General features: G+C 33.2%; 7 protein-coding genes across 11 annotated transcripts; 4 read left to right on the top strand and 3 right to left on the bottom strand.

The window, feature by feature from the left end:
* Nucleotides 1–14,879: 14,879 nt before the first annotated feature.
* Nucleotides 14,880–17,995, top strand: LOC123919810 (L-ascorbate peroxidase, cytosolic). Its single transcript, XM_045971816.1, has 10 exons — nucleotides 14,880–15,165; nucleotides 15,349–15,478; nucleotides 15,876–16,050; nucleotides 16,159–16,224; nucleotides 16,654–16,702; nucleotides 16,790–16,875; nucleotides 17,172–17,251; nucleotides 17,341–17,443; nucleotides 17,552–17,610; nucleotides 17,747–17,995. The coding sequence occupies exons 2-10, from the start codon at nucleotides 15,360–15,362 to the stop codon at nucleotides 17,760–17,762; spliced, it is 753 nt and encodes a 250-aa protein (XP_045827772.1). The 5' UTR covers nucleotides 14,880–15,165; nucleotides 15,349–15,359; the 3' UTR covers nucleotides 17,763–17,995.
* A 21,109-nt stretch (nucleotides 17,996–39,104) lies between these two features.
* Nucleotides 39,105–42,893, top strand: LOC123921248 (mitogen-activated protein kinase 3). The gene is made up of 6 exons (XM_045973707.1): nucleotides 39,105–39,730; nucleotides 39,862–39,991; nucleotides 41,042–41,179; nucleotides 41,295–41,627; nucleotides 41,900–42,083; nucleotides 42,290–42,893. The coding sequence occupies exons 1-6, from the start codon at nucleotides 39,570–39,572 to the stop codon at nucleotides 42,457–42,459; spliced, it is 1,116 nt and encodes a 371-aa protein (XP_045829663.1). The 5' UTR covers nucleotides 39,105–39,569; the 3' UTR covers nucleotides 42,460–42,893.
* Nucleotides 42,894–43,545: 652 nt separating this feature from the next.
* Nucleotides 43,546–51,207, bottom strand: LOC123921246. 3 transcript variants are annotated; one of them, XM_045973704.1, is made up of 11 exons: nucleotides 50,919–51,207; nucleotides 50,616–50,822; nucleotides 50,256–50,503; nucleotides 50,068–50,150; nucleotides 49,513–49,667; nucleotides 48,893–49,029; nucleotides 48,515–48,766; nucleotides 45,337–48,410; nucleotides 45,106–45,220; nucleotides 44,688–44,768; nucleotides 43,546–44,009 (listed from the first exon to the last, which is right to left on the bottom strand). In XM_045973704.1, exons 1-11 carry the CDS (start codon nucleotides 51,067–51,069, stop codon nucleotides 43,929–43,931), a joined length of 4,584 nt encoding a protein of 1,527 aa, XP_045829660.1. In that variant the 5' UTR covers nucleotides 51,070–51,207; the 3' UTR covers nucleotides 43,546–43,928. The 3 variants fall into 3 exon arrangements, with proteins under 3 accessions (XP_045829660.1, XP_045829661.1, XP_045829662.1); XM_045973705.1 differs by having other exon boundaries at nucleotides 45,106–45,214; XM_045973706.1 differs by having other exon boundaries at nucleotides 50,616–50,810.
* Nucleotides 51,208–53,344: 2,137 nt separating this feature from the next.
* Nucleotides 53,345–63,885, bottom strand: LOC123924026 (V-type proton ATPase subunit a1-like). Of its 2 annotated transcripts, none has more exons than XM_045976791.1 (18): nucleotides 63,375–63,885; nucleotides 61,755–61,799; nucleotides 60,940–61,059; nucleotides 60,678–60,785; nucleotides 60,084–60,197; nucleotides 59,782–59,961; nucleotides 59,524–59,661; nucleotides 58,667–58,774; nucleotides 58,424–58,531; nucleotides 58,145–58,293; nucleotides 57,847–58,000; nucleotides 57,309–57,469; nucleotides 56,235–56,441; nucleotides 55,959–56,142; nucleotides 55,785–55,868; nucleotides 55,209–55,408; nucleotides 55,062–55,121; nucleotides 53,345–54,064 (listed from the first exon to the last, which is right to left on the bottom strand). In XM_045976791.1, the coding sequence occupies exons 1-18, from the start codon at nucleotides 63,516–63,518 to the stop codon at nucleotides 53,860–53,862; spliced, it is 2,469 nt and encodes an 822-aa protein (XP_045832747.1). In that variant the 5' UTR covers nucleotides 63,519–63,885; the 3' UTR covers nucleotides 53,345–53,859. The 2 variants fall into 2 exon arrangements, with proteins under 2 accessions (XP_045832747.1, XP_045832748.1); XM_045976792.1 differs by lacking the exon at nucleotides 63,375–63,885 and adding an exon at nucleotides 61,905–62,024.
* A 10,552-nt stretch (nucleotides 63,886–74,437) lies between these two features.
* On the top strand, nucleotides 74,438–76,323 carry LOC123921816 (NEDD8-specific protease 1). Its single transcript, XM_045974497.1, has 2 exons — nucleotides 74,438–74,587; nucleotides 75,305–76,323. Exon 2 carries the CDS (start codon nucleotides 75,325–75,327, stop codon nucleotides 76,030–76,032), a length of 708 nt encoding a protein of 235 aa, XP_045830453.1. The 5' UTR covers nucleotides 74,438–74,587; nucleotides 75,305–75,324; the 3' UTR covers nucleotides 76,033–76,323.
* Nucleotides 76,324–77,295: 972 nt separating this feature from the next.
* LOC123921657 (arogenate dehydratase/prephenate dehydratase 2, chloroplastic-like) lies at nucleotides 77,296–81,898 on the bottom strand. Of its 2 annotated transcripts, none has more exons than XM_045974293.1 (12): nucleotides 81,536–81,898; nucleotides 81,391–81,458; nucleotides 81,103–81,195; nucleotides 80,036–80,236; nucleotides 79,880–79,960; nucleotides 79,139–79,234; nucleotides 78,970–79,047; nucleotides 78,763–78,852; nucleotides 78,597–78,655; nucleotides 78,325–78,406; nucleotides 78,169–78,244; nucleotides 77,296–77,700 (listed from the first exon to the last, which is right to left on the bottom strand). In XM_045974293.1, the coding sequence occupies exons 1-11, from the start codon at nucleotides 81,792–81,794 to the stop codon at nucleotides 78,185–78,187; spliced, it is 1,167 nt and encodes a 388-aa protein (XP_045830249.1). In that variant the 5' UTR covers nucleotides 81,795–81,898; the 3' UTR covers nucleotides 77,296–77,700; nucleotides 78,169–78,184. The 2 variants fall into 2 exon arrangements, with proteins under 2 accessions (XP_045830249.1, XP_045830250.1); XM_045974294.1 differs by having other exon boundaries at nucleotides 77,296–77,691; nucleotides 81,536–81,894.
* Nucleotides 81,899–84,746: 2,848 nt separating this feature from the next.
* On the top strand, nucleotides 84,747–103,969 carry LOC123921968 (structural maintenance of chromosomes protein 6B-like). Its single transcript, XM_045974719.1, has 28 exons — nucleotides 84,747–85,147; nucleotides 86,415–86,520; nucleotides 86,939–87,072; nucleotides 87,242–87,297; nucleotides 87,634–87,720; nucleotides 87,802–88,122; nucleotides 89,057–89,170; nucleotides 89,606–89,740; nucleotides 90,621–90,697; nucleotides 90,812–90,887; nucleotides 91,454–91,528; nucleotides 91,657–91,761; nucleotides 92,293–92,462; nucleotides 92,577–92,679; nucleotides 93,767–93,879; nucleotides 96,483–96,687; nucleotides 97,176–97,307; nucleotides 97,997–98,111; nucleotides 98,216–98,301; nucleotides 98,379–98,474; nucleotides 100,712–100,848; nucleotides 100,964–101,066; nucleotides 101,591–101,670; nucleotides 101,769–101,847; nucleotides 101,941–101,998; nucleotides 102,776–102,873; nucleotides 103,041–103,135; nucleotides 103,694–103,969. The coding sequence occupies exons 1-28, from the start codon at nucleotides 84,985–84,987 to the stop codon at nucleotides 103,749–103,751; spliced, it is 3,177 nt and encodes a 1,058-aa protein (XP_045830675.1). The 5' UTR covers nucleotides 84,747–84,984; the 3' UTR covers nucleotides 103,752–103,969.
* Nucleotides 103,970–108,283: the final 4,314 nt, after the last annotated feature.

The raw sequence follows: 108,283 nt of genomic DNA, 5'->3' as shown, positions 1-108,283 counted from the left end.
TTGCATTAATAAATTGTTTCTTTCTCAGAGGTTTAATTAAATTACTACTTATTAGTTCAATTTAATTAATTTATTGTTACTTTTTCATACGTTTCAAATATAAACTATGATTGTCGTTCCTTAATAATAATATTTGTCATTAATCTCAATAATACCAGTTAGACTTGATGTTATATATTTTCAATTAGTTAAATCAATTTATTTTTGAAAGGTAATTAGTTAAATCTAGGCTTAACTACACATTTGATCCATTATGTTTATTTTAAGTTACAATTTGGTCTCTTTACATTTAAAACGTATAAAATTGGTTCTTACGTTTTTACCATTTGCATTAGTTAGTCATTTTCGTCAGTTTTGTCATATGTGGCAACCAGTTTGCATATGTGGACACACTGACACGTGTATAGTTCAAACGGTGTTAGTGACAAAATTAACGGAAATGACTCAATTGAAACCTAATGGAAACGTAAGAGACCAAATTGATATTTTTTAAACGTAAGAGACCAAATTAAAACCTAAAATTAACGTAAGGGACCGAATTGGTCCCTTTCCATTATGTTTATTTTAGGTTACAATTTGGTCTCTTTACATTTAAAACGTATCAAATTGATCCTTACGTTTTTACCATTTGCATTAGTTAGTCATTTTCGTCAGTTTTGTCATATGTGGCAACCAGTTTGCATATGTGGACACACTGACACGTGTATAGTTCAAACGGTGTTAGTGACAAAATTAACGGAAATGACTAAATTGAAACCTAATGGAAACGTAAGGGACCAAATTGATATTTTTTAAACGTAAGAGAACAAATTAAAACCTAAAATTAACGTAAGGGACCAAATGTGTAGTTAAGCCTCAATACTATTATTCTTTTTTCGGTCAATAATTCTATTATTCAATTTCATACTATATTTTGTTAACAATTAATATAACAAAAATTATTATAATAAATTAATCTATGTGAATGCACGAGTATTTAATTAGCTAGGTACGTTGAACCACAAATTAATATAATATAATTATTTATATAAAAATTGTTTTAAAATTATATATACATGAATGAATCTTAATAAATTAAGGCTAGTAGATGACATCTGACATTAAATAATAAATAAACAATAATGGGATGTATTTATCTATTTTTAGAACATATATAAATCATTTTCCTTACATGTAATGTATTAAATTAAAAATTATATTTTTGTCAAAATAAATTAAAAATAATTATTACTTTAACAAATTAATTTACTTAAAAATTATTTTTAACTTATAAAATTTTATATTTACCTTAGATAATATATTTTTAGGTGTTCATTTAAATTTATTGCATTGTAATAATAATATTTTTAAAAAGTGACAGCCATATAAATATATTTTTTAAAGAATTTAGGAAATGTTGTACCAAAAAAAAAAAAGAATTGAGGAAATGTGTGTGAATATTACTAGATTATTCTTTGTGTTAAATGTATGCAATATCGATTTTTCATATTTCAATGCAAGTTGGTGGTATTAATAAGGAATATATATTGATAAACGAATAATAAATGTATCTAAATTTTTCAGAGGTTCTTATATTTAAGAACAATTTTTTTTTTAAAAGGGTCTTATAATTCGAAATGGAGGAAGTATACAAATTGGAAAAAAGAGCAACCTTTTTTACATTGAATTATATACTATATAAACCATGAAAGATGAGATTTGGTGAAAATCACTCGATTTAGAAAATATTTAAATGTAGTATAAAGCAGCAACGTTTTAATAAAGATAAGGATGTGCGTGTTAAGCCACGTCCCAATATGAGTAAGATATACACAAAAAATTTGGCTATAAAATTACCCTTTTGCACCTCATTTCAATGTGTCATTTCTTTCTCTAGAGTCATAAACACATCCACCCTTTAGTTTCTCCTTCTCTCTTTTTGTGCTTCAGAGCGAAAGGAAAAGTCTAGGCCGCCAAAAGCTTGAGAAGAAAATAAAGAGCAGTGAGAGCAACCCGCTTTCTTAAACCGTCGTAGCAGTGTCTTTAAGAAAGCTAGTGACATTTTCACTCTATGCGGCACAAATGTTGCTTTTGTTGTATTTTCACTTAGAGAGAAAGTATTTCTCTTTGGTCACCCCAATGTCAATACGGTCATAGATCGTTATCTCTCGCGGGATCCACCTCAAAACAAAGGCATCATGCCATTCATTGAGGCTCAACGTAACACCATCATGCTTGAGCTCAATTCTCAAATGTCTCATATCAACAATGCGCTAGAAATCGAGAGGAGATGTGGTGATGAGTTGAGTTTCACGCTCAAGATGACTTAATCTTGACCGTGAAACTCAACTCATCACCACATCTCCTCTCGATTTCTAGCGCATTGTTGATCTCAGTCAGTTGAGAATTGAATTCAAGCAAGTTGGTGTTACGTTGAGCCGCAATGAATCGCATGATGCCATTGTTTTGAGGTGGGACCCACGAATCGATCCAAAAAACCGAAAACTGCATAAAATCGAATAAGTTAGGATGTGTTTGGATGTCTTTTTTGTAAAAACCGATCTGAACAAGTTTTAGATTGATTTTTCAAAATCGATCTAGAATAAACCAAACCAAATCTCGTACAAGTATTTTAGTACTTATTTATCATTTTATTAGTATGAGATATTGCATTAATAAATTGTTTCTTTCTCAGAGGTTTAATTAAATTACTACTTATTAGTTCAATTTAATTTATTTATTGATAATCTTTCATACGTTTCAAAAATAGACGATCATTGTCGTTCCTCAATAATAATTTTTAATATATTTTATTATTATTATTATATGTAATATTTTACATCAAACTTGTTAAGATACATTTTCTTTATAATATTAATATTTAATTAAAAATATATAATTTGTAATTTCGATATCTAAAAATTGATCCAAATTAAACCATGTTAAATTGGACCAGATCATATTATTTTAACTACTCATCCTATCAAAATTAAATTAAACTTAGCGTAAGAGTTGAAAATATCATGATTACTAATTAATATTCCTTCATATTACAATATTGAATGGTAGATAACTCCATATAATTTCATCTTATAGTTGAACAAAATAACAAAATCTTTTATATTATAAGCTTGTATACACAAGCAAACTCTAAACACTAGTGCAAGGCAATATTTCCAACCACTCTGGCAAGTATACCAATTGTGATTAAAATTATGTGCAATAATTGATAAGCACCATCAATTTTAAAAGTATATCATATCAAAATTATTGTTGACTATATTATTCATCACAAAATATTTTTATGTCTTTCCTGATCAATGATTTTTTTTCTACCGGATGATAAATTTAGAGAATAATTATCATGTGAGATTTGAAAAGTTATTATCACGTGTGATTTGGAAAGTTATTATCAAACTCAATCTGCTAAATCAATTTTTTTTGCAATACAACCAAACACAACCATAGTCATGTCACTAATCACATTCATTATTTTGATTTTAACATTGCAGATTTAATATTAACCGATAATCAATTAATACAATATGCACTAGCAGATATTGAGATGATGTTACGTAGTTGTAAGAAGAGTTTAAAAGATTATCCTCCAATGCCTAGAGCAGACACATTATTAGTTCCTGATATACAAAATAGTTTAATACACGACGAATTGAATTATAACAGACAATCATTAGCTGAGGAACATGTTAGATTGATGTCAACTATGACTTCAGAGCAACGTAAAGTATATGACACAATCATGACAAAAGTTAACGAAAACAAACCTGGTGTGTTTTTTCTTTATGGTTATGGCGGTACAGGGAGGACATTTATCTGGAGGGCCATGTCAGCCGCATTACGCTCAAAAGGTGAGATGGTTTTAACAGTTGCCTCAAGTGGGATCGCTGCATTGCTTATACCTGGCGGTAGAACAACACATTCAAGGTTTTGTATTCCTCTAAATGTTGACGAGTTTTCAACATGTACCATAGTTCCTAAAAACCCTTTGGCGTTATTAATACAAAAAGCAAAGCTATATGGGATGAAGCACCAATGATGCACAAACACTATTTCGAAGCTGTTGATCGAACTCTAAAATATATTCTCAAGTTTGTTGATGAAAAAAATAAACACATTCCCTTCGGTGGAAATGTTGTTGTTTTTGGCGGAGATTTTAGACAAATTCTACCAGTAATACCCAAAGATACAAGGCAAGAAGTTGTTCATGCTACTATTAATTCTTCAGTTCCTTGGAATTTTTGTGAAGTTTTAACATTGAGTAAAAACATGAGGATTCTCGGTGGTGCTTCGAGTGCAGACGTTGAACAAAGAATATTGTTTTCTGAATGGGTTTTGGGTGTTGGCGATGGAGAAATTGGAGATGACAACGACGATGATTTTTTTTTTTTGAAACAAATCAACATAACTTTTCTCATTAATCAACAAGGAATCAATACAAGAAGGACTCATATCCAATACATGGTGACTAGCCCAAGAAATGGCTGCCCTCACAAGTGAGTGAGCAACCATATTCGCTTGACAACAACGATGATTTAGAACTTGATATTCCATCATATTTATTGATTTCAAATTCAGGTGATCCTCTTGCTTCTATCGTTGAACACGGTTTCTACAACGGGACTTCCAAATCACAAGTTTAGACTTAAAGTTATACTTCCAGTTATACTATTAAGGAATTTGAATAAAAAATTAGGATTATGCAATGGAACAAGACTTATTATTATGAGATTGGGAAAACGTGCTCTTGAAGAAAAAATTATTTCAGGAAGTAATATTGGTGATCAGGTTTTCATACCTAGATTTTCTCCAACACCGTCTGACGAAAGAATTCCTTTTAAATTTCAACGGAGACAATTTTCTATAATGATTTCTTTTGCGATGACTATTAATAAGAGTCAGGGACAATCTTTAAAGCATATTGGGATATATCTTCCGTCGCCAATGTTTTCACATGGTCAGTTGTATGTTGCAATTTCAAGAGTTACTTCTAGAAAAGGATTAAAAATATTGATCATCAATGACGACGGTAAAGATACGACTAAGACTTCGAATGCGGTCTATAAGGAAGTCTTCCGTAATATAACATAATTTTCTTTGTATGAATATTTTTCCAAAATAATTGTTGAACTATCGTTTAATGTTACTCAACTTTTTTCATATATCTTACATTATTGGAATTATCATATCTTATTTAATCATTATATAACTTACAACTAATCAGACCCGTGCGGTGCACGGGTCGATGTTCTAGTATATGCAAATAACCAGGCGCGCCTTGGTGTAGTGGGGTGGGTTTTGGTTGAGCATGTAGAGCCCATAACATTTAGCGGTAAAACAAAATTAAAGGCAACTACCAACCACTAGACTAACATGCATCTTTATATAATCTAAGATCAAACAAGAATATGGGTGTTGTACCAATGTTTCTCACAATAATTTTTTTATAAAAAAAATTAGGGGCGAGCCGTGGCACTGCCCAATACAAGCCCAGCTTCGCCCCTGCTTTGCAACCTCATTCCTTTAGTACTTCTTGCTCTTAGTTTTCTATGTGTTAGGTGGCCTTGTCTTGTAATGGTTTGTTGATCTCTATGTATTATTTTTGTACTTGGTAGCCTTATTCCTCTAGTACTTCTTGTACTATGATGGATCTTAAATAATATTTGCCATTTCAAAAAATAATAATTAGGCGGAACGTGATAATCACAGCAAGTACCTAAGCAAAGAGTTATCAATGGATCTACAGGCGGTTCAACTTGGTCCAAAGTAGGTTGGGAGATTGAAACATGAGATGAAACACTAGTCTCTTCAATGACGATTTCCTCCACATGTGTAGGACACAGACGACATTGATAAGTAACTAAAGAAGGAGCTGAAGGGATGGAAGACTCTAAAGTTGGAGGGGTGAAAGAATCCGACGTTGGAGGGATGGAAGACTTTGAAGTATGTTAGGAACAAATGAAATAGGGGGAACAAGTAATACTTCGGAGATAGATTCTTGTGACATTTTTGAAGTGAAGAATGAAGTATCTTAAAAAAATGTGACATCTGCAAATATGTAGAAACAATGAGTTGAAGGAGAATAACATCGATATCATTTCTGTACTCGAGAATAACCAAAAAAGATACACTTAATTGCATGAGCCTTCAACTTTATATAAAGGTTCATCAGGAAATAAGAGAGACTGAGGTACTTTGTGTTGGAAAAATTGAACACAGAATTAATAAATCAAACTGCAATAATCAAGAAATATATTAGCAACAAAAAATATAATTATCAATTAATTAATAGAACAAGGAAACTTATCGAATTTGACTGAGGCGTGCAAAAGCACTGGGCTTAAGAGTATTTCGCCACCACAGGTCAGTTACCCGGTGCAGTTGGTCTCAAAGCTAATACCCTCCAGGATACAACAGTCACTTCTTGCTAGCACCGCACGTGAATTAGCAAGGACACATGAACTAACTTTTTGGATGCTCAAGAGACAAAAATAACTTGTATCGTATGCTAAACGTAAGAAAGGATATTACAGACTGTGAGTGAAGTGAAAACCTTGTTTTTGTATATCATTTTAGACTTCTCACACATCTATATATATCTCCCTTCATTAAGCATATGACCGTTGCAATTATCTTGCCAGCAAATTATAACCGTTCCAATAATTAAGCAATTATAACTGTTGCCAGCAAATTAATATTACTTTAAAATAAATTATTATTATAATGAAATATTATAACAATCCCCCACAATTTATTTTAAAGTTTTAGATTTTAAGTGTTCCCAAGAGCATGAGACATCAACGCGTAAGTACTAGTGTCTTTTGGACTATGAACTAGCACAAAGAGCAAATGAAATTTGAGCCACTAGAATGTTGGTGAGATTATAACCTCTATGAACCTCATTTCGTATGTGAATCAGTGATTTCATCACTCACATTGATCTCTCGTCCAAAGTTGTTCAACGCGGTGTGGTGCATTTTGGCCTTGCACCTATTCCTGGATTTCATGAGTGTCTCTAGAAAGTCTGCCCAAGCTTCCATGGAGGCGGCCTTACCTCAACACTCATATAGGTGAATCTATCAAGTGCACACCACAGTCAAGCACACCACTCATTTATGAGCTATAGATTCATTAAGCGAATAAACTCAACCTCCATCGCTGTAGTACACACTATCCTACACCATAGGGATGAACTCTCACGAAATAAATATGGATAGTGTCTCACCAAATTGACAAATGACTTGTTTTTACCCATATGAACACAGCCTTGCGAATTTTCACAATCTATGTTGGGTTACCATCACTCTCAATTTTTGTATTGGACATAAGTCTCATCCCCCTCGATGTATTTTCCACTATTTTTCTATTTAGCGGCTTTGTCAACGGATCCGCAAGATTTATTTCTGACCTCACGTACTGTAGGGATATAACCCCAGCACTTAGCAGCTGCTTCACATAATTATGACGTATACGTATATGTCTTCTTTTCCCATTATAAACATTGTTATTTGCTCTTGATATTGCCGCTTGACAATCACAATTTATACATATGGAAGACACTGGAGTCTTCCATAAAGGAATGTCTGCTAAGAGATTTCTTAGCCACTCAGCTTCAGATCCTGCCAAGTCTAGAGCAGTAAACTCGGCCTCCATAGTAGATCTGGCTATACAGGTCTGCTTGGAAGATTTCCAAGCGACAACAGCCCCACCAAGGGAAAAAAGAAATCCACTTGTGGATTTAGTCTCATCAGAATCTGATATCCAATTAGCATCTGAATACCCTTCAAGTACATTGGGGTATCCCTCATAACATAAACCATGATTCATGGTTCCTCGAAGATATTTCAAAACTCTACATAAAGCATTCCAATGATCCTTATTTGGATTATGAGTATATCTACTCAATCTATTTACGGCATATGCAATATCAGGCCTTGTACAATTCATTAGATACATAAGGCTACCAATAATTTGAGCATATTGATTCTGTGATACACTACTCCCATTATTCTTTTTCAAATGTAAACTACCATCATAAGGAGTATTCACCGGTTTAGAATCATAAAAGCCAAATTTTCTCAAAATTTTCTCAACAAAATGTTCTTGAGACATTCTGTATCCTTTCTTTAGTTTGGTTAACTTGATTCCCAAAATAAAACCATCCCACCTAAATCTTTCATATCAAATTTTGATGATAAAAAACGTTTAGTCTCATTAACTACATCAATGTTAGTTCCCAAAATAAGCATATCATCCACATATAAACAAACAATAACACCACATAAATTATCATCAAATTTAGTATATAAGCATTTATCTGAATCATTTACCTTGTAGCCATTCAACAACATAACTTTATCAAATTTCTCATGCCACTGCTTAGGTGCTTGCTTAAGACCATAAAGAGATTTAACTAATGTACAAACCTTATTTTCCTTACCAGGAACAACAAAACCTTCAGGCTGATCCATGTAAATTTCTTCCTCTAAGTCGCCGTTTAAGAAAGCAGTCTTGACATCCATTTGATGGATCACTAAATTATGAATTGATGCAAGAGCTATAGCTACTCTAATAGAAGTCATTCTAGCTAACGGTGAATATGTATCAAAATAATCAAAGCCTTTTTTCTGTGTGTACCCCTTAGCTACCAACCTAGCTTTATATTTTTCCACAGAACCATCTGGTTTTAATTTCTTTTTAAAGATCCACTTACAACCTATTGGTTTTGCTCCTTGAGGTAAGTCCACTATCTCCCATGTGTGATTACTCATAATTGAATGTATTTCATTATCAATAGCTTCTTTCCAAAAAGGACCATCAGGGGAAGAAATAGCTTCACTATATGTCAAGGGATCTCCATCTACTAAGAAAATGTAGAAATCATCTCCTAAGTTGGTTTCTTTTCTAACTCTTGTACTCCTTCTAGGTTCACGCTCAAAATCATTAGAACAAGAATTAGATTTACATTTTACATAAAGGCTCAACTATGGATTTTTCTATTTTTGATTTTAAGGGAAACACATTTTCAAAGAACTCGGCATTTTTAGATTCAATAATAGTATTCTTTTCTAACACATCACTTTTCAACACTAAAAACCTATAGGCTGCACTATTTCCAGCATAACCAATAAACATGCAATCACAAGTTTTAGAACCAATTTTCCTTTTCTTAGGTTCAGGTAATAAAACCTTAGCTAGACACCCCCACACTTTAAGGTATTTCAAATTTGGCAAACGTTTTTCCCAAAGCTCAAAAGGAGTTTTATCAGTTTTCTTAAATATAATCCTATTTTGAATATGACAAGCAGAAAGAATAGCTTCCCCCCACAAATTTGGAGGAGCACCAGAACTTAATAACATAGCATTCATCATTTCTTTCAATGTTCTATTTTTCCTTTCAGCTATACCATTAGATTCCGGCGAATAAGGAGGTGTCACTTCATGAACTATTCCATTTTGCTCACAAAAATCACTAAGAGAATTAGAATCATACTCTCCACCTCTATCCGTTCTAAGCCTTTTGATTTTAACATTTAACTTGTTCTCTACTTCGGCTTTATAAATCTTAAACTTATTTTCTGCTTCATCTTTAGATCTTAACAAATATACATATGAGAACCTCGAAAAATCATCTATAAAAGTTATATAAAATTTATTACCTCCCCTAGTCATGGTAGATTTCAAATCACCTAAATCAGAATGTATTAAGCCTAAAAGGCCAGTTTCCCGAAAGTCTATAGGTTTACATGGCTTCTACACATACATGACACTTATCATTATCACTAATTGATAAATTATGCAGAAAGCCTAACTCTTTCATTTTCTTAATGTAAGAAAAATTAACATGTCCTAATCTACCATGCCACAAATCAACAGAATCAACTAGATATCAACTACTTTGTTATCTAAAGAAGAAGAAGAAGGCATTCTATTAATCAAATAACCAGTCATAAGAATTGCATTGCCCAAAATTTTTAGAGGTGCATTGGAATGAATCAACAAGGTGCCCGCAGTTTCAATAATATGACGATGTTTTATTTATGTAATATCATTCTGTTGAGGGGTATGAGGACATGATGATTGATGAACCATACCATAAGATGTCATAAAATTATTGAGTGGAGAAGAATAATACTCTTTTACATTGTCACTGCGCAAGATGCGAATAGAAAACCCAAACTAAGTTTGGATTTCATTGCAAAAATTCTGAAATATGGTAAATAGCTTTGAACGTTCCTTCATCAAGAAAATCCACACACATCTTGAAAAATTTCAATGAAAGTAATAAAGTATCTAAACCCCGAAGTAGAACTGACACGACTTGGACCCCACACATTGGAAGCCCATCTTTTAGCAATTGGGATTTCATTTTATAGTCACCTTTATTTAATGGAGGGTTGTTATTGGAACATCACATTTTGTAGACAAAAATACGACATCGTATATCACCCACTCTATGCACGCACATTGAGAAGAGAATGAATTCTCTCAATTTTCATTTCCTCATGTTCCTCAATTTTTTCAATCCTCACCTTTTTCTTTTTTTCCTCTTTTCTCTCCACCTAAATCAATTGTTAAAAAAAAATAAAAAATTTACCTAAATTGAACATGAGAAAATCCTCTCTCATTGAGACATCTCAAGAAAATAATAAAATAGTCAAACAATGCATGTTGTTGTATTTTGTCTGATTCTTTATGTTCACATAACATTTTTCTACTTAATAAAGGAAGATTTACAGGATGCGACTTTACCCCTCTTTTGCACCAAAAAAAAAAGGAAGATCCACAGGAATACTTGAAGGTTTTGTTGCGAAAATTTTCACTAGCACACATATCCTCGTTTAAATGCGTATGTAGTATTAAAATTAAATCTAAATATCACTCTGCAGACAATGGCTGAGCAAAAGTAACAATCATGTTACGCATTTTCGTGAAAACACAAAATCCATAAAAAATTTATTCTTAGTGGCGAAATCTGTAGCAAAAGCCATAGAAATACTAGTCAATTATTTTCCGCAAAAAATCTGTGGGAAAATACCAAATTTTTAGTTGTGGAACTCGGCCCATTCAAAAAAATATTCTCTCTATCCCAAATTATAAGAAAAAAAAATTTAACAAATGAGAATAGGTAAAAAAAATAACAAATGAGAATAGGTAAATTAAATCAAGAAAATTATAAAAGCCGGTCTCTTTTTTTTTACTTAAAAATTGGTCTTTTTTATTTATAATTTGGTATGGAAAAATAATTTTTTTAATTATAGATTGGAACAGGAGGAGTAATATAAAAAAAATGAAGTATATTGTATTGATTTAAATTTATTTCTCCAAAAACAACAAAATACACCGATTTGTAGTACCCATCAGCATAAAAATGACGATTTCCACAATGTTTTTTTTCTTCAATCAAATGCTTTCAAATGGTGAGTTTTATTCTAATGGTGAGCAGTATATATTATCATAGAATCCTACTGTTGCAATCAAATGAGATTATGTTTAGTCAAAACATCGAATTATTTAATGATGAGCATGGGGTATAAAAAAAGGGCATGTCAATGGTGACATTAACATGACCCAGAACGGGATCTTCTGAAGAGGAACGCGTTCACACTCTAAAGTTGAAGTTTTCTTTTTTCGGGATATTTTATTTCTTTTGAATGTACTTTTTTCTTTTTGTTTTTTTTTGGATGTATATAGTGCTTTTGAATTAAAAATTAAAAAGTTTCATGTAATTTTTTTTTAAAAAAAATTAGTACCTTAAGCAAACAAATAAAATTTTATATTATACCCAATCCAAAAAAAAAAGTTATATTATACCCGTAATTATTTAGTGAGAATAGTTTTAGTTTGCTTGACTTAAAAAAAAAAAGAATAGTTTTAGTTTGCTTAAGGTAAAACAAAATTTATAAGACTTTTTAATGTCGGATGTAATAATAAATAGATTTTTTTTGGTGAATATAATAAATAGAATTTAATTAGAATACTTTGATAATCTAAAATTATTTTACATTATCAATTGAGTATAATTATTTTTAGACATATATAAAAAAATAAATCAAAACCTGTCTAATAACTGATATCCTTCTCTTAATTTTTGGGTACATCGGCATAGAGTAAAACCTATCAACAAAATTTGTCTATTTTAATTATTTTGTTTAATTTTTTAATTTTTAGTTATCAAAATTTTATCAAATTAAAATAACATGAGACTTACTTTTGTATACATTTGAAACATTACTATTTTTATTTTTATTTTTTGAAATGTTAAAACGATACTACTATATACATACACTCCTGCATTGTTGTTATGTGACAATCTCAATGCAGTTTCACTTGCTCATAGTCTCATTCTTCACTCCTGAATCACGCATATTAATCGGATTATACACTTTGTACGCGAGAAATCCTTTCTAAACACCTCAACATGCTTCATGTTAGCTGACTGATCATTTCACCAAACTGCTCTCTCGTTCCAACTATGCTACTATAAGAACGAAACTCAAGGTGGTTCCTTGTCATGAACCTCCTTGTGTTTGTAGGGGAGATATTCGAGGACAAGCAATTGTATCAACACTCGACTAGCAAGTAGAATAATTAGTTAGTAGTTAGTTACAACAAGTGCCGATGTGGTATTGAGTTTGTTTGGAAGTGTTTATGTGGTGCTGCCAGTTAGTTAGAAGGAGGAGTTTTATTTATAAAGCTAAAAAGTGATTTTTTTTTTTTCCTTATAAGAGTGATCGGAGAGAGTGTGTAATAATTTTAATTGGTTGATAGTGTCACTCTAAATGGTTTTTTTTCTTAGTGACAAGAGAGAGTATATAATAATTTTAATTGGTTGATAATGTCGCTCTAAGTATTCTAATAACATCTCTAGTGGTAGAATTTTAAAGTACACATTTTATGATTTTAAGTAGGTTCATGCGTACCAACTCAATTTTATAATACTTTTATATATTTTCCTCTAACGAGTAATTTCACTCCTAAATTATTTAACCAACCAATATAACCTTTCTCTCTCATTTTTACACTTTTAAATGCATAAAATTAATATTTGAATTATATAGAACTCACTTGTGTCAAAAAAAAAAAACTATTGAACTCTTTAATTAAACAATTTTAATTAAATCTATAGAACGCATAATTTTACATCGCATGTCAAGTCAATATTTTATTGTTAATGTTACACATAAACTTTTATAATACTCTATTAGAAATGTTCTGATTAGGTTCACGATATTAGTTTAGTTGACAGAGATATTGCAATATGTATGCAGGGGTCGGGATTCAAACTCCAATTATCCCACTTAACCACTTTAAAAGTGGAATTTCTAGTCACTAGACTATTTTTTTTTCCTTTTTCCGAAGAGCTAAATTAGCCGCTAAAATCTCCGATTAAACTCTTTTTACTAAGACCATTTACAATGGTTATATCATTCAACATCACCTTTTTCAACTTTCAACACTCCACATCATTTTCTTTTTCTTCCACTTACTCATTCAACATTCATTCAACTTTTACCCTCTCCAATAGTTTTTCACTCAACACTCTACCCCACTACTTTTTATTTCAAATTCTTATTTAAATTTATATTTTTGTTTTTATGGTTACATAAAATTACAATTATCGATTAAAATTAAATTAAAATAATAAACACTTAACATTTTTTTGTAATAAAAACAAAATTTATTTAAATAATTTATACGATACAAATCATCTTAACTTAATTTAAAATACAACACATAAGTAACTTAATTAGTACGAAACAATTAATTTAAAATGCAATGCAACACACAAGCAAGATAATTAGTACGATACAAATAACCCAAATGATTATTAGAATCCATTTTACTAAAAAAAAAAACTAAAACTTCAAAATAAACACTAATAGAAAGATAATAATAAGATTAAAATAGTGAAAAACTTGATTTTTTTTTGTGTCCAAATCAAATGAACCAAATCTCTATTTATAGACAAAAGAAAATCATGAATTTTGGTAAAAAAATAAAAAAATAATTTGCAATGAAATAATTGAGTTAAAAGATAAAATGTCATAAAAATCCAGACAGTCAATCACGGACTGCCAAGTGTCTCGTGGGGCCAGCATTCAACTATGTTGAGTTTGTTTAACACTTCCCTCCTCCACATCACTGAACACCCTTCTTCAACACACCCTTTCCAATAATTTTTAACACTCAACACCCTTCTTTCAACACCATTGCTAATGGTCTAAGGAATCAACACTATCTTTTTTCTAAAATAAGATATTCTTGGTTGACAACTGTATACCATAAATTTAGCTGATATTCTATTTTTTGATAGAGTAAATTTAGCTGATATTCATGTACCAAAAAAATAAAAAAGCTGATATTCATTTAACGAGTTAGATCTTCCATTAAATATCAAACCATAAAAATGGTTATTTATTTTTATTTAGGATAAAACATTTAAATATAGTAAAAATCTAAAATAATTTATTGTTTTGAGATCCAATTTTTAATGTGACATTTTCTTTTCGGGTTTATAGTCAACAATGTTGCTAATGTCATGACTCATCACGCAACGGAACCCGTTTTCACGCATCTCAAAACGCAATAACTTTTGTTTATTAAAAAATAATAAATAAAAAAAGGGTCATGCTAACTAGTGCCCCAGGGCACTAGTTAAGGAACTAAAAAGGGAAAGAAAAGAAAAAAATTGCATTGAAAAAACAAAAATTTAAACTTTTAAGATGTAGACTTCACAAGTTTCAAGATAATAATACTATCTTTAGTTACCTTAATCAGTGCCCAGGGGCACCGGTTAGCATTTTCCATAAAAAAAATCAATAAACCTTTCAAACATTTCTTAATTAATTCCATTTTTTCCATTTCTGCATTTTCATCTCACTTCTTTCACTCCATTCCAATCCAAAACCTACCTCACCTACCAATAAAGTCACACCGTACATTTACACGTCCAGGTTCATCCTAACCGTCAACTTTTCAAATCCATAACAACCACACGATCCCAATCCAATCCAACGCCTCACAATCACCTACTAGAACTTTCTTCCCTTTATATTTCGTGTTGTTCATTTCTCCAACACACGCTCTTCACTCTTTGGCTTGTGCTCTCCTCGTGTCATTCATCACTAGGGTTAAACTCAACCGTTTTTCTTCTCAGATTTCGAGGTTCGTTCAGTTTTTTCACTTCGATTCAGCTTAATTCAATACTCTAATAGTAGTTATCGCAGTTAATTGATAATCTATAACAATTTAGAATCAGTGTTTTTAGATCCATATTTTGATCTTGTTTTTGTTCGATTTGTGATGATCTGATTATGATTCTGTTATGTGATGTGATTTTTGTTGCAGAATCGTAAGCTATGGGAAAATCTTACCCAACCGTCAGTGCTGATTACCAAAAAGCTATTGAGAAGGCGAAAAGGAAGCTCAGAGGTTTCATCGCTGAGAAGAAATGCGCTCCTCTAATTCTCCGTTTGGCGTAAGTTTCATTTTCTGCTTATTTTTTTTATAGGATCGTTGTTTTTTATGGTTTTGACTTTGTAGATTGCTGTGCTTAATTTTTTCCGATGAATTTTTTGTAGTGATTTGACTGTGATTTTTTTTGTGATGATTTGAGTGTTTTTTGTTGGGTGATTTTTTTCTGATGATTTGAGTGTTTTTTGTTGGATGATTTTTTTCTGATGATTGAGTGTTTTTTGCTAGATGATTTTTTTGTGATGATTTTAGTGTGTTTTTTGTATAATTTTTTTTTTCTGATGATTTGTGTGTGATTGTGTGCGATGATTTTTTATGTGATTTTTTGTATGATTATTGGTGTGTGATTTTTTGTATGATTGTTTGTGTCTGATTTTTTGTTTGATGATTTGTGTGTGCAGATGGCACTCTGCTGGTACTTTTGATACAGCGACAAAGACTGGAGGTCCTTTCGGAACCATCAAGCACCAAGCTGAGCTTGCTCACGGTGCTAACGCCGGTCTCGATATTGCTGTTAGGCTATTGGAGCCTCTTAAGGAACAATTCCCTACTTTGAGTTACGCCGATTTCTATCAGGTAGGGATATGTTATTTGTTTTTGTATTGTTTTGTTGGTTGTTAGATCTGAAATCATTTGAGCATTTGAATTTTGTGGTTGATGGTTTTTATTTTTTTGGTGATGCAGTTGGGTGGAGTTGTTGCTGTTGAGATTACTGGTGGACCTGAAGTTCCTTTCCACCCCGGTAGGGAGGTATGTTGGACTGGACCATTACTTTTGTTTCTCTTTATTGATTTTAGATTAGATGATATTTTTGTTTAATTCAAATTATGATGGAACTTACACTTTTTGGTCTGCCAATCTTTTTTATATGATTTGCAAATCAATTATTGGTTATAACTTCCTGGATTATAATGATTGGAATTATATCTCTTGATAAGTACTACTTTTCATGTTAATCTTTATAACATGTTCTGAAATTATTGTAAGATTTTAAATTGGTAATTGAATTGTGGACATAATTACACAGCAATTAATCATGTGTGATATTTGGGATTGCTTTGTGTCTCCTTTGCATGTTTTGTAATTATGCACACACTGATTGGAGTATTTTTTCTTACGCTATTTTCAACAAAACAGTTGTTGATGCTAATAGTGACCGTTTTGTTTTGGAACTTACAGGACAAGCCTGAGCCACCACCAGAGGGTCGCTTGCCTGATGCAACAAAGGGTTAGTGTTCTGGATTTGTGATGTACTATTACTTCTTATGATTGATAGTTGTTGTTTGGCTCATGATTTTATTCTTAATATTTGCAGGTTCTGACCACTTGAGGGATGTGTTTGGTAAAGCTATGGGGCTTAGTGATCAGGACATTGTTGCTCTATCCGGTGGCCACACCATTGTATGTTAAAACTTGTCCCTTGTTTGAGTTTACTATTAGTTACGTTTGATATTGACACTTGCATAGTTATGGAAGTTTTAAACTGCTTTGGTATTGTTTTTGTACAATACATGATGTGGTAAAAAACTGTGGTTAATTACTAGTAATTGCTAATGTGCCTGCATGTCCAAAAACTTGACACTCCTGCCTTAAAAAAAAATCAGTAGACTGTATTGTAACTTCTGTAATTTATTATGTAAAATAATGTATTCTAAATTGAGGTTGTGACTGTTTCGATTGTGCTTGTATTTTGGTAGGGAGCCGCTCACAAGGAGCGTTCTGGATTTGAGGGACCCTGGACTTCTAATCCTCTCATCTTCGACAACTCATACTTCACGTAAGTCCATTTGACAACAATATTTTCATCCATGCCCCCTTTTTTACAGTTTTAAATTCTTATTATTGATGTTGTGTGTAAATTATTAGGGAGTTGTTGAGTGGTGAGAAGGAAGGCCTTCTTAAATTGCCAACTGACAATGCACTTCTGTCTGACCCAGTATTCCGCCCACTTGTTGAGAAATATGCTGCGGTATGTATATTACCATAATCTTTTCTACGAAATTATTGTCAGAATTATATTATTATTGTCTCATGATGACAAGTTAATTATATAATTTTCCTTTGCCAATGGTTGCAGGATGAAGATGCTTTCTTTGCTGATTATGCTGAGGCTCATCTTAAGCTCTCTGAGCTTGGGTAAGTTATAGTATCTCTTATTTGTTAATCTTCTAAGCTTATATTTATACTTCTGGTATACTTCTGGTACATCTTTGTTATGTTTTTGTATTGTCCATTTGGAGTTGATTCATTTTATGTGTTTTTACTCTTACAGGTTTGCAGATGCCTAAGCTAAGCGACACTTGTGCGTGCGGTGGTGGTAGAAAGATGGCAGTGCCCTAAATCTTGCATAAATTTCAGAGACATTACTCTTTATTTTCATGTGGGTTCATCGAAGTTGGGTAGTTTTTGGATGTATTTTGTCAGACATGATGAATGGGAAGTTTGATTGTTTTCTCTATTGTTGATCATCTGTTAAATAACATTGTTTAAGTGGTAATTCCCAGCTATTTCGGTTTTTTAACCTCCAATCTCACTATTACCGCATTTCCAAAGCTATTGTGTTTTCCTTATATTAATTGCTTTTGTTTAAGTTGCGTGTAATAAACTGTCTAGAATTGATTTTTGTGAAACCCCTTTGTAGGGTCAGTAAATTAACAATTTTATATTGGGTTGGATAAACAACTTAATTTTCAGTCTATAACAAAAGAAAATAAGATTGTTTTTGTATAAGCTCCTACAAACTATTTTGAAGAGCTCATGGATATCATCATGGAAATAGGATGAACGTGTTTTTTACAAGTTTTTTCAAATAATTGCTAGATTTTTCACAACTATTTATCTGGGTAGATATGTTTCAATAAATCAATCTAAAGTTAAGATTCTAAAAATACTGGTAATCGGCTATTTTCAATTTGCACTTTTTGCCCTTTAAACTTGATAACTTGTCAAAAGAAGTGTTTGCTTCAGAAAAATGAAATAGTTGGCATTGATTATTATTATGTTTGATAATTTTTTTGACTAGGTTTTGTAATCGGAAAAGATACATGAAAAGAGATTATTATAATCCAAAAAAACTTAGCCAAATGCGCATCCTAAATCTTGGTCAGAAAAATCTTTAATTTTAAGTCGCATAAAAGGTGATGACCTGTTCAGTTATCTTTGTTCAGATACTAGCTGTGAAGAAGTTAATGAATAGTTTAAGCTTTTGGTGCCTTCAAAGTACACCCAATACTAGTATTTGGCAATGCATCAGCATTCAATACACACAGTAAACATGTTCATTGTTCAATCATGTTCAATTATAACATCTCACTCCAACTCCATTAGCCGTCGAATGTTCTTCACCAAGGATCGTACCCGCCGGGCTATTCAAGCTACCTTTCTTAATCGCTTGAACTACTGCAACAAAATCAATGTTAAGTTCAACCGCCATAAAACTAATTGCCTTGTAAACGACAAGCCTTCAAACACACCCCACAACTCCGCCAGAAAAGCAATACAACTACCAACACCTTTTGCGATACCATCAAGCCACTCGCCTTGACGACCTCTAATAATACCACTGCATCCATGATAACAACCAGAATTATAGAGAAAAGGCTTTTGCAAGTAAACTTGCGATTTTCATCAATGTACAAAGGAAAATACAATCTGCAAATGTATCAGAGCAGTTTGCTCTCTCAGAAGATAACTTCTTCTGGCCAAATAACTTCCTAATAACTTCCAACATAAAATAAAAAATAACAAACATCAAACTTAAATACAATCCACAACCAATAACTAACTTTTTAAAATTCAAACTAACACACTAATATTATATTATTTATTTATTTATTTTAATTTTTTGTTTCTCCTTTGATAAACCCTCCAAATGACGGGTTTACCCTTCTCTTTAGTCTGTGCGCTATCATTGCCGCCGCCAAGAGAAACAGCCTTGTCCTCAAGGCTGAAGGAAGGAAATTGACCAATGTTGAAGTCTTTATCTTCCCAGGTAGCTTCCTCAATAGGCTTGTTCTTCCAATGGATAAGAACTTGAGAAATAGATATGCCATGTCGGATCACTGTCCGTTGTTCTAAAGCTGTCTCTGGTTCCCATATAGAATCTTCACTAGCCTCCAAACTAGCAGGAAGAGTTGAATGAACTACAGCATCACCAACAGTTTTCTTAAGCAAGGACACATGGAAAACAGGATGGATTCGAGATGTAGGAGGTAACTCCAACCTGTAAGCAACAGCCCCAACACGTTCAATCACCTTAAACGGACCAAAATACCTCGGAGACAGCTTGGGACAAATTCTAGCCGCAACAGATTGTTGTACATGAGGTCTCAACTTCAAGAAAACCAAATCACCCACTTCAAAAGAACGTTCTTTACGATGTCTATCTGCCTGTGTCTTCATTCGGTCACTAGCACGGGATAGATGATGCTTCAGTTGTCGCAAGCATTCATCACGATCAGCCAAGTCACGTTGAACAGCTTCCACTTTAACTTCGCCCGGTAAATAATTAGTGATAACCGGAGGGGAACGTGAAGGGATTTAAGAGGAGTTTTTCAAAAAATTTAATCTTCTTAGCGGAACAATCCCGATGAACGGATCTTGATTAAACCATTAATCACAAATCAAAGAACACAAAACCACAAGTTTATGTGTTTACCTCTTGAAGTGCAGAACCTTTGAAGTAGAAACTGTTTCTGATCACGAGCAAAGCAAAGTAGCGATGCATCTACTCAGTCCACACGAACAGAATTTCTCCGATGATCGGTGCTAGCCAATTCCACGAGAGAGTCAGAGAGAACAGGGTTTAGAGAGCGGCGGCTAGGTTTCACTTTGTGAATTAGGTTAAGCTTACAAAACTTCATCACAAGGGTTCTATTTATAGAACCACTTGTGTGGTCATCAAACCAAGCACTGCACCGTACCTTACGCTGGACCGTATTTCTCTATTTTCATAAATTAAATAATAAGTCATACTTAATTATTTAATTACTAATAAGTCCTACTTATTATTTTATAAATAAGTCTTACTTATTTATTTCTCTCATCTATCTGTTCTTTGTGTGTGACCCTATAGGTTCTCGTAACGTTGGCAATAATATTAAATCACATATTTAATATTATAAACAGTGAGCGGTATCTAGCAACACATCACTGCTACCCAAGTGACGAGAATGTCATGTGATCTGACGATACCTTTCTATGATAACGATCTTATGTATAATTACCCCTTTGCCCTTATATCTATATTGACCACAAGGCATAGATCGTGTCACCCTTGTATGGTTCAATATTTTATTTCTTGATCCCAGAATATACTAAACAACGAATAAGCTCAATATCTCATATTGACTTAGTTCGGCGTGGCCACGCATTTTATCAGTTATATTCCATCAAGAGGCCTACAGATATTGCTCCTGTTATGTAAGAGGGGCAAATTCCATCTAGGTCACTCATGTCCCTCAGCATGATTTGTAGAGTACCCATCAACCGACTTTATAGTCATCCTGTTACGGACAATGTTTGAACGGCAACTAAGTATTCTACTCCACATCTAGGGTCCATAGTGGTTTCAGGTCGAAGGGTGGTATACACCATTATCACTATGAGAATAACTTATGACACTTTTCATAACATACAATGTAGCATTCTCATGGCGGGTCAATCCAATATAAATATTACTCCTAATATTTATATCTATGTGAAGACTTGATATCTCATATCCATGACTCGTGAGATGAAGTCATCGGTCTACTCACATAATAGTCTCTATGTTTTACTGTTATCCCACATCACAGTAAAACTTGACTATGGATACTTTAAGAATAGTGTCATTATGTTTAATGGAGTCTCACTATTAAGTCACACTTAATGTTCCATTAATTAGACTAGCTATTCTAGGGACTTTATTAGTTTGAAACAAACATAATAAAGAAATGCCTTATTATATATATTAAATATATAAATCAAAGTCATCATACAAAAGACGATTCTATCAAAATAGATTGGCTTTTAGGGCTTACTCCAACAATCTCCCACTAGCACTAAAGCCAATCAGATATTAACTCAACATCTATTGGACTAGCGTCATCATCAAGCATCTTCTATGCAAGATTTTCTATTAGTGGATAAGAAACTCTTTCCTATGTTGGTACCCGATACATCTTCCAATTTACACTTTTGATCTTCTATAAAAAGAAATCAAGTGTCAAAACTTGTATTTGAATCGTTGGTGAGATCTGGTTTTCCGTTGCTTGCAAGATTAAACCATTACCATCTTTAATGAGGTCAAGGGAATCTGCAATATAAGGAAAACAATTTTCTGCCTCATCTTATGAGACAAACGATTCAAATCATATATTTGACCTTTGTAATAGATATATCAATCTTCTGAAGCTTGTAAGCTTACAGATTTGACATCCGAGCATAAAGTTTATTCCAGACTACAATCTGGGTATACTGTTCTTCGGTTTTGGACAATCAATATCATTGTAACTCATTTACAATGATCATTTCCAGATCCGATCAAGAAGTCATCCTTAGTGATTTTAAGATATCCATGGATATTCTTGATGGTGATCTAATGACAATCACTAGAAATAATTGGTACATATTGTTTATACTAATAGCATATAGTACATCTGGTCTAGTACATATCATGATATACATGATCAATCCAATTGCCAAAGCATTTGGATACTTCTCATGCATCCCTTTCTCATCCAATGAGGTTGGATATTGTCTTTGAGACAAAAATACATCATGTGATGTATGCAATAATTTCAATAAAATTAAGCACATGAGGTGTCTGTACACTTCATCAAATTTGTACATAGGCTAAGGTTGATATATATCAACAATCTATCTCTATAGATCTTGATTCCTAACTTTTAGGAAGTCTCACCTAAGTATTTCATCAAGAAACAATTACCTAATCATGTCTTACATGTGTAGTGTATGAAAATTGTCTTGATGATCAGTATGTCATCCACATACAATACCAGATTAATTTAAATACTCCCACTGACTTTCTTGTGTGCACAAGATTTCCTTTATTAATCTTTGTTTTCATAAAACTTGATCAATAAAATTGATAATTCAACTTTGAGAAATTTGAACAAATTCACAAATGAATTTTGTAATTTATATACTTTTCTAGCATCCTTTAGATTAACAAAACCCTATCCATATGTCAAATACATATGTAAGGTCATTCCAATTAAGAAATGTAACCTCGTTGTCCATCTGCCAGAACTCGTAGTAAAACATACAATAATTGCAAGTGGAATCAAATGAGTTTAAGCACTATGATTGAAATAAAGGTTTCATCATAATTGCATCATGATTTGTGTGAAACCTTTCACATCCAATCACACCATAAAGGTATTCACAATACCATCCATATGAGTCTTTATAACAAGACCCAATTTCATCATATGAGTCTTACCCATTTAGATGTCAAAACCAATATCAATATATGGTTTGTGCACATGAACTCTATTTAAGATTCCGCCACTTCTCAGAATATAGGTCACTCACGACCTCCTAATAAGTCACATTTTCATCTTCTATGAGCATCAGATCACCTTGTTGAGTCATGGTAAAACCATGTCTCTCAACCGTGTGATATGACATATCCGACTTATATAGGTCTTGTGCTACTCGAATTGGTGATCCAATAACAACCTTGTGGAATTGATTCGTGTTCCAATTTTGAAAGGACATGTGTTTTGTGTTACTTGAATTTACTCAAGTTTTACGTCACTCCCACTGTCTCTTTTAGAGACATATTTCTTCTAAAGAAATATTTCAGTTCATGTAATAAAACAACTTTTATCCTAGAGAGTGTCGTAAAATTAGTATCCCTTAGGTACTTCCACAAATACACATTCATTCAATTTGGGATTAAGTTTATCTAATAAACCTTACAATCTCAAACTATCATAAAGTCAAATAAGGTACTCTTACCTCCATATCGAATATGGTGTCTTTATGATTTGATTTATTGGAACTTGTTGTGGGTAAAGAATAACTGTAATTAAAATAATTTTTCAAAAAGAGTCGTAAGAGATATAAATGAACTATCTTATATGTAAACATGTCAAACATGATGTAATATAAATAGTTATTATTATACTTCTTATTTAAGCATTTACCATCACGACATGTTCGTATGGTCTAAATACTTTTCAAAATTTCCTTTACTTCATTCATTCATGAATTCTTTGAACAAATTCAAAGAATCATAGTTTGTGTCAAATACACATATTCACATCTATTAAACTTATTAGCAATGTAAATGAAGTAAGAGAAATGAAACAAGTAGTCCTTTTCTTGTCAATACAAGGTTTAGGCTCAATGCTTCTATTATTAAATGAAACTTAATAACAATTATTTGGTTCCATGTCAAACTCAACTTATACGATCAATGAAACTATTTCATTCTAAACGTAAGTTGACTTTATCTATAGTCAAATTTTTACTTCTTTAAAACAATTTCATATTTCAACAAATATGAAATTTGCATCTAGTATCATATACCTTAGATGTAAAAGTAAATAATTTAACTTTCTATAACAAGATGTATGAAGAAGTCTTACTTCTTTCTTCCATTTTGACTCTTTCAAAACTATTAGTAGTTTTTCTCGTATTTGAGAACAATTCTCAATATATGTACCAATTCAGAAACTCTTTTCCGAACCTTATGTCCTTCGTAAGGACCTTTAGTAAAATATAAACTATATGCCAAATATATCTAATTATGAAGATAAGAATATTTGTATCATGATTAAAACATATTTAACTAGGTCTTTAATTAAATATGCTCCCACTATTTTACTCAAAACAAATGACCCTCGACATTTGATTCGGAAAATCCCGTTGAAAATTTTCTAGTGGGAATGAGATCCATATTTCACTTTGTTTTAAGTCAGTGTTGGGCTGATTACACAAAACGTAGTTATTTAGGTAGGAAACTGTTTCCAATTGTATCTCATACAACTCTCATATCCTTTCCGTTGGGTGAATAACACTTATTTTAATCCATCATATGGAATAACCCAACATTTGCTTCTAAAGTCATATAATCATATTATATTTTTCTTTAGTTAAGTTAAACCCAATAAATAGCAATCGGATAAACTGGTTATCTCACCGCAACTTATCAATATTGACAATGCACTTTACGTTGGCAAAACCTACATTAATCGATATTGATCTTGAAGGGTGCTATTCTTTGGAAAGCATAAAACTTAATATAGACACATCTTACTAGTATAGAAAATGCACTTTGCGTTGGCAAAACCTACATCTTCAATATTAGTCTTTATGAGTACTTGAAGGATTTTTTAATTAAATTTGATCTCACCGACATGTGTATCTTATACACGCGTTTCACTTTACATGACATTCATGTAAATATGCGTTTAATAATTATATAAAACATACATGGCAAATATAATTAAAACATACATCTCATGCATCACATACATAAAATAAACATGGGTAGTATAGTTATGGCCTTCTAATAACGAAAGAATTAAATAAACTAATTTATTACAATTCTTTGACCCTCGAGCAGACTTCTCAAGTTACTCCGCCGGCGTCGTTGTTTGGTTTTGTCTCCGGTCATCTCATGAGCAATTTACAATTTACAAAATATTTAAATAAATAAAATAAATTGTTACGACACGCAGGCCGTATTTTTAAATAAACCACGACACACAGGTCGTATTTAAACCAAACAAAATAAAATCAAACAAACTATGGCCATAACTATACACCTCTAATTAAAATTATAGTTATCATTATAAATTAAATTAATATATGTAAATCGGATATTCACGTAATTAATTTCTACTTTAAAATGTTAATGACAATATCAATAATTTTAAAAGCATTGACTTTATACGTTTTGTTTTGGACATAAAGCATGCATATATACTTTATCAAATAAAAACAAACCAAATCAAATTTGAATATATGAAATGAATTTAAATAATTAATTTAAAATAGAATCAAACCTTTTGATTCACAATGGCTTTGAAAGTACCTTTGAAAGTACTGAATCAATTAAGTTTAATTCAAATCTTTTAATTCTAAATTAAATATTTGGAATTAAATCTTTGACAATTCTCCAATTATCAAATATGGTAATTTAATCAAAACTCTTTTGATTCATAATCAATTTTATAGTATTGAATCATATCATAATAATTATGAGCCAATCGCAACAAATTACGGGCAATTGATTCAAAGATCTCTTAACCATTAAGAAAAATCAAATCACAGTTTTATTTGTCTCACAAATATATTTATACCACATATAGCTACTGATTTGTTACAAACACTTATGGAAACGATTTCCAGAGAATATACATAACTAATTCATATCAGTCAAGTACTGAATGCGAAATTTTATAAAAAAAAAAGAAAAGAATTTTGCATCGGTACACGAATGAATTTAAAACTGTTCCATTATTTAAAATCACACATCCGTTATTATATCTCATATATGTATGGACAAGGTGATCAATTTTAAAATTATGAATCATATTCATGTAAGCATTCATTAGGTGATGAAGAAAGTAATGAATCATATTTTAAAATTGAATATCACATCACGTTTATCAAATTGTATATATCTCATATATCAAATTAGGTGATGAAGAAAGTAATGAATCATATTTAAAACTAGTGAAATAGTCACATGTTACCGTGCTATCATAAAATCATATGTTATTCAAGCACATAACGCAATCAGTCCTCTTTTAAATTCGACGATTAAAATTTAAAACTTCATCATACGATTAAACAAATCTAATCAAGCTGATGCACATATCCACGATCATATCATGTTATAAACATCACTATGCATCAAAGAGAGTTGAATTAATGATTTAATCAGAACCGAAGCTCTGATACCACTGAAGGGATTTAAGAGGAGTTTTTCAAAAAATTTAATCTTCTTAGCGGAACAATCCCGATGAACGGATCTTGATTAAACCATTAATCACAAATCAAAGAACACAAAACCACAAGTTTATGTGTTTACCTCTTGAAGTGCAGAACCTTTGAAGTAGAAACTGTTTCTGATCACGAGCAAAGCAAAGTAGCGATGCATCTACTCAGTCCACACGAACAGAATTTCTCCGATGATCGGTGCTAGCCAATTCCACGAGAGAGTCAGAGAGAACAGGGTTTAGAGAGCGGCGGCTAGGTTTCACTTTGTGAATTAGGTTAAGCTTACAAAACTTCATCACAAGGGTTCTATTTATAGAACCACTTGTGTGGTCATCAAACCAAGCACTGCACCGTACCTTACGCTGGACCGTATTTCTCTATTTTCATAAATTAAATAATAAGTCATACTTAATTATTTAATTACTAATAAGTCCTACTTATTATTTTATAAATAAGTCTTACTTATTTATTTCTCTCATCTATCTGTTCTTTGTGTGTGACCCTATAGGTTCTCGTAACGTTGGCAATAATATTAAATCACATATTTAATATTATAAACAGTGAGCGGTATCTAGCAACACATCACTGCTACCCAAGTGACGAGAATGTCATGTGATCTGACGATACCTTTCTATGATAACGATCTTATGTATAATTACCCCTTTGCCCTTATATCTATATTGACCACAAGGCATAGATCGTGTCACCCTTGTATGGTTCAATATTTTATTTCTTGATCCCAGAATATACTAAACAACGAATAAGCTCAATATCTCATATTGACTTAGTTCGGCGTGGCCACGCATTTTATCAGTTATATTCCATCAAGAGGCCTACAGATATTGCTCCTGTTATGTAAGAGGGGCAAATTCCATCTAGGTCACTCATGTCCCTCAGCATGATTTGTAGAGTACCCATCAACCGACTTTATAGTCATCCTGTTACGGACAATGTTTGAACGGCAACTAAGTATTCTACTCCACATCTAGGGTCCATAGTGGTTTCAGGTCGAAGGGTGGTATACACCATTATCACTATGAGAATAACTTATGACACTTTTCATAACATACAATGTAGCATTCTCATGGCGGGTCAATCCAATATAAATATTACTCCTAATATTTATATCTATGTGAAGACTTGATATCTCATATCCATGACTCGTGAGATGAAGTCATCGGTCTACTCACATAATAGTCTCTATGTTTTACTGTTATCCCACATCACAGTAAAACTTGACTATGGATACTTTAAGAATAGTGTCATTATGTTTAATGGAGTCTCACTATTAAGTCACACTTAATGTTCCATTAATTAGACTAGCTATTCTAGGGACTTTATTAGTTTGAAACAAACATAATAAAGAAATGCCTTATTATATATATTAAATATATAAATCAAAGTCATCATACAAAAGACGATTCTATCAAAATAGATTGGCTTTTAGGGCTTACTCCAACAGAACGACCATACACCACTTCAAACGGCGTTGTACCTGTAGAAGCATGAAAAGTAGTATTGTACCAATATTCCGCCCAAGGAAGCCACATGGCCCAAGTCTTAGGCTGATCAACAATAAAACAACGAAGAAAAGTCTCTAAGCAACGGTTAACTACTTCTGTCTGACCATCAGTCTGAGGATGGTATGCAGTGCTGAACTTCAAGAATGTACCTTGCTGTTTAAAGAGTTCCTGCCAGAAATTACTAACAAAGATGGGATCTCTGTCACTCACAATAGATTCCGGAATTCCATGAAGTCGAACAACTTCTTTGGTGAAAGTTTCAGCCAAAGATCTTGCAGAATAGGGACGCTTAAGAAGGATAAAATGGGCATATTTTGACAGTCTGTCTACCACTACGAAAATAGCTTCGAACCCTTTGGATTTTGGAAGGCCAGTAATGAAATCCATGGAAATATCTGCCCATACCTGATTTGGTATTGGAAGTGGCTGGAGCAGACCACCGGGTGTTGAAGTTGCATACTTGTTGCATTGACAGACAGTACAATTTTGCACAAAGGTTTGGATATCCTTTTTCATACCCTTCCAATACAAATTAGCAGCCAAACGACGATAAGTGCGATAAAACCCGGAATGCCCACCTTGAGGAGTACTGTGAAATTCCTTGAGAATGGTAGGAATGAAAATAGATGAAGCGGACATAACTAATCTGTCTTGATACAAAAGAACCTCATTTTGAAGAATAAACCCAGATTTTGTTATTTCCCCCTTTTTTAAGGCTGAAATGATTCCCTGTAATGTTGGATCCTGCTGCACTTCTGCATGTACAGTCTTAAAATCTAGCCATTCGGGGCGGAAAATCATAGAATTAAGTGCTAACTTGTCATCTGAATCCGTAAGGGCAACCATGGAATTGTTCGGGGAAACATCAAACTGACGCGACAATGCATCTGCACCCTTGTTCTCAAGACCAGGTTTATAGACTACATCAAATTGATATCCCAAAAGCTTAGCCACCCAATTTTGTTGATCCATTGTGGTTACACGTTGCTGCATTAATTGCTTCAAACTCTTTTGATCGGTGCACACCGTGAATTTGTTTCCTATTAGATATGGACGCCAATGTTGGATTGCAAGAACCACAGCCATCAATTCTTTTTCATATGCTGATTTGTTCAAATTACGATCACTGAGTCCCTTGCTGAAAAACGCAATAGGCTTCTTATCTTGTATTAAGATCGCACCCAGCCCATTACCAGATGCATCACTCTCAATGAAAAATTCTTTGGTGAAGTCAGGCAAAGCTAATACAGGGGCTGAAGTGACCTTGTGCTTAAGGTCCTCGAAAGCTGCTTGTTCCTTGACTCCCCACTTAAAACCTTCTTTCTTAGTCAAATCGGTCAACGGTCTTGCAATCTTACCATAGTCACGAATGAACTTTCTGTAATACCCAGTCAAACCCAAAAATCCGCGGACACCCTTGACATTCTTTGGCACAGGCCATTCTAACACACTGCTGATTTTAGATGGATCCATTGAGACCCCTTCATGAGAGATCACGTGACCCAAATACTCAACCGACAATTTGCCAAATGAACATTTCTTTTTATTAGCCACCAACTGTTGCTCAGCCAACACACTTAAAACTGAATTCAAATGTAGAATATGGTCTTGCCAAGTCATACTATACACCAAAATGTCGTCAAAAAATACTAAAACATACCTCCGCAACATTGGTTTGAAGACTTTATTCATTAATGCTTGAAAGGTGGATGGAGCATTCGTTAATCCAAAAGGCATCACCAAAAATTCATAATGTCCCTCGTGAGTACGAAAAGCTGTTTTATGAATATCTTCTTCTCGCATTCGTACTTGATGGTAACCAGACTTTAGATCAATTTTGGAAAAATATTGCGCACCATGTAACTCATCCAATAACTCATCAATGACTGGAATAGGGAATTTATCTGGAATAGTTACCTTATTCAAAGCACGGTAATCTACACACATCCGCCAAGAGTCATCCTTCTTCTTGACAAGAATAACCGGACTTGAAAACGCACTCTGGCTAGGTCTGATCACACCGGACAGCAACATTTCTTTCACTTGTTTTTCGATTTCTGTTTTGTGGTGATGAGGATAACGATATGGTCGAACATTAACTGGTCCCTGACCGTTCAGCAAGTGTATAGCATGCTCTTGCTGTCGACCAGGAGGCAATCCCTGTGGTTCTTTGAAAATAGTATCAAAATTGTCCAGTACTGACTTCATTTCAGACTGTTGATTTGGTGTCACCATACCCTGTTGAACATCACAATGCAACTGATCAAAGTGATTTTCATCAACATAGTTCTGTAATGGAGTGCACTCCCTAGTACGAATCCCTCTGATCTCAATCCATTCACCCTGGTAGTCGAAACGCATTTTTTTCTCGGTCCAATCGATGTACGTGCATCCAATTTGTGTCAGCCATGCCATCCCCAGTACTAGATCATAACCGCCCAAATCAAAAAGCACAACATCTATCTCCCACTTAACCCCTTGAACAAAAATAATAACACCGTGGCACTCTCCTAAAGTCGGAGCCACATGTCCGTCACCCAATCTGATATCCCTCGCAGGAGTTTCGGTAATTCGCAAACCCAAAGCCAAAGCTAGATGCCTTGACATGAAATTTTTGTTTGCTCCACTGTCAACCAACATCAGCACCGGTATTGTCCCCACTGTCCCTTGCAACCTGATGCACTGAAGCATATCTTGATAATATTCAGTTTGTTTATCAAAAGTCAACACATGTTCAAAAGTCAGCACATTCAATTGCAATTCTTCTGCCCCTGTTTCCACATCCTCATCATTCAACACTCTTACTTCATTTTCATCTTCGGAATCATTCTCAAGTACCATAACACGCAGATTTTTATCTGGACATTGATGGCGAGGATGATACGGACCTCCGCATTTGAAACAGAGTCCTTTTTGACGACGATCGGCAATTTCCTGTGAAGACATATTCCTCACATTTCTGTCACGCCAATTTCCAGTGTTGGTAGTGTGTGTTTTATTTTGTCCAACACTAAACATTCCACGCGGACCACCTATGGATTTTCCTCCAACGTTTCCTCCAGGAAGATCGCGATTATCTTTGTTATTACGAGCCATACCCCAATCACCATGTCTACCTTCATTCTGTGTGACAACCTTGTTACCAAAAACGTGTCTGGACAGTGAACCATGTGACCTTCGCGATGTCCAATCTCTTCGTCCCTCCTCCAATTCACGTTCTACTGCTCTTGCCACGTTCATTAACTTCGCTCTTGACATGGGCCCCATAGCGATCATGCTGCGAACCTTTCCTCGGATTTTGTCCTTCAAACCATGAACGAAATAACCCAAATATTGATCATTGGGTAGTTTGGGCAGTTGTGCTACTAACCTCTCAAAATCTTCAATGTATTCTTCGATCGTTCCTTCCTGTTGAAGCGCAGAAAGTTGTTCGAATACATTCCCATCACTAACACCACCATATCTTTCAAGAAGTGCATCTTTCAAATTTTCCCATGTCAATGTTTCATTCTCCTCCAACAGTCCTTTAAAAAAATGAATTGTAGGACCGTCCATACATAATTGTGCTAAATTCACTTTGATTTCTGGTCTAGTATTCTGCACATTGAAATAAACTTCCGCCCTTGCAATCCAACCAGCGGGATCATCACCATTAAACATCGGTAATTCAACCTTTTTAACAGATAGGCGAAATTCATCCCAGGCTTCATCGTGTAATTCAGGATTTTTCTTTTTGGTACCAACTGACTCATAATTGTGCGATGATTCTTCCCCATTCTTCTCCTTATTCGAATTCAATAAAGAGATGATCTTCTCCTGGTTCTCCTTATTTTGATTCTGCATTTCATGTAAAGAAACCTCCAAAGTAGTGATTTTCTCTTCAAGTGCAGCCACTTTGGCCTCCATCTTTTTCGATGGCATCCGGCAGGTCGGACCAAATTGATAACAACCAGAATTATAGAGAAAAGGCTTTTGCAAGTAAACTTGCGATTTTCATCAATGTACAAAGGAAAATACAATCTGCAAATGTATCAGAGCAGTTTGCTCTCTCAGAAGATAACTTCTTCTGGCCAAATAACTTCCTAATAACTTCCAACATAAAATAAAAAATAACAAACATCAAACTTAAATACAATCCACAACCAATAACTAACTTTTTAAAATTCAAACTAACACACTAATATTATATTATTTATTTATTTATTTTAATTTTTTGTTTCTCCTTTGATAAACCCTCCAAATGACGGGTTTACCCTTCTCTTTAGTCTGTGCGCTATCAATCCAGCTATATTAGTATCCTTTTGAGCCTCATCTGTGTTAAGCTTCACATAATTGCCACGGTGGTTGCCAACCAATATGGGCAAGCATACACTCCTTATTCCTTAAGCTTCATCAACTCGTTTGCGCTCCTTGCTTGATAATAATCCTCAACTCGTTCGTTCACATGCTGGACAATGCGAGTAAAGTCCTCATCATGTAATTCCTTATTCAGCCACATCCATAAACAATGACGAGCCGTCTCCCAAAAAACACACCAAGCAACACCATTTCGACTTCTCTCACCCTTTCTCAAATTCGATTGAATCCATTGGTGAATATCTTCCATAAAGAAAAGGTTTCTATCTTCCATTGGCTCTACATATGTAACCAAAAAGGAACAAACAACAATCTCGGAGTGCTAACTTGTTTCTTCTACGTCTCCACAATGGCTACACATTGCATGACCAAACCCCGTTTTACTTTTAAGATAAATTGTAAGGAAAAAATATATATAAGGGAGGACGACACCTTACCCCAAGATAAAAAAAAAAAGAAAAAAAAGAGAGCCAATCAAATCTATAGTAAGAGATGCCTAATTTGTCCCTTTGTCCCTCAAGAATACTATCCTAATAAAAGAGGGCAGGGAATTCTACCAAGTCAATGTATTTAGACTATAACTGTCTAGATACATCAATTTTACAATGAATTTAAAATGTAAACTTTTCTTATAAATAGGACCGGAGGGAGTACAAAATTAGTTAATGACACAACCCTTGGTAGTTTTATAAATTTATAAATATATATATATATATATATTGGTTTGCGCGTGAATTTAACAAATTGAAATAATAGTCCAGTTGGTGTAGTTACGCTCAAACATAGCTAAGGTCGTGAGTTTGATTCTCGCAGTACCTGCATTTTAGCATTTTGTTCTTTTTTGTTACAAAAAAATCATTTTTAATATGCATGGTTCGAATCCGGAAAACCAAAACATTGTTTCAAACTACTAAAACAAAAGTATATGTTTAGATTATATTGATAGGTATATATCAATACTAAAAAAGAACAATTTCTATTTTTTTTTTTCCAAAAATATATTATTTTAAGGTATACAATTTAAAAAAATTTATGATCAAATTTGTGCTTATTATGACTTAGTTTATTGTATGAAATGTAATTTTTATATTTAATAAACATTATAAATTTTTAGCGGTCCACCCATTTTTTTTGCAGTTCCGCCATTGCAAGTACATATGAAATAGGAGCCTCCTCCTCCAAGTACATATAAGTTTAAATAGGTGGAGCTTATAGCAAAAGAAATGGTCTTTCAGCTTGTGGAAGACGGCTTAGAAACTCACATGGTAATCATATCAAATATTTTTGCTATAAACTTGGCCGCAACAATTCTTTGTGTACTCAGATGCAAAATTTAGTTCATGTGTATCGCACACATTCGTCAACTTGATCGCGTTACATATGTGAGACAAATTCAACCCTAATTGCAAATGTTGTTCTCAATCGATTTGCCCTACACTTTAATGCCTAAACTCCTACACTTTAAATCGTCCAATGCCTAAACATCTAATAATGACCTAGATATCTCCATATGAGCTACAAATTGGATCCACTGCAATCATTAACCGCGCAATCAAGCTGCAATCAACAGTTAGTAGCTGTTTGATCAAAATTAGACTACATAAATTTTGATCCAGTGTTAATTCTTCAAAATATAAAATTTTTAACTTTAAAATTTAAAATCTCACTGACCGTGTAGATATTAGTTAGGCGACGCCGTGAAAAAAAGAATTGTTTGTTGTTTGATAGTGTTATTTTTCTGACTGGGCAAGCATTTTGCATGCTTTCACCATTTTCCAAGTTGACTTTGGCATTTTATCTTTTCAAATGCATTTGCTACTCACGTGCACATTATTAAAATAAGAAAACCACTATATTATGCAACTTGGCCAGCGATATGTTACTCGGTTATGTCTCAAATTCCAATTCTTACAGCTAACATTGACTCAAGAATCACATAATGTTCTAAAAATCCAACCAGAAAGAATTATTTAATTTGTTTTTTTAAGAAGTGAAAGAAATATATTAAAAATTAAGTATAAGGTGTACCTAAAGATAATAGTTTACGTAAAAAAAAATCAATAAAGTACATGATCATCATGTGTTGAGTCATATACAAACTTTTGGATTTAACATCTAATGATTTAAATCGTAACAAAACCCTTTTTTCCTCGCCTTAAACCACCACTAGACTTTAACTTTGGTGGTAAAGATAACTTGTCAATAGTAACTGTCTTTCCATCGAACACTCTATCATTTATAGCTTTCCAAATAGACAAGATTAAGACTAACCAAATTGCTTGTAAACATATACGCCACCACCACTCATTCCCTCCTAACTCCCACCCGAGCCTACACATATCTTCCACGGTCACCTCCTTATCTAAGCACAAATGAAACAATCTACCAAATTGAGATTTCAACGAAATCCCATAACCCAATTATCCTTCCAAAATAAAGTCTTCTCTCCATCCCCTAACCCCTTTACAACATTATCATCAAACCCCTAATTTATCTACGTCTTTATTGAATTAGATAAATTTTTATTTAGACAAAGTTAAGAAAATAAATATAGAAGGAACCACTTGTTATTAATGTATGATACTCAAAGTGGTATCACCATTGAAACAAAATATGTATGAGTTGCATAAGTATTACACGACATTGTAGGGACTACTTGTTAGTAATATATGATATCCAAAGAAGTATCATCATTAGAAATATTCTATGTAATACACATACTCCCTCCGTCCCAAATTATAAGAGGAAAAAAACTCACACTTATTAATAAAAAGTAAAATATGATAATTTGAAATATATTTTTGTGGATTTTTCTTGAAATAAGTTGCATAGGAAGATGTAAAAACTCACACTTATTAATAAAAAGTAAAATATGATAATTTGAAATATGTTTTTGTGGATTTTTCTTGAAATAAGTTGCATAGGAAGATGTAAAAATAATTTTTATTTGTTGTTTATTGAGAAAAGAGGAGAGAGAGAAAATTAAATGCAATTTACATTTAATTTTATGAAAACAAGGAAAAAAACATTATTGAAAATGAATTTTCCCCTTATAATTTGAAACAAAAAAAATGAGATTTTTTTCTTTATAATTTGGGATGAGTGGAGTATTTAGAATAATTAGTATCTGTAATTACACAACACAAAAACATTGCTTTATCATAATTTTAAAAAATTTCATCTCACTAGAAACTTTAATTCATTTAACTCTTGGCTCAAATTAATAGAGCTATCTACTCCACCCAAAAATATTGCTTTATCGTGATTTTTGGTTTGAAATTGTAAGAATAAGTGGATGCTTATTTAGTCTCTAGCTATATAAAATCCACCACCAAAAACAAATCTATCACCACAAAAAAAGTCTCTATAGAATCCAATGGTTATGGTTGTTGTGTTATGTAGTAAACTGACTTTTAAAGAACGGCAACAAGTCAAAATGAAAAACAAAAAATACTCGACCAAAAATTCAACATTTTTTTTTAACCAAAACTTCCACATAATTTAAAATAGTGAATATTGGGTTAAATTGATGTTACTACTCAATTCTTCTTTTTCAAGTCTCGAACCGAGTTCCTCTAAATTGAAGAATAAATCTTCAACCAAGTGATATTTCTATTCATTCTGAAAGAAGGTGGTTTGAAACAATTAATTTTAATTAAAAGATTTTGTTGTTTTTTATTTTAATTAAAAGATTCAGTTTTAATCAAAAAAAAAAAAACAGTTTTGTTTTTGTTTTATTTTTAATTTAAAAATTAAAAGGAAATGATGTGGCAAATGATATGCCAAAAAATCCACGTGTCAGTCCAAGTGCCATTACTGTTTGCCACGTGTCCACATCTAACGACGGGAGGGACTAACTTATTAAACGAAAGAAAAGATAAGGGACTAATTTGAAACGTTTAAAAATAAGGGACCAACTTAAAACCTAAAATAAAGATAAGGGATCAAATGTGCAATTAAGTCTTTATTCAAACACATTTAAGTTTAGGTTTAATCTGAACGAATCCATTCAAAATTTGAAGTAGTATTTGGTTTGAGTAATAGATTTATAATTTTAAACTTAAAAACAGGTGAAACCCAACTTGTTTAGAAAAATTGTTATATTGTTTATTTTGATAATATAGTTTAATATTTTTACGTGTTAAAAATTATTTTATTTTTTGTTTTCACCATCAATATCTGGTTTATTGGACGACTTAATCTGATTCGGGGACCAGTTCTAGCATCAAGTGGTTTCAGCCTCTCCTTGTCGTAGTTGAGGGAGATCGAACCGTGATCTTCCCTACCAAGTACTAAGTCCAATATCAATCACCACTGTATCAACTAACGATTGATTACATGTTAAAATCTAAAATTTTAATATGATACATAGAGTGTTCAGTGTTTCATGTAAATTTAGGTGTTTAAATTTTAAAGAATAAAATTTAGTCTAAATTTAAAAATAATTGTGAAATAAAATATCATTCCGCAATAGATGTTTTTGAGGAATTTTTTAAAAAGTTATATCTAATAATCCGTCAACCCATCAAACGAATCCATACAATACATACCACACTGAATTGGACTAATTCGAATTCGACATAAAAATATAAATTCACATACATCCCAAACTAATGAACTTTAATTTTATTTTTTATCAAAAAGAGAGTAGTATCAAAAAGAAAGTAGTAGCAAAATGTTACTCCTCCAAAACCATATGTATTGACTTAGCGAAAACCTCGCTAAACCATATACAAACTTAAAGAAGGATTTACCAAATTTATTTGCATCAAAGTTGTCCTTAATTACAAGAGGTAATTCATTCCAAAAAGTAAATCTATCTAATAAGAGACCTACGTTAGCTAAGTCATCAGCACAAAAATTTCATTCTCTAAAAATATGAGAGACAATGAAGTTTATGGACTGGGTGAGCGATAAGCAATTATGTCATCTGTTGCTTAAGGCTTAAGGAACCATCATAGAGGATTTGAAGGCCAAGACCACTAGGGTGGAATAAGTTTTCAGCTAAAGATTGTTCCAATTCTTAGAAGTTGCGATCTCTATGGTATTCATAGCACCACACAATTACACAACTCAGCTGCAAAGGCAGAAGCAATACTTGTGTTCTCAGCAAAACCATACAAGAAATCAGCATCAGAATTCCTAATTTTTTTTAAGAAGCTAAATTAACTCACCGAAATTGGCACCAGAGCAGAGATAATCGAACCTGAGACCTTAAGGAGGTCCCAAGCCAAATACCACCGGACCAACCCATAAGAATTCCTAATTGGATAAAGGTGGCTTCCAATTTGTTTTTTTGAAAACTTGGTATCCGACCTTAGGACCGACTAATTCAAGTGGAGCAATCCCACCGCCCACTTGCGGGGGCCCCATTTAAAGCCAGAGTGTTTTTTGCTCTGTATGGACTTAGCCCACCGAAATTAGCACCAGGAGGAGTCGAACCTGAGACCTTGAAAATATCATATTCCACGAACACAAACCAACACCACTAGACCAACCTCAGGTGGCTTCCAAATTAATTCTTTGGGAGTGGTAGGTTTAGGAGAGTTAACCATTACATTAAATATCTTCAGTGTTATAAAGTCCCTCAAGGCATAAGAGAATACCTTCCTAGTGAAATTACCGGCCAAAGTAATATTAACAGAAATCCAAGACATTGAACATCTCGAGCAAAACTTCTCATTCTTGAATTTAACATTATTTCTTGCAATCCAGATGACATACAAAATATGAATTAAGACAACATTAATCACTACATTGCATTGTGGTGACTTAATATTCGAATTAAATCGAATATTGACTTTTACTTAACCAGACCCATAAACACATGCCATGTTAGATGTGATTTGATCAGGGCCGGCCCTGTGGGTGTGCAAGGTGAGCCACCACGCAGGGCCTCAAACATTTAGGGGCCTCCGATCGTTTATATCGGTTTATTAAAAAATTTATATATGTAAAAAAAATTAATGACTTTGTTACTACAAAAAATATTTTATTAATCAAGAAAAAGAAAATTTAATAGACACACTCTTAATTTTATAAGTAACTTGCGGTTGATTGTAAAAAACGAAGCAACATTACAAAAAAGTTTTTTTTATGTAAAGTTGATAATGATAATAGATTGAAGACGTATTTTAATGTTATTGATTAAAATATGTCAGTTTTACATGTTATTTACTATGATGACTATTTTTTATATTATTTACAATTTAAATAGAGAATGACTTTTTTAAAAAAAAAATATATATTTTTATTAAAGATCCATTTTTAATTTTCAAACAGGGCCTCCAAATACTCGGGACCGGCCCTGGATTTGATTAAAAACATTCATAAATTTCAATTGAAACTCCATTTATATAGGAGTACATGTGTGTTTATTCCACATAAAAAACAACTCCTATATAACATACAAAAAACAGTCTGTCCTTTTAAAAATAAAATAAAATTGTCAGATACAAATTGCCTATATACGTGCCTGAAAACAGTTGATCAATTATTTGGGAATCTAATCATTCCTAACTAAAATAGTATTAGATGGTTCAAAAAAAAAAAAAACTAAAATAGTAGTATTAGTAGTGTTATATATTTGTGCATTATTTATTAGTCCAAAACAAAAGAATCCATTTTCATTTATGTTGATTGTTAACACGTAGGTATCAGTCAATTTAAATTTTTGTATATATATAAACTCTGACTTATTTATTGGTTAACCTCTAGTTAAACGATGATATTTTATTTATTATTTTTCATATTAAAAAATAAAATCATAGTTTATTCATTCATTATAGATATAGATATTTATATAAAACAATGATATATCATAATGTATTCATTAATTATAGATATGGTAGTTGAAATAATTGAACGAATGAACGAACTAAGACCGTAGATGAGAGGCGGCTACAATCACAACCGTCGAATTAAATTCAAACGCGTCGCGCGTGTACGCGTGGGTGACTTATTTCCTTCGCGCGTTTTCGCACCTTCTTCGCAGCATCTACTACGAAAGATACTTAACAAAATTCAACGTGCTTATTAACAAACCGAGTCAGTGGACTAAGTGAAACTCACTCACACAAACGTTGACTCAGTAAACTCGCTCGTTCCAAATTAAACATTATTTAAATTAAAATCACCGCCTTCTTCTTCGACACACCATCGCCTTGACGGTTTCTAGAGAGAGAGAAAAATTTCTTGAGAGAGAAAGTGCTGTTTGTTTGTTGCAGTTAAGCGAACTAGCGAGTGTGAAGAAAATCAATGGCCGGAGTTAATCAAAACGGCGTCGCTGAGTTTCCGGCGGTTCAGACTCATGGCGGTCAATTCGTTCAGTACAACGTGTTCGGTAATCTCTTTGAAGTTACTTCTAAGTATCGTCCTCCGATCATGCCTATTGGTCGTGGTGCTTACGGAATCGTTTGGTATTGCTTCGTATTCATCTTTCTTTTTTTTAATCGGTTTTGTTTATGATGAATTTGATTTTGATTAACTTTTAGGTTTTGAAAATTAAGAAATTAATCTGAATTTTGTTATGTTGATTTGATTTTTGAAGTTCGCTGTTGAATACGGAGACGAATGAGTTGGTTGCTGTGAAGAAAATTGCAAATGCTTTTGATAATCACATGGATGCGAAGCGTACGTTGCGTGAGATTAAGCTTCTTAGGCATTTAGATCATGAAAATGTGAGTTATCTTGATTATTAGTAAAGTTTATTTTTTTAATTAGATAATTAATTAATTATCATATTTTATTTTGGTTTATTTCGTATTTAGATTAGATGTTTTGTATGGTACAAATCTTCAACCGATAATATGTCAACTAACAACGTCAATATTGCTAGTTTGGATGCATTTATCCTGGTTTGAACTCGAGACTTCGTAGTGCATCTGAGTTTAGTGGTTTGTCTACCAACAAAACAAATCAACTCGAAAAATCTGAGTTCGATTTCTTGTCAGGATAATTTTTTAACCAGACTTTACTTACCAGAACTCTATTACCGGGCTCATTTTTTCCTAATTTAACGAACAACTTTTACCAATTTTTTTTCCTAATTTGTTTCAATTTAATGATGATGCGTACTTTAAAAAATGAGATATAATAATCAATGAAGGTAAAGTTATGTGAGATTTCGTTATGTGATATGACTCTCTTTTTAGCAATGCTACTTTCTGGGAAAATTTCCATAGAAAAATTATACGGAAGGTTCTTCATTACCTATCACTGTCAATATTGTTGATAAATGATAATAATTCATGTTTTGACTATTCAAGTCATACACGGAGGAATACAAGTATAGCACGTAATGATCATAGAAAAAGTTGGTCTCTTTTTTTGGTGTTGTACATAAAATGTAGACAAATATGTGTGGTGAGTAGTGACACGTTTTGTTGAGATTTAATGGAACCAAGCCATCTTTGTTCACAATGGTGGACCATCATAAAGAGTGACACCAATTATTTATGTAAAGATGAATTCGGTTCAATATAAAGTCCTAATAATAACTTCTTGATTTTGAAGAAAACATGATGACATGACACAAATTTAGTTATAATAATAACAATAACATTTTTACTTGGCCACAAATGAAATTTGATTCATGCCTAATTTAATCACTTTCGTACGGTTTAAAGTCTACACTGTAGTTTAAGCCTTAAGATATCAAATGTGAAAGTTCCAATTTGATACATGAAGATATATTTAGTAATGGTTAAAAATGTTTGTATTTAAAACAGGTAATTGGTTTAAGAGATGTTATCCCTCCACCCTTGCGTAGAGAGTTTAATGATGTCTACATAACTACTGAGCTCATGGATACTGATCTTCACCAAATCATTCGCTCCAATCAAAATCTGTCAGATGAACACTGTCAGGTTAGTGTTTTGGATTTGTTGTTTTTTAGTATCATAATCATCATCCCCTTAACATTTGTGCACTTGAATTAATTGAACTAATTGTTTTGCTGATTGGATTCTCTTGTACTTGCAGTACTTCTTGTATCAGATTCTTCGTGGGCTAAGGTATATACATTCTGCAAACATAATCCATAGAGATTTGAAACCAAGCAACCTGTTGTTGAATGCAAATTGCGACTTGAAGATTATTGATTTTGGTCTTGCACGGCCAACTATGGAAAGTGACTTCATGACAGAATATGTAGTCACAAGATGGTATAGGGCTCCTGAGTTGTTGTTGAACTCCTCAGATTACACCTCTGCTATAGATGTTTGGTCTGTTGGTTGCATTTTTATGGAGCTCATGAATAAAAAGCCTCTGTTTCCTGGCAAAGACCATGTGCATCAAATGCGCTTATTGACAGAGGTAAGACTATACAAATCAGCATAACTAACCATTTAAAAATTGTGCATTCTCTTAAAGAATGTTTTTAATGATTTGGATGGAATATTTCTCAACAAAATAAAAATGATTCGGATGGAGTAAAACATTACATTAAATGTTTTCCCTAGTTGACTCTAGCTCATAAGTTGATATTCATATAATTATTTGAAGTTATTTAATGTCATAAATACAATCAATAATTTAATCATAAGTAATTCTGGATGTATATGCTTACACTTGTTGTCTTTCAATAGCTTCTTGGCACTCCAACTGACGCTGACGTCGGGTTAGTGAAAAATGAAGATGCGAGAAGATACATCCGACAACTTCCTCAATATCCTCGCCAACCTTTAAATAGGGTTTTCCCACATGTTCATCCCTTGGCCATTGATCTCGTCGATAAAATGTTGACGATTGATCCTACCAGAAGAATTACAGGTAATTTTCTCATCCCTCGCATTCATTTAAGTCTCTATAGCTAGATAAAGCAACATGTAGGTTCATTTGAACATTCATGTTATCTGCATTAACAATTTAGCATCAAAAGAAAGTTGGAGTAGATTCAATGCGAGTAGCAACAGCTAAAGCTACATGTTGAATAATTTTTTTCAAATTTTCATATCTGTTTGTTTAAATATTGGCAGTTGAAGAAGCACTAGCCCATCCATATCTTGAAAAACTACATGATGTAGCTGATGAACCTATCTGCATGGAGCCATTCTCATTTGAGTTTGAGAGACAGCATTTGGATGAAGAACAAATAAAGGAGATGATCTACAGAGAGGCATTAGCACTCAATCCTGAGTATGCTTAAATCAGAAAGATAGAAGAAGGAATATTAAGTTAATAAGCAATTTTTTCATCAAATTTCCAGCAGTACAAAGGATTAAGTTGAATGAGAATTCAATCTGTTCCCAGCTCAACCCTAGGTAAGTTCAATCTGTGTGTTACTAGTTAGGCGCAATTATAGCTTAGGTACCAAGGAGTACCCTGCCTTCTGTTGTAAAGTGTAATGTAATGATATTAAATTAATTTTTTTTAACCCTGTTTTGTTGGGTTAGTTGTATTTTCTTTCTTTTTTTTACGTCCTGTTACTGTATTCTCGGTTGACTAAGGACTCAGCATGTAATTTTATTAAGTTATTTGAATTGTTATAACTTATTGCTACCATAATTTATGTTTTTTCCGCTATATTATCGGTATAGTGGATATGAATTCAGTGAATAAAAGAGATAAGCACTTCCTGTATGTTTCCAAAAACTTGATGCTTTCAGTTTTCTCTGACTTGTTGACTTTCAAGTTTAACAATGTCAATAATACTACTGGGCATAAATTACATATTCAAGAAAAATATCAGAATGAAAGAAACACAAATGTTTTTTTTTTTTTTTTTTATCATAATTTTCTTCCACCACCAAAGATAATCAACTCTATTCGAGGCACTACTGAACATTAAATGTGGACACCTCTAAATTAAAATTTGAAAAATGATTTGCCACATTGATAGACCCTCCCGCAAAACTAAACTCCCATTGATTCTTAAAAAAGTAGAAAATTACCTGAAATGGAATATAAAATGCTAGCTAGATATGATGCATTTCAAGATTTCAAGAAATAAAAAAAAAAAATAGTACTTTTGACATTTTCATTGTTTTCAAAAATAAAAAACAATTGTTTATTTCAAGAGTCATTTTTCTCCTTATTAACTTTGTCAACAACTAAAACTAGCAAAAAATTTCGAAAAATGAAAATAGAATTTATTTTCACAAAATAAAAATTCTAAAAGCATTTGACTTTATGTCCTTAAAATGTGATGAAAGAGCTAAATCAAGTTAATTTTTTTGTAACTATTATTGGTGTATTTAAATGGAGTCTCCCTTTCCAATCACATGTTTTCTAATTTAAAGACTCGAACCCCATACATTGCTTAAAGAATTTGAGTCTAATGGAACACCCATAATAGTGTACTCTGTTGGGGAACTAGGCGAAAAAATCATATAAAAGAGACAAAACCAAGTAGTATCATTTACAATTTGAGAACAATCAGTTTAATAATCATTGCAAGGCATAATTGTGGCAATTGGTTAATTCTATCCACATAGCACTTTGCTCAATAAAACGTGTTAAGTTGTTTAAGAACTGGTTCACGCAGCCTTGATTCCTGAGAGGTCACTTGGTTGTATGAATCTCTACAACTTCGTGGTATTCAGTTTGAGACTGGCACCCGACAAAGAACTGGTTCACGCAAAAAAAAGAAAATGTTAGTGATTAATGACAGATTTGTCATGATGGATCGGAATTCTGGATGTTATGTTTGGTAACTTTGGTACAATCAAATGGTCCGATCGCTTGATTTTTCTTCACCTGCAAACCAAAATTAAACAAAGAAATAAGCGATACTCACAATAATAGTTAATACATCATCGCCAAAATAAAAAGCATAGATAGAACCGAAACGAATTGGGAAAAAGTAGCATTAATTATATTCAACTTTCTGATTAAGATGTTCCACCTAGAAAAGATTTGTTTATTATGAACCTTTATTAACATGACATCAATGGTTTAGAATGGAGATTAGGGAGATTTGTTTATGAAACTTCATAAATGACAAATGTCGGTGTAGGGCTAATGAAAACGCATTTGTAAAGGATGTGAAATTCCACATGTTTTCTAGTTATCCTAATTCTAATGCATTGTCTAATCACAAAATTATATCAGATGCCTTATACGCAAACAAATGAAATTGCAAAGTTTTCCATTTTAATAGAGCAGTTTATGTCCCCTGTCCTATCCATTCTGGTTCAGGGAATATCAGCAAGAAACCAAGTTTGTCTTGTTTCTTGAAAGTGAGTTGTGTATTATGTTCTTTTTCTTTTTTAAGTTCCTTTTTCTTGTGTGTTGTTTGTATTATACGTTGGTATGGGACTATGAGGTAAATATAACCTACGATCCTATTTTGAAAAGGAGACAAAAAAAAATGTTCCCCCAACAACCTTATGCTTTGAATTTGAATCAAATCTAGATACTGAAGAATGGACCTACCGGTGACCAAGGGCTCGGTTCATGCTGGACTTTGTCAGGAGGAGAGTTTTGTACAGCACCGCTTTTCATCGTTAAAATCTCCTGCAGACACAAAGAATAAGATGAATCACACGTGGCAAAAATCACGGCAGTGCAAAGAACTAATGGTCTCTATATGTAAAGTCAGGAGCCTAAACCTAAAATAAAAGTTTGATTCCACTGCCATATGCAATTCAAACAATGCAAGTTAACATTCAAAACGAACATTCATAAACATGCATATTAAAAAACGATTGATGTTAAAGCCCAAAAAAAATGGTAATGTAAAAGACTTCAGAACAGAAAAACAAGAAAAGTGGTATGAAATACTGTGTCATGCAAAGAAACTTAGTAATCAGGCATTAAAAGTATGGATGTTCAGTTAAGAAATCCGAGTCACCTCTCCAGCGGCTTCTATTGCAGCTAACCATTCCTCAGTAAACGGAGCAACATTTGGCGGAGGCTTCACTATAGGAACTTCCTGCTTGCTTTTAGTTGCAGTCTTCTCGCTGCCACTCATAAAATTAACAATGATCACTCAATTTGTGTAGCTTCAAAACTGTCAGTTTTAAATGGAAAGGTTGCGAAAGCATAGATGAACAAAAGTTATATGACAAAATAAGATACTCACAGATGGATTATTTTGCTGTTGTCGTCCGGAAAGTCGATGTTGCCTTTTGCCTCACACAGCATGTCAGTACTCGGAAACTTATCATTCCCACAGATATTAGTTTCAGCTACATCTGATAAATTTTCACTGTTCACTGAATTAACTTCACTGCCTTGTGGGATTGTTGCATCGACAGTTGGATCATCTGAAGCTAGTAACTTCGATTCTTCCCTTAAACAACATTGCTCCTCAGATTTCCAAGTAACTACACTTGCCAAAGGGTCTTCACTCACTTCAGTAGAAGAATCAAATTCAGCAAAATTAACTTTCTCATTGAGTTTCACTAAATTAACTTCACTGCCTTGTGGAATTGTTGCATTGAAGGTTGGGTAATCTGAAGCTAGTAACTTCAATTTTTCACTTAAACAGCATTGCTCCTCAGATTTCCAAGCAGCACTCACTTCAGTAATTGAAAAATCAAAGTCAGCAGAAATAACATTCTCATTAAGTTGAACTTCAACTACAGGCAATATGTCTGATGAACCTTCTTCTGCACCATCAATTTGCAAAAACTCCACCTTTTCATCTATGTCATGATTAACATCTTTGTCTTCAGCCATATCCTGAATATGATGGTTTGAAGCATTTTGCTCATTACAATGGAACCTGCATCCATCAAATGCACCCTCAACTAAATTTTGTTCTTCGATTTCCACAGATGAAGCAATATCCATTGGTACACAGTCACTATCCAAGTGCAATATGTTATTAACATACTGGGAATCAAGAACAACAGCATCACTAGGCTTTTGCAACTCAGGAAGACGAGAATCTTCATTTATATTATTATCATCTGCCAATGAAAACTGGTCATTAATAACTTCAGGACAGTGTTTACTGCTGCGGTCATATGCCACAGGACTTTCATTAAAGGATTGCACTTCTTCATCTTCCACATGTGATTCCTCAATCTCTCTGTAAGTATGATGATTAGAAGCATCATGCTCATTTGTATGGAACCTGCATCCTACAAATGCACCCTCAACTAAATTTTGTTCATTGGTTTCTGCAGATGAAACAATAATTGTTGGCAGAAAGCCACTATCCAACTGCAGTATGTTATTAACACCCAGGGTATCTACGGTAACCACAGCACTAGGCTTTTGAAACTCAGGAAGATGGGAATCTTCATTTATATTATTATCATCTGCCAATGAAAACTTATCATTAGTAACTACAAGAGGGTGTTTGTTTCTACAGTTGTATGCCACAGGATTTTCACTAAAGGATTGCGCTTGTGCATCTTCCTCGTGTGATTCCTCAATCTCTCTGTAAGCATGATCAAATTCTTGGACTGACTGAGCCAGCAGAGTATGGTGTAAAAGTCCAGAGGAATTTTCAGCTCCACTGCCAATAGGATCTTTGATGCTTGAAACTGAATCAGCAGAAACTTCAGAAAACTCACTCTGCTGAAGATGGTGGCCATGATTTGGCACTAGACTCTCATCTTCGCAAGATATTTCATTAATTTCAGGAGATGTAAACATACTAGCTTGTTGCTCAATGTTTCCAGGGACATCGCACTGAACCTCACAGTGTATTGAGGTATCAGTAGAAAAATTATCATCTCTAATCTGTGATTCAGGAATGGTGCTGCTGTTATCAATTGGCATATCATTTACCCCAGAATCAGAACCAGTTTTTACTGTTGGACATAGTTGAGGTGTTAAGTGGAGATTTTTTACATTATTGTCAGGAAAATGTCTTCTTTCTGGAGAAACATTAGTTAAATTAGTGCAGCAAGCAGTTGCTGAAACAGTTATACAATCTTCAGTCAACCTATCCAATTCAAACTCCTGAACTTTATCGTGAATTGCTTTTGAGTCAATAACCTGTTCATATTCCTCCTCAATTGGGCTTCTCGGGATGAAACCTGATTGATCATCAACTGGAAGCTGACCGTTGTTGATTTCAGCTATTTTTGATTCATTCTCAGAGGCACCATTGATTTTTAGTATAAACTTTTCAGGAGACCCTTCGGAAAATAAGGTTGTCACATGAACCGGCTGAGAAGTACTCATATCAGATATATTTACTTTTTCCGATGCAATTTCTCCTACACTACTAGGATTTGGAATCTTGAGTTGTTCCCCCTGTAACTGCTGCTGACTAATTGCCTCTAAATTACTTTGGGTGGTCTCATTGCAATTGACTGAGAGACTCTCATTCGATAAATGAGCTTGTGCATCTCCTCCATATCTACCAAATTCACCAACACCACAATTTACCTGTTCAGTATTCTTACAAACGGTTCCTTGTATAGATCCTTCAGAAACAGTTTTGCTAAAATTATCAAGGCTAGAATTTAAAAGTGCAGTCTTGACACTATTATATTCCTTAAATTCTCCAGAATGTCTAGAATCCTTAAAGGATGTGTCATGCTCTGCCTGTAGTATCAAACTTTCCTTTAAAGCTGGAAAGTCACAGGTGGGACCTTTGATTTGGTCATCTTCATCTTGCCCTATGGCACTATGCACAGTACTTGAAACATTACCTGAAGTTCCCTGCATGATAGGACAGTGCGTAGACTCTGGTTCCTGATATAAAGACTGATCCCCATTTGACGAAATATCATATAATTTGTCATCCAGAGGGTGGTCAGCCTCTTTCTCCAACTGCTCGTGTGTGTGACTCTTTGTGAGAAATTCCTTTTCATGTGTAGGGAATACCACGTTCTCCATGCTAGCAACGTTATCACTTTCATGAAGTTCTCCTTGATCCTTAGATTTTAAGTTGACATGCTCAAGAACATTTTCAACCTCTGCTTGCTTGCTTACTTTTTCAAAACCCGAAGAATCACATTCCACTTCTCCACCATCCATCTTCTTATTGTCTATTTGCATGATTGGTTCTGACTTTACATCTGAAAGGCTTAATTCCTTAGTACAATTCTTTGATGCTCTTTTGACAATTTTGGACCTTGCCTCGTTAACAGAAATTGTTTCCGCCTTCCTTAGTTTAGGAATGTTACTCTCTGAAGATTTGCAAGGTATAGAGGTTTTCTGCAATTGGCTGTGTGAACTGGAAGCTTTGGCCTGCAAAGCAGTAATCGGCATGAACATGAGATCAATATATGAGTGTTATTTAATTGATGAATTCTCCTAAATATGAAATAAGGAACCAAACAGAGCAATCATACCTGAGAGAAGAATCCAATTGAGGGAGATGGCATCCTTAGGCCTGATGACTTTGTTGTTTGAAACAGTGTCTGTGGCTTTTTCTTATCAGTGTCAGAAACTCCTTGGGGGAAACAAGCTTCAGACACCTTATTAGCTCCATTTCCTGTTTGATGCATTCTAGATTGTGGAAAACAAGCATCAGACACCTTATTTGCTCCACTTCCTGTTTGTTGTATTTTGGATTGTGGACGTGTTTCTGAAACTGAGTTATCCTGTGCAGGTTAACAACATTTCAAGCAAACAATCATATACTTAGTAGTTACACAACATGAATTAAATTGATGAAGTAAATGACGAATATTTGAAAACTAAAGCCTCTAAGAGGATAAAGTACCCACCAAACGGTTTCCAGCCTGCTTGGTAAGAGTTCTACTAACAGAATATTTATCAGCCGGATCAACTTTTGGGATGCTTGGCACAGTTCTAGGATTTTTTGGCACGCCTTTTACTCCAGCATACTTCTGAACGTTAGTGACTGTAGAAGAAAAACAAAATGAGCAAAACAAGATCAATAAATTTGATGATTGGTAATTCTAGAAAACCTGTATCTGTGAAATTCATTGAGAGATTACAAAACTAAAATATAATAGACCAAAAATTTTAACTGATCCAGCTTCGCATTATATAATGAAAATAATAGTATTCGAATATTACAAGTTTCATAGTCAGGGTTGAAAAATTTCATGGATAGAAAAAAGAGGGATTTCACCCTTCTAAAAGCTCAGGGCTGAAGTGAGAGATTCATTTTAAATGGAAAAGTGAAAAGTTAACGATAGGTTAAAAGAGCCAATAGTTGAGATTATGATCATATATGCATGTATTTTGTCCAACTATAAAGTTGTTTAAATTTCATCATTGAATTCTGAATTGATGACTATAACTACTACTCACATATTCCTTGCTTTGCAAGAGTTAAAGGTAGAAGGAAAGAAAAAAAGGATAAAACTGCAGAACTTACCAGGAGGTGCAATCTGATTTCTCTTTGAGGTACCTGAGCTCGACATTCCACTCCTAGTGGTTGGTGCATTTGCAGAAACATTGGATTTTGGTCCTGGTATCCTAGTCATTTTTGACTCTTTACTCGGAGTTTTAACAGCATTGGTTCTTTTTAATTTTCAAAGGAGTTAAGGTAAACACTTGCATTATTCAACAGAAATGCAGACAACTCAATTCCATGATTCGATCAAACACGCTATAAGAGACTCCACTCCGGCACAGTTTGAATTAACTTTATAAGTTTACAGTGTATCCAAAAAAAAAAATTAAGTTTACAGTTTTTCGCTCATGAAAATATCTTTATAAGTTTATAAAAGGCTATTGAGAAATTAAATAAGAAAACTCCTAAAAAAAAGTAAAGATTCAGAAGTTAATTTCAACTTATTCAATATAACAAATTCTTTAAAAAACTCATAGTTACAGTAGGATTCTCTCAACATTATTTTTTCATAAGATTCTTCTATTGACAAAACTGAATATTAATAATATGTATCTAAACAAGCAATGGCAAGGATATGATGGTGAAGGTACTGGCCTCGGACAAGCACTGCGCTTATATCGATTTCCAACATTGTTGACAGCAAGTACATTTCTCTTTGCCTAACAAGCATATATGTACACACATGATAGAAATTAAGAAGAGTTTTAACTCTGGTACACCGTAACATATATATACCGCTAGTGCAAAGAGTATAATAGACTAACCGAGGAAGCAGCAGGTGGCGTTTGTTTAATCGATGCACCAGGCTTTGGAGATAAGCCAGAAACAGCACCAATCTTCCTATCTCTAATCGAAACACCTCCCGATGAATGCTTAAACAGATTTTCTTCAATTTCCTGCAATGCTAATGAAGTGGTAGCCGGTTCTTCTTCATCAATAACTTCCAAATTCGACTTTGAATTAGGAGTAGCCGTGCCACTGATCATCGAAAGCTCCATCGGATTCAAAACACCTAAATATTAAAGGTTTAAGCATTAACATTAACCGATTAGTAATTAGCAATTAACATTAATCTAATTTCAATTTTCACAATTCGTTGATGAAAAAACGGAACTAGAGAATACCTTGTTCGGTAAAGAAAGCTCGATCCCACGCCAAGCTCTTACGCAAGTTGAATCCACCTAATTTCTTTTTCCTTTTCTTCTGCTGAGAAGACCCCACGCTCGGCGTTTCCATTTTACTGCAATTCGTGTTCTCTTTGTTGGCACTGTCTTTCGGAGTCAACGAAATCAAATCTCCAGAATCAATTTCTCTTCCCTCTGCAATTCGTACTAATCAATCAATCAGATCGGTACGAAGAAATCAACCATTCGTAGAAATCATAAAAAATAAAATTGAACAAAAAATGAAAATGGAAAAACCCTAACTGATTTGACGAGGGCGAGATCTGAGAGAAATGAGAGGAGAGCATGAGAAAAGGTTGGCGGCAGTGGGAGTGGCGGAGAGAAGAGAATCGTCGGCGTCGCTGGAGATTTCTAAGAGAGAGAGATCGGAAATGGAATCCATGATCGATTTCATTGTAGTTTTCTTCTTCAATTCTCAGTTGTTAGTGTGAGTGTGAAGTGAATTCGATTTTGCATCGATTCTTTTTACTGTGTTTTTTTGGTTCTGCAAATCTTATCGCAATTTCAAACAAATAGCAAGCGGGAATCGTTGTTTGTGTACCGTAACGGATTTACGAAGAATCATCTAACGGTAGCGAAAGGACATAAATGTAATTCGCTGTTACATTTCTCTGAATGGGCCACGTCAGTTCTTTTAGGACTGATCTTTCCACCCGTTTTTTTCTTACACGTCCCTCCTCCCTCTCCTTAATTACAATAATTTTTCCTTCAAATTATCTCTTTCTGTAATATATTGAATTTTTTTTGGGGCTTTTATCCCTCTCTCATATAAAAAAAATATTGAATTTTTATATATTTCAGAAATGAGTGTTGTTTTTCTACCCTCATGTTTTGAGGGAAGGGGCCGGTAATCAGAAGGTAAATAAAATCTAATAAAAAATTGTTATTCTAAAAATAAATTGAACTCGAATTCTTTCAAATGATTCGTATTTACGAGGAGCTTGTTATCCACTTTAATCCGATCACTTGGTTTGGAAGTGAGATTTTGAAATGTAGGGTAAAATTTTGTGAATACTAAGTTTCACAAGGTAAAGTAATTTGTATACACCCTAACTTTTTTTCACTTTCCTTCCTCCACTTCTTCCCCCTTTGCATAGTTCTTAACTTTAAATTAATCTACAGTTCTCTTTGTTAGGTCGAACATCGTGGCCAGAATTCAAACTCCAACTTCTCCACTTGTGTTTATGAATTTTTAATTGCTATTGTCATTTCATCTATCTACCAAACGAAATAAGCTTGAAATTTTGGATGAAGGATAGAGTCATTGTGGTTGGACATGAAACCTGAAATATGTATCTAGATTTTAGTGATGCATTCACCCACTACTGTGGCCATTGAATGAATGGTAAATCATTGAATTTATGAACATGTGAACATTGTAACCATCTGGACTATTTATATGTTTTGCCTACCTGAAATAATCTTTTAAAGTGTACTAGAGTCATAAGGAGGAAATAATAGGTGTTATTTTCGTTGCAAGGTCAAACACAAGTTTTAAACAAAAACAGGTTATGTTGATCTTGAGTTGTGAAGGTATTGGAAGTAAAGACCATACTTTTTTTTTTTGAACTGCAAACAAATTTTATTAAGCACATACACAGTACAAGGAGTACCATGAGGCTAAAAGAGAAGGGTACAGCATACAAATGAACTTGTCAAGAAACAAGCAGATTACAACAGGCCAACTCCTAGGTACAAAAACAACCCAAAGCCAAACAGAAAAAGGAAAAACAGCAGGCTAAAAAACGCACAGGCAACACCTAAGAGAAAAGCAAAAACAGAAAAACTACAGGCCCCTGCCCCTCCGAACCAGACGCAGCAGCACACCAAACACAGTAGCAGGGAAGAAGAAAACAGCATCCTCACCTTATCATACAATCGGGTTCCATATCCATTCATACAACAAGCATGGTCCCTTGGCCATGTTATTAACAAACCATTGCCAAGATAATCTTTGGATCAACCCCACCGCATCTTCCACGACCCCTGCCACATTATTGAAAATCATATCATTTCGACTCCTCCAAATAACCCAAATAGCTGCCCGCCAGACAATAGAGAAGCCTTTTTTCACACACTTATTTCTCCCACACCCGACCAAAGTCCCGTACAAATTCATCACATCTGGCGGGAGAACCACACCTAGCCAGCGGCAGATTGCATACCAGATTTGAGCAGCAAAATCAGTGCATAAAAAGATTGCGAGAAGTTTCAGCCTCCACTTGACACAAAGCGCACGACATATTCTCACTAGGTAGAATTCTGCGGCGGCACAAATTGTCTTTGGTTGGAACTCGATCCAGAAATAATTGCCAAGCAAGCGCACTAACTTTCGAAGGGACCCCACATTTCCAAATAGTTCTAAACGAAAAGGCCTCAAAAGTGGTTATTAAAATTCTAGGCACAAGCGAGTGATCAAGCCATTCATAAGCCGACTTCACCGAAAAGCCATCATTTGCATTCGGATTCCAACACCACCTATCCACCTCTTCCGTAATAAAGATCATACCGTATGGCATACAAGCATGTGTTACTCACATTAATTTCCAAATTTATTTATTTTTACTTTTAATTCAATAAATAGATTGATAAAGTTCAATTTAATAACAAAAAACTATTGATAAAAGTTCAATATACACAAAAAATAATAGTAATTATTAAACAGTTAATTATGATAAGCCTTTCTAAGAGGGATGAACAAACTTCAGTATTTCATAATTATTAAACCTTATAAGGAAATAAAAGGATGGGATTATAACTTGTAAAAACTCATTACAATGAAATTTCAGAGTAAATATGCCTACCCTCCAGAAGTCCAAGCTACATCGTGTGTGTATGTAAACCGAAACAACAACAAAAACCAATAGCTACACTATGATGGACATCTCTTTACAGAAATTAGTCTAACAATTCTCTTCTCTAACTTTCCTACGCTAAGTGATAAAATGAAAAAAATGAAAATTCTATTACATGACATCAACCGACAGTTGGTCGAAATATGTCACACCAGCATAGCCATGAGAAAATGAGCCAGAATTCTGTTGCTTGGTCAAATATCAAGCAAACCCACCTCCATAGCCACCAAATTGGTTCCCAAAAAATTATCATTTTGTGTTCCATATATCTATGTATATATCATCATTTGCATATATTTTGTCAATAACCCAAGACAGACAAGAATTGATCAATTTTCATCATCTGCTAGGGTGGCGAAGGAAAAAGGTCTGAATTTGTAGCCATCACCATGGTAGAATTTATTTTGAAATTCAACCCAATGAAGTCGCAGGGCGTGAAGAAAAGCGCTCAGAGTCTCCATCATAAGTAGTATAAAAGCAGTTGCAAATGCAAAAACAACTAGCCCCACTAACCGAATGAGAAGATTGTCATACCTATTATAATTGCAATCAGCAATGACATCAATGATTAAAGATGAAAAAATGATATTAGAAAACATAAAAAATGCAAAGGAATGCAAACATGAATGGATAATTCTTGAGCATGAAATACCTCAACAAAAGAATGCAGACATGATAACGGGTTTTTTCATGCAGTTCTCATTGAATTTTTAACAAATATTTCTGCAACTTGACCCCATAGACAAACGAAATACTTCAATACATAATATGTGGAAATTGGAATTGGTTGCATAGTTGTATCTTCACAAGTAACAACTCTTAAACAGGGGCCCATCATAAGCTATACTAATCTAACGGAACAACAAGTGACTCGTACAAAATAAATTAACAGCTTCACCCAAATTGATTAAAGTAATTTTGTCAGGCAGAAGTCTAATGACAATTGCACCAAAAACACAATCAATAATATGCCTGTTCGGAAAGTGCTCTACATTATAATAATATCTTATCGACTTATCCCTATATAAAGAAACAGTTTCTAACTATCATCAGCAATGAACTAATGATACTCATTTCGTAATTCAATCTCAACAATCCTAATCTATAAAGCTTACTTTCACTGGTACATGAAAATACTTTGAATTTAAGGTATGTTGGCTATTGCCCTACAAAACCAACTACAAGAGTATAGTCAAATAACAAGTTAAGCAATTTGATGATTAAATTCATATTATGATATTATCTATTGCCATTACCCTTCCTCTTAAGTTCACATGATAAAAAACATCATTCCTCTGCCAAAAAATCAAGTGCACGACCCAGTGGACTCTAAAAGTCCATCCACTTAGCATTAATTGCAGGATAAACATTCAACCCAACTTCAGCTATAAATTATTGTAGTAGTTTACAATTTATATACTATGGGATGCATAATGAAGGGGGAAATTTCACAGAAGATAATGGAAACAGAAATAACTCCGAAGAGTTTGGAAAACATAGTACGACATGTCAAAGGTTATAAGTCACTCACCCCCATGCTAGTAGCAGGACTTTCTCATAAAAAACAGTTGAAAGCTCTGAGTGAGCCAAGCTGCAAAGTAGCCACAAAAGTCAATCAAATCAAGAGTTTATAAAATAGCAAGTTGTGGCAATTAGGGAAAATCACGGCTGATCAAACCTTAATGCCCAAAGTCGGAGATATGATGCCGTATTTGAAACAGAACCCAGAACAAACTCAATGGAGTGAATCATTTGGTGAACAAAGACCTCACTGAAATTAAAGTCATCATGATGTTGCATGGCCCTGGCAGAATCCGGTTCCACCTCAAGATCTATCTCAGAGGTATTAAGAACACCGTAATTGCGTCCTTCAAATCTCTATAATATCATCACGATAAATAAATAATAATCCTCATAAAGTATGTGGCATTGCTTTGTTAATAACTAGCAGTCAACAAAAACACATAACAAAGGCCAACTATCGCTAGAAACAAAAATAATCAGCTTAGCCAATTGAAGTTGTAAGTAATATAAAAATTGTTTATTTTAGTCCAACAAAAACTTATCTTAAAATGGATCTCAGGGAGATTTGTTGTTCGACAACCATACGCAGAAACAGTCTTAAGGGGGAAACGCAAACCGATAAGCATGTGTACATAATGTAGACATATTTACATGTAATTAAAAAGTTTGGGAAATAAAGTTATTAACTCTCAAGCAATAAAATCAAGCATAAGGGAGGAAAAAGTGGCACCTCATTATGAAGTTTCTTTAATATAAAAGGCTTTGGAAAGAGCATCCATGGAACTGCAATTAGAGCCAGAAGCAATAACAAAATCTGCATATCATGAACAGTAATTTCAAAAGATGAAAAACACTAAATATATCAACAAGAATTAACTAAAAATGAAAGGAACCAGGACCATACTTGAAGTGGCCTTTGGCCCCAGAACAACTCATTCTCACCAAGCATGTCAAAGGGGCTTAAAAACATGTAAATCATTATATGATAAAGGTCTGCCTGAGAGCCAGTACACCACTTGACAACAATGAGAAGGGAAAGATACCCAAATAGACTGTTAAGGAAAATCATCTGCGGCACAAACTGATACCTAAAGCAACATGCAGAGCAAGTTAAAACATTTTACTCAAAGGATAGCTAGCAGAGTAATAGGTACATTGGAAAGTTAGAAAAGTAAGACACCTTATATCCAGAGAACTGCCAAAGAAACGAGCATTGAAGTAACTTAACATAATTCCTAAGTTCATATGCACCACACCAAACAGAATGGACATCTTCATCTTGAGAGAATTCAGAAAGGGCAATTCTGAACGACTTCCACGCCAGCTGGGATCCACACCAAATGGGTATGGTTCTCTATATTTTACTAAGCCAGTAGTATGTGCATCCCTAATAAGAGGTGGAAAACGATGGAAAATTAAACAGCACCAAGTTAAAGCCTGGCTACAAAAAACATTTCATTTTATACATGCTCTGACAATATAAATACCCAAATTAGCACTATTTTGAAGTTTGAAAGGAACATAAAAAGAGCCAAACAGAAGACCAGAGAAGGCAAACAAACGGGTCCTATTTACGTAAATTTGAAGGTAATAATTTTAAGGGGATGTGAATCAAGCCCAAATAAACAGCACTTCAGTTTTTAAGAATAACAGCCATAGCATACAGGTGTTTCTCTCATAACTTAAACCAAATACATCTGATATTCTTCTCATTATGGTCCACAACTTCAGTTTTTCAGAATAACAGTCATAGCATACAGGTGATTTGAAATTAACATTCATATTTTATACATGACATGAATGGGTGAGTTTTATTTTTTGGATAGGCAAATGTTAGTAAATTAGTTGTTATGTTAATTTCCAGGGTTTGAACACTAGACCTCGTTCTTAAAACTCTTTCGGTAACCCTTAGCTCACCAACCGGGCTACGTATGTGGAACGAAAGGTCGAATCTTTGACCTTCGCCCAAAACCTACCCATCCCAACCACCTGAGTTAACTGCGCATATATATATATATATAGCTTGTAATGAAACAAATAGAAGACAGCTGAATGAACTATCTCGAAACATTTAAGCAGACACACTAACTATGTGAAAAGGAAAAGAGAAACAATCTCTGTAGATTAACTCAAAATAGAATTAAAGGAGTAATATTAAAATACCAACAAGTAATGCATTGTGAATCTAGGTACTGAAACAAAAAAAAACATCCAGCTGACACAAATTATAGGCTGAAAGAGACAAATAGAACACCTGCATGACATATCTCGGCATTTGTAAGCAGACGCACCAAATATGTGAAAAGGAACTGAGAAGAATTCATTGTAGATTAACCCACAATACATTGAAAATAGTGACATCAAAAGAATCACATAGCGCCCACCAAATAGCATCTCCATAAAGCTTCCCAGTCGCTGGCAATCAAATAGAATTTTTAGGTCCTTAATTTGCCAAGAGCCAAACATAGGTAAATGATATTTTGTGTATATATTTGCAATTTTATCCAAATATATTTCATTTTCAATATATTAAAGGGCAAAAACTTATTATAAATGGCTAAAAATTGCACCAAATTATTATGAAAATCTGGATGCTCAAACTTTAACATCATTAGCATGATCCTATTAAACACCAGATGGAAAAAGAAGCATGTTCCAATTTGATATATCTCAATTAAGCATTTTTTCAAAGAAGATCAATCATAATAGATGCCGCATGTGAGGCACATTATGATATTTTGGTAAAATCTTCCATTGCTACTTTATCTGTGACACACTTAGAATGACGATACCTGATTGCTGAGCTTTCTTTCATGTGCTATAAGAACCAATGCTCCAAGCAGCAGGCAAATTCCATGACCCCAGTCCCCAAACATCACCGCAAAAAGAAACGGGAATATAATAGTTGTGTAAACTGCTGGATTTGCTTCTTGATATCTTGCAACACTGCCGGATAAAATGGCTTGTTAGGAGTCTTTTCAATTTTTCACAGAACGTAGCCATCTACTTCTAACTTCTTGAAAGGTAACTTATTTCAACACATTAACTTATTCGTATCACTGCTAATAAACAAAGTAAATATTTGCTCACCCATATGCATCTACAATTTCTTGATATGGATTTGTGAAATTGTTGGTCCTAAAATATGTTGGTGGCGATTCCAGTGCATCCAATGAATGAAAGATTACCCCCACTTGAGAATTGCTGTCAAAAGTTGCACGTTGCAGTGCATCCTGAATCTGGAAAATCAGAAGATGCAAGCATTTTACTAGAAAATATAAAACAAAAAGATGAAAGGTGTTTGCAACTCTTCAAAATTTAAAAGGGCAAAACAATGACTGAGGATCCAATAAATTTGAGGGGGAAAACCTGTGTTGTTGCAAATATTGGACACCAACCCTCTGCAACAAGACATTTTTTGGTGACATCAAAATTTAACATGTTCAGCGTATCATATACAGCCTTCTCTCTTCTTACCTAGGACAAGATAACAAAGATGAGAGCTATTGGTTCATAAATCAAACAATGATAAAATATTAGGATTTCTTTTAAGCTACAACATAAGCAACATAAAACCCTTAGACAAGAAGTCATTCAGAAGCTAAGTCTTACCATGTCCATCCATTTTGCTAAATGACCTCCTACAGAAGATAGAGCCTTATTCCGATGCCTAATCCCAGCATCCAAAGTTGCCTCTAAGTCAGAAAGGCGTGATGAAACCTGTAATCATTTACTATATTTTTCAATTATAAATAAATCATATAGTTTCTGTTGGAATATTTTGAAAGTATCTCACAATATCACTATTCTATTTTTAACTTTTTAGAGTACCATTGATAATTCTTAATATTGGCTTTCATATTTGATTGCATTTCATGATTTGTTTCATTTTTTAATTAGGATTAAATAGGGTTAGATGCATTCATCATCTTTTGTATCACATCTAAACAATATCAATAATTATTTGTTCTATATTTTCTCTTTTCCTACTTCCTCAAAGAAAACCTTATAATTTCTACGGTTTCCAACTACCTGTTTTCATATTGAATTTACCAATGGTGACATGGAGTGATATAAAACAGCATCAAGAACCTAAAGGTCCACTCACTCTACTTTTTCTCCCTTCCCTATGAGTTTTTGTTGATACTACTGAATGATATTGCTGGAAAAGATCTCCAGAAAAAATCATATTGCAAACTGAAATCTTAAACATAAAAAGAAACCTTTTGGATTGCAAGACAAGTTCTCTGCATATTAATTTATGATAAAGGCCGAAGTTTAAGATGTTGAAGTCCCTAGTATGCAACTTAAAAAAAAAAATTATATTATCTTTTTAGCTTAAACTATAGACGCAAATAGCTGTGTATTATCTAGAGATTAGAGCATAATTGGCCTTGGCCTCTGTTACAAACTTACAATACAATTGAAGAGGAAAACAGATAACATGTTCTTAAGCTAAGCATTTTTACCTCCTGAGTTATTTGCGTTTGTTTACTTATATCTTCAGGAACAGGGTAACAATTTGCACCAAATGCTTCACAAATTTTCAGAATCTTTCTTCTTGCTTGCTCTCCAGAGAAAAACACAACAAACACAGTCTTCTCAACCTGAAAAGAAGTTCAAAACAAAGCATAAATTGGTGGGAAAATAAACCAAAACAAACTAAATATAGATTAAAACTAAAGCTAAATTATGCTTTTTTTAAATTGAGAAGAAGAAAAAAAAACCATCTCGGCTGAAATAGGATCCATAATTTGTTCATCAGTTGGTGCCTGATTGAAAAGCATATTGCCTCTTGTGGCACGAAACAACATCCTTTCAAACCTGAGAACTTTGGATTTACAAATTATCCCACTGATAAATCTTAAACCAGATTGGTTTGATTTTGATGGGCCAGGCACAATTTCCTATACAAAAAAAATTATTATAGTGAACTTACAGGATAATATAAAATTGAAAAACTAGTAACAGAATTTACACTTTTAACAGTAGAAAAATATCAGTGCCAATAAGGGATACCACAAGTAACCTGTTCAAACAAAAATGGTGTCTCAACAAAGTCTCCATTTGAGTAGGCATTCTCCTCCAGTTCTCTCTCCTCTGAAACGATCTGGCCATGACTTGAAACTAGAAAACCACATGCCTGAAATATGCCCATACAACTATATGTATATGAGAGAGAGAGAGAGAGAGAGTACAGGAGGTATATTAAATTAAAAGATCAGGATTGTATTAATTAATTAATTATCTATACAATAATATCATTTGATGGAGTAGATTAAAAACACAACTATGTAGAGCAACAACTGAACTGTAACACTCTAATACTCCCTCCGGTCTTAATTATAAGCAAATATTCTTTTTTCAGATTCATTGAATAACCGATGTATTTGGTCTATATTAAAGACCAGATATAGTATTCAATGAATCTGAAAAGGGAATATTTGCTTATAATTAAGGTCAAAGGGAGTAAGTAATAACTGATGCTAAGCTATGATAAGAAAGACAGTTGTTGCAAACTCTTTTCGAACAGGAAAAACCATTTGCAAAATAACAGAGCATGTGATTATCTCTTTGAAAGTAACAAGAGAATATGCTCAGCACAAATAGCCGTGGAAAATACCTTTTGCAGTACAATCTTGAACTCAAGGAGTTCGTTATATGATTGCTGAAGTTTCTCACTGTTAGAGTTCATTTCAATTATCTCGTGTTCATGCTCAGAAAGTTGTGTCTGGTTTAAGAGAGAAACCCACAGAAATTAAAATGTCAGATTCAAGACAAACAATCCCCACATAAACTAGTGAAACTGCAGATAACCAGTATATTGCAGGCTACAGGACAATGATCATGTTGATAAAGAAAAGAGAATTAAAATAGAGAAGGACCTCTATATCCTCCAAGTGTGTATCTGATTGCAAGACAGAAAGGGAAGACTTTATCCCAGCTTTATTGATCTGATCCATGAGGAACCGTAGCTTTCTTGACATTTCTGCACATCGCTTTACCTGTCAAAAAACAAAATGCAATTAATATGTGTTAATAGATCGATATAACTTTTGAAGATAGATATAAATATATCTAATCCAAAAAAACTAGTTACTATAGCTGATAGAATACATATAAAATATCTCATGATATCATCATTGTATCTTAGAACATTTTGGGTGATCTTGGATGCCAAACTTCACTATAGTCCATCATTTGTTTTCTTATCCAATTAAAATATTATGGATTGAGTATGTCTAAATAAGTTTCATGTTTCTTATGGGTTTTTAATTTGTTTTCCTGCCGCTTCAAGCATTCAATTGTTATTCTTGACGAACATCAATGAGAAGTTACATTTTTTGGCTTCTTGATATTAATAATTGCTTCTCCAAAAATTTGCACTGAAGATCGGTTTCAACAAATATGTCAATGTCAATATATTATACACCAAATTCAATTGGCAATAAATTCTAGAAAAGGATGGGAAAAATCTGTAGATTGGAAAACTCTAATCTGATTCACATGAAACAACCTACTTTATACAATTTCTTATTATCTTAAGAAATCGAGTAAGGTATTCAAAATCCCAAACACAAATAAAGTCTTAATCTTAACATAAACAGTATATTCATGTGTTAACATTCCAAAAGGTAAAAATAAAATAAAGAGGGCAATGAAAAAGAAACAGGAATTCTAATAGTGCAGTGTCGATTACCTGGTTAACAAATGTTCTCTGGAAGGGGCTTTTTTCAGAATTTAACTACAGATGAGAAAATACAGTCATAAGAAATGCAGTGATTAAAGATCATAGAAGAATTTTACATCTCAAACATCCAACAAACTAGAAATTTTACAACAACAAAACCTTTTCTAGCTGGGTCTAAACCAGAAACTTTGGGATATTAAAATTACTTTGAGAAGCCCACGTATGACGGTAAAGGAAAAAAAAAAGCTTTGAATATTTCCTAACTCACATGGTAGCTAGCATATTGCCAGCCAGAATATCATTACACGACACTGAACTGCATGTATAAGCTATTGCAAAACAGAATATCATCGATAATTAAAATAGAATCCCCACTTTTAGTCTCTACCAGTGAAATGTATGAGAGAATAGATCAAGAACAGAAAACATTGAAGTTATTGCATAGCAAGCATATCCTGAAATATTGAGATCCAACCAAGATTATAGTCTCAAATGAGCTACAAATCTCAAGATGTATATGTTATGTAGATGGTTCTCCAGCAATTTTTACTTATATGGCCACATAGAAGCCCTTAATTACCATTATCAGTAGTAGTAGTAGTAGTATACACATTGACACACAATCAGAATCAATCTAACTAGGATTGGAAATCCTAGTGACATGAGAAAATAATCTAAAATAACTCAGTGGGGTCAGTTTGGTTTGACAAAACATTTTGTATTTGTATTTCATGTTTTCGCTTTTTATTACAGAACTAACACTTTGTTTCCTATTTTCAAATACTTTTTTGACAAATATTTTAGGCGCGTTTCAATTTTTTTCAAATTTTTGTATGTGAAATAGCTATGTAGTACTTATAGAATATTGAAGGCGTGTTCAATCTCTGACAGAGTAACAGTGCCGATATCTGACACTGATACAACACTGGTATTCAATCACTTTCATTTTTTGAAATTATTATCAATGCCTCGTATCAATGTCATGTCCGATGTCCTCACGTCAGTGAAATAGTAAACATTTTTTCCAACGCGTATCTTTGAAAATAGGAAACAAGTGTGTTTATTAATTAAAAGCAAAACCAGAAAATCATTTTCTAAAACTAAACATTTAGCATGCAAAATTAAACTTAAGCAACTAATTAACGCAACCAAACTGTTCACTCATCAACAACTCTCAAACCATTATTCAGATTCAAATACCAAAAACAATTCGACAAAATGCTATGAAGCACACACACTCAGATTAGGCGTGTCCCGGTGTCGGACATGCGTCGGTATACTGACACCGACACCAACACGACACACTTATGATTACATTTAATTATGTCATTTTCTTAAATTATTATCGGTGTCCGTGTGCGGTGTCCGTGCTTAAATAATTATTTCAAGCACTTAACGTCAAAATCAATCGCACAAGAAAACAACCTCTATGAACAAATGGACGCACCTGCACCAAATTCCAAAATTCAACACACGAATTCAACAATGCAGCACTTCAATCATTTCACAACACACTTTTTCCGCATTCAAAATCAACAAATACCGAACCAAAAACAAAAACAAAAAGGCGCGAAAAACGAAATGCGGAATTGGAAACATGAAAATTGAGATCTGAGAGAGAGAAGTTACGTCGCGAAATTGAAGAAGACCGAGTTGGCCTAAATAGGTAATGCAACAGTGAGCGGACTCGGCGGGAATGATGAGTTGAACGAATGTCATCTTCTCGGAACGCATGAGATCCATTTGCGGTAATTTATCTGTGAAATGATCCATTTTCTTGGGAATGGAAAATTTGATATAGATCTGAAATCTGAGAAAATAATAACCGTTTTCTTGTGTTTCAAGGATTGGTTAGTTTCGGAGGCTTTCAACTTGAGCACTCCGCTTCAGTTTTCTCGTCGCAACTGTCGTCATTACAATGGAACTGGAAAAATAACTTTAATTAATGTTTCTTAATTAATAAAGCGATTTAAAGGATTTTTATTTTGACTGAAAAACACATCCATCCAATCAAAATAAAGTCAAAAATAATACTAGTTTATTAAATATACATTACAAAATCGAAATCACAAAGGCATTATAAATTCACATAGACAAGTTGGAGGAACCGGAGTTTAAACCAGATCATGATATTTATTCTACTTTTAACAATTTCGACATTTTCTTTTTAAAGACCAAACAAAAATATATTTGTCATTGATCAAACGATAAATCAAAAAATTTACAACGTCAATGTATTTTTTTGTTTTTCTTAGTGGTTAGACTTAGATTAACTCTTTTTCCTTTTTCTTTTTTAAGTCTAGAATAATAGTACTTTGTTTCACTTATTTGAATGTAGGTTTATTAGTTGTTCCATAAAAAAACTAATATTTATTCTATATAGAATTATTCTTATATTATATTTCTTGATCACATTCATAAAATTTAAATTTTTTATTTTATTATTTTAATTATTTTATAAATAATTAAAAATTATGTGAGTGTCACTATATGGTAAAGTGACCATTGAAGTCTTGCTCTTCTATATAAATATATTAATTTTATTATATATTACTATTTTTTGGCTCCGGTATAATATCGGCTTGAGGCAACAAAAGAGTCACTCATCGAACTTCTGTTAGCAAATGAGGTCATTATCTTTCACCACAAAATCGTTTTTGTTGACTTATTGGATCATAACTAGAACTTTCACCCATGCGGTGCATGGGTCTAATTAGGTGTAATATGTAACAATAAAAAATAAAATACAAAAATTCTAAGGGCATTTTCAATAAGAGTAGTATATGGAATTTCATAGACTAATTATTATATATTTGTTTATGTGCTTATTTTATATTTTATATATTTTTTAAATAATTTTTGAACCCCATCGTTTTGTTTACTTATTAAAAAAAATTGCTGATAACTAAAGGTTAAAAAATTGATGATAATTAAAGGTTAAAAAAAATAAATTAAAGACATAATCAAGAACATAAACTTAAGTAGACATCCATAAATAAATAAAAATTGTGATTAATTCCGCAGTTCAAATTTATTGAAAACAGGGTTAACATATTAGGATTCCTAAATTCTTTCATAATTGAAGCACATGTTTTAGCGGTTGAAAGATTTTATTGTAAGTAAGAGATGCAGGTTCGATGACAAATCTGTATATTTTTAATATAAAGCTGCAATAAAAAAAAATGAGGGGAAAAAAATTTTGGTTTAGGGTTAGCTTATGTTAGCAAGCTTATAATATAAGAGATTATCGGTTTTTAATTGTTTAAATTGTGCAATGAAAATTGATGGTGCTTAATTATCGTATGAAATCTTTCCTATGAAAGTTGATGGAGCTTAACACTTTGTGGACATAATTTAAATCACAATTGGTCTGCTAGTGCATATTATATCAATTGATCATCGGTTAATATTAAATCTGCAATATTAAAAACAAAATAATGAATGTGATTAGTGACATGACTATGGTTGTGTTTGGTTGTATTGCAAAAAAAATTGATTTAGTAGAATTGAGTTTGATAATAACTTTTCAAATTACACGTGATAATAACTTTCCAAATCTCACATGATAATTATTCTCTAAATTTATGATCCGGTAGAAAAAAAAATCATTGATCAGGAAAGACATAAAAATATTTCGTGATGAATAATATAGTCAACAATAATTTTGATATGATATACTTTTAAAATTGATGGTGCTTATCAATTATTGCACATAATTTTAATCACAATTGGTATACTTGCCATAATGGTTGGAAATATTGTCTTGCATTAAAGGGTTGCGGGTTTGAATCCTAGTCAAGACAAAATTGTATTATTTTTTAATAAAAATTGCAAGATAAAATGGATGGAAAACAGGAAAAACAAATTAGGGTTTAGAGTTTGCTTGTGTATACAAACTTAGGGTCCGTTTGGTAAAAATAAGCTATAAGCTAGCTGATAGCTGATAAGCTAGCTGATAGCTGAAAAGCTAGCTTATAGCTGATAGCTGAAAAGCTAGCTTATTGAAATTAAAGTGTTTGGTAAAATTAGCTTTTAAAGTGGTTATTAAATATAAAATTACATAATTGATAGTGGGTAGTTTATTTTTTAGAGTGGGTAGTTATTAAATTAAAGGGTAAAAATGGAATAAAGTGTAAAAAGCTATAAGCTATAAGCTCAAATGCTACTTGAAATAGCATCTGAAAAAAAGCTATAAGCTAGTACAAAAAGCTTGTTACCAAACACCTCTAATTTTTTGAAACAAGCTTATAAGCTCATATAATAAGCTATAAGCTAGCTTATTTATGTTACCAAACAGAGCCTTATAATATAAAAGATGCGGTCATTCTCATTCCAAAACGAAGTCGACGTAGGCAAGTACCAAAAGGTGAAATACAATTAAATGAAATTAATGTTGGGGGACTGAAAAATCAAATTGACACGCAAAATTCCCAAAACATCTTAAAAGCAGCAAGAACATGGAAGCAAAGATCATCTTAAACGTTTCTCACCTTCAAACCCGACCATTTCTTTCATCATTGGTATTCATACCATTCATCAAAACTTGGAAAACAACAAAAATCAACCCAACCAATCTCACCTTCAAATTTAAACGTGAAGTTTCTCTTCTCAAAACCCTCTAACCCAACCTTCAAATTATAAAACAAGAAACATATATACCAATGTCTTTGGCATCGCGTTGTTGTTGGATCCTCTTGTGAATGGTTATGGTTAATGTTTGTAAAGCTTTTGATTTAGTGGTGGAATATTTAGGCCCGTTTGAATTGACTTATTTTAAGCTTACGTGGGCTTATCTATTGGTATAAGTCGTTATATTAGTGTTTGGGTAAATTAACAAAATGTGTTTATTACAATTTCATAAGCTACTTATGTCATATTTTAACAAGCTCTCGCTTATAAAAAGGATTCTGCTTCGAATCTCACCTGCTCCATTTTACACAATACTAACATATTGTTTAGAATTTATTTTTTGAGTCGATCTTAAACTCATCTTGTTTTTTTAAAGTTATTTTTTTCTTCTTCACATTTATCTTTCTAAAGTATCCCACTTTTTTTTTTTAATTTATCTTTTCGAGTCAATATTAAATTTATTTATTTTTATGCAAAGTAAATCTTAAATTTATAATTATTTATGTGATGAGACATCCAAACACTTTAATTTATGTAAGTACTTTTTAATAATCCTATCCAGATGTAAATAGCTTATTAAGCATAAGAGCTTATGACATAAGCTCCCGTATTAAAAGCTCTAATACTATAAGCTATTTGTATAAGTTGTTTACCCAAACGGACCCTTATTTAATTTGTGATGGGTTATATTATATTGCTCCCGAAGGACCCATTCCATACATATCATCTTCAATCTTTGATGGAGGTTTCTGCAAGTGCACAGAATCGCTACCAAGTAATAAAGTGATAAGTTATCATCTCCACAAGGATTGTGCCAAAATTACTAGTTTTGCTTAGGAATTTAAAAAATAAAAGTGTTTTGCATTCGCTTTATTGGTTTTGAGAAAGTTTTAAAATTTAAAAGTAAAGAACAATAAAAAAAGACAATTAAAATAAAAGGTGGTGCGAGTAGACGCACGAGGTGGTTAAGTGTTTTGAATCCCTCCCTTAGTCCTGCTTGGTAACCGGCGTTATTTTTTTCTTCATTATTGGTTATAATCTACTGGATTAATTTATATTAAAATAAGTTTAGTTTTACTATTCTTTTTCTATTGCAATTTGTAATATGTTTAATCAATGGTTGATAGGATTCCCTTGGTTTTATAATATCCTCACCTTTAACGAGTTCATCATTTAAAAAGGCGTCATTACCTTTAGAAGTTCAACGTTTGACAAGATCTATCTACTTGATTGATTCACCTACACAATGCAGAATTTAACTAAGTGTAACTCTTAATCCTACCCCCTTCATCAGATACTGAATTTAATGGTCTCATGTTTGGTCGGTTGAATTGTCTTTAGTTTCGGGCCTATTAGTCTGTTGTCACGGGATCAGCTAATTCATATGGGTTCATTCTATAACATGATCAAGATTAAGAACCAAGAATTAAAGCAAGACAATTAGAGAAAAATAACTGAATAACAATCGAATATAAACTTTTTTGAACCAAAATTGCATGTCTCAAGCAGTCCTAAGGGAGTTATCTACTCGACCTAATCTAGGAAAATAAAATTACAAAGACAATAAAAAGAAAGGAACCTTATTGCCTCGGAGTTCCTTGGCCCTCCTTGCCTCCTCCTTAGAGTTCTCCTAACTCTACTAGAAAATTGGAATAACTTTCAATATTTCTGAATGAATAATTGTGAAGGAGGAGGTGTAACAACAGCCCAGGCCCCTTTTCTACGTATTTAGTAGGCAATCCCGGCTCTTACCTCGCGATCTTCTCCACCCCCCTCTCTAGTGGAGTTTTTGCCTTCTGTGGGAATCGAACCACGTACCCTAGGGTTCAAATACGTGTTCAATCCATTCTCACTACCAATTGAGGCCCAATTGGTAGTGGGAATGGATTGAACACATATTTGAACCCTAGGGTACGTGGTTCGATTCCCACGGAAGGCAAAAACTCTACTAGTGAGGGTGGTAGAGAAGATCGTGAGGTGGCAGTGCCGGGACCACCTAAGTTGGTGGGGCCACGGGCTGTTACAAAAAAAGGCGCCTTTTTTTGTAACAACTCGGGCCCCTTTTCTACCTATTTAGTAGGCAATCTCGGCTGTCACATCAAAATCTTCTCCACCCCCCTCTCTAGTGGAGTTTTTGCCTTCTGTGGGAATCGAACCACGTATCCTGGGGTTCAAATACGTGTTCAATCCATTCTCACTACCAATTGGGCTACGTAGCTCAATTGATAGTGGGAATGGATTGAACACGTATTTGAACCCCATGGTACATGGTTCGATTCCCACGAAAGGCAAAAACTCCACTAGAGAGGGGGGTGGAGAAGATCGTGAGGTGACAGCCGGGATTGCCTACTAAATACGTAGAAAAGGGGCCCGAGCTGTTACAGGATGGCTCTATTTATAGTTTTTCAGCTGGATTTGTGTTTTTTCTGCGCATCCATCGTGGCCACGATGGCGTTCAATTTCGCCTCATCGTGGCTACGATGGGTCATATCGTGGCACAATGAAAGATTTTCTCCAGATTTTCTGTTTTTATCAACCGCTTCCATCGTGCTACGATGGATCTCATCGTAGGTATGACGGTGCGCACATTTTCTTACATTTTTGCCCCTTTTTATGCTTTTTTCCACCTTTCTTGCTTCTTGTCCACGTAATTTCATTTCTCTAGGTATTTGCTTGCTTTTAGTCTTCAATTGCTACTAAAACTACCCTAAAATGATGCTAAAAATATCATATAATTGACTGTCATCAATCTTCAATAGTGTTTTTGAAAATGGTTATCAAGATCAAGTAATTAAAACTGGACCGACCGATTGAACCGGGAACCGGACCATGTCAGATCCGAGTTGACTTGTAAACCAGTAGGAGTATAGATTGGAGAATACAGTAGAAATGAAGCAGAAATGTATGAGAATGAGTAGTCGTAGATCTGAAAGGAGGGAGAGGGGGAGAGGGGGAGAGAGAGAGAGAGAGAGAGAGAGAGAGAGAGAGATAGAGAGAGAGAGAGAGAGAGAGATGAAGCTCTTGTTAGTGGTAGTAGTAATTAGGGGTGTCAAAAAAATTCATTTATCCATTATCCATATGATCCATTCACTAATGGATTCATCCAATCCGTCCATAAGTAAAAAAAATTAGTTAATAGATTGGATCAAATCCATCCATTTAGTTAATGGATTGGATTAGATCCATCCACCTTAATTTTAAAATCCAATGGATCATCGATAGTTATTAATTTTAAATCCAATGGATAGCCACTTTTAAAAAATAAAATAAAAGAACAAACAATTTCAAAATAAAAATAAAAAAATAAAAAAGTTAAAATTAATTCTTAGTAATTTTTAGGGATGGATCATTACCAATTTTTTAAACCAATTAATCATGATTTAGTGTTAATAATTGTTAATGATTTTGTGAATAAAACATAGATTTATTGTCAAAAAGTATAAAAAATTGGATGAATTTTGTAGAGTAAAAATTGATGTAAAAGTATACTGTACATTAAAAATTGAAAAGTATAAGTATAGTTGAAAATAGGTACTGTTGCTAATTTAAAGATTGTAGTATAGGTACATGCGTACAACTGCTAATTGGAAACGAAAAATTTTGGGCAATGTGTAGTTTTGTTGGATAAATTGTTAAGTGTTAACTATCTACATTAAAAATTGGAAAATGCTAAACAGTGCCCCCGGGGCACTAGTTAAGGATACAAATATAGAAGTTTTATCTCGTAAATTGTGCATTCAATATTTTAATGATGTGAAAAGTTATTCTCTGTCATCATTAACTTTATCATTTGTTTCCTTTTTTAGTATGTTTAACTAGTGCCCCAGGGGCACTGTTTAGCATGACCCTTAAAAATTCTTAGTACCAACAAACTAACTACTGTATTTGGATCTGTCAAAAAATATATTGATATTATTAATTTTTAATAGTCGTAATTTATTTTTGTTAAAAAAAAAAGTTGTATTTTTATAATATATTATGGTTTTTAATATTATTATTTTGACAAGTGAATTTTAATATTATAAAATTATATTAATAGCATAATATTATATTTTATTACTATAATTTATTGAAAACGGTCTGACCCGATTGAACACTAATCCGACCAATTGAACCTTGAACCGCTAAGCAAAGTTGTCAGAATCTAATTTTTACGTCAACTCATTTTGGCTAAATGAAATCAAAAAGTAGATTCAACTCGTAAACTCTACTACCTCATATTAAAATGAACATGTATAATATATATTTTCTTATTTAATTTTGAACGTAATATAAAATTAATAATTTTATTTTTAATTTAAAAATTTAAGTGTTATGAATATTAATTAAAGAAAATATGACAAAATAAATATATTATTAATTTTAAATAAAAAAAATTTAATATTGGATAATTCACACTTAATTATTTTCTCTCATTCTCATTAGTTAAATATGACTATATATAGTCATGCATTTCAATAACAAATAACACAACAACTATATTCCCGTCAATATATATACCTTGTAAAAAATCATATGTCTCTCGTTTTTTTACGTATCAAATATGGCTCTTTGAATCATACATTATATATCACGTGAGATTCAATATTATTTATGATTGAAATACAAAATAATTGTATATTTTAACCTGTATTGTTTTATTTGATTTCTACGAAATCCCTATTATACTGTGTATCTTTTTTATTTTATTTTTTTTGACAATATTTATGTATATATTATTTATCAAATAACTTATTAAATTTAAATGTTCATATTATTAACTCAACTGACGAAAATGTCAAAATTGTTAGGTCTGACATCATTTCGTCTATCTACTTAAAAAAACTTATTGTATTTAAATAATTACATAAATTTTTGCAATATTATATTATTTTATCAAATATAATAATTATTTGTCTAAGTCTCGGTGTGCTTCCTACGTTCCAAAATCACAAGTGTAAGTAATTGTTGCTCATATAATTACTAACATAAACTATTATAAAAAATTAACTGTCACTCTACATAAGATATTGTATTTACTAAAAAAAATTGACCTTTTGAATTTACTAAAAAAAATATAATTTCGAATCGTTATGCGAAAACATGCGAGTTTAAATGATTTTACTAATTTTATAGAGAGCTAAATCGTGTAAACTCGTTTTAACTTTCGATTTTACTAAAAATAATTTTAGCTAAAATGTAACACGAAAGTCACATCCCGTTTAAAAAAAAAACACGAAAGTCACATCTAAAAATATAGAATCCATAGACTTTCAATTTTTTTTTTGACGCATCAAAGCTAATTTATTTGAGATTGAAGGCACATAGCAATCAACGATGTTGATCGGCAATTTGAAGGTAGAAAAAGATTCTTTAAGAAGGTGCAATAAAACCTTACCCTAGACTAGGACCCAACAACAACAAAAAAAAAATACCTTAGTTTCAGCAACTAATCATAGCAATTCAGTGAAACAAAAATTAAAGGTTGAAATTTCAAATAACTCTTAAAGAGTTGTTCTTAGAGTCAATATATTCCTCCTCAATAAAAAAATAACAAAATAGAGAAGCATGATTGACATGATCAACATATAAAGAGAGACGCAGTAAAAAAAAATTAAACACAATCAAGACGACAGTGGATATAGCAAAAGCAAAATTAGACTTACGAAGTTTCGAAGAGCAAGCAAATGAAATATCAGTGACAATGAGGAGAAACTTCGACATCAAAAGTTTTCTCTCCAACTCTCCTTAATATGGGAAAGTAAAAAATAAGTTTAGAAGTAGAAAATAAATTTGGAACGGATTTTACTTCCCCCATTTATCTTTTTTATCCTCAAAAAGTAAAAATTATATCAAACATATATAATTAAAAATATTGTGGGATTTGAGGATAGTTTGTTGACTTGTATTCAAAGTTGAACTTTGAACCTATCACTTGTCATTTCAAACTTAAAAGTATAATAACAATCCTTTTTTTTCCCTAATCGGATCAAAATCAAATAATTAGATAGCTACCAAAAATATAGCGGACCGAGATTTTCTGTTGCAATTGCTACACGTAATAGCCAATCTCGACCATTAAAAAGTTATCAACCGACTATGATTTATTTAATACAATTTCACACAGTTTTAATTTTAACGGTTCGTTTATGATCAAACGATCTACAACAATTACTGTGAAACTTACATCACAATCAACCCCAACAATGCAGATATCAATGACCAACTTGGAATCACATTGCAATTCTGCGAGTCCCTCTGGAGAGAAATCTTCATCACTAGCAATCTAGCAGGCTGCACAAAGCTTTGTGGAGTTGTACTTGGTCCACACATCATTCTGGTTCCTTTTTCCAAACCACTAGCATTTGAGTGAATAATCCTATGACATTTAACAACAAAAATTAAGACGGCTTACAAGACTTGCACTTCCAACCACTATACCTATGCAGAATTTTTTTGAATGATGCATCATAATTTTAGCCTGATTCTCAAGGGATTGATTGATCATTCTGCTAAAGTCATTACTGTATGATCATTCTTTGGTCATAGAACTACATGTTATTTATTTTTTAGCCTGATTCTTATTACTTTTAGTTCATCGTCGATTGATCAATGAGAATATTCAAAACGGTGGAACACATATGTGTCTCAAGATAGTAGAAACAAAGTATCCTAAAATATAAGCAAAAATGAGTCAAAGAAACTTGATGTATTTGGTTAAAGATATGGACCAAATACATTCAATTTTATTGACTAACTTTTGCTTATATTTTGGGACGGAAAGAGTTTTTTTTTTGGGACACTTGTCTAACATGTTTGTATAAATGTCTTACAGGTATCGAACACCGATTTAATAGGTGTCGGAGTAAAAGAAAATTGATTTTCTTAGAGACCTACTTGAGTTGTGTAGGTACGAGTATAATACAAATGTGTGTTGAAAACAACCAATCATATCTGCCACTAAAAAAATCGGGGCTAAGATATTTCTCTGAGTAAACTGTCAAATACCCCCTGAAATTTTAAAATTCGTCAAATACCCTCTGAAATTTAGAAATAGCCAAATACCCCTGAAATTATAAAAAGTCAATCAAATTGCCCTTTTCACTCCACTATTTATCCTAAAATTAAATCAAATTGACTTTAACTGTGAATGAATATTACTCGCTCTAACCTTAATTATAAGTATAAGTGAATCATAAAAAACTACTCTTTCAAGTTATTAATATAAAATATGAGTATAATACATTGAAAATGGGCCAACCCGATTCAACACCAGTCCGACCAATTGAACCTTGAACCGCTAAGTACATTGATTCGATGACCGGTCTGGTTTTGATTAGCTTGATCAAGATGATGATTGATAATAGTTCAAAGAGAAGAGAAAGATTGATTTAGGGTTTTAATTTGGGGGTGATGTTGATGTTAATTTTCAATCTAATGGTCTATCTCGTCATTTTAGTCCCTTGAAATTACTCTTCAATTCATCACTTTCAGCTTGGTTCCTCAACGTTACTCTTCAATTATTGTGTTTCACTTTCATTTTGATCTCTGTCTATTTAGACTTGGTTTTTGAATGAGAATTGCCACATCATTGTCAAATTAGTCAACTAATGGTACATGTCATCAAGAACAAACGATTTTGTGATCAAAGATAACGTCAAATACCATTTTGACTAACGATAATAAAATTCAGAAACTTTAAAATATTTTTTGTATGACTCAGAGACTACTATAACAGTGAGTGATACTTTCAGAAAATAAGTTAGTTATTTACTCGGTAACAAAGCAATAATCTAAACTATATGAAGTTGAAGTACGACGTGCAAATAGGTGCAAGAGAAGGAAAAAAGTAAAACAAATCAACAAGAATAACTTTTAAATTTTAAATTAAAGTAAGTTGATGATAATTCTAAAAATGTAATAAAATTTTAAACGATATATTTCTAGTTCGCTTCCCTCATCTCTCTTCTTAAAAAGTAAACCAAAAAATAAAAATAAAAAATTTCTCACCTCACCTCACCTCCATCTACCCCAAACCAAACAAGAGATTTAGATATCAATTTCCCTCTTCTTCTTTTTTTTTGGTACATCAATTTCCCTCTTTAATCCCTTCTTTAGTATTTTTACTTTTTCCCCCTCTCATATAAACCCAAAATATCCAAACGCATCGCTGTTTGTCTTTTTCTTGCAAAAATATTGAATCCATAGCAATTTCTCGACTTCGCTCAATCTCTGTAAGTCACACTATAATCGATTCTTTCTTAATCTCTTTCTTGTTTTTATTTCCAATTCAATTCCATCATAACAATGCTCAATTAGGTTAAGTTTAAGGATAATTCAAGGTTAAGATAATTAGGAAACTCTGATTTGGATTCATGATTAGTTTCTTTAAAGTAATTGCTAAGAATGAGTGAAAGTTTTGAAGTTAGAGCACATTTTTCTGATGTGAAATCTTTCTTTTGCGTAATGTAGCAAGCACATTTTTTATTTTTATTATTTATTGTTTGCATTTATTCTTGGGGAAAAGAAAATTTCTGATAAATGTGTTTGATAAATGGAGTTTGTGTAAAGAACTAATTTAAACACTTCAGTGGTTAGTGCTTATCATATAAGAGCTTATGTATAAGTTGTTTCTATAATCGATGATTAAATGAGAATAAAGTCTACATTTAAGCTTGCTGCGAGAAATTTATGAAAATAAGTTGTTTTTATTAGTGTTTATCGTATAAGAGCTTATGTATAAGTTGTTTCTATAATCGATGATTAAATGAGAATAAAGTCTGCATTTAAGCTTGCTGCGAGAAATTTATGAAAATAAGCTTGTTTTTATTAGTGTTTATCGTATAAGTGCTTATGTACAAGTTGTTTCTATATCGATGCCTGTTTTTTTCCCCTAAAGTAGCGAGTTAAATCTAAGTCTAATAAGCTGTAACTAAATTTGGTTTCTTCAGGCTAGCCTCTTCTTCACAGGATGGGGAAATCAGAGGCAGATGAGAAGATTCTCAGTTACAATGATGTGGTGCTTAGACGATCTGATCTAGACATCCTCAGCGGTCCATATTTTTTGAACGATCGAATTATCGAGTTTTATCTCAGCTATCTTTCCTCAGGCCATCCTTCTCAGGATATCCTGCTGGTTCCACCATCTATCGCCTTTTGGATAATCCAATGTCCTGTTGCTGAGGCTATGAGAGATTTCTTAGATCCCCTTCATTTGTCTGATAAGGCACTAGTTTTATTTCCCATCAATGACAATGACAACGTTAGCATGGCTGAAGGTGGATCCCATTGGAGCTTACTTGCATACTACCGCAATGCGAATCTATTTGTTCACCATGATAGCTGCAGAAGCATGAACGCATCACCTGCGAAGAAACTCTACAAAGCTGTTGTTGGATACATGGGATTATCTGAATCGGGATCTAAGGCCCGCTATCTTGAATGCACTGATTCACCTAGGCAGAAGAATGGTTATGATTGTGGCTTATATGTCACAGCCATAGCAGGAGTGATATGCGACTGGCATGTAAATAGCAATAAAACTGATGCAAATGATCTGTGGTTCTCTGCTGTGAAGGAACAGGTTACTCCATCTGCTGTTTCCTGCATGCGAAGCGACATCCTGGCCTTGATCAGAGATCTAATGGCAAGGCATTCCGAACATGCGAAGTGTGAATAAAAACTGGTTTCCACTAATTCGATTTTTAAGTGTTTTTGAACCTTCATTTACCCAGTTGCTGCTTAAGCAAATTTTATCTTAGTATATTGTTGATTGTCAGGAAGTAAATACATAGGTCAAAATATATTTTGGGATTTTTTTGGAACTGTGTATGAAATTAGATTTTCATTACCCCCCTTGAACGTAGGGACAAGCTTTCTCTGCTACAATGTGATTGAAGGTTCTTTTCTCATGTGTGTTGATATGTTTTTTCAATCATAAAGTGAATAGTATGATTACATTTTTATCTGCTGCCTTTGTGAGCTAGTTTGCTTTTGGTGAGTTTTATTTAAGAAATTCCATTGTTAATTCTATAGACAGTGTGGGAGTTCAAAAATGTGTGCATCTTCTCCAATAGGGGTCTTAGATAATGTGTTGTTAGTGGATCACGTTAAGGAGTAGACTTGGAAATGGTTCTTGTTTCTATTGAAGTTATCAGTCTCTCCTTTATGAATGGAGGGTGGTCACGTATATTGTGTAATTTGTTTTGGTTTCCCCTCCCATTCTTTTTTCTTTTTGGTAGAATGGTTTCCCCTCCCATTCTATTGGCTTTGGATTGAAAAACCCCTTTTATTTCCTTATTAATTTAAATAATTTTTGCTTGTTAGAAAAATGTCAGATAACTCGATACCAAAAAAGGTGTTGGTGTACACTTATCTTTTAAAAGAACCAACATTAACCTGGCTAAGTGTTTCGAATCTACCATCGTCTTAAATAGTGACATTGCATGAGATGACCATGAACATTTCTATTTTCTTTTGATAAATTTAGACAACTTTTGCTCTATCACCATTGCTTTCGCTTTCAAGGCGAGATATAAATTTAGACAATTTCTGACTTTCTCCATTTGTCAAAAGATTTTGAGATATCCATTACTAAAGTTTTGAGATATAAACAAGAGGATTCGGCTGGATCGCTACTCAATTATCATGCATAGGACTTCACATCTCGATCACGCAAAACACAACATTGGTGATTTGTACGTGTGCAATCTGCAATGAGCTCTATTTAGATTGTTTCTGTGCTTGTCTTGTAATAATATGAGAGGATTTATTTCAATCAAAAAGGTTATTGTGATTTCACTTGTAGAGGATGGCTTTTAAAACATTATCTATTCACTTTAACAGCACAATTACAATAGCTAATACTAAATTACAATTGCTAATGTAATAAATAAAGGGTGTAAAGTGCAACTAGACGCATAAATTAAGGGTGCAAAGTACATTTGATCCTAAAATCATCAGGACCACTTGAGAAGTAGCATTGTAGCAAATGGTAGACGATGTGCAGACTCCTCTTGGGTACAAAAATGTGTTTCCATTGTTTTCAAAAAGACATAAATACACGAGTTCCTATAAAAGTATCATTTGCATTTAGCCATTGACATTTTAAAAATATCCAAGAGAATTGGCAGGGAGGACAACAAGGAGAAAAAGTTTGAACAAACTTGTGGATTCATAATGTTGAATACCACCACCCATCAAAATTTTAAGAACCTTGTACATCTGATACTGCTTTCTGTTTATCTGTATATTGAACCATTGTAAACTCTGTATTTCCATCAACATGATTCAACAGCTGGAAGAACTGTGCCGTATGAAACAGTAACTATATCTGCAACTGCAAGTCCTACACCATCAATAGTATACAGAAGAAACATCAGAATAATACAAGCTCCAAAATTTGAAAAGGCAGCAAGAGTAATACAACAGGCTTCACACAATTACATGAATAAGAAATGCTGTCACGTAGAATAATTTCGTAAACGGTTACCATGTAATATGGTTTTGGTAAGCTTAAACAACAAAACAATCCAGGAGAGTTGATAAAGCTCATGCATGATAATTTAAAGACAGCAAAGAATTAGACATTCCCATCAAATTTAAATAGTCGATGGTATTCAACACAGGCTAGGATCTGATTTATGCCAGTTATCACATATCAGCACATGCACAACAATAGATAAAGCTCGATGCAATTTATGATTTACTCTTAACAGTCAAGGTATAGTTACAAAGTTCTAAAATTGGAGGCCATTCACAATTAATAAACTTGATAAACTAAACTCCAATAAAAATATTTAGAAATGGCACTCACCACTTTTGGAGATTACTTATGTCATGCTAATGTCCATAGGATAACTCCCCAGCACTCGCAAGAATGTAGCAAACTCCTGCAAATTGCATTAGTTTTAGAGCACTTACTCACAGATAATCCTTTCAATATGTTTCATAAAATCAAATTAAGTCACACCTTTAGATGCCTTAAGGCATTTTGTGCATTCTGATCAGCCATTGATGCTTCAAAATCAACATAGAAAAGATAATCAAAGTACCTGTTTAAGATATGAACTGTGATCAGCACAGCAATTATTAACAAGCCAACATCTTTGTAAACACAATACTGATAATTTTTTTTTTGGAACACCAATACTGATAATGATTTAAACCAATTAAATGATGAATGAGTTAGAACTCAGAAAATGAACTATGGTTATGGCCTTCATAACGTATAACTTGGAATACCTATTGCTATTATCATCAGATGTTCTTAGAGGTTGCTTCCGCAAAGGACGACTTTCAATCTATAAGAAGAATTCATCAATTGTACAGTTAGAAATATATAAAAGCATACTCGCAAATGTTACTTCCATAAAAGATATTGTAGCTCACCCCCAAGACGACGACTAACCTTTGAAAGATTAATTTGACGCAGAGCAAAAACAGCAAGGGCCTTGAAAAGTATCCCAGGACCCTCTTCTAAAGAAAAAACTATGCTTGTCTAGAATCCAACAGCAACATTCAATATTGATGTCAGTAAGCATAAAACCAAACAAGAAGGGAGATGTATGATGTAATCAATCCAGTAATTTCAGCTATTTATGCTAGTTAAGCGCACCTTAAATGGCCTGTCTATGCCTGGAAGTATAGGTTCTCGTGCCAACACTAAAAACCGGGTGATATTATCACTATCATCCTGCCGATGCAAATCCATCAGTCATCAAATCTATGATAAACATAAATTGTCTGCCATGTAATCTAAAACAGAGTGACACATAGACCCAAACCTGAATGTCTTGAGCAAGTATATTTAAGCCGTAGATCTCTGCAGCAGCAGAGCTAGCAACAGCTCCTGCATCTTGTAGGTTATTGAGGGCAACATGCTATAATTTGTAACTATGTTAGGATAACTGATATTAATAAACAAGTCAACAGCAGCAGCAGCAGCAGCAGCAGAAAATGATAATCTATCCTTTAGCCCAAGGTGCAATATATGACCATGTCTTCAGGGGCTGATATGATTTTGCTAACTTTCCAGACAGATTGGGGTATGACCAGGCCAGTGATCTTTTACTTTATATAAACTAAATGCCAAAATGCTTTGAAATCTCAAAGAAGCGTATTTCTTGACAATAAAGGGTGGGTATCGTTCCAAAGATGCCATGATCATTGTACCACAAAAATTTAAGGTTGTGTTTGATTCATCCCAGGGGACGGTACACACAAAACAACAGTGGACAAAGTAACAAACAGTTAAGTCATAATACAATTCTTTGTTCTACACACTGGAAGTCCATGTGCAGCACAAACAATTGTGTTTGATATACTTGTTCTTGATATGCATTTGTGCTTAACCAGTGCCCTAAGTAAACTTACTAAACAGAACCTTTTAAAATCAAACACAAAGCAAAACAAATTGTGAGCTATCTTATGCTTTATTTTTAAGCAAGTAAAACGTATATAAATGTGACCAACATAAACACTTGAAATGATACAAGAAAACCAGCTTCCAACAAATTTACACTAACCTTTGCAGCACCGGCTGTATCATCAACTGCTTCTCTAACTAAGCCCCACCCAGTCAAGGTGTTCTCACATTGTGCAAGAGCCTAAAACATCACCATCTTGGGTGAGTTTATAGTCGGAAAAATATAAGATTAAGGTATAAAATATCAGAATCACACCTGAGGATGACTAAGAACACGCTTCAAATTCTCAAGTTTAACACCAGGGTTGGCCATCAAACAATGATGGACTGCATATTTTACTTCTCCTACTATATGTAGTCTGTGCCTGAGTAAAAGGTCATAATTTCTGTGGATGCTACCTCCCAAAGAATTCTCAATTGGCAAAACTGCTCTGTCCACAAGCCACCTTTCTACAGCCTAACATGGAAATCCGAGATCAAGAAAAATAAAGAGACTACTGAAAGTTAGAACAAGCCATCTTGACAATTAAAAGGCAACAATCATAACAATAATCAGAAACTAAGAACAAAGAACTGGAATATATGATTTTGAATTTTTAATTGGTTAGAGCTTGTAATGCAAAATTACCAAACTTATATTTGTCAACATATGAGCAAATAGCACAATATTGCATAACATAAATTATTCAATCAAGAGTTCCAGAGAGGCTGTGCTACCCAGGGTCTGTTTGATTTGCAAAAGGTAAGTACAGGACAAAACATGACAAACTTTTAAGTTATTGAACAGCTTGTTGTCTTGTACGATGTTTGGTGGACAAAATGTTATTTTGATATTTTAGACAACTTGTATTTGGGCCAATGAGTTGTCATGTGGTTTAGTGAGGGACAAGAATATCTGTTTTTATCCAGTCACTTGCCCTCCAAACAATTTTAAAATCAAACACGCTACAACTGAAGCTGTCCTGTCCAATCCCTTATTTTATTTTTTAGCACATCAAAAGCACCCTTATACTTACTAAACACTAAAACTGACATCAAAATAAAATGAAAATCCATAACGAAAACCAGTGCAGTGGAAAAAAGATCAATCACCCACTCAAGTACAATAACAAAGGAACTTGATAAAGCAGCTTAGAAACAAACATATTACTAGGACGAGTTTAATTTTGATACACACATGGAAAACAATTAACACCGTCAACAAATCACAATCAATCATATCTTTCAGAAGCAGTTATTATTAAAGTAAAACATTTCTAACAATCTAACAGTATAATTGATTGCCGGTATAAAAAAATCAGCTAAGGGTAACAGAATATTTACTTCAAAAGCAGTGTCAAATTGTTCACAAGGAACAGCTTCACAATTAGGGTAGGCCTTTTGTGCAGCAGATTCACTATAAGCACCACGAACTCCCTGAAAAAAAATGCAATAATATTCAACTATATCAAATCACAAACAATACACAAAAAATTCAATTTTCAAAATTAGCTTCTACAATGCTTCCACACAAAACAAAACAAAAAATCCTAAAAAAAAAAATGACGAAAAATAAACAAAATGTTAAAAACAGTTTGCATGCAGCAATGTAAGAAGCAAAATATCAAATACCTGATATGCAACACGAAGTCGTGAACCATCGGAAACAGCAGTAGATGATTGATTCGAAGACAAAGGACCTAAAAAGGATCGCAGAAAACCGTTAGAGAGAGAGAGAGAGGAAGAGAGGTGAGAGAGAGGGAAGAGTAATACGCACGAGGAAGAGAGATCGGATCTTTGGAAACGACGTCGTTTGAGACGGCGGAAACGGAGTTTGTTCGCAATTCGACGGTGTCGTTGAGGTCGTTATTACTGTGACTACTACTACTACGAAGGGAAGTGTGAATGCGGAGGTTACGGTGTCGTTTTGGGGGGAGATTGAGATTTTGAGGTGGAAGGGGTTTAACGGTGTCGAAAGGGGAACATTGACGGTGGAGATTTGGTGGTGAATGAGATATGATTCGTGATGATGCCATTAATGGCTTTTGAGGTTCGTCAGTGTTTGTTTTAAGTCACGATCGATCTCTATCTGTATGTGTAGCTTTGTGTAAGTCTTAAACCAATTCGTGGTTTTGCTTTTTGACTGTTTATTACTTTTAGCGGTTACGGGGATGAAATTGACCAGCGCTCTTTTTTCTACTGTTTTTAAATGACTTTTCATTCTCATTTGTTGTTATGAGAAGTTTTCTTTTACGATGACTTTTTTCGATCTAAACAATATAAATTTTTCATCTAATTGTAAATTTTGTAAAATTCGTATTCGTTATAAAAATATCGAAGACTTGTGCATCATACACCACTTAATCAAACGGTGCATGTTAGACAAAGCCCTCTTTGGATCTAATAGATTTTGCGGGAACCATCAACATTAAAAATATCAAATGTAATATTTTTTTAAAGGATTTCAATATTCTTGATGTAAATGAGAGATTAGTTTTGGACACACATTTGTTAGAGAGAGTTCTTCAAGCACCTATCTACATTGCGAAAAGTATATCTCATAGTTGTCGTTTTGCATTCTCTCAAGCATTGAAGGAAGCTCTTTATAAGGTGGTTGTTGAATCAGGTTGTATAGGCACTTGAGTTCAGTTGTTGCTTCTTCCTCGGTGCACATTATAGGTGGTCAAGGCTCGTAATAGGCGGGATCGCAAGTTTGGGAATCGAAAGTTCTTGCAATAATATCATATTTTAGAATGCTTAGCTACATGGCGAGAAACAGATGGTCTCGCCAAGCTAGTTAACCGTGTGTTAGACACTTACGAACATAAGGGTCGAGGTTATGGAAAAGATAATATTTAGGAGGAAAACCAAAAGATGGGTACTAACATTAAACAATGTCTTCGTAAGGTGGCAGATGGGCACTTCACAGCGGCTGTGAGGGTGTTAGGGTGTTAGGGATAAACATATGTACATGCCACCTCCCTCCGTGTAGACTACCTTATTTTCTGAAGCTCCCAATGTGGTTGATGTTGACACTGTTTTCAGGTGCATTAAATTGTTCCCTAAAGGAACATCGTGCGGTAGAGATGATTTGTAGGCCCAACACTTACTAAACGTATTGTGTGGTGAAAGTTCTACTGTGACAAGAGATATTTTAGATGTCATCACTACAGTGGTTAACTTATGGCTAGTATAAGATGTCCAAAGATTTTGTTAGAGTTTGTAGCTTTCGCACCTTTGATGCCTTTATTAAAGTCGGAAGGTGGGATACGCCCTATTGTTGTAGGCATTATTTGGAGGCGCCTAGTATCCAATGTTGCTATGAAAGGGGTCGGTAAAGATGTGGCTACATATCTCGATGACTTTCAGTTTGGGTCGGGATATCAGGTGGTGCAGATGCCATTTTGCACAGTGCCAATAGTGTGTTGAGTCAACGACATGGAGATGGTTCTTTGGCTATGCCCACATTAGATTTCTCAGATGCATTCAACACGGTAGACAGGTTGGCGCTACTACGCGAGGTAAGAGTGAGATGCCCATCTATTTCTTTGTGGGTCGAGTTTCTCTATGATCAAGCAGCGAGGTTATACCTCGGGGATGGACATATTATGTCAGCCATCGGGGTACAACAAGGTGACCCATTAGGGCCGCTCCTTTTTTGCTCTCGTGTGGGACTGTAGATGAGCTGAAGGCATAACTTTCCTTCACTTATTTGAGACTACACAAGAACGGATCATATTAACTTTCAAGCCATTATAAAGACTCGTATTAGCGGTAATGCAACTGAAAAAGTTATTAAGAAAATTGGTATGAATAATTGTGTTCGAGTGGATGTTGTTCAATTTTCTAGGGGAATGTGGTACCTTTGGAAATCAATTTGTCACTCCACCTTCATCGTGTTATTTTTGAAATAGATTCTATACTTGTTGCAATTGTTGTCCTTAATCGTTCTACCACCATCTTTTATATCAAACCTCTCTTATAAGAGGTTCTTAATTTATTACACCTTCATAATTGACCTGCCAATATTTAATATTGCTCTAGAGAGATCGACTCATGTACAAACTTATTAGCAAAAAAAGGATTCGATGCTCTTTTCTTCTCATTTTTTTCCAAGTACATCTTTTCTTCTCATTTTTAATTACTCCTTATTGTAAATGTTTTACATGCACTTTTAGTGTTGGATTACCATGTTTATTATTTATAAAAGTGAGTGTTATTTCTATCATTGGGTAGTTTTTCTATTGAATTTATATTATTTATCATTTTTTTATGAATTTTTATCATTTTTTATTCACTTTTGTAATTTTATTTCTTTTTGCTCAAAAAAGTCATCAAATATTTTGAAATCTTTAAATTCGTAAAGTACTTTAAAATCTTAAAATTATATATTATAAATCCGTTAAAATCTTTATATTAAAAATCTTTGATTATAAACAGATTTTTTTTTTAAAATATTTTAAAGTCTCACAAAATTAATACATTCATATAAATTTTTTTAAAATTTTCAAGATTTTTTGTTATCAAAATAGTAGTGTAAAATCCCTATGAAGTGCTGATACGTGACACGATATCGATACGATACGACACCGATACGGGAAAATTTTCAAAATTCCCGATACGATACGTCCGGATACGTTATTTAAAAATTAAATTTAAAATTAAATATATAAATGCACAATATATAAACATAACTAAAATCGACAATGATAGAAATTCAAATTACTCAAAATAAGAAAACAAGTGACAATTACATATCTAAGTACTACACAAAAATGGGTGAGATAGGTAGCTCAATTGATTAAGCTAATTGAGCTAAGCGTTAAGGAGTTGGAGGTCTAGAGTTCAAGTCACGATAAGGAGAAAAACTAATAAAGACATAGTTGGTAACATAGAAAATACGAATTGAATCGGTCTCCTCTCCTACGTTTCCATCATCAAAGAATACTTCTCCCATACGTGTATCGGAAAATATCGGACAAGTACGTAACTTTGCCATTTTTGGAGTATAGGGGCTTGAAAAATCTCAATCGGATACAGCCTCTAAAACCTACATACTGGTAACTGGGTATTTGGCGCGCAAACCCTACTGCCTACTTGTCCTCTACTCTTCTTCTCTACAAATGCAGTGACACCTGTTCGTTTTCCTCCGTACGCTTCTTTTTCTTCTCTTCGCGCAAACAATCGTTCACTTCGATTCTAGTTCTCCAAAGGGAACATTCTAGAATGAAGCGTGCAAGAACTACAGAAGATTCTACCTTTTCTAGGGTTTCACCATCTCTTGAAGCTGGAATCATCAAGAAGCTTCGGTTAGAGAATTTTATGTGCCATTCAAACCACGAAACTGTATTTGGAAACCACGTTAATCTCATCACTGGTCAAAATGGAAGTATGTTCTCTATTTGTTCATTTTTTTTCGTTTTTAATCGGCTTATTGAATGTTCAAATTATGATTTTTCTGTTCGATGTTCGCGTCATGCCATTGATCTGCAATAAGTTTATGTAATTTACCTAGCAAGTAGCAAATCAAACTGGTTTGAGTTAAGAGTTAAAGATGTTGGAGGTCTTGGGTTTAAATCCGGACAAAGGTGAAAAATACTAATTTAACAACCAAATACATTAGTTATTGAATGAACTTAAAAAGTGATTTTTTTCTTATATCAAGGACCAGAGGGGGTAATTACTAACATTCGCCATTTCAAAAAAAAAAAAAGTAGCATATCCAAATGTGATTCTTAGAGAGTTTTTTTTTAAAGGTATGTTTGAATGAAGTATTTTGTAGGAGAGTGTTTTGAATGGCTAAGAGTCTATTTGGATTGACTTATTTGAGCTTATCTATTGATACAAATTTTGTGCCATTGTTTTGGGAAACTTGTGAAAACAACTTATGAAGTTATGACAATTTTTAGTTTTTTGCAGCTTATTTTCATAAGTTTTCTAATATAACTTTCGAAAACAACTCGTTGCATATATAAAAATAACTTATGTTATGTAAGCTTATACATAAGCGCATATCATGATAAGCATTTCTGGCTTTCTGCTATAAGCTGCAAACAAGCTATTTATCTAAACAGTCCCTAAAAATCTATATTTTGATATATATTTGAGATATTTTTGAAAGAATAACATGAATATGATCATATAACATTAATTCCTTTTTTAAAAACAATTTATAATTTCCTTAATTTAGAAAAGAAAAGTTGGGTCTTCTCTCCCCTCCAAAATCTCTTATCTAAACAAACATACCTAAGGTTTTTGCTGGGTTCACAGTTGGAGTGCAGTGCTCTACCATGGTAATAGGGTGGAAAACAGGTTTTTATAGAACTAACCTGTTCATAGCAGTTAGCACTATTTAAGATGGAATTAGTAGTGGAACCCATTTAAGCAACCCGGGGTGAAATTTATTGGAGTTCTTAAAGGTTGAACCATTAGTGTAAAAAGTGAGTTGATTAAAATGTCGTGCAATAGTATGGTAATGGGACCAACGGAAGCATGCAACACTTGGAATAAGTATTCTATAATGGGCTTGTGTATGACTTGTTGCGAGCCGTGATCTTTTTAATTTCATCCAGGTCATAGTGTTTTGGTCAAATGATTCTTTGCAAAACTTGTTTTCTAACGGTTCCATGTTTTTTGCTTGGCTCTCTCATTTATAGGTGGTAAAAGTGCAATACTTACTGCATTATGTGTTGCATTTGGTTGTCGAGCTAAAGGGACTCAAAGAGCATCTACTTTGAAGGATTTCATTAAAACTGGTTCTAGGTAAATGCCATTTGCTCTCTCTCTCTCTCTCTCTCTCTCTCTCTCTCTCTCTCTCTGTGTGTGTGTGTGTGTGTGTGTGTGTGTGTGTGTGTGTGTGTGTGTGTGTGTGTCTGTCTGTCTGTCTCTCTGATTGGTCGGGTCCTTCATCCATCATGTTTCTAAGAGGTAGCTTTCGAGTCCTAAAGTTGTTTTCAAGAATGAATTTCTCCTTGGTAAGATGATAAAATTTCGAAGTGATTTATATTATGGGGGAATCAAGATACCTTGTTTTCTTCTCATGTCCTCTGCCAAGACTATTTATGATTGTTCTTTTTAAATTGTAAGAAAGACGCTAACATACAATTTTTGGTAGAATTGGTAATCTAAATGACAAACATAATGTTTTTACCCAGTTCTTTATTCTATTGTCTTTCTACAGTAATGCTGTCATCCATGTTGAAATTCAAAATGAAGGAGAGGATGCTTTCAAGCCTGAAATATATGGCGATGTTATCATTGTAGAACGTAGGATATCTGAATCCACAAGCTCTATTATATTGAAAGATTGCCAAGGTAAGTTTTATTGTGTTTGTAATAATTTTCAGTATTAAGTTGTTTATATTTATGTTTTTAACGACAACAGATTAGTTTTCATGAGATATGTCATTGGTTAGCCTATTGAAACAATTGAAAATTTAAAATGTTATTTCGCTACATTTATGTTCTATGAGTTTGATGACAGGAAGGAAAGTTTTCAATCGGAAAGCAGATCTACTAGAAATCATTGAACATTTCAATGTATGCTTTCTCTCCCCTATAACTTTGCTTCTTTTTTTTTTTTTTTAATTTGGAAATTGTTGCTCTAGTTAGCTTTTTGGTAACTTCTGAACACAGTAAAAATTATTATACTGGTATGTTTCGTTTCCTTGAAGAACTATCAAACATGTGACTAGTTAATGGTTAGTAATTCTTTCGAGAAATTGGGAAGACCTCTTTTGTGTATGTATAATTAAGATGCAAGGTTGTCTATCACTTTGTTCTCATAATAACCAAAACCTGTGGAAATGCCTTTTATTTCTTTTCCAGTGGTGTTTTTTGTTCTTGCACCTATTGTTTAATCTTTTCATTCTGCAGATTGATGTGGAGAACCCGTGTGTGATTATGAGTCAAGACAAAAGCCGAGAATTTCTGCATTCCGGGAATAACAAAGATAAATTTAAGGTGATCTCTTCATGTTTATGTATTCTGTTTTTGAAAAAGCTTCTTCAGAAAGGTGAGCTCTGCTAACACTTTATTAAACAGTTCTTTTACAAGGCCACACTTCTTCAGCAAGTCAATGATCTTCTGGAAAGCATTTCTGCTGAAATAACCTCTGCACGTTCAATAGTTGAAGATTTAGGGTCTGCAATAAGACCTATAGAGAAAGAACTCATTGAGCTGCAAGTTAAAATTAAAACGATGGAACATATTGAACAAATTTCTGTAGAGGTTCAGCAATTAAAAAAGAAACTTGCATGGTCATGGGTTTATGATGTGGACAAGAAACTCGAGGATCAAAATGTAAGGATTCAAAAGCTGAAGGATCGGGTTCCTTTATGCCAAGCTAGGATTGATAAACAACTGGTATGTATGCCTACATTATCTTCTCATAGTGAAGTTTTCATTTGTCAACACAATGTGAAGTTCTCCGTGCTTTGAGAATATCAAATTCTTTAATGTGCTCTTAAAACGATGCCAAGAGTCACGTATGGTATACAATAAAAGTTGGGAATTTGGGATCAGGTGTCTGTTTATAATATGCCTATTTTGACAAGAACTGCCACTACCGGCTACATTGTAAACTTAACTTTTTAGGTTTATAATGGCGAAAAAATGTTAAATGCCTTTAATAAGGGATATAATCAAAAGTATGTAGTGAATCAAAATGCTTGCATTTTTAATGTATTTGTATTTTCCCTACATTAACTTTTGGGATAAAACTTAGTTTACATGACTTTCCTATGGTGCTCTACTTATGGGGTCAAACTTTTTATGATTATGCCTGAAGTATTAGTTCTTCATAGAAGATCCACATTTATAATGAAAACATTTCCTGTTTTCATTTTCTATTCTTACTTTTAATTATACGTAACTAGACCTGGGGTTATTTTATAAATTAAAAGTAAAAACAGGAAAAGAAAACATTTTGTTAAAGTAACTAGACCTGGGGTCATGGCTTATGAGAAACTGGTTTTTTAACCCGAAGGATTGTCAACTTTAATAGTCTAATTGTTTGTCTTTATAATGCATATTATTACCACAAGGTTTGTGGATGGAGGAGATTCACATCCAACCTGCAATATTCCTGGTCTTTCAATTAATATACAACATTATTCTGTGTTACTAAGAAACAGTGTGTGTTGTAGAGCTTTCTGCTTATATTGTTATTACATGTGCTTTGCTTGAAGATGCTGTTTTCATTTCTGCAACAGATTGCCCATTATATGTAGACTCTAACATCTTTATCTGTCATTGCCATCTTAACTCTTTCTTTTCTGCTTATATTATTTAATTGCAGCATCTGCTTGATAAATTAAGTGAAAGCTGCTCTAAGAAGAAAGCTGAAATTGAAAGTATGATGTCATCCCAAGTTAAACAAATGAAGGAAAATTTGAGCCACTCTATGTCCTTGGTATGTTGGAGGTGGAGAGTTTTCCTCCTACTTTACCAGTTTTTTTTATTATGATTTCTGTTTACCCTTTTATTTTTTAACTTCTACCCTATAATGTCATTTTATTTAATCTATCAGGTCAGATTTACTTTCTTTTGTACTACAACTATATTATGTTGTAGTGTTGAGAGAGAGAGAAACACAATTCTTTTGAAGAAATCTGTCTTAAGTAATGTTAGAATATAAGTGTATCCTAAAATATCTTGATATTATGTTAGAATTTCGTAGTTTATCTCATAAGATGAGTTTCTAATCTTAGAATATCTTAGATTATCTCTGAAGACAAGTTTCATGATTCCCGTAATATTTATATTGGATTATGAGTCTTTATTCCTATAAATAGGGGTTAGTGTTTAGTTTGTTGCTAATGCATTTCCCCCTTTGCAAAAATTGAAGGCAAAAAAAGAAGCATTTGCACTTCAGCAAGACAGCAAATGCAAAGCTAGTAAAATACAGAAGATGGTACAACAGCTCAAAACGCTTGAACTACAAGTGCAGGATATTCATGAGCAGCATGTGAAAAATACCCAGGTTCGACAAGTTTCTGTTATGTATACATTTAGAAAATGGTTCTTTTTCCTTTCTCCATATATATATATATATATATATATATATATATATATATATGGAGAAAGGAAAAAGAACCATTTTCTAGAAGGTGTATATTAGCAAGTCATAACTAAAAAGTAGTAACGTACACCTTGAGGTGCATGTTGCTAAAGGGTGTAAGTTAGCAACTCCTATAAGCATTGGCTACTCCTCCTAAAAAATAAGTGGGTACACTACTTCCTAAGATACCTTGAACTTGTTCTAGTTGCTATACATTTTAATTTTCTAATATATAATAATTCACAAAGAAGTTGGTAATTGGCTAGGAATCAAGGAACTGAATTAAAGGAAAGATAAAAGGAATCAAACTAATCACAATATATTATTGAAAATTGTACAGAAGATAGGAATAGAGTCCCCTCACGGGTTTTCTCTTTACAAAGTATATCTCTCTCCTTTCTGTCACAATATCAAATATACAAAAGGCCTTCCAATTTCATCCCCATTTCTCCTATTTATACATGACATCCCTCAACTGCATATCTTACTAACTTCTCCCTCTGTATCACAAAGAGTGTCACATTTGCTTATTTCACAGATATTAAGAAATAACCATAAATGAAAAAAAGAGAATAATTATTTTACCAAATGAGCAAATGTGACACTCATAGTGAGACGTATATTGTAGTTAGTAAGATATGCAGTTTGAGGGAGACCATGCAAAGTGTTCCTTCTCAGTGTAGTCTGATTATTACTTTTGGTTTGCTTGATCATCAAATTAAAATGGCTATTATATGATATGACAATTCCATTAGTTTTTTACTTAAAATATTTTATGTTTATTATTTTCACAATAATGCAGGCCGAAGAATCTGACAGGGAAGAAAAACTGAAGGGGCTTAAAGACGAGGTTAAAGCTGCTGAATCAGAATTGGAAAGGTTTTGATTTTATTTCTGTGGCTTTTCATATCAGTGTTGAAACCTGGATTTCAAGAAGTTCCACTTCATAATATATTAAGTGAGATAACACTTCCTGGATTTTTTTTCCTCTAGATTGAAAGAAGCAGAGGCTACATTAATGAACGACATTAATAGGCAAAATGACGACATCCGAAGCATTGCTAATAAGGTGTGATAACGCTTTCTAATTGGCATGTGTTGTTGTGTCAGTGGTTTTAAAGCTAGATTAGTTGTTCATTATCCATTTCTTCTTTGATTAAGCATTGTTTATATCAGTCTTTTATTCTATCTATCTATATCCTATCCTGACCATCAAATAGGCCCCACAAGTCTTAATCTATGAAAAGAATTGATCCGATTCTATGGACAAATCCACAGATGCATCAATAATATTAAAGTTTACAACATAAATATATACCAGTGCCGCATCCTAAAAGTAAGTTGTTTTTTGTTTCAGAATTTGAGAAATTCTGTGTGGTCTCTAAACCGGCAGCAAATAATTCAAACTATGTTTTGGAGAAGTAACTTTCCTTTTTGTTTGTTTTCAAAGAATGTTCATTGTTATTTTGTTTGGGCGGGGAGTTGAACCCATAATCTCCTTATCACTTCAATTCTCATGTCACTCCCTCCCCCCACACCCTCAAGCCACCTTATTACTCCCGTAAATTAAATGTTTTGAAGAAGTACCTTGCTATTTGGGGTTGTTAATAGATATAATTTACTTGCTTTTTCTAGATCCAAGATCATGAAAAGAAGTATAGTGATATCATCTATAATCTTCGTGGTCTTCAACAACAACAAAGCAACAAGGTATGCAAATCTTGCAGTTTTTTGTTTTTATGTTATTCATTTTGCTTTGTTCCATGACAAATTATGAAAGTGCCTTGCATGTTTCCTGTAAATGTTTCATGACCTTGCCAATCTTATTTTGGTAGCAGATCACAGCATTTGGAGGAAATAAAGTGTTGAGTTTGTTAGAAAAAATTGAGAGATGTCATCGAAGGTTTAAGATGCCTCCCATTGGTCCAATTGGCGCCCATCTGGTATAGTTTGTGATGTCTTCATATCACATCTTACACATTGCTTTCTGTGTATCTTTTCATCCCTCATTCTGATAGTTGAGGAGTTAAATTAAATGGAGTATCTCTCTATAGATGGATAAACTGATATATTATTATAATCTTAATTTCATTGGTTAGCAGTTTTTTCCGGTGAATTAATTTGAGATAAGATGGTTTATCTTTCTTCTTTTTTAGTATACGTATATTTCTATGGGGTTTATTTGTTTGATGATAAGATATAGTGTGGACTGCTCATGATTAACACTTTCTACCACTAATTTACACATTGGTCTATTGCCATTTCAAAGTTCAATTTCTAGCCTCATTAGTTTGTTAAATTTTCCAAAGAGATTAATCACTTAAGTTCGATACTAAGTTACTATTTTTGGTATTTCTTTTCATGATTCAATTTAATAGAAGTTGCTAAATTTAATAAATGGGGGATTGAATGTTAATTACTTAATTTTTTTGTGAGTTTGTTAATATTTGGGATTGCTTTTTATGGTTTAACAGAAGTTGCTTAATGGTGATAAATGGGCGGTTGCTGTTGAATATGCCATTGGGAGATTGCTCAATTCTTTTATAGTGACTGATCACAAGGACTTTCGTCTTCTGAAACAATGTGCGAAGGAAGCAAATTATGGTCATCTTCAAATTATTATTTATAATTTTTCAACCCCAAGGTATATTGTTAGGTCCATATCTATCTGCCTTTAACCATGCTCTTTTGTGTTATATCTAGTTTCTTTTTTCAGATCTTGTATGTAATTGTGATCAAATTGTTTTACTCTGCTTAGGTTGATGATACCAGAGCACATGCTTCCTAATACAAACCATCCATCAACACTTTCCATCTTACAATGCGAGAATCACACTGTGTTTAATGTCCTAGTGGATCAGGTGATTGTTAACATTATTGCTTATACTTCAGTTAATATATATATCCTATTTCAAGGTTTTTTTTTTTATTTTTTTTTTATCACTTTATTGAAATATATGGGCTTTTGAGATCACTTGTTCTTTTTTATTTATGTTCTTTTTCCACTCTTTACCATATGCTGCTTTGGGGCTGATAGGTTTTTTTTTTTGACGAGACTCTTTTGGCTTTCTTGTAAGTCTATTTTAATTAACTCTTGTATCATAAGATTCATAACATGACATTATTTGCTTTTTGTAGCTCCTTCATCAATCACCGTTAATATAAATTATTGAATTTTTTTTTTTGAAGAAGCTAAATTAGCCCACCCAAATTGGCACAAGAGAGAATCGAACCTGATACCTTAAGGAGGAGCACACTCTTAGGTCCCAAGCCAATACCACCAGACCAATCCAAGTGGGTTAATTATTGAAAATATTAATATTAATTTTATACTCAGCCCCATTTGTTCTTACTTCTTACACTGTTCTACAGTTGTCGCTTTATTGATTTGTTTGTTTAGTATTTATGGTTGTGTTGAATTTGCTCACGTCCTTGGATCAATGTCTACTGAATAGCTTTACAAGATTTGCGAGAAGAAAAAGAAGTGAATTTGTTTTGGCAAATCTTTTCCTTTCTTTGTTGTATGTGGGTGGAATGTAACTCTCACAAGTCACATCTTTAAGGATATTTCTTTGGATGAAAAGCTCCTTTGGGATCACATTAAGCTTTTGGCTTGTACTTTATTTGTAGCCCATGGCGTTTGTACCACGGGTTTGGTTTAGGGAAATCTTTTAGAGTTTAGGTAGCTTTCTTTCAGTGACTATTCTCTTTTTTTGGATTTCGTTTTCTTTGTCCAATTTTTTGTCGTCCTAATTCTGTGATCATGATCTCTTTCTCTTGATGATTTTCTTTTATAAAAATCCTCATTTCACTGAGTTTTTCTATTTGTCTCTGGTGATTGTATATATCTCTGCTGTAGAAGCAAAAATGTGGTAAAACATTAAACTCGTAATATTTGTAAGTTTCTAATCCTTTGTTATCATTTCTAATGTATTTGTTACTTTCTAGGGAAATGTTGAGAGACAAGTGCTTGTTAACGACTATAATACTGGGAAAGTGGTTGCATTTGAGGAAAGGATCCGAAATCTGAAGGAGGTCTTTACTGTGGATGGATGTAAAATGTAAGTCAACGCTAGTAGACTCTTTATAAGCTCTAGTAGATTTTATTTTATATGTGTCCTACTTGTGCATTTTTGTAAACATAAAATGCGATATTACTATAAATTCATAGTTGTGCCACACTTTTGAGTGAAATACAAAGCTAATTTGAACATCTACAATACAAATGACCAAATAGCTATTTTACAAAGTGGGAAACAGCTTGGGTTCCAATTTCTATTGAAGTGGACTCTCAACACACACACCCATGCCTAGGGACGGACATCTAGATTGATTCTAGTGACCCAATAATGTGTGACCTAATGAATCTCTGATACCGTCTTAGAATTTTGGTTGTACCTAACTCAACTCCACAAAATCGACTTGAAACGTGAGAGATGTCTACAACTTTTGAACACTTTTTATACCACAACAATATCACTACCTAATATGTGACTCAACAGTGCATTTAGAAGAACCAAGGAGAACACGGTCCCGAAAAATTGGGATCAAATAAATCAGCATAGACTATCTAAAGAAGCTTTGAATGCTGGATACAAGCAAAAACATAATCGCACAAATATTCGAATTCAGAGAACTTAGAAGAAAACTGATACGCATTAAGAAAAGAAATGAACACCTGTGTTTACAAGTGGTAGCTATTATCTATATATAGAGCCTTCAGATAGTGACAGCTGTGATAACAGAAAGATGTAATCAAATTTGAAATTCCGGCAGGCTGGTGACAAATGTTGAGTCTGAGGATCCAACACCGTACCAACACAGAATATAACAGACAAGGTAAAAATAAATTCCAGATGTTCTACACGATGCTCCAACACCTGTCAGGAGCGATAGTATACTGATGTTGAGACAAATGTTTAAGCATCTTGTACCAGTACAGACAAGATAATAATAAAGTGCAGAACGTAAATAACATAGGTTATTTGTTAACCCAGTTCGGTGCAACGTCACCTAATCTGAGGATACCAATCCAAGAAGGAAATCCACTATAATAGTTCCAGTTCAAAGCCCTCAATAAACGTCCCGTTTATGACTTATCACCTAGACACTACCCGTGAAACTTCTACCTAGGAACTCCTAGATATGAGAACCTCCGCTCACTTCCCTCAATCAACACAACCTGTGTTTACAATCGGCAGCAATCTGCAAGGAGTCACACTCCCATAAAACTAATACGTAGCCAACACCCTTGACTAAGTTCACAATTTGGAGTTGCTTACAAGCTTCCTCCAAGTACAATACTCAACTCATTACCTAAAGATTTATGAGTGAGGACACAGTGACCATCTCACAACCTGAGTGGTTCACTTATACCAACTCTCCTAGAGAGTGGCTACAAGACACGAAACCCTAAAGACTACATCTTTGATGAACAATGGCTTCAGTAGTTTGCACAAGGTTTCAGTCCTCCTTTAAATAGCCTGAGCTAGCACGGGCTAGGTCTTGAATTGGGCTTCAAAAACGCAGCAGGTCCGAAAGAACCATCAAGGAATATTCTTGAATCAAATATTTTGTTTCCTAAAATAGTTTATGCATTCTAAAACAAAACTTGGTCATGGCCGCCTTCTAGAACATTAGGAAAGGCGCACTGCTTGGTGCACAAATAAAAAGGTGAGATTCCATAAATAGAACGCCACACGAGATTAAAAACACGAAAAAATCGCACACCGGATGTTGTATCCAATGTTGCAGCATTGTATGAGCACACTGGATGTCGTATCCAATGCTTAAGCATTCAGTCCAACATCTTGCTAGTATATTTGTTTTAGCAAAATGAAGTCAACATACAAAAACACCAACAAAATTAAACACACTTCAATTAGTTACAGTATGCATAAGATTAGAAAGGCAGTAATTAGAGTAGTAAGGTGCACAGTAAGGCAAGTAAAAGACTGAGTGAAGATACTCTTATACTCCTAGCAAGCTAATGATGGGAAATACCAATAATTGAGTGAAAGATCACAGACTAAACTCGGAATTATCGTAAATCGGGTAATTATGTAATCACAGTAAATAAGATAATTGTAAATCCCTGTATTTTTATCATGTTGAAATGCAAGACCTGTTTGTGAGCATATGTAACATTTTCTTTCAATGCTGAATGTATCAGCATGCATCTTACTTCCTCTTAGAATTTGGGTTGGGCCTAACTCAACCCTACAAAACCGGCTTGTAAGGTGTGGATTGTCCCCATTTATAAACATATCTTCAGGCCATCTCTCATCCAATGTGGGACTCTTAACACCCGCCCTCAAGCCCAACACTGTTGGACTTGGTGTGTGGATATAAATGGTGGGTGACCCGAAAGCGGAAACCTGATAGTAGGCGGCCCAACAGGTCTTGGAGGAGGCTCTGATACCATATTAGAATTTGGGTTGGGCCTAACTCAACTCTACAAAACCGGCTTGTAAAGTGAGGATTGAGCCGTCTCTCATTCAATGTGGGACTCTTAACACTTGTTGCTGTTTTTGTTGATTCACCGTAAAAGTTTTGTAATGGGGAAGAGCCTCAAGGTGTGGAAAGTTATTAATATTATATACACATTTATGCATTTTCCAACCATAATGCAGGAACTATGTTTTCTAATTCAAGTTGTTTCTAGGTTTTCTCGAGGTCCGGTAGAGACAACTCTTCCTCCAAAGAGGAACCAAGTATATGGTCGTCTAAGTAGTTCTGTTGAAGGTGACATTGAGAAACTTCATAATGATGCATCTAATGAACAAAAAGCAGCAAATGACTATAAAAGGGATAAAAGAGGTGCAGAGGTCAAGCTTGAGGATCTTGACAAGAAGATGAGGTCTATAAAGGTAAATCATTGAACAAGAAGATGAATTATAGCAATTGATTTGTCCCAACAAAAACTTGAGCTAAAATACACTTTGAAAGGGCAGTTAGGTCTCTGCTCTATTAGTTTTACCTTACATTTGTAGAAGTTCCGATGTTCTTCTCGTTTTCCTCATTAAATTTATAAAAAATAACTCTGGATCTCTTAAGTGCCTGCAAACCTATAAACAGGATTGCCGTCATGAATAAACACCGTTCTAACTTCTAATATCTACATAAAAGCAAAAACCATGATTGCCACAAGCTTCAAAAGAACATATATTGGGATGACCTTAAAGTCTTCCTAATTTAAATCCTTTATGTTGTAAATGATATTAAAAATATTCTAAAGAGGATAATAAAAGTGCGTTTCATGTATGAAGAAAAGTGTCATGTACTTCGATTTATTGCATTTTGATATTCCCATGTTTATTGACATGTAAATCGTTTGTTACATTTTGTTTTCTTTTAGATATTACGTGTTGATGCTGGAAAAAGTTTTTCTTCGAAGAAGCTATTTTTGGAGGATGCAATGCTTCAACAAGCTGCTGAAAGTAGCCTGCCACCTTTGTCCTCAGTTGATGAGATTGGTGAAGAAATTTCAGTATGTTCTCTGCCATCCATTCTCTAACAAAACATATTTGTTATAAGCAGTTATGTTAACAATTAAAGGCTCAAGGCACCATTATTTCACATTCACACTAAAAGTATTCTGCTTGTTTGTTTGGGGGTGTGCGGGGGCTCGGACTTGGGCTCGGTGTTGTTGAATTCAACTCTTTTGTAGGCGTATGCCTTTTACCTACACTTCTGGTGGAAGGAGATAACAAGAAAAAAGTAGACAAGCATACATTAAAGAAAACCCAACGTCACGTCAAAGCCTCTATTTATTTGTAATATAGCCAATTTTGTTAAATTGAGTTTAAAATAATTGGATCAATCAATATGGGTAAATGAATTGTAGAGTAAATTTGTGCATCTGCTTTTGAATTTTGCTTAAATCGTTGAAGCATGTGAAAATCTTAGTGATTTTATAAAGTACTGTGTATATTAAATGGATTAACTCTCATGAAAGATGTCTAAGTTATAAAAAAGATGGTAAATATGAAGTGAAATCATAATCTAACTAATAGATACACTTCCAGAATTCCAATTTTGTTAAAGAAAGCGTGTTGGTTCCCTGAGATTTATTCTTGCCTAATACTTTTTGAAACATGGTATACTGGTCCCTAGTGCATAGTGTGTTCTTTTTTTTACCCAAAGTTTAATTAATTTTTTATTGTAAATGAATGCTAGGAAATAAACAAAAAAATAAAAGAAGAGCAGGTGTTGTTAGAAGGCCTTGAGAAGAGGAGGCTTGAAGCAGAGAGAAAAGCTAGTGATCTTAAAGTAAAAGTTGACGAATTGTGTGGTATGTTGCTTTACTAGTTATTTCTTTGAGTTTGTTCAGATGCAGTTATGTTTATTTAACTGTAGAAATGTTGTATAGTGCATAATTTTGTGTTAAAAATATAGAATCAGCGAACCATGAACATGCTTCCCTTGAGAAAGCTGAGACTGAACTTCTAGAGATTGAGAGACAAATAGATTCAGCGAAGGAGGTATCTTTTCTTTACTCTTGTGCAGTCTGATGGTTTTTATTGTTACCTAATTAATAACGTTCTTAAAAATATTACAGACGAAGGTTCACTACGATAATGTCATGAAAGACAAGGTCCTGCATGATATTAAGGAGGCAGGGAAGCACTATCTAGAGCTTACAAAAAGGCGTGAGGTGCAATTTGATTTATATTAGTCATCGAAATTTGTAGATTAAATCATCACTGGCACTTGTTTGGCTGAAGGCAAACGCAAAACCAGACTGAGCATTGAACCCGCACAGTTCAAGGCTCTGATCGGGGTTATATCAATAACTAATTAATTTTTTTAATTTTTCTAATATAGTAATAATATATAAAGAAATAGTAAACGAAAAAATAACATAATATTCATAACTTGACACCATAAAAAATTAAACCCCACATAAAAATGTTACAAGTCGAATAACATAGAAAATTACACCCTATACCAAATCAAATGTCATAAACATTGAATAACTGGAATACTACTATACAAGTACTCCCATAATAAACCCACTTGGGTTGGTGCATTGGTATTGGCTTGGTACCTGGGAGTGTGCTCCTCTTGAGGTCTGAGGTTCGATTCTCTCTGGCGCCAATTTGGGTGGGCTAATTTAGCTTCTTTAAAAAAAAGTACTCCCATAATAATGTTGATGTACATATTTAATTACAATTTTTATTAATGTTCAATTTAATCTAGCAACTTACATATAAACGGATAAAAGTTTATTCTACATGATACAAAACGTTGCCGTTTACTAGCAGCTTGTTTTTGGCCAGTTTCACGTAGGGTGGTTAATAGGTTTAATTGGACGGTCAAAGTAACTAGTGTGGTTGTGATTACGTTGGTTGAGAGTCCCACATTTCATGGTGATATAACCTGAATAATGGTTAATGAGCTCGACCATAAGCTTTTAGTTAGTGATCCTGAAGTTATTCACATAATGGTTGCTGTGTGCTTGTGTCATATTGATGGAGGCAATATACTTTTAAGGGTTTATGCTTTCAGTTAGAGAAACCAGACCTTCAAGCACTGAATCAAGGTGCTTCTTAGTCAGATTGGATCACCAACAACTATAAGAGAATCAACAAGGGCTTTTGCCGTGTCAGGAACTCAGACTGAGTGATCATCCAGAGAGCAGTTTTGCAACTCTTAAGTGTAGTTGACGTGCCTTCACTCGAGTAATCAACAAGGGTTTATGCATTAGTTTTCTGCCAAACTTCATGTGTGAAAACAACCAAGATTACACGACAGAATGCCGTTGGCGAGTGTTGACCGAAGGTAAGACAGGAGCATTTTGTCGTGTTGCCCTCAAACAAGATACATGCTGAGCAGAGATCACTCGATCAGAGTCGTGATCTACTTTGGGTGAGAAATCGTGGTGGAATGGTATCCTATACCAGAGAATGATGCAACCTATGTGACTTGGTATTTGTTATATTTGTTGACGCCATAGAACAAATTATGCAGCCATTTTCTGGTATGTGATACCATTCCACCATGATTTCTCACCAAAGTAGATCACGATTCTGATCAGCAAGTGTCTTGTTGAGGGCAACAGGACAAAATGCTCCTGTTATGTAAGAGGGAGGAATCCTATTTACACCACTCACACCCCCTCCATATGGTTTATTGTAGGCCCAATAACCACCTTTATAGTTATCTTGTTACAGACAATGTTTGATGGCCTTAAAGCCCTACAAATCCCCATGTAGGGATTGTAGTTGAAAGACTACTCACCATGGTCGCATGAGAATCTGTTAGGATATTGAATAAAGGGAAATTGTAGTAGTTAAAGTAGTTATGAGATGTTAGGATATTGAATTTCTTGATGTCAGTGTAGTTAGTAGATCTGTGTGTACCTTTTTACTTAGGCTTTGTAGTTGAACAGAGTCAGTTATGCTTAGCTGTATTTTTCAATTATTTTATGCTTATCTGGCAGAGCTTGTTAGCCTCAATCCTGTCTATAAATATTGTTTGTATCATATGCATTATGCAGAAATTCGTATTTTGTTGATATGATTTTCAAAACACTTTCTCAAATTCTCTAAATCTAATATATTTAGACCCTGAATCTTAGGCCACAATTATGTTTTTTGGTCTAAATTGTGTTACTTATTACGTTACAATTGCATTTTACTTGTATATCTCATCCCATCATTGCTTCAATTGTCCTCAATTGAAAGTTCATCTTGCTTATTAATGCTCTTATATTTAATTTTGGGTGTGCCATGAAATCTGATATGTCAGTTTCATCAAGTCTCTATGCACTGTTCAGATATTTTGTTTTATAAATAAATAAAATTGATGCGTTACTCCTTGGGCATTATAAATCATTAAAGATATAGTAGAAACTACAGTTATTGATACTAACCTTGGTTGAATATGCAGGAAAATTTTGAAAAGGCTTCCGTAATTTGCTGTCAGAATGAACTTGCTTCATTAGGAGGTTGTGATGGGATTACCCCAGAGGAAATCAGTGCCGAATTAGAAAGTCTTAATCGCACACTTAGACGTGAGAGCCTAAGGTATGACATTAAACTGTTGATTCACATTATCATAGTACAAAATGCTAGCATAAGCGTCTCTTTCTCTCATGCACATTGAATAGTGCTTTTCATTACTTTTGGTTTCCCTCTGTAGATACTCTGAATCAATTGATGATCTACGGATGTTATATGAGAAAAAACAACGGAAGATTATAAAAAGGCAGCAAGTTTATAAAGCCCTTTGTCAGAAACTAGATGTATGTATTCTTTGGTTTTGTTATCGTACCATTAATCTCTTTTTATGGATGATTGTAAAATTATTTGTCCTTGCTCCCCAAAGCATAAGTTTTTTTGGGATTGTTTTTGACATGGGTTTGTGCATCGTCTACGCTTAACCTGAAGTCGAAGGGCTTCTGTTTGAAGCTCTGTATTAAATATATTAATTCTTGTTGGAAATTTGCTTTTAACACTATTTGTTTTGCAACCTAATAAGTAGAATGAAATTTAATGCAAAGTAATACCGTTATCCATGAATATAGTTCTATAACATGTTCTATTAAGTTGGATATCTAGTTGAATATAGTTCTATCCTTAGTAAGTTTATCTTGAGGGGGGATTGTTAGAATCAAATTCATATATTATTAAGACCAAAATCATAGATTAGGATTTCAATTAGCAATTTTTTAATTTATTGTATATGCTATTATAAATAGAGGAGTGTTCAGATTTAGTCACAATTACAAATTCAACATTTTTGAGGTGGTTTTATTATTTATTGAAGGCTTGCCAGAATGCTTTAGAGTTTCGAAGGAGAAAGTTTCAGACAAATGCAGCCAATCTCAAGCAGCAACTGTCTTGGAAGTATAAATCCTTTCACATATTTTTGTTGCTATGTTTTCCATTGTCAGAGTATACTTTTTCTCTGAACCTGAACTGCTTTTAATTATCTTGGTGATCAGATTTAATGGCCATTTGAGGAAAAAGGGGATCAGTGGACTTATCAAAGTTGATTATGAAAATATGGCCTTATCGGTTGAGGTAAATTGGTGAAATGTTTCTTGCATTTCATTTCGGGTATCTGATCTAGAATGTTTTCTTATTTTAAACTGTTTATTTGTTATTTATTTATAGGTACAGATGCCCCAAGATACATCAAACAGAGCTGTTCGGGACACAAGGGGGCTTTCAGGTTCGTTTATTGCATAATTATGGATACGGTGTCACTAATTATAGGATAAACTATCAGTTCTTTTGTCTCCTTTAGGATCAAAGCAGAGGGACTTTAGAAACAATAATTGTATCATATGGTCTTATGTAACTTTGGGATAAGACACGGGACAAGTGTGTAATACAATATATGGATATAACTAATTCTAGAAATTATGAGGAACAACTCAGCTATAATAGAACACATAAAATTAATTTAGGAAACGAACATAAATCTGAATTCAAAAGAAAGAACTTAAGATTTTTAATAGCTAGCACGAGTCATTATAGACAATAAAATGCTATCATTTGTCCTAATTTTTTTACTGTACTTATATCTATAACTTAACTGTATTGTGATAAAAATTCAAAACCTAAAAGTAAAATTATACAATCTTATATCTTTCGAGCAAGGGTGCAATATTTTTTTTTTGAAAACTCAGTATCCGGCCCAAGGACCGACTAATTCGAGGGGACCAATCCCACCTCCCACTTGCGGGGGGCCCATTTAAATCCAGAGTTTTTTGCTCTGTATGGACTAACCCACCGCGATTGGCACAAGGGGGAATCGAACCTGAGACCTTGAGAGGAGCACGCTCCAAGGTCCCAAGCCAACACCACTAGGCCAACCCAAGTGGGTTCAAGGGTGCAATAATAAGCCAGTTACCTTTAATTATCACTTTATACTTAATCTTATGCAATTTATGTTATAACTTTCTCACATTTTGATTTGTGTGTGCATTTCATTTCTGAAAATTAGGTGGGGAGCGCTCCTTTTCAACTTTGTGCTTTGCATTAGCCCTTCATGAAATGACAGAGTCCCCATTTAGAGCAATGGATGAATTTGATGTCTTTATGGTATGGCTGTTTACTGTTGATAGATTATACCGTTAATTTACCATTATTCTTAACAAATTATGTTGATATATCTTAAGTTAGAAATTAAGTGTCTAGGTTACACTTACATTGATACAAAGTTTTGAAATCTGTTTATTAACTACTGTGGGACTGGGTTTGATATTCAGGATGCAGTAAGCCGAAAAATTAGCATGGACACTCTGATTGATTATGCTGCGGCACAAGGATCCCAGTGGATATTGATCACCCCGCACGATACTAGGTATTCATTGGTTTCAAGCTTAGACCATTTTTGGTTGTTGACACAAGTGTAACATGATTATCCAAATACAGTCAATTCTTGTTAAGAGCCGGAGCAAATAGGAACCAAGAAAAGTAATGGAAGATATACATAAAGTCTAACTTTAAGCTAAAACCCTTCACTTGCAATTAAAACTACTTGGTGTATGTTTGGTAATGAGTTTGCCCACCGGCCAGTGCCACTGCCACTGCACGGTGCAATAGCATTTTAACGTGGAAATTTAAAAGCTACAAAGTATAGCTTTGTAATGGATGTTCGTTTACAAGGCACCCACCGCCAAAACAAACATAAGACTTGATTTGGATAAATTTCTACTTGTAGAAAAGTAAATATTAAAAGAATCTTTAGTTTATAGATAGTATCCGTATTTCAAAAATTTAGCTAGCAATCTAATGAGGATCATTTTATTATTGAAGTGACATCGAGAAATTTCTCTTTCGTTTTGCTGAATGAATATCTTGAACAACAAAGTGAATGAGCTCTCAAAAATTGACTGTATTTTTGTGTTTGCATGTGCAGCTTGGTTAAGGGAGGAGGCAGGGTAAAGAAGATGCAAATGGCAGCTCCCCGTTCTTGATCATATGTGTGATTTTCTTTATTTATGACAACTTGAAGCCTATTTGTGAAAATCTTTTTAGATTCTCCATCTGTAATTTATTTATTTATTCTTTTTTATTAGGTTTCATTTCTAATTATGTTTTTATTGTGTTAGTGAGAGCTTGCTTGTTGAAGCAAAAGCATACATTTATAGTCATATTTTTAATTAATGTAAATAGTTAAATTATTTACAAGTCATGCCTTTTCCTTATTTCCCTTTAAGCGTTTTCCTCTTTTGATTGCTGATAAATTTCTGCAGTTTAATCTCAAATTTTTTCACAAGTTTGGAATACTTGCGATTTTGATTCATAATATTTTTTCTTGTTTCTAGAAAAAAACAGGGAATAAGCAAAATTAACACATTTTACAAAATGTAAATAAAAATATTTTTGCAAAGTATATGGAATCCTAATTTTCAAACTTTTCTAATCCCTTCAAGATTTAGTTCAGTTTGCATGTAATTGGAGGGGTTAAGATTTGTTACAGTTGATTTTCACACTGTTTTAAATTTGCGATTGATCAAATAGTGTAGATTAATTATGTTATAGGATTGCTTAAAATGATCTCGACCACACATTTTAAATTGGACGGTCTTGATTTAACACTGTAAAAATTGTGTGGAGCCCTATTAAATAATCTTCTTATTTTTAAGCATTTTATATTTTTATGAGAAATACTTGCATGAACCATTAATATTGAGTCCCAATTTGATCACACTCACATAGTTGAGAAAAAAGTACAAAGAAAAAATAATTAAATAATACTATGTATGTTTTGTTATGTGTGTATGACCAAATGGTGACCAACACCATACAAGTATTTTTCTATTTTATGATATTTTTTTAGTGAAATTACAATGAATGATATAAAATTTGCAACATGATTAAAAATAATAAGAATAAAGTATGGTAATCGATTTTAATACATTAGTAATAGATTTCTTTAAGATAGAAAATAAGTTAATTACTAGTGAATATATATCGGTTCTCTCCTTCATATTATTGAATACTCACTGATTTATACATTTAGAAGACATAGAAAGAAACTTAGGTACCGTTTGGCCGAACTTATTTTTGACTTTTTTTTCTATAAAAGTAGAAGTCGGGCCAAACAATATTTTTTAAAAGTACTTGATAAAAAAAGTAACTTATTTTTTATGTGTAAAATATATCAATAATCAACTTTTAAGAAAGTTAATATATGGAACTTTTTTTAAGGCAAATCAGCTTTTCGCTAACCACCCTCTTCGAATCCTAGTGAAGGCAAATCATTCATATTTAATGGATATCATCGTGTGTATAAAATATATATATGCATCAGCGCATCACCCATCATTTCTATATTATTCATTTATATATATTCATCATAAATCATTCATATAAGTGATATTCATGTATATATATGCACCACCCTTAGCATGTGCACTATTATTATTATTTTGAAAAATTCACTATTATTAATTTTTACTGTCGACATAAATAAAGGTGTATATACCACTGGTTAATTAAAAAATAAAATAATCATTCATTTAATTTCAATAACTACATATGTGGATACATAAAAATTACACCTATAATATTATGTCGTGTAATAATATTTTAACAAATATAAATTTATAAAGTTTATATCATTTAGATTATTTATTTAAAATTTTACACAAATTTAAAACTATTTTATATGTTATTGACACCCATAAAAAAATAAAAATAAAAAAACCATTAAAATTAAAGATTTATGCATCTTTATTGAACATTTTTAATTTTTATGAATATCAATAATGTATCAAATTATTTTAAATTTATGTAAAAATTTATATAGATGATCTAAATAATATATACTTCTAATCGAACGGTAGATTTTATAAAACATTATTGGTTAAAATGTTATATATAGACACACAAAATTGTTAATATTTGTTTATTATATTTTTAAATTATTTTATTTATAATGACTTTTAATATATTTTCATAACTTTTATAAAATATTTCATCAAAAAAATTAAATTGGAGTTTATTTTAAGTTTTTTAAAAATGAAATCACCAAACAACTTTAACTTTATTTTTAAAGCACTTATTTTGAACTTTATTTTAAAGCAGCTTTTAGATCATAAAAAAGCTGGGCCAAACGATACCTTAGAAAGAGAATGAAGAAGAGTTAGATATTAAAGCCAGCTTTAAATTCATCAACATCACAAGTATAGACGTAGTGGAACAAAGGTGTCATGGAAATTTTAAGAGTCGCATATGCTAAGGTAAGAGGGTCCTTCGTTGTTTGTTTATTTTAATTATGCATATGCTTACGTGATCTTTATGGCGTGCGTAAATGATATATGAATTATTGTGATGCATGATTTTATTGAGTTTATTTTCTTCTTGTTAACCGTTGATTTATTATGTATCTTTATTGGTGAATCAATGAGGTCTTTGGTTGGTGATTGAGGTTATCATTGGAGAGATTTCTCTCTAAAGCGGAGTTAGAACAAGATTGTTTGATTAGTTACTTTGTGTGAGTAATTTTCTGGTGTGACTAACTTAGTGGCGATAGGGCATTTATACATGCATTGGTGACGGTGGTCAACGGTGGGGTACTGAAGCTTAATGCCCAACGGTGGGGTATCTCTTATATTCTAAGCTTATTCCGATAAAATAACCATAAACCTAATCATTTTCCCTCTCTTTTTATTGCAGTTTTATATTAAAAAAAATTAATTTGTCTACCGTGGGAATCGAACCCGTATCTTTTGCTTACAATAGAGTTTTTCAACAACTAGAGCATGTGCTTCAATTATGATTAAAGTTAAAAATCCTAATATGTTAACCTAATATTAAATGCCTTTACAATCTTCTCTTATCTCTTATATTCTAAGCTTATTCCAATAAGCTAACCCTAAACCTAATCATTTTCCCTCTCTTTTTATTGCATTTTTAAATTAAAAATAAATATAAATTTGTCTACCGTGGGAATCAAACCTGCATTCTTTGCTACAAAAAAGTTTTTTTTTTTTAAAATACCTTTTAATATTACAATTTTTTGTTACATATTAGGCTAATTAGACCCGTGCACCGCACGGGTCGAAGTTCTAGTTGTGTCCAATGGTGGGACACTGTCCAATGGTGGGACAATTTACTCCGCGGAGCGGTGATATCCTGATCATATAGGGTGCATTAAAATGTCATGTAGACTAACCTCTTGGATTTGGTGAATTATTGGAGAGTGTAACTATGGTGTCGGATGGTAAGTGATTGATATCTACGTGTTGTATTGTTGATAATTTATGAGCTTTCAACATGTATATATGTATACTTGACTTATGTTTTCCTATGTTTTGGAGAGACCCTCATGTATAAATTTGGTCAAGTTACTAATCCGGTGTATCAGAGTTGCGCAACGGGAGTGTAGTGACGTGTAGTCGAAGCTCTGAGATTTTTGGACATCGGTGACTAGCGATATGATATGTTTCTAGGTAATAAAGGTCAAGAGTCTTAGTTTAGAATTTTATTTTGAGTTAAAGATAAATTCAACCCTTTGTAATTACTTTTACTTTAAATTATTACTTTTGAGAAAGTTCTTAATAGATTTAACAATTACTGTTATTAACGAGGTTTATAATTTAATTTTAATTACAAAGAAAAATGATTTGTCTTTTCACTTAAAATTTCGTAAATTAAAGTCGCAAAAGTATGGGATGTTATAGTGACTAATTAATTTTTTTCTCATCCACTATTTAGGTAGCAAAAGATATTCACAAGTTAACAAACAGATAGGGGTAAATTGGTAAATGTAAATAGCGCGTGTAGTTTTATAGTGTAGTGTTTTTGCGTCAAAACTTTTTTAACAAAGATTTTGTTTTAAGTATTTCATCATTGTGTTACAATTGTTTTTGGAACATAAAATTTCAAAAGAATTTTATTAAAAAAACTCTTTTAAATAGCTTTTCATAGAAATCATTTTCTAGAGATAGCTTTTTGAATGTTAAAATGACTCTTAATTTTCTAGAGATAGCTTTTAATTTAAAATAACTTTTACTATTTTTAATTAAGTTATCATAAAAATCATTTTTAAAAATACAAAAAAAAAAGACTTTATTGATATTGTGCTTTTGTTTAAGGTCTAAAAAAAATGATTTTGAAAAAATTTAGAGATTATTTTTTAGAGATTTTAAAAAAAATCTAAAGCTACTTTCCGCTTACTTACCATCATAAAAATATATTTTTTTAAATGTGAAGCTCCTACATTTAGATTCCTTTTTTTTTTTGTTACAAGGCTAATCAAGCAAAAGACAAGAGAAAGAAGAAAGAAACATGAACTATTTTTTAATTAAGGAAGAAAGTTCTAGCCGCATCGCTTCTGAGATATATCAAAGAATCCTTCCGAAGGAAATGCATGAATTCTGAGTTCAAAATTTGAAGAGGCTTCATGCTTGACTAATTAATCCGCACAATTGTTTCCCTCTCTGAGAGTGTGACATAAAGTTATATTACCCGAGTTCCATAGTTTAAAAAAAAATAAAGC

Source organism: Trifolium pratense, linkage group LG4 (assembly GCF_020283565.1).
Source record: "Trifolium pratense cultivar HEN17-A07 linkage group LG4, ARS_RC_1.1, whole genome shotgun sequence".
In the NCBI taxonomy this organism is placed as follows: domain Eukaryota; kingdom Viridiplantae; phylum Streptophyta; class Magnoliopsida; order Fabales; family Fabaceae; genus Trifolium; species Trifolium pratense.
This window is presented reverse-complemented; position numbering and strand designations above follow the sequence as displayed.

Coding starts and splice junctions, on each gene's coding strand:
- LOC123921816 (XM_045974497.1), top strand. CDS start 75,325: ATGGGGAAATCAGAGGCAGATGAGAAGATTCTCAGTTACAATGATGTG.
- LOC123924026 (XM_045976791.1), bottom strand. CDS start 63,518: ATGGATCATTTCACAGATAAATTACCGCAAATGGATCTCATGCGTTCC. Junction 60,198..60,677: donor TCAAGATTGTACTGCAAAAG/GTATTTTCCACG, acceptor GGCATATTTCAG/GCATGTGGTTTTCTAGTTTC. Junction 57,470..57,846: donor AAAGAAAGCTCAGCAATCAG/GTATCGTCATTC, acceptor TTTGATTGCCAG/CGACTGGGAAGCTTTATGGA.
- LOC123921248 (XM_045973707.1), top strand. CDS start 39,570: ATGGCCGGAGTTAATCAAAACGGCGTCGCTGAGTTTCCGGCGGTTCAG. Junction 39,731..39,861: donor GGTGCTTACGGAATCGTTTG/GTATTGCTTCGT, acceptor TGATTTTTGAAG/TTCGCTGTTGAATACGGAGA. Junction 41,180..41,294: donor TGTCAGATGAACACTGTCAG/GTTAGTGTTTTG, acceptor TTGTACTTGCAG/TACTTCTTGTATCAGATTCT.
- LOC123921968 (XM_045974719.1), top strand. CDS start 84,985: ATGAAGCGTGCAAGAACTACAGAAGATTCTACCTTTTCTAGGGTTTCA. Junction 87,073..87,241: donor TATATTGAAAGATTGCCAAG/GTAAGTTTTATT, acceptor GTTTGATGACAG/GAAGGAAAGTTTTCAATCGG. Junction 101,999..102,775: donor GGACACAAGGGGGCTTTCAG/GTTCGTTTATTG, acceptor TCTGAAAATTAG/GTGGGGAGCGCTCCTTTTCA.
- LOC123921657 (XM_045974293.1), bottom strand. CDS start 81,794: ATGGCATCATCACGAATCATATCTCATTCACCACCAAATCTCCACCGT. Junction 79,235..79,879: donor ATACAGCCGGTGCTGCAAAG/GTTAGTGTAAAT, acceptor TACAAATTATAG/CATGTTGCCCTCAATAACCT. Junction 78,853..78,969: donor GCATAGACAGGCCATTTAAG/GTGCGCTTAACT, acceptor GTTGGATTCTAG/ACAAGCATAGTTTTTTCTTT.
- LOC123919810 (XM_045971816.1), top strand. CDS start 15,360: ATGGGAAAATCTTACCCAACCGTCAGTGCTGATTACCAAAAAGCTATT. Junction 15,479..15,875: donor CCTCTAATTCTCCGTTTGGC/GTAAGTTTCATT, acceptor TTGTGTGTGCAG/ATGGCACTCTGCTGGTACTT. Junction 16,225..16,653: donor CTTTCCACCCCGGTAGGGAG/GTATGTTGGACT, acceptor TGGAACTTACAG/GACAAGCCTGAGCCACCACC.
- LOC123921246 (XM_045973704.1), bottom strand. CDS start 51,069: ATGAAATCGATCATGGATTCCATTTCCGATCTCTCTCTCTTAGAAATC. Junction 50,504..50,615: donor AGCTTTCTTTACCGAACAAG/GTATTCTCTAGT, acceptor TTTAATATTTAG/GTGTTTTGAATCCGATGGAG. Junction 44,010..44,687: donor AACCGAGCCCTTGGTCACCG/GTAGGTCCATTC, acceptor TTTGGTTTGCAG/GTGAAGAAAAATCAAGCGAT.